General features: G+C 41.2%; 1 protein-coding gene across 1 annotated transcript; it reads left to right on the top strand.

Moving 5' to 3' along the window:
- The first annotated feature begins 422 nt into the window (after nt 1–422).
- DNTT (DNA nucleotidylexotransferase) lies at nt 423–99923 on the top strand. Its single transcript, XM_028728544.2, has 11 exons — nt 423–625; nt 5664–5832; nt 13170–13298; nt 32048–32218; nt 32837–32908; nt 38985–39108; nt 41771–41903; nt 72265–72367; nt 82209–82472; nt 83998–84081; nt 99673–99923. The coding sequence occupies exons 1-11, from the start codon at nt 423–425 to the stop codon at nt 99757–99759; spliced, it is 1539 nt and encodes a 512-aa protein (XP_028584377.1). The 3' UTR covers nt 99760–99923.
- Nucleotides 99924–121896: the final 21973 nt, after the last annotated feature.

Below are 121896 nucleotides of genomic sequence, written 5' to 3'. Positions count from 1 at the left end.
TCGTGTGGTTGGGGCACACTCCTAGCTTAAGAGAAAGAAACCTAGCAGTACCATTTCACTGTACTGATGATATTCCTATTTCAAAACCAGCTGAAACCAAAGTTTTCTGAAGCAGCTTCTCTATCTTCTTGGACAGATTTTTCAAACAGAATTGGGAGTGACAACTGCACTACCTTTTCTGCTTTCTGACTTTAGAGAAAGTTGTAAGAGTTGTGTGAATCACACAGAGTCTGAAAAAACCTGGTGTGTTTACTCCCATATAGCTTTGGGCTTGTGAGCCTGGAAGAGAAAGAGAGCAAAATGACATCACTGGATGGTGCCATCAAAAGCTGCCTGTTGGCTGGGCAGACAGACTGAGTGCAAGCTGGTTTTTCTGAGTGAAGCGTTGGTTTAGACAAACAAGACAAAGTCTGCATTGTGTCATGAATATGATCAGAGCTACAGGCCTTATTCCCATGAGGAAGAAGTGGAAAGGGACGCAACTTTCAGCTCCTGTGAGCAGCTACAAAATACAGTTCAATGACATAATCATTTTTATTGTTGAGAAGAAGATGGGAATGAGCAGAAGGACATTCCTGATGGATTTAGCAAGAAGAAAAGGCTTCAGGGTAGAAAATGAGCTAAGGTATGGGAAAAAAAACCACCATTCCACCCTCACCATTCATTAGATTCTTTTGTATGTAGACTTGGAGCTTAACATCTTTTCTGACAGTGCAGTCCTATGCATGTCTACTCAGAAGTAATTTATCCCAGGTAAGTAGGGATATGGAATTGCAGCCTTGGTGTGCAAGGATGTGCTTAGATATTCTGTAGCTGTCTTTTAGTAATTTTTCTGTCGCTTAAAAGTTTTGGAAATTGACAGGAAGATAACGAAGCAGAGAGATCTGAACTGAATAATAAGTGGAATAAGTGGGCTGTTTAGCAACATTTCTGTGAAACTTCACTTAGCATTCGAGTTACATATTTAGTTTGATGTCTATATAGATTCAAGGTAATGAATGTTCAAATGCACTTTAGTTCAACAGAGGTGTATTCTGTGCATAGGCTACAATTCTTGACTGCTGCAAGAAACTAGCATCCCTTAGGAACATAGGAAACTGCACCATACAGTATCATACCGTTGGTCCATCTAGCCCAGTATTGTCAACACTGGCTGGCAGCGGCTTTCCTGAGTTTCAGGTGATCAAGATGCTGGGGATTAAAGCTGATAACCTCTGCATGCAAAGCATGTAGTGCCACTGAGCTTCAGCCCTTGCACAGATGACCTTCATGTGAGTCTTCTTCCTAGCTTTCAGCATAGAATCATAGAATTGTAGAGTTGGAAGGGACCAGAAGGACATCTGCAATGCAGGGATCTTGCCCAACATGGGGTTTGAACAAACAACCCTGAGATTAAGGGTCTCATACTCTACTGACTGAGCTCCCGCCTTTCCCCCCTCAATGGACCTCTAGGCCATTTAGAAAAATTATAGGAAAATGTGGGAACCACAGTGATAGTGGCTTGAGATTCGGAAATCCTCCTGAGACAAGTTACTGTATCAGTTCTGAAGCAACAAGAGTCCTTCATTTTACATTACTGCTTCTCAGAAGACTATTCAGACATTTCATTCTTTTAATGATAAAGGAATAAATTGGTTTCTAAACAATTTTCAGATCACCAGCCTGAACACACACACACACACACACACACACACACACACACACACTTTATCTTCCTCCGTTTGTTATGTGCCGACACATCCCTAAATTCTGTACCTAAATGTATTTGTAGAGTTCACTCATAAAATCTTTTATCTCCCTTTCTGCTAGAGTCTGAATAGGCAGTTCTTTCAAATGCACCTTTTAAGAGGCTGATGTGCTTTGGAGTTGAACAGATTTCCATTCTGTCATTATTTTTAAATCTTTTCTGATCCGGGCTGAACAGAGTATTGCAAATAAAGGCCTCTTCCTGTGTCTTTTGAGTAAACACAGACATGCTTCTCTTTCTCTTCTGGTACATCATGGTCAATGGCATCCACAACAGGCTGTGTGCATTCTTTGCCATCATGTGGCTGGTGACTAACGATTTTCCGACCAGTTGTCCCAGTTGTCTGACCTCTTTTGTCATTCCCATGCTTGAGGGCACCAGTGTAGCAAAATTGCTGATCATTTTTGCTCTTAATTCTTTCAAATAGAATCTCTCAAGTCAAGTAGAATATTAGGAGTGCATCTAATTCATCTCGCAATGGCTTTCTGATCTCTTTCCATACTGACAATGGTTCCTGACCTAACATGATGGTATGATGAAATTTAATCAAACATGCTTGTACAGTGGTACCTCAAGTTACATATGCTTCAGGTTACATACGCTTCAGGTTACAGACTCTGCTAACCCAGAAATAGTGCTTCAGGTTAGGAACTTTGCTTTAGGATGAGAACAGAAATCGTGCTCCGGCGGCATGGCGGCAGCAGGAGGCCCCATGAGCTAAAGTGGTGCTTCAGGTTAAGAACAGTTTTAGGTTAAGAACGGACCTCTGGAATGAATTAAGTACTTAACCTGAGGTACCACTGTACCTTATTTCCTAACAAATACCAATTGCACATGTAAAAGAATGTGCAGGGATGGTGAAATGTATGTTCCATATGTTGGGCTACCATCATCTGAAGCCAACATAGCCAAGGATCAGGGATGATGGGAATTGTAGGCCAACAACATCTAGAGAGCCACAGGTCCCCATACCTGCTCTAGTGTGACCAAGATACAGAATTCAAAGCAAGCCTATGTTAATGGGGGCTGGGGTGGTTCCTGGAGGCTCCATTAAGTTATTTAATCCTTGGCATTTCCAGGCTAGGAAAGATACTTGTGTGTGTGTGACGGCAGAGTAATGCCTTTGGAGCAAGGAAAAGGTGGAGAAACAAAATCTTGCAAATATGCTTCATATTGTTAGTGAGGAAATGGAATGCATCACTTTGTTTTCCTGCATCCGTTCTGAATTCACTTCAGCCAAGACCATTTAACCGTCAATTTTAAAATATTGTCAACAATATCTGTGGAAATCCCACACTTCTTACATTATTATTTTTTGCCAAGAAGATGATGCAGCTGTAAAAGTATCAGAGGAAACTGTGGCACTGTTGGCTGATCTGCTGCTGTTGTGAGTGCAGAAATGGCAAAGTTCCCAGATCGTCAGCTTTATACATATACATTAAATATGCACATTTTATATAAAGGGATATAAACCACAGGAAGCAGAAGTTAAACATCTCTAACTGAAATTTGTTGTTGTTGAGACAACAAGGCAGAACCTAGCTCTGTGTTGATAAGAACATTGATGCACAGTGAATCTGATTACTCAGATATGTTTTTAACTTAGGAAACATATCCCATCTTTCCAGTAAAAAAACTGAGCTTACAACATCAATGGAAAAATGCAATAAAGCAAGCAATTAAAACAATTTATAATCCAAAGCAGAAGCAGGATGGCAATTCTTTGGATCCTCCCTTCTATAATATGCCTGACTAGTGGAATTTCAGAACCGGCATTTCAAGATGTATTAGGGTCAAACTGCACATGACCTTCACTGTGTAGTTCTGCCCTTGAGTGCACCTTCCCTCTCTCCCCAGTTGCCCTGATAACTGGACTGGGCTCCCAGCAAGCTGGGTAGAGAACTTAATCCTACCCGCCTCCCTGCTGCAGCCTGCAGTTTGCACTGTAAACCAAGTTTTCTGTGTCTGTGACAATGAGTCCTGTTCCTCTGAAGTCAGTTATAGGAACATAGTGGTGAGTATTGACCCAGCTCAGGCACATGGTGTAGTGGCAAAGGCAATAGTTGGTTGTATTGTGATGGTTTCACTCCTACCTGCAAGGTCATACTAGGGGGTGGTTGTTCAGCTCTGTGGCTTTTGTCCTGTGGGGTCCTGGCTGCAATTATCCATTCATTTGCTTAATGTTATTCAGTTGTTGTTGTTGTTGTTGTTGTTGTTTAGTCGTTTAGTCGTGTCCGACTCTTCGTGACCCCATGGACCAGAGCACTCCAGGCATGTTATTCAGTATTTGTATGCAACTACTGGGAACTGCTCTTTGGCTTTTTGGAGCACCAGGTCATTAGTACAGCTCTGTCTCTCCATTCCATCTGAATCAGGAGGTGCCTGAAATCAGTGACACAGTGCACGAGGACCAATGTACTGAGGCTGAATCCTGATAAGGCAGATGTTGCTATAGATGGACAGTTCCTGTATCTGGGAATTTGGTGGACAACCTGTTCTGGGAGCGGTTGAAATCCTTCTGAAATAACAGGTTCACAGCCTGCGGGTTCTCTTGGATACCAGTCATGTCACTGGAGTCCCAGGTGGCTTCTATGCCTAGAGGTGTTTATGGTCATACTAGACTGCTTTGGCAGCTACAGCTACAGTTCCTGGACCAGGGCAGCCAGGGCTTAGTAATCTATGCCGTAGTGACTTTCGTCTGAACTACTGCAATGCACTTTATGTGGGGCTGCCCTTGAAGACTGTTTGGAGGCTGCAGCAAATGCAGAAATGTAATAAAGACATAATAATTGTTAATTTTTCTGCTCTGCAACATATTCCAGCATTCTCTGGAAGGCGTTGGCTGGTTGTTAGCTGCTGTGGCAAGTCAAGTCACTATGCCACTGCAGCTAAATTTGATTGATTGGCTCTTGCTTCCATTTGGTAAGTTAATGTCTCACCATATATTTCCAATATGGCTTATGCCACATGAAATTATGCGAGAAGGTGCTATCCTATTCGGGCGGTAATTTTAGAAACAAGTTTTGGTAAGCGTCTTAAGCTGCTTAGCACGCTATCCCTTGAAAAGCACATTGGAAGCACATTTCCTCCTCAGTGAATTCTGGGCCCTGTAGTTTATACCTCACAGAGTTATGATTCCCAGAAACCCTTAACAAACCACAGTGCTCAGAATTCATTGAGGGACAGAATGTGCTTCAAATGTCCTTTAAAGGTATAGTCACCAGTGGCGTAGCGTGGGTTGTCAGTACCCGGGGCAAGGCAAGTAATTTGCGCCCCCTAACCCGTGGATTTGCGCCCCCTAACCCGTGGATTTGCGCCCCCTAACCTGTGGATTTGCCCTAACCCCAGATGTTGCGCCCGGTGCGGCTGGCCCCCCCTGCACCCCCCACGCTACGCCACTGATAGTCACTATGCAGTCCCTGCTCTGCTTGGATTAAACCAGAGGACTGGTATATTGAAGATCACAAGCCTGTGGGCATCAGGCACAAGGCTTGTGCGGGTTTGCAGCTGCCATATGTAGAAGCTCAAGTACAGACAGCTTATTGAGAAATACCAGCAGTAGCACTGCTTGAAGGGTTTAGCCCAACTGTCTCTTAACTGTTATGAAGCTCCAAGTCAATGAACAGGCGCACCGTTAATTCTCAAGGCTGTCAGATAACCTTATGGAGGCTCTTCATTGCAACAGCATGTGGGCAGGCCAAATGTTTTCAGTGCTGCAGGCAATGGTGGGGGAAAAACATGTGCCTTAAGGGCATCAATTGATACTGAGTGTCAGAGGACAGTCCAGTCTGAAGGTGTCATCGAAAGCATCGTGGCGTCAAATCACTTCCCCCTGTTCATTTTGTGAACGGCAAAATTCCAGGTTATTCCTGATAAATGGGAGAAACACTTTTTCCTTTGTTTGTTTCTTTCCTAGTGATTCTGTCACACACATTGTGACTGAGAATAATTCTTGCGCTGAGATCTTGAAATGGCTACAAGCACAGAAGGTGGAGGACAGTGCGAGATTCAGGATCCTGGACGTCTCATGGCTGACAGCCTGCCTGGAGGCGGGAAGGCCGGTGGATTCAGAGAAATATCGGCTTGTAAGTAAAGTGGACTCAGTGTGAAATCAACAGGCTGGGCAACATGTTGGAAAAGTCAAACCACAAATAATGGATGATCGGGCCAGAATACTTAGGTTTAAATGGATTTGAAGGCTGGCATCATTGAATCCAAAGTGGCTGAAATCCAAGGTACTTAACTTGCTTGTTGGATTATAGCCGGACTTGGCTTACCTAATTTATTCTCCTGCCAAAACATGGAAGCCCCCTGAGAAACATGAAGCAAACAGATAATTGCCTAGAGTCAGTGCTGGTACACATGATCTTCTCTGCCCTTCTGACCAGCCACCTCCATAATTTCCCTGATATCCAGCTGTGATGATCTTTGGAGCGTATTTGTATGGAAAAGCAGCATACAAATTTAAATAATAAATAAATAATCTATAGCAAAGTACATGGTGGTGCACATGTAAATACCAAATGCCAAACTCCGGGTTGGTCAGCTTTTGGGTGGGTAGGGGGCAGCTGCCACTGAGACCAGGTGATGTATCTTTTTTCTTTTTAAAAAACACATTTTCTGTCATTTATCCACATACAGAGAAGTGGACTCTCCCATTTCCCACCTGGGAGCCTACTTCTTCTCCCAGTCTCTCAGCCTGGGAGACCCTTTCTACCCTGCCTTTCATGTAGGGAGGTCAGTCATGGATCCTAAGCCCCTTCATTCTGCTGACATGTCCCTCAAAGCTGGACTGAGGACATAGGAGCCAACTCCTAGGGGCCAAGGTCCCTTCGCCTCCTCCCCTAAAATATTTGAGGGGGCCAGGCCAAAACTGAGGGGAATTCCCATTCAAATGGTGTGCGTGCGCCATGTCATGTGATCAATTATGCAGGGCGGGGCTTATGCCCCCCCAATATTTTGCTCAAGTTGGCACCCCTGACTGAAGATGACATCAGCCCTGGAGCTAATCATTCCCTTCTTTTGTCATCAATGGAAGCGAGGAAGTGGAAAACATAGTGGTAGTAAATTGCCCCATCTCATGTCCCGGTCATAGCTAGACAGCCGACAGAACAGAGGACATGATGGTAGCTTCCCAAAGAACCCCCTGCCCACCCAACCCTCCCCCCCACCAAAATATTGCTCTGTTGCAGAATGCTTTCAATGCAGGAACTTTCAATTTGTGTGTGAGCACAACGTTAACTCTCCAATCCGTCTTGAACATTATAGCACTGTCGTTTTCCCCATAACGTTAGTAATGTGCTTCATGCCACAAGCCAGAGAACCACACCACTAATTGTATCTGCCCAGCTGAGTTTGCGCCTTACTTCCCCCCCCCCCACGCCCAGGACAGCAGCCCCCACCACAAGCAAGACACTGTTCTTATTCATTTAAGCCTAATGCAGCTCTGTGGATATCTTGAAGAAAGTAATTGCTTAATAGGAATTAGGACAGCCCTGCTATTGGAACTCCTTATGTGTAGTCCTCATCCCATGTCAATTACAATGCCCAAAGAATGGGCATAAAAAGCAGGAGCAATTGCTGCCATCATGGCAAGCTCAGCAAGGGCCATCATGACTGCAGGAGGGATTGCAAGGCTGTCCAGCTACAAATGCGAATGCTGTGCTTTAAGAGATTGTGGGTGTGAGCAAGTCAGAGGATAATTACATGGAGAGAACAGTGGCAGCACCGTTAAGTGTGAACAAGCTGTTAATGTATAGTATCACTTCAGTCTTTTTGTTCACAGAACCTGGATGGCTCATAGTTGGAGAATGCTAGAATTAGTTCTTGTGAGTGCAGAGCCAGGGAATGACAACTGATCAAGAAATATGGATCTGGCATCATCAATAATTTAAACGCTCTGCTGAGATGCAAGTCTCTATCACTTGAGCAGATAAAAATATATATTGCAGTTTCCTAATTTCTTCAGGATATTGCAAGGCCCAGATTTCTTTGGGATATTGCAGTTGACTGATTTGTTCCGGATATTGTGATCGCTCTGTTCAGTACAGGTGTTGCACACCCTGGATAATTTGCTAAACTTTATTAAGAAGGAAAAACTCTATTTTGGATGAGCCCTAAGCATGTGTCTAAAATCAAGTTGACAATCCACGTCTTGTGTTAGCAAAATCCACATGTGCCCACCAGATGGCGATATTGTTCTCAGGCACCGGATGTTGTACAGCTCCTATATTATTTTTTTGTAAAAAAAATATTGCCAATGGATTTGTTGAAGAAAAGAATATAGTCAATACTTTGGATAATGCCTGTTTATGTCAATACATTTGTTGATTTATACAGGTTAAGCTTCGGTATTGCCTTACATGAGGGGCTGTGCTGAAAGATTAAAAGATCAGGGAGAGATGATGTAATGCAGGAACAGGTAATGAAAATCCCTCTGTGTGTGTGTGCATGCATGCATGTATGTATGTGAGTGCACACACACACACACACACAGAGAGAGAGAGAGAGAGAGAGAGAGAGAGAGAGAGAGAGATTAACTCAGTAATATTATATACATTTGCATAACAATTAAGGGATTTGATGTATAATAACCGAGCTTTCCAAGTTTATGGTAGCAATTTCTCCCAACTGCGCTACTTATGCCCCAAACTACAGGACAGATGTCAAAGATTTGAGATGGTTAGTTCTACTCAGAGTTGACCCCTGGATAATGATGGCCATGTACGGTGTGGATCTGACCATAGGCGCATTAATTTCAATGGACCAACCAAGCCCAGGAAGCTTCTGCCTGGTTTAGGGAGGGAGGTGCGATGCAGTGATGGGGTCCAAGAGCCTCCCTGCCTGGTTTTGGGAAAGAGGCAGCAGGGTCCTAGCATTCTGTCAGAGGCCTGAGAAGCTTCAGCCTGGCTTAGAGAAGGAGGCTCGATGCTCACATGCACGACATTGTGATATCGCCTCCCCAATTGCCCTCACAAGCTGGCGCCTCTGTCCCTAACTGCTCGCCTATGAAAAATTTCACCACACACCACTGTTTCCTTCCTCAGGCTGTGGCTTCTCTCAGACCTGATGCAATTCTTTATGTGCTGCAACACAATCCTTTTCTCTATGGCTTAAAACAGGGGTCAGCAAACCTTTTCAGCAGAGGGCCGGTCCACTGTCCCCCAGACCTTTTGGGGGGGCCAGACTATATTTTTTTGGGGGGAAAAGAATGAATTCCTGTGCCCCACAAATAACCCAGAGATGCATTTTAAATAAAAGCACACATTTTACTCATGTAAAAACACCAGGCAGGCCCACAAATAACTCAGAGATGCATTTTAAATAAAAGGACACATTCTACTCATGTAAAAACACGCTGATTCCTGGACCGTCCACAGGCTGGATTGAGAAGGCGATTGGGCTGGATCCGGCCCCCGGGCCTTAGTTTGCCTACCCATGGCTTAAAAGGTGCAAATATTTCATGCTCTAAATGCTTACCCGTGTAGGAACAACTCTGGCTTCGTTCTGTACAAGTCGGCTAATTAGAATCCATCTCAAATGAACTTTTCATAATCAAGACACATATCAAAGCAGTGAGAATTTTAATGAAATTAAAAAAAACAACAACACACCAAACACTGAGATTGAATAGAAGGCAGGGAAGCCCTTGCCTTCAGCATGTTTAAAACCAGCCCATGACGTTTTGCTACCAGAATGGTCTTTCAGATTTTCTGCTGCCTCCAGGAATAAGGAAGAGTTGAAAGAAAGGTTAATTGGTTTTTAAGGGTTTTTCAAATTAATTTTGTTGTAATTTAATTGGAGCAACATGAAGTGGAGATTTGTTTTACAATGATCAGCTAATTTTAGACAAGGGTCAGTGACAAAATAATGGACTCTACTGGAGTGTGGACTCTGCCACGGCAGGGGAGCCCAGTGAGAGGAGGAAAGGCCAGGATTAGCCAGGAGGTGAGGGACAAGGCAGTGAGCTAATGCTACAACTAGGCAGAATGAGGCGGTTATCTCAGGTGGCAGATTTTAGGCAACATTAAGCAATAGCATTAAAACAAAAAAATCATTTGGCTCTCACATCCAGCCACACAATATCCTGGTTGCCCCATTGTGATTTTGCTCTGTTGAAGCTGCACAGAGCTAGGATCAGACACTGGGCAACCACTCCTGTTCCGAGTGGGGCGACCAAGATGATCAAGGGTCTGGAAACCAAGCCTCATGAGGAACGGTTGAAGGAGTTGGGTATGTTTAGCCTGGAGAAGAGAAGACTGAGAGGTGATATGACAGCTATCTTCACATAGCTGAAGATGGAGTTAGTTTGCTTTCTGCTGCTTCTGCTGCCCCTGTGGAGGGTAAGACCAATGGATTCAAATGAGAAGAAAGGAGATTCTGACTAACCATGAGGAAGAACGTTCTGACAGTAAGAGCTGTTTCAGAGTGGAACAAACTAGCTTGGAGGGTGTTGGACTTTCCTTCTGAAATATGCTTGGAGTCGCGTAGTGATTTCATGCTCTTTATTGCAGCTCGTCAAAACAGTAAATGAATCTCCCCCTTCCGAAACCATTGGCTTTATATACATTATTTACACAATAGGTCCCGTGTGATTGGCTGATTCTGCTTCCCTCATGGAGCCTGACTGGCCTGCTCCTGCAGGCCAATCGGTTGTTGCATTCTAGGATCCTACTGGCCTTATAGGCCAATTAACTTCCTCCTGGGCCTGATTGGGGTGCTCTTGCAGGCCAATCAGGTTGTTGCATTCTAGGAGCCTACCTGCCTATTATTCTAGGATCCAAGCTCAGAACATAACACCTTCATTGGAGGTTTTTGAACAGAGATTGGATGGGTATCTATCAGGGATTCTTTAGCTGTGATTCCTGCATTTCAGAGACTTAGACTAGATGAGCCTTTGGGTTCCTTTGAACTCTACAGTTCTATAATTTTGTGATCTCACCATCCCCTGCAGGTCCCAGCAAGGAGGCAATTTTCTGTTTCAAGTCTATTTGTGTCTTCAAAAGCTGGCAGAATACAACTGATGCAGTATTAGTGTAATATACTAAATTGACCAGGCTCCTGTCATAAGTCTTCATGCCACATTTTGCACCAATTCGAGTTTCCGGTCACTTTTCAAAAGCAGTCCCATGAACAACGCATTACATTAGTCTAATCTGGAAGTGACTGGAGCATGTGTAACTGGCAATTTCCTTGTTGCAAAAATGCAGCATCACTGATTATATATGTTACAAAATCTTCTGTCTAAACAGGCTCTTGGAATTAACTAAAATCTCAAGAGAGTACAGTATAAGTTTTATATTGAAAGGAACTTGTTTAAGGTGATTAAATTATTTTCCAGGCCATGTTGATACTTAATCATGTTGTACCAGGCAAACTGAAGCTATAGGTCATAAATTGCACATAATAGACATATTCTTCAGCTTGCTCTTGCATAAAATCATTGAAACTAGAGAACTCAGAAGTTGTAAGTTTTACAAAGTTAAGAGATGACTTAACTTCCGAAATTTCCCACGCAGCACTACTGTCTTCTGAATTTCTTTAGCTGGCATTGGGTCTCTGGCAGCCCATTTAGCTGTGATATGATGTCTGCAGTTTAAAATCCACCATTAAAGTATAATTCACAGATTGTATTATTATCAAGTCTGAATGATTTTGTCGCAACCTACTGAATCCCTTTGGGCTATTTGCCAAGGCAGGCTCAGACATACGCACACTAATTTCCCTCCTTTCAAAACACACAGCGAAAATTACCAGAAAGCTGCGCTTACTACTGCTATAAGAAATTATCCTAATACAAATGCCATTGAACAAGTAAATGAATTTCTAGTCTCCACTGGATCATATATAATGGCAACTTTTAGATGAAATATTATTAGCGGAAGGGCTTATGTAATTTGGCAAAAGTCTTTTGTCCCATATATTATAGTCATGTCTCTGACACGTAGACATGGAAGAAAGTTTTTCACGCTATACCTGGTTTCCTACATCTTTGTCCTTAAATGTGTCAATACAGAATGAACCAATCTGGAATGGGTGCTTCCCCCCCCCCCCCAAACTGAGATGTTCTATAATTTGACTTTGTGAATCATATTTATTAAGAAGGGGAGCAGTACTAGGTGCTCTCAAGCAACCTTAAGAATCGATTCTTTGTCAAACTCTGCTTTTCGCAAGAGGAAACCACTTATAAGCCACTTGTTCTTTGATTCTCTTGCTGGTCAGCTGGGATTCAGTTGACCACTTTACCATGTTACAGTATCAGCTCAACATGGAGTCCCTGTGGTCTTTGGAAAGGAGGAAGCAATGTATTTTCCTCATTTGGGTACTGGCTAGGATAAAGAACACAGGCGTGGAGAAGTTTTAATACTAGTCAGAGCATGTGTGGCAATAAGGCTTAGCCAGTCTAACCCAGGGGTAGGAAGCCTCAGGCTCAGGGGCGAAATGTGGCTCTCCAGGTCACTTTGTGTGGATCTCCCTAGCCACACCCTCTTTCCTGAGGCCACACCCCTCACCAGCCCTTAGTGTTTTTGCTTGGTTGGAATGTGCCCTTGAACTCTAATAATGACTCTTGCTGGAGGATAGAGAGAGGTGTGTGTTGCATTAAGAAACCAGCCTAATGTACTACAAAGCTAAAAAAATTACATTCATTGTTTTGCCCAGTTTTGTCTCTGACCCTCCACACTAGTGATATGTGAACCTGAGAACGTTGCCCAGAAGGGAATGGGACCCACAGGCTGTATGTTTCTCCGCCCTTCCGGTCTATCCCTATCTTTCTCCAGAGTCTGTGTTTTATGGTCATTTGGTCACCATAGAGACATTTTTCATAACACTTTTTCATGGCAAATGTAAAGTTTGCCCTCTGGGAGAAGGGCTACACGCCCTGGGTATGAACCCTGGGATCTCCTGGAACAACTCTTGGGCAACAGCTGCCAGTCAGTTTAGATAATACTGAGCTAATGGTCTAATCTGATATAAGGCGGGTTCCTGTGTTCCCATGGTAACTCAATACTTGAATAAAAAGCATCATGCCTGGGAATGATGGGAGATAATATGAAAAGTCTATCAGTGGTGTTGGTCCCATTATGGATCCTTCAGACACAGGCCAAATGATGCTGTGGTCATTTGGTATCTCCCATAGCTGGCAGTAAGAGGCGTTTGTGGTGTTCATTCTATATTGGGAGCATCACAGTTTGAAACTGTTGCTGTCAGAATAAGAGAAAGATGGCGTGAGAATATGGCTGGGTTTGTTCAAAAGCACATTGTCTCCACAAGAGAAACAGAAGGGGCTGTTTGCTTGAAATGTTTTGCAGCCTGGCGAGAAAGGAACTGAATATATTCTATAGAAATAGAAACTTGGCAATCAGGTTTTGAGGTAATTATTAGAATGACAAATTGCCCATTTCCCCCTCCTCTCTCTTTCTAGGTGGGTGAAAAATGTTCTGCTACTTCATCCATGCAGTCAGTGGATACTTCAGTCCTTGGTACGGATAGTGTCTCCCAATATGCCTGTCAAAGGAGGACAACTTTAAATAATTACAACAAAAAATTCACGGTAATATACATAATAACTTTCTTCTCAGAATAGATGGTCACACTAAACCACAGGCACCTTGAGGAACTTGTTACAGACTAAAAATACATTGTTCATATAGTAATACCTCCGCGAATGTCCGCCTTGTCTAGCGTCCATTCCAGCAAACATCTGTGGCAAACCCGGAAGTACTGGAATGGCTCGCGCATGCGCAGAAGCACAAACCAATCTGTGCATGTGCGCAGACACAGTGCTTTGCCCTGTGTCCTTTTCAGCTAGCGACCAGGGCTCTGGAATGGATCCTGGTTGCAAAACAAGGTACCACGGCAACACCTAAGGCGGAGGATGAACAACCATCCTAGGAATATTTATTAAGAAGCCTATTTTGCTTACTTTAATGGGAACGATTTCTAAATATGCACAGAGCTTTGGCACAATTCTAGTTAATGAATACATTTTTTTTAAAAAAGGCTAATCAATAAACTGTGTTTTTTTTTAAGCACTTGTTCCTTTAGAATGGCTTCTTGATCTCACGCAACCTTGCTGTGGTGTCATGAAGCACTCCTGGTGGTTGTGTGTGGGTCAAACTACTTTGTGGGTAGGGTTTTTCTCAATCGATCAAGAGCTGCACAATCAACTTTCCCCCACATGGCTATTTAGTTCACACACAATTCCCAGCAACATGGGGTCATGTCGTGGGGAAGTAATGTAATGTTTCTTGGTTTTTTAAAAAATTGTTTTTGTGATTATTGCGAGCTGCTATGAGCCCAACATTTGTTGTTGGAAAAGTGGAACAAAAATATCAAATCAAATCAAGTAATTCCTATGCTGCTCAGTTTGTGTATTTGTTTGTATGTGTGAATGAGTGAGTGAGACGGAGAGAGAAAATGACTTGTAAACTGCTTCAAGACTTGCTGTAGCAACTTAATTTATGCTTCCTGATGGACACAATAAAAATGACTGTCATGTGGTTATATAACCATAGAGTTGGAGAGGACCTTGTAGTCCAATCCCCTGTTTGATGTAGGAAACCTCGAGTTAGAGGCATACCATCTCCAGGAGATGGTTGTCAGGCCCCTGCTTAAAGGCCTCCAGTACAAGAGAGAGAGAGACCACCAACCACCTAGTGTCTAGGTCCATTGTCATTTTCTCCTTGATGGGTTGGGACAGCTTGTGATTATTTAAATGTGTGCCTCACTGGCATTTTCAACCTACGTTTTCTGTCCCACCACTGCTATTACCAATTAACCTTTTTAGACTAGAGCTTTCCTGCCACATGGGAATAAAAAATGGTTTTGTTTTGTGATTGGCAAACACCGAAACAAGCGCATGCCTCCTTTCAGTGCATGGCTAGTTGCAATGTGGTTCTGGTCAGTGAGCTTGGCTTAGTTAAGCAAACCATTCTCTCTCAGCCAAAACCTTTCCACCTCCCAATTTGGAAAATTTGTTGCTGTTGTTAATTACTCTTGGCCTACTTTATAGGGTTGGAAACGTTACTGAGAACTGTGTAACCTTTTGAGAACTTGTGAAAAATGCCATGTAAATGTCCTTTTCTAAGGAATCTTTCCCCACGGTATCAATAGCTGGGAAATGGGCTTTCAGATAGTAAAGTTTTTCTGCTCTTTCTGTATTATGTCAAGTGAGTATGAGCATCCTCTGTTAGGCCCTGAGGATTCTAATCATTCTACCAAAATGAGGAACAGATTGGCTATGATGGGCTACAGACTGCAACTGACTCCAGCTGAATGTTGAATTTCATTTTCCTGAGCCACTCAACATTCAGAGCCTGTTCAAGCTGCTGTGTTGTCCTCCTTAGTTATGAATTTTCCTCTGCAATCATTGGTTGAATATTACCCCCACAATATTATTTCAGATATGCCTAAACATAAAGATTTATTGCTTTGTTTTGGCTTTTTAAAAGTTAAGCTCTTTTGTCATTTCCCCCCTACCTCGTTAAACTGACAGCTCAAAACAAGGGCATTTATTATATAGTTTTTGTGCCTGCTTCATGCCGCATCTGAACTCGCTTGCAGAATCTCCATCTCTCTCATGTCCCTCATTAAAGTAACAGCCATGACACTTTTTGTGTTTTCCACAAGTAATACTAAGTCAAGGTGGTGCTGCCTAGGGAGGATGGGGCCGTAGTCCAAAACATTGGGAGGGCACTGGGTTGGGGAAGCCTGCTATAGCATAATTTGGAACCATTTATGAGGCCTACTTTGTATGAAGGCAAGCAACTGCTTATAGATATACAGTGGTATCTTGGTTTAAGAACAGCTTAGTTTATGAACAACTTGGATTAAGAACGCTGCAAACCCGGAAGTAGGTGATTTGGTTTGTGAACTTTGTCTTGGAAGCAGAACATGTTTCGCTTCCTGTTGAGTGTGTTTCATTTGTAAATTGAGTTCCCCACTGCTATGGGAAAGCACGCCTTGGTTTAAGAAAGCTTTGGTTTAAGAACAGACTTCCGGAATGGATTAAGTTCGTAAACCAAGGTACCACTGTATAGGTATTTCCAATGAATTCCAGAAGTCTGCTCAGCAGTTAGTTAAGTGGTAATGAGAATAAACGTGAGGAGAAAGTCTGTGGAGGTGAGGAATTACAACCTTCTTGGGAAAGACATAACCCGCCACGAACCATGCTGAGCTTCTTAACTAGGCTTGCCACCTGCCCCTAGAAAAATGTGATTGTCCGTTTTTAAAGAGAAAAGTGTCCTGTGTCCTGTTTGGATGCCTGTTTTTCATGTTTTCAGGCTCATCCTCCTCCTCAAAACTGTGTGGGCAGAGAGTGGGTCAGACTTGGAGAACGAGAAAGGGGGTATGCATGGCTTTGGTGGAGAGCAGGTGGAAAGAGTTTTTGTGTGGGCAGAGGTTGAAGACAGAGACTCAGAGTCGGAGAGCTAGAGAGAGTAAGGGCTTGCTTTGAAGTCATTTCTGCACCAGGTAAAGTAATTTTTAGCTCCCCAATTCCCCCTCTGACCTGTCCTGTATTTTGCCCAACCAAAGGTGGCAACCCTGCTCTTGACTCAAGTGTCAGACTGGGGAGGTGGCAGAATGAGCGCCCCCCCCTGCTGTTCTGCCCAAGCTCCTCTTGTGCCGCCTGAGTCCCCACTGATCTGCATGTAAGTTCAGGACCAGTAAATTAGGGCAGACTGCTTTAAAATGTTGCTGCTGCATAGCAAGCTTCATGTCCAAGCAAGGGCCTCTGATGGGGACCTAAATGTCCAAGTGGGCAAATGTGGAGGCGGGTTATACTTCATGCACCCTGGCACCAAGGCAGGACATGATTTTTTTTTTTTATAATATTTTTTATTGCTTTGTTTTCCAAGGTCCAAATAAATCAACAGTACATCATCAATAACACAACAAATGCTGTTTTACAAAAAGAAAGAAGAAATTAAACAACAGAAAATTCATTTTTCCAAATCTTTTTTCATCGTCAATTGGACTTCCCCACATCCTCCATCCCTGCATTCCTTACAATAAAAATAAACAGCAAATTAATACCTTGTTTCATGTGTTTTTGTATTTTCATCTAATTATTTACTCTAAAAATTGAACTTTTCTCGGTCATAACTTAGTTTCAATCATTTTCGAATTCAATACTGAAGCATGATTTTCTCAAAACTTAGCAAATTCTCAACATTCATATAGCTTATAATGTTTTTGTAAATAGTCCTTGAATTTTTTTCAGTCCTCTTCCACTGTCTCTTCTCCCAGGTCTCGAATTCTGCCTGTCATTTCAGCCAGTTCCATGTAGTCCATCAGTTGCGTGTGCCACTCTTCCAGTGTGGGTAACTCCTGTGCCTTCCAGTATTTGGCTATAAGGATTCTTGCTGCTGTAGTTGCATATAGAAAGAAAGTTCTGTCTTTCTTTGGCACTCTCTGGCCTACAATGCCCAGGAGGAAGGCCTCTGGTTTCTTATGAAAGGTATACTTAAATACCTTTTTCAACTCGTTATAAATCATTTCCCAAAAAGCCTTCACCCTCGGGCATGTCCACCAAAGGTGAAAGAATGTTCCTTCAGCCTCCTTACATTTCCAACATTTATTGTCAGACAAATGATATATCTTTGCAAGTTTGACTGGGGTCATGTACCACCTGTACATCATTTTCATAATGTTTTCTTTTAAGGCACTACATGCCGTAAATTTCATACCGGTGGTCCATAACCTTTCCCAGTCTTCAAACATAATGTTGTACCCAATATCTTGTGCCCATTTTATCATGGCTGATTTAACTGTCTCGTCTTGAGTATTCCATTTAAGCAACAAGTTATACATTCTTGAAAGCACTTTCGTCTTAGGTTCAAGTAATTCTGACTCTAATTTTGATTTTTCCACCTGGAAACCAATTTTTTTGTCCTTTTTAAAGATCTCTAAAATTTGGGCATAATGAAACCAATCTCGCACCTTTCCTTTCAATTTTTCAAAACTCTGCAACCTCCAAGTGTCACCCACTTTTTCTATTATTTCACAGTATTTTGCCCAGCCACCCCCCATATTAAGTATTTTTGTGGCCTTAGCCTCCATCGGTGACAGCCACCTCGGAGTCTTGTTTTCGAGTAAGTCCTTGTATTTAGTCCAGACAGTAAACAAAGATTTCCTGACAATATGGTTTTTGAATAACTTATGAGACTTTACCTTGTCGTACCACAAATATGCATGCCACCCAAAAGCATTGTTAAACCCTTCCAGATCTAGGACATCAGTGTTTTCTAACAAGAGCCAATCTTTCATCCAGCAGAAGGATGCAGCTTCATAGTACAACCTTAAGTCCGGCAGGGCAAATCCCCCTCTTTCCTTTGCATCTGTTAGTATTTTAAGTTTTATTCGGGGCTTTTTGCCCTGCCAGACAAACTTCATAATGTCCCTCTGCCACTTTCCAAAGCACTCCACCCTGTCCACGATCTGCAGGGTCTGAAACAAAAACAACATTCTTGGCAATACATTCATCTTAACTGCTGCAATTCTTCCCAACAAGGAAAGTTTCAGTCTTGACCAGATTTCTAAGTCTTTTTTAATTTCAGACCAACATTTTTCATAATTATCTTTAAACAAATTCAAATTTTTCCCAGTCAAATTAACCCCCAGGTATTTCCCTTTTTTAACCACATTTAGTTCTGTTTCCTTCTGGAACCCCTCTATTTCTAAAGGTGTCAAGTTTTTTACCAGGACCTTAGTTTTTTGTTTGTTTAACTTGAATCCCGCCACCCGACCAAACTCAGAGATTAGTTCTAAAGCTCTTTTTGTGCTGTGTTCTGGCTCCTGTAATGTCAAAACCAAGTCATTTGCAAAGGCCTTCAGTTTATATTGTTTTCCTCCGACCTGTATTCCTTCCACCCTCTGGTCCTTCCTAATCAAGTTCAGCAAAACCTCCAGGACAGAAATAAATAGTAAGGGTGATAAGGGGCACCCCTGTCGTGTTCCTTTTTCAATTTTGAACTCCTCTGTCACCACGTTGTTTACTATCAATTTAGCCTTTTGTTCTGAATAGATTGCTTCAATACCATTTTGAAACGCCCTTCCCACTCCCATCCCTTCCAAATTTTTCTTCATAAATTTCCAAGATATGTTATCAAAGGCCTTCTCCGCGTCTATAAATATCAAAACTGCTTTCGTATTCAAGTTTGCCTGTAATAGTTCCAAAACATCCACAATGTTCCTAGTGTTGTCAGACAAATGTCTACCAGGGAGAAAGCCTGCTTGGTCTTTATGGATTACTTCGTTTAAAACTTTTTTCAATCTATTTGCCAAAATATCGGCAAAAATCTTATAATCCATGTTTAGGAGTGAGATAGGACGATAGTTCTTAAGTTGAGTCTTTTCAGATTCCAATTTTGGTATCAAAGTGATGAATGCCTCTTTCCACGAATCTGGTGCCCCCTTCCCTTCCATAATTTGGTTGCATACCTCCATCAGTGGTTGGGTCAAATATTCCTTCAATGTCTTATAATACTTGGAGGTAAGTCCATCTGGGCCCGGGGATTTGCCTAATTGCATGTTCTGAATGGAACTTTCAATTTCCTGTTGTGTTATTTTGTAATTCAGGGCTGTTTGTTTATCTTGTGTTAGTTTCTCCAGGCCATAACTTTTTAAAAATTTATTTATCTCAGTCTCCACTTGGGGTCCTTGAGTGAACAGTTTTTTGAAGTATCTCTGGAAACACTTTCTAATTTCTTCTGGTTTCTGAATACATTCTCCTTCAACCTCTAGATTGGTAACAAAGTTCAATTTTTGTCTCCTTTTCAGCTGCCATGAGAGCAGTTTCCCACATTTATTTGCCGATTCGAATGATCTTTGTTTCATCTGTTTAATTTTCCATTCAACTTCTTGATTTATCAATTTCACATATTGTGCTTGATGGAATTTTATTTCTCTTAAAACTTCTTTTGATTTTGGATTAAGTCTCAACCTTTTCTCTCCGTCTTTTATCTTTTCCAAAATCTTGTCCTTTTTACCATTCCAGAGTTTTTTCCTAATAGTATTCTGTTGTATCAGGAACCCTCTCATAACAGCTTTACTTGCGTCCCAGATTGTTTTCTTTTCCACCGAAGTGTTCAAATTTATTTCAAAATAGTCTTTCATCGTTTTTTGGGCCTTCTTTACAATCTCCTGGTCTCTAAACAAAGAGTCATTCATTCTCCATCTGAAGGATCCAGCTGGTGTAAGTCTCAAGTCTATTTTCAAGGCGTTATGGTCGGAGCAAGTTTTGGGGCAGATCTCTATTTTTTTAGTCTTAGGTGCCAGTCCTCTAGATATCCAGATTTGGTCGATTCGTGTCCAGGATAGGTGGGCCTCAGAAAAGAATGTTCCCTCTTTACCTAGAGGGTTCTTTATCCTCCAAATGTCAATCAAATCCATATTGTCTGTAAGTTCGAAAAAAGTCTTTGGTAGTCTGCCATCTTTAGTCAAGTTTTGGTTTTGTGACTTATCCATGTATGTGGAGACAACCCCATTCATATCTCCCATCAAAATGATGTTATTATAGTCAATATGGTCCAGCATTATCTCATGCAGCTTCTTATAAAATTCCAATTTCCCCTCGTTCGGTGCATAAATTCCTACTATCAAAATTTTTTCGCATTGTGATTGTATTTCGATCGCCAGAATTCTTCCTTGTTCATCTTTAAAGACAAATTTTGGTGCTAGGCTCTCCTTTGCATATATCACTACTCCTCTTTTCTTTACTTTGTCTGATGAAATAAATTCTTGGCCTAGTCTCTTGTTAATTAATACTCTTCTGTGGAGCCTAGTCACATGGGTTTCTTGAAGGCAAATGACGTCTAATTGTTCTTTCCTCAATATATGAAAAATCCTTTTCCTTTTTTCGGGGGAATTTGCACCATGAATGTTCCAACTGAAGAGCTGCAGAGACATCCTGGATCAATTTGTCAGCCAATAGGGTTGTCTCCCTTGTCGTCTATATCTGGAGGTGGGTCTTTTCCACCAGGCAGGGGGGGTGGCCAAGTACCTGCTGTTCCTTTCCGAAGGTCCTCCCCGTGATCGTTCAGGAACTTTTCTTGCTCCTCTTCTGTTCTGATTCTTACCTTCTTCCCTTTCCAGTTAAAAGATAGTCCTTGGGGGAATTCCCACCTGTAGGGGATTGTGTTGTTTCTCAGTAATCTTGCCAGATCTTTATATGTAGTTCTTAAATCCAACAGCTGTTTTGGTATATCTCTGAAGATTTCTGCTGTCTTTCCCTGTATCACCAATGAATTTTTGAAATGTAGGCCGAGTATATTATCTTTTTCTTGCTTAGATCTCAATATGATCAAGCAGTCTCTTGGTTTATCCTTCTTGGCCACTCTTCCCAGTCTAAAAGCGGTGACTATTTTAAAGTCCTTCTCTTCTGCCAAGCCCCAGAACTTGGATATTTCTGCTGTCAAAAAGCCGATCAGGTCTTCCTTTTCTAATTCTGGGATATTTCTAAGCCTAAGATTGCTTTCTCTGTTTTTCAACTCCGCCATAGACAGATAGGCCTGCTGTTCAGTAACCTGTCTGCTCAGTGGTCTTACTTCCCCTCTTAGTTCCTCTATCCTTTTTTTATTTTGGTCTGCTTTTGTATTTGCTTCCTCAGCTAATTTTCGGTTTTCCGTTGTAATCTTTTCAATATTTCCTATCGCCTGTGTATTTTGAGCAACTTGGTCTGTCAATTTATTAATTGTAGCTGTCACCTGGTCAAATTTAACTGCATGTTCATCAGCTTTCTTGTTTAATGCTGCCAGTTGGTCCAATATTTCTTTAGAAATAGGGTCTAGCCCTCCTGCAGCCATATCCTCCAAAGCTGGCTGTTTAGGTTGTCCTTCTTGCAGACCTGTCACAATTGGGACAGATGATCTGCGTTGCTGCACAGGCAAAGTTAATTGCAATAGTTCGGTTTGTTTTGCTTTCTTGCCAGCCCTTGTTTTTCCTGCACCACTCATTCCACAGCTGTCTATGTTTCAAGGTCAAATTGTAAATCCCATGGGAAAAGCAATCCAAAAAGTAAACATCCAGACATAAAAAATTCCAAAACAACCAGCAGTTCTCAGAGACTGATAATTCCACAATCCAGCAGGGGGAGCACCCCAGAGGTTAGGGAGGAGGATGAAGATTTTCCACCATTAAGTTCCCAAATAAGGTAAAATCCAAAGCAGAGGGGGGGGGGGAACCCTCTAAATTCACTTTAAACTGCAGAGAATAAAAGTTCCTTACAAAGGTGCTTGCAACAGTTCCTTTCTTATAACTTGCAGAGTAGCCCAATGAAACTTTGTACCTCTATACGCAGTCACCACAATCTGATGTTACTTTGTATCCAGACAGCCCGAGAGCTGGATCTCATAACTTTGTAATCCACAAAAGGTAAAGAGAAGTGACACAGTCTCTATCCACTTATAATACAGTTTTAACTTTTCCTTTAGCTTTTAATCAATCAAGTCCGAATTTGCAGGGTACATTCCAACTTCTTTTAAACTCCTTTCAACGCTTCCGCTTTAGAAAGACTTTGCTCAGTACTTTAAACAGAGACGGGAGACTGACTTCCTTTTTAGCATCTCCCGCTTTCAGCCGAAATTCACAAAATACAGTTCAAATAGAGTCTCAGATTTCTTACTCACGAGTATGTTGTTTCAAATCAAATGTTCAAAGAAGAAAGGTCAGCGCTCATCAGCAGCAGCCGCGCGGCTTCACTTCCGCGGAAAGAGCGATGGATTCACAGCACCGCTACCCCCTCCACGTTCCGGAGCCCCTTACGGGGTCCCTTCTACGTTTCCGAGGTCGCTCCTGGTGCCCACCGAATCCCACGGCCACGGGCTCACTCTACCCGTGGTTTATCTGGATGGGTCGTCGCTGTGCCGCAGCGCACGACCCTTTTCCGCGGAGCCCCTCTTCAACAGCTGAAGAGGACCGCCATTGCCATTTCGCGCCGCCTCCGGAAGTTCAGGACATGATTTAAAGGACAAGACCAACACTTGGAACTGGGCCCAGAAATAGGCTGGGAGCTGTTCCAACCAGTGAAGGGCTGACATAATATGCTCAAAGCAGCTATTCCCAAGAAGAGAACAACGTAACTATATTGAGCTCCTTCGAGAAAATGTAGTGTATAAATGTAATATTAATTTGTCTTGGTGACTCGCACGTTGCGTAGGCCTCATGTTCTATGCTTTCCGTTTCCTGCCTTGTTTGATGCCCTCTACAGTGAAGAGGCATTATTGGCTATTTGAGCTCAGTAAATTCCTCCATTGGGAATAGGCCTATCCCTTGTCTTTTAAATGTTAATGTCAAATAAAATTATATATTTACTCCATCAATAATAGGTTGTATGGTTAGTTGGCATCCAGCGGTTACTGAGAATGCTCAATCCTCATCCGTCTTTCGCCTCCCCCTTTTGGGTTCTCCCCCCTTTTTTTGGTACTTTGGGGTTCTTCCAAGCATGCCGATATCTCCCTCTTGTGTGTAGATGTTGCTGCTTTGTCTACACAAGCAGCAGTGTCCATGCCAGGACATGGTAGTGGAAGTGAACCATAATGAAGAACAACATTGCAAAACAAGATGATGCCTCTGAGGGAAGGGTGTGCCCAGTCAGTCCATTGCAGCTGTACATGCATATAATTTTGATGTCTTTCTTCTTATTTCAAAATATAGTCCAGCTGGCTCTCAAATCCATCACTCTAAAGGTCAGTAAAATTAAACTCTGAAAGGCTGAACAGTGGCAGTTTTAAACAATTGATGACTACACCCCAGTGGGTCATTTTGTAGCACCTAAATAAATCAGATGTGTAGTTTTTTTATTTAAAAAAAAGTTTGTGTGATACTTTTTAACTATTATTTTTACTTATTATGTTCTCTTCATTTGAAAGCAGTTCATTGCAAGCAATAAAACGGCATTCTGAAGCATATTTTATTGCTTTGGGATCTCCTGAGCTTCCACTATTCTGAAAAGCTGTGAAGGGGGGAGAGGTCTCTTTCATGGTAGATATAAGCCCATCACTTTGCAAATATATTCACTTGTGGTTAAAGTTTCTTAGGCGGACAGATAGTCATTTGCATCATCTGCTAGTGCTACAGCCATCATTGCGATGTCAGATGGTTTTTACCTGTGAACTACAGGGGCTTTGTGAACATCCTTCAGCAGCTATGTTTATAAAAGGCTTTCAGATGTGCCCCCCAGGTTTCTCCTCCAAATGGAGGAAATGTGTGGGGTGGGGGATTGAAGGGGTACTCCCACCTGGGTGGGTGGGAACATACCTTTCTCAATCAAAGGACTAACCAGGAGATTTCAGCTCCCAGTTGTTCCTTTGAAGCCCTTAGGTGGGCATGGCTTCCTGAAAATGGCATTGTGAGCCAAATGAGGAGGTCTGGAGGACCATCTTTGCTCTGTGAGCTAGCAGTTCCTCAGTTCTGGCTTAGTGTGCCATGGCACAGAGCAAGGCCAGAAACGGGCCTTTTTCCTTCTCAGGAGATTAGATATTCTACATCAGAACAACCAGTCAATGCAGGATAACAGATGCTAAGGCTTCGTCAGCTGTTGACAGATCAACAGATCAACTAGAATTAGCACAATGCCCACTTGTTGTGACCACCCCCCACCTGCATGTTAATTCTACACATGTAATAGCATCTACATTAACATTATAAATTGATTTTGCACTCCCATGAAACTCTGGGAGCTGTAGTTCTATGATGGAGTCTAGGGATCTCAACAGATAATTCTTACCACCTTTGCATGCTATGATTTCCATGATTTTTTTTTGCAGGGCAGGAGAGACCTTAACAAGTTAAATAGGTGCAAAACTGAAATAGGTTTGCACAGTAGATATACCTTGAAATGACTAGTAAATTGCAGTGGGACCACTTAACATCTTGTGGTGAAGAACAATGCAAGAACAGCATTTACTGGGAGGATTTTCATAGCAATAGTTTTATATTTAAACTTCTGTCCCGCAGCGTTTTTATCTGGGGCCTGTGCTTTGACTGTAATTCATACATTCAGAAAAAAGATGTCCTGAAAGATTATTTTCTGTGCAAATACGGAGCTGCGATGAGGCAGCAGTATAATTTACTTATACAAGCTGTGGGCAACCAACCATTAAATGACGCATTGTCTCTGGCTGAATGCCACATAGCCTGCAAATTAGGTCCAAACTGTCTTGAATTATGTGCTGGTGATAGCATCTTGTTATAACCACTTTATTTTAAGATATAAATATATTGCCTTTTCTTTCCCTTTGTAACTTGGCAATAGCTTTTTTCTTGCTGTTGCTATTTTTAGCTTTTAATGTTAGCACCGCAGTCTGTGTTGGGCTGTGTGGTCTTTGATAAAGACAGGGATTTTTCACTTAGAAGTGACCCGTGGGACTCTCAAACCCCATTTTTGAGCTCTCTTGTAGAATAGCGGTTGCTTTGTAAAGGCAATTAAATGTGCCATTTTCCATACTCTCAAGTCGAGCAAGAAAACAGGTGTTTTGCTAACACCGCAGCCACTCTCATGTAATGAGGCTGAAGAAATCTTCTTTTCTTACAAGTCGTGGTTTTCAGCGTCTACTTCTAGGGATAAAGCTTGTGCTACGTTACATCCTAAATCATAATTGTCAGGTGATGCCCAGGGCTGCAACATTTCCACACGGTGGTGTGGACCAGGGCAGAGTGGCCACAAGCTCTAATGCTTTGGATAATAAAGAATGTAGACCTCATCAGCCAACCTGACAGCCAGATGGAATAAAGGAGGCCAGAGCTGCAGATGCGGTTACAGGCCATTTTGGATGGCCCAAGGAGAAACTGAGCAGTGGGGAAGGACTGAGAAAGAAAGCAGATATTAATATTGCACAGTTTGAAGTGACTGGAAGCGTAAGAACTGACTCCTATGGGAAGAAATCATGGTCCAGACCCATAAAAATATTATTCAGCGCTCTTTGAAAACAGAACATAAGCATCAAAGATACAACCCAAATATCCAGGTAATGTCATGTGCTGTCCAGCACAGGACCAGTATCTTAGAAACAAAAGATAGCTCCCCAAATCAAACTGTATCTCTCCTCCCCATTCCAGCCTGCCTTAGCCTGCCATGGCTATGCATGGGCTGGGCCTCCACAGTGGCAGTTTCTCTTCCTCCTCGCCTGCTCTCCAGAAACTGCTACGAGCTCCCCAAGGGAGGAGGTCAGATGATCGCTCTCAGCCACCGCCTCTCAGGACAAGTGCCAGCTCCTCCTCCTCCCTGAGCTCGGTGGCGGTGGCACTGCCGGGGTGTGTGTGGAAATGCACATTCTGGGATCAGATCAGAAGCTGGGATGGCTTTCATAACTGGGACTGTTCCTGAAAAATAAGGGACGCGGGTGGCGCTGTGGGTTAAATCACAGAGCCTAGGACTGGCTGATCAGAAGGTTGGCGGTTCAAATCCCTGCAACGGGGTGAGCTCCCATTGCTCGGTCCCTGCTCCTGCCAACCTAGCAGTTTGAAAGCACATCAAAGTGCAAGTAGATAAATAGGTACCGCTCTGGCGGGAAGGTAAACGGCGTTTCTGTTTGCTGCTCTGGTTCACCAGAAGCAGCTTAGTCATGCTGGCCACATGACCCGGAAGCTGTACGCCGGCTCCCTCGGCCAATAAAGCGACATGAGCGCCGCAACCCCAGAGTCGGCCACGACTGGACCTAATGGTCAGGGGTCCCTTTACCTTTACCTGGAAAATAGGGGCACTTGGAGGGTATGCGATGGGAGTTGTGGTCCAGCAACGTCTGGAGGGCCAGTGGTTGCCCAGACCTGTTGTAGACAGATGTGCATGTCTCACACATGTGTGCAAGTTGGGTGGGTTTTGAGCAGACCCACGCCCCACTTTTATGTAGCATTTTCAGGTTGCTAATTGTGCCTTACCTATTACTTAAGTTTCAAAAATGAAAATGTCACTTGTAACCTGTAAGCAGTTCCACAGCAGCCCCGTGTGTCTTCTTGCGTGATGAAGGATTAATAAATGTCTGAGAGTGTAAAATCACATGGTAGTTTTCATCTGGAGAGTCTTTAATTTCTTTCTCTGCTTCTGTAATAAATCAGTAACATGGTCACTGGCTACCCTCTCTGAGCAAAGGATTCTTCACACACCAAGACCTTGTTGCATTCCTGTCTCTTTCCATAAGGCACAGCTCAAGCCTGCAGTGAGATTTTTATGAGCCAAAACAAACATTGTTATTCTCTCCCCAACCCTCCAAGAAGGTTGGTTAGCTTGGAATATTAATACTGAACTGCAATAAAATGCAGAAGGACATTTTTCTTATAGACAAATACAATTTAATTCTGAGAACAGAAAGTAGTTAAGGCTGGCACAAAGGGTGGAGCAATCCTGAGGTTCATTACAAACAGTTTTTGAATTGTACTGGCCTTGGGCCATTACTCATGAGAATAAGAAAGTGGATGTTTGACTATAGACTGAATACCAATTGCCTTACTATATCCGGTATGTGGGTGATGGGAGATTGTTCTTTTTTCCTATTACCGTAGCATTTCATTATTTTGCCCCCATCCCTAAAAGAGTCTGTTGTGTCACTGACTTTGGTAAACAAGTAAATTATTTTTAATGCAGTTTAAATCTGACAACTTGGTGACAATATCTTCTAAATAACATTTTATTTGTAGTGTAGAAAGTGTTTAGGGAAGAGAAATTCACAAACTGATGTGTTGAAACAATAAAGTAATAGATGGTCTCTGTGAACCTTAGCTCTATGTAGACGTTGCTTGCTCTGAATGTGGAAGGTCCTGTGCGAGGGACCCAATCCACCGGGAAAGTAATCTATGAAATAAATGATTGACAAAGTCTTGAGATCTATTTCTGCAAACTTCTATGCAGTTTTGGAATTCAGTTTGTATTTGTTTCTGATTCGTTTATGGAAAGCTTTCCCCCTCTGAGGTATGGTTGGTGCTGACTTTGTGGCCATTTTCTCCTCTGCAGTTAAAAATATGCAAACGACAACCATGCAGTTTTGTTTAGTTGTATAGTTAACACCAAAAACAGAAACTGTAATCTTTTTATTGCCAACTTCTAGAGTTGGAGACATCTGTAAAATGCTTTTATAAGAGGTGAAAACTGGATCAACTCTGCAACTAATTAAAATCTCTTGGAGGTGATGCATGGACCAGAAATATTACAGCCCTGCAGGAATCCGGGGTTCTCCTCTGTACTAGATTAATGTAAATGTTGCTTTTAATACACAGTATGGAAGATATCCTTTTTATTAAGATGTTTGGCTATGTTGCTTTTTAATACACAGTGTGGAAGATATCCTTTTTATTAGGATGTTTCTGGCAGGCTAACAGACAGTAAAAATTATCGGTATCATGTACTGATGTGGTATTCTACTAGGATACAAGCCAATTAAATATTTGTTAAATCCAAACAGTTAGCAGTGCTTCCCTTCTCCCTTGATTCTGATTACATGGCAGTGAGAAGAGATAGAGGTGGTGAAGCAGATTTTTATTTTATTCTAATCCTGAGCAAATAAATCAAAACATGCCAAAATGTGTCTTACAGGGAAAAGGCAGTCCTACAATTTCTTTCAGTGTTTGCTGGCAGTGGTTTGTTTAGGGGGGAATACATATTCAAACATTAGTCTGATTGTTTATTTAAAATGTCTTAATGAGCTCTTGGGTAGTTGGAGAAAACACAGAGTAATGAAAACATCACTGAAATGAAGGCTTTGATGACATCTTTTAGCTGACTGTCAAGAATGTTTGAGTAGACGTGGCATTTTAGTTTTCTTCTCAGTTTAAGGCAGTAACACATTTTCCCTCAAGACCTGTCCACCCACTAGCAGAAAGCAAGGCGTAGCCTACCTAAAATAGCAATGGCATTATGCTTTTTATCATTTATCTTGATAGCTTAAGCAAGTGCAACGTGACTGGGCCATTGCTTTCCCTCTCTTTCTTTTTTCCACTTAGATTGCTTTTGTTCTTTAAGGCAGCTTTCATTATTTCTTGTGCAAACCATGATGTCCTTTGCTACACCCATCATGCACTGGCATTATTTGAAAAAGTTCTGCCTCTGGATAACTCCTCTCCATGATACAGTCATACCTTGGTTTTCAAACAGCTTAGTTCTCGAATGTTTTGGCTCCTGAACTCCGCAAACCTGGAAGTGACTGTTCCAGTTTGTGAACTATTTTTGGAAGCCGAAAGTCCGACTGGGCTTCCGATTGACTGCAGGTTTCTGAATGTTTTGTTTCAATGGATGTTTGTAATGTTAAAAAATATAGAAGAGGAAGAAGAAGAAGAAGAAGAGGAAGAAGAGGAAGAAGAAGAAGAAGAAGAGGAAGAAGAAGAGGAAGAAGAGAGACCTCTCCGCAAAAACGTCTGGCAACTAGAGCGAAATTATGGCTTCTACACACACACAAATCTGACAAGAGGCCCATTTCATTTTAACGGACAGGCTATCCCCCCCCCCCCGGCCAGTTGGCAATCATAATCCAAAGGGAGAATAAAATTGTCAGCAATACTTTCTCCTCTCTGTGCTCTACATGAAGTTATATTGGAAGGGGTGACGGTAATATCCTCATTTGCTCAGGAGGAAGCAATCGCTGCAAGAGCAAATAGGAAGATAATAGAGCTCATGGAAGGTGAGTCAGTAGCAGCAACAGCAGCTGGTGAACTCATGATTTGCCAAGAGCATCTGGCAAGGTGAAGCAAGCATGAGTGTGCTTGGATGCATTTCCCAGCCATTTCTACTTGCGTTGGCATCTGGAGGACTGCATCTGCTCCTTCCTTCCAGTGGCTAGTACAGACAGGGCAGGTCTTTATTGCATGTGTTTCCTCATTAAGAGGGTAATATGTGAATCAGATTTTTTTAAAGGCATTGTAATAATGCATTCCTCAAGGAAAGACCCTACAAATGTTTGGGGTTCAATACACACCCACACAGGCAGTTTAGTTACAAACAGAGGTATTTGGGTCAAAATGTTGCTAGATCAACTTTCTTCTACCTTGACTGCAAGTGTAAAAAAGCAGAGGGAGGCAAATGAGACTTCCCAAAACATAATATGCTCTCTGAGTGAAACATCTGCCATGTTTTTCTATGATGGAAGGGAAAACAGGTGTCTAACGCGTAGGGGAAAGCCGATTATTTCTAAGTATGTGAAAGAGACAGAAACAAGCTTAAATAAGAGTTTTCATTTTATTTTCAAAGTGTTCTGTAATCTAGTTCTTATACTGCAATTTGCAGAAGTCATATTTTACCATTAAAGGTAAACAACATGGTTTGGATGAATAGTATACGAGAGCCAAACTAGAAAAGACATTTGTTATGTTGTCTGCTTTTCTACAGTTCATTCTTTATTTTATGAATAGCCGGTGCACTTGGGGCTGGTGAGTTTCCCTCCTATAGGGTGAGGGGTCCTAGTTGGGACTGTGATGGGGCAAAGAGTTAAAATAGAGGTGGCTAACCAATGGCCTTCTAGATGTTGATGAACTAGAATTCCCATCATCCTCTGACAGAAGAACATAAGAGACTGCCCCAGAATGAGCTTAATTTACATTCATCTTACCTGGCAATTATGAGAACTTCTTTCTGGTGTAGTTCAGAAATTCAGTGAACTTTGTGACACTTCAGTACTTTGTTTCAAACACTGATCATCTTAAGAGAAACTAGTATACTTAAAAAGTTTTGAAAGCCAAGGTTTTTTTGTTTTTTTTTAAGAAACACACACATTGATCTGCCACTTGAACATTATCTAACTTTGCCAGGTGTTACAGTGTGTCCTAGACATTTTTGTTTTCTGCTTTTGTTTTCTCATCAGACCTAAGATTCTTGTCATGTCTTGCCTAATATCTGACAAGCCTGACATTATCTAGGTTATCCCCCCCCCCAATGAAAACATAACTCGACAGTGAGTGAACATAACATACATTGTTGTCAACAGACATAATGCACCGTCTTAGTCCGGTACACTTTAACAGGAAAGCATTTGACATTTGCGAACTTTCCTTGCATTTCAGTGACCCAAACTGGACTCCCAAATTAGTTTGAGGCGGCAACAAGATGTTATCTTGGCAAATGCATTTCTCCAAACTCATATTTGCCAAGATAACCCGTTTACTGAACTGAGACAGCACATTATATTGTCCACTGAGAACAATGGCTGTTAAAGGTCTGTGTAGAAGATAGATCTTTGGTTGAGTTTTCTTGCTTTAATTGTAAAAAACGGGTCCAACAATCAAGATACCATTAGGCTTGTGAGATGTTATTAGATAAGATGTGACAACACTCTTAGGCCCATTGGAGGACCAGTTAATACAAAACCACGGTCATGTAGTGGTAAATTTTGAAGTGAAGGTGAAGGAGCTAATAATGAAAGCCCCCATAACCACAGAGTCCAAAAATGGAAACAGCTGTGTCAAGCCATTATTTATTCACTCCCTTCCCAAACAGCAATACTACATGATAACAACCAATGTATTAGGCTCAGAACAACGTCATTCTATGTATAGTTTCCTTGGGAGTAGTTTCCACTGAACACAACAGTGCTCACATAGGTTTGACTCATAAAACACATTGAGCTTTAATGAAAGGTCTTCAGTTAGCTGAAATGCAGCCTATCAAAGGAAAGGGAAAAAATACCAAGGCTGTGCTTGTTTATATTCCTCATCCCCTTCATTGGGCACTTCCCTGGGCACCTCCAGACTATTACCATTTTGTGGGAGGTTTGTGCAGTTAGTGGATTAAAGCACTCTTTTGCCCTAGCAGAACAAGCCCACTTTAAAAAAAAGAAATGGTCTTTGTGTGGTTAGGGAAATGATGTGGAAATGAATGCTCCTTGCCATATAGCCTTCTTGTAAAACAAACCAGAATGCATTCTTAATAAAGACAAGAACTGTGAAAGCAGATCAGGACCAATGCTCAATATATAGGAGCCCCAGATCAATTTTTGCACCTACTGACTCTTCCCCCTCACCCACCATTTCCCACCACACCATGACATACTTGACAAAGAGGATTTGGGCAGATTTCTCAGTATTACAGAAGCTGCGGTATTTCACCTTTCCTGCCTCTGGCGTTTTGGTCAAATTGGTGGTGATATGTCACTTATTCCTCTTTAGGTCAAAAAGCCACCAAGCAGTTCACGGAAAGGTCCTTTTATTAAGTGTACCTAAGAGCAAAATGTCACAGACAGTTACTAGCTATGTTACATTCACTGCGGTCTAAGGAAGTCTGTGCATCAGCTTGCAAGTTTTAAACTTTCTGTGTATGGAATGTATGAGTGTCAGTTTTTTAACAACTCATTCTCTGCTTCTGTCCTCATTCCTTGTCCCACCAAGGATGCGTTTGAAGTACTGGCTGAAAACTATGAGTTCAGAGAAGATGAAGGGCATTGCCTTGCATTTAGGAGAGCTGCTTCTGTGCTGAAATTTCTTCCTTTTGCTGTCGTTAGAGTAAGTGACGTTGAAGGGTTGCCTTGGATGGGAGAACAAGTCAAAGCGATCATAGAGGTAAGTTATAATGTCTTTTAAAAACACAGAGATACATACATTGTCTTTTAGTGTTTTGACAATAGCAGAATTGTTGAATGAAGGTAGAAAACAATTAAAGAACATATATTGTGGGATGAATAATAAACCCAATTAAATGAAGGCTACAAATGTTGGGCAATGCGTTTAGCATTAACTTGATTCTGACCAAGCTAAGCCTCATAGAGCAAAATATATATAGGATATATATATGTCCTATCTGGAACCAAAGGGGGGGGGCATTGTTTGCCAGCTATAGAATATATTGGCATTATTTTCAGCTCTCCTGACTCCACGGCTTAGACTGCAGCCTTCAGGGGTGCCAACGTGGCCCCGCAACTGTGCAGCATGCATGGCCCTGGCACTGAAATTTGTGGGTGCCTGGCCCCTTCATGGGGAATTTTGTGGGTGCTTGGGCACCCATGGCCCAGGAAGTTGGCATCTATGGCAGCCTTCATCTTAAAACAAAACTGCCAAGCTTTTAGAAGTTGAGGGTGGTAAGTTTGTAAACACGACCTCATCAGACTTTATTCTCCTATAAACAAACCCTATAAAAAAACCTTTCTACAATAAAGATCTGTATGCATCTCATATATACAGGATATAATAGAAGATGGGGAGAGTCCTCGAGTAAATGCTGTGTTAAACAGTGAAAACTATAGATCAATAAAAGTAAGTCTATTTTGCTCTTTTCTTTTTCTGCACATAGAATTGATCTTCTAGCTTGCCCCCCTAATGTGTTGCCTTCCTTTCCATTCAATGTGCACAATCGCTTGGTTTCAGACATGAAGGGAAATCTTATTATTTCAGTCAATGGATCAAATGAGAAAATGACTGCTTAAGTGTACATGTTCTCTCTGTGGAAACAAATGAAATAGCTTTTACAGGCAAAGGAGCATCACATGTCTATTAAAGTTCTCAATCCTGTAAGAATTACTAGATGGAAACTATAAGAAAAGAAATATTAAATGTTAATTTAGATTTTTTAAAAAATATATATTTCCAGTACAGTATTTCAATAACAATGAAGTTATTCCGAGGTGACTGACATAAAAAGTTAATATATAAAATATGTTACAATGAATGCTCAAAGTCTGGTGAATTTTGACATTTACACATGAATCCTGGCATCAAAGAAGAATTTTATGATTGTCCAAATTATATATGTCAACATATATAATATGTCAACATTTTCTCTCCTTCTCACACACAGAGGTTAGTTGGATTTGGAGGAAATGGATATGAAGAAGAAACTGAGTATAATTTCAAGGGTTTTTATATATAAAAAAACTTCAGAACAATTACAACACATATATTTTCCACATGTAGAAAATGTAGATTGTGAACAGTTTGTGGGGTGGTAATACAGCTGTGAAAAAAATGACACACACATAGCAGAATTTCATTCTGCAAATAGTTTACTACAACTAGAAACTGCAAGTAGCACTGCATAGCTTGACATCAGAAGAACAAAAGGAGCAAAAAGATAGAAAGGAAGATGCTTGGATCAGAGAAAAAAGAGAAACAAACAAGCACTAGCCAACTCACAAGACACGTTACAGCCCCACCTACTGTTGGGAAGGAGCAAAATATGTTCATAGACAGTATACATTGATCAGTAGTTTTAGTTTTAGTTTTAGTTTTTGGTTTACCTTTTTTTTTTAACTCTTCTCCCTTGGTTTACCTTTTCTGACCAGGAACTCACCTTTAACCCAAACATGCCTTTGGGGACCCATTTCTTAATTTTTAAATCATCTACCTATGTGATGGTAGTACTGCAACCGAGACTCACTTTAGATCAAGATATCACTTAATAATAGGTCCCAACCCATGGACTGAAGACCAATGATCTGAATCTCTTTGTATGTTGTAACTTCTTCTGCATCCCTTTTCAATGGTATGTGTACCATTCTTCTGTAAATTCCAGAGCACATCTGCAATCTTTTCTTCAGATGGACAATACTGAATGTCAACAATTTCTTCTTGATGCCTGCTAAACCTTTTTGGACTCTTGATTGTGCTTGAACACTGATATTGGTTCAGGTCTATCCCGTCTTAAATTTAATCTAAATGGCTTCTTGATGTGCTTTTGCACCTGCCACATATTATTCTTCCATTGAGGGAGGTGTATCTGTTCAACCGGTCCGTTCAACCGGTCCAGCTAATAGTTCCTTCCCCATGTGTATGGACTTGAGAGTGGTAGCACCCCCAGCCTAGCCAGCCTCCACATGCCCAATTCTCTTTTAATGTAGAGATGCTGGCAGTTGCAATTTAGTGTGGATTCCCCCCCCCCCCCTTGGCTACCATATCCCTGTTTTCACTGCATTCCAGTCACTTTGTGCTATGACTTTTCCTGTACAAAATTACTGCAGCTCCAGCTCTATCCCTATAGATGTACCAGCATCAGTAGTGGACAGTGAACAGTGGACTGGGCTGGGCTGGGCAGGGTTGTGTTGCTAATCAATGCTGCACGTTGCTGCCTGTTACTGAAAGGATGACAGGAGAGGTTGTTGTGTGGAGCTTGAAGTGGTGCCTACTTCTGCCTACTTCTATGGTGCTTTTCACTTTGTTTGAGCACCTCACTTGAGCATTCATCCTGATTTGTTCTGCACAAAGCTTGCATGGAGGTTCTGTGATGTCTGCTGTTCATTGAGCAATGGTTCTGATTTGTTTGTGTGGAAATTATAGGACTTTCCATCAATCCATTGTTGTTGTCCCACACTTTCTAGCACATTTCCCCATCAGTTTCCTTGCGGGGAAAAAAAAGCATTTTCGTTGCTTTCTTACTTGTACATTATAGTGCAAGGGTGCCAGAGTACTTGAATCTACTTTAATTGTGCAAACCTAAATTTTCTGGTATGTGATTGAATTCCTCCCACAAAATAGTTACAATCTGGAGTGGACCTTTGTATCTTTTTCAAGCTGAAATGTCCCAGTATCATTGCGATATTTTTGTTTCCAATTAAAGCTCCTGTCCTCCTTTCCTTCCATCTGGATGCTAGAGTGATTTGTGATGTTTCCCAGGTCTTTCATTTCAAAATGTTGATTTGATTTGCATATTATCCCATCGCTTGTCTTGCTTTGGTTAAAAGCAAATCATTATATCAACAATGAAAAAGCAGCCCACATATGCCCATTTATTCTCTTGTTTTCTGGAGTGCAAGTTTGGATTGGTTTTACCTTGTATGAATCATTCCTTGGTAAGTACTTCATTTATTTTCTCATTCCATGCTCCAGCAGCCAGTTTAATTCCATAGACACTCTTTTGAGGTTTACACATGAGGTTCTTGTCCTTTAATTCCTTTAAATGGGGTGGCTGGTCCATGTAAGTGTCTTCCTTTATGACACCAGGCAAGAAGGCAATATTTATGCCTAGGTCCTTGATTTGCATCCCCCTTCTGGCTGCCACACTTAGGAGTGCTTTTATAGTGATGTGCTTTACAACTCGGATGAATGTTTCATCATATTCTTTGGCCACAAATCTATAAACAGAACACCTCTTCTGCACTGCGTATTATTTTAAATGTCCATTTACATCCAATAGTTTTCCGTAGCAACAGGGTGAGCATCTATGTCTTATCATTGTGAAGGTTTTGGTTCTCTTCTGCTGTTGCCTCTTTCTGGTTCCTGGCCTCATTGTTGGGCAGATTTGAGATTACTTTGCCGGATGAAATTTCAACGTTTCCCATCTCTTGGCAAAATCTTTGGCTGTTCCAGTTGAACACCAGGCACCCATTGCCATGCTAGTTTTGCAGGGCCAGTCCAATACACTTTGCTGCCTGACAGGAAGGAAAAAGTATCATCCCTTGCAATTCCAAATCCAGCAGATGGCCATGGCATGGTTCTCTAGTTTTTCGTACCCTGTTCCTGTTGATAGGTTTCACTTCCTTTCCTTTGTATTCCTCCTATTGTCTGTGCAGAGTATTTGCAGCTTCCATTGAAACTTGTTTCTGGGTGCTGCCATAAGCTCTAATAATTTTTCAAGCATCTTGTTTTTCTGCTTCACGAGAGACGTGACAGTGTGCCTGGAATAGTCTTCCATGAAGGTCACCAGGTATTTGCTCCCACTTGGCATGTGAGTCCTCTTGGGTTCACAAATGTCACTGTGGATACTTTCCAAAGAATGAGTAATCTTGCTTTGGATGCTTTTGGGAAGTAGGGTGCTTTCACTTTTATACAGCACATGCCCTACACTCCTGTGGCATGACAACATCCTCGTCTCATTTTCTGAATTTTGTTTTATGAACTCCTCTATGGCCCCTGGAATTCTCTGTCCTAGGCATCTGTGCCACAAGTGGGTGCTGAATGGTATTTCAGCCTGCTTGTTCTTGTAAATGAATTTGTACAGGGGTTTGTTCACAATTGACTTCTGATTTTTGTTCTTCTGGTAATGGCCCCTTACCTGGTCTGGAAGGTAGGTGGTGGTTGCAGCCCAGCACGGCAGCCCCTCATACACCTGATGGTCAAATTGACTTCACCATGGTGGCCTGCCATTGGAACACCTCCCTGGCTGGCTGCCACCCTGAAGTTTGAATTTGCCCAATCAGGGGCAAGCTGAGGGTGGGGGTGCAGCCTGGGTGGTGGACCTGAGTGGAGAAGTCTTCACTCTGGCCCGCCTCCGGGAGCTAAAGGCTGACTGGCCCCAAGGATGGCACAAGGGAAACTTACAAATTTGTGATAAGATGTACAAAATTCATATTCATCTGAACATCATGTTTTGGGGAGATGCGCAAGTTTCTCCATCCCATCTTACTGAAGGTGCAGAAAGCAGAAGCACAAGTCATCAGGATTAATTTTTACTTGTGAGTAAGTTTAGTTGGCTCCTTTGAGACTAATTTCAAAGGAAATTTCTTTGTCCTGAAGTGTAAGTGCAGGTAAAACTACTCACTAACAGAAAGACAGTTATCAGTGAATCTAACTTGACTCACAGTTTTAAAAGAGACAATATTCTTTAGAGGAAGAAAAGTTTTTAATTTTGTTTCCTTTTACTATCATTGATAACCCATTTTTTATATAAAAAAGAAAACCATTCCAATCTTTACACAAGAACTAATACAACTTCTTTGAATCCTCTAGATCCCATTAAAACACTGCTAAGCAAACAAAGTACTAAAAATTAATAGATAAGAATCTAAATAATTTTTGAAAAATGAGATTACAAAATACAATTACTCTTCCTCATAAACAGAAAGCTGTCCACAAAGAGTAGGCAATTTCACTCTTTATATCTTAAATGTCGAGTAATATGTATTTTAAATTGTCCAGGATTTCCATCCCCTTCTTTTCTTTATCATAATTGCTTAAAAAAATAGTCTCATTAGAAAGACAAGATAAAATTAGCATGGTCCATGTTTCAAAGGCTGGACTCACTAGGAAGAGAATTATAATGGGACTTTACAGACAGGTCTCAAGACGAATGAATGACGGTGAAGCATTGAGGAAACACCACATTGATAAAATAGATATAAAAGTGCATTGTTCATGTAGGATTCATATCTGGAAATGTTTGCTGCACTTCACTTTTCCTATAAAAATATTACTATAGCAATTGTCAATTAGTCAAACGCATTATTTGGAATAATCCACTAGGACTTTTCTCCTGTAAAAGCTTCAGTGAATGGAAGGAATAAGACTCAGACAAGTGTATGGATGTGCTTTTGAATAAGTCCTGTTAATTTCTGTAAGACTTGTGCAGGAGAAGCTCCCAGTGGGTAGTGCCTATTTCTGGCTAGCTAGCTATATTATGTTTCTTGAATATCTGGTAGAATCATAGAGTTTGTAAAACTTTTGAGGCTAACTAGTTCCACCCCTCCATTCAGTGCAAGACTTGAAGTTCTCGTACATAAGTTTAGCGAGTTTTGTTTATTTAATTTATGAGTCATAATAATAATAATAATAATAATTTATATCCCGTCCATCTGACTGGGTTTCCCCAGCCACTCTGGGTGGCTTCCAACAAAATATTAAAATACAACAATTCATCAAACATTAAAAACTTTTCTATGCAGGGCTGCCTTCAGATGTCTTCTAAAAGTCAGATAGTTGTTTATTTCCTTGACATCTGATAGGAGGGCATTCCACAGGGCAGGTGCCACTACTGAGAAGGCCCTCTGCCTGGTTCCCTGTAGCTTCACTTCTCACAGTGAGGGAACCACCAGAAGGCCCTCAGTGCTGGACCTCAGTGTCCGGGCAGAACAATGGGGGTGGAGACGCTCCTTCAGGTATACTGGGCCGAAGCCGCTTGCATATCTTGATGATACTGTCTAAACACCAAACCCTTCCCAATGTTCTGTCTGAGCAAGCATTGTAGCTTGCCAGATAGGACAATACCCCTTTTCCTCTTCCCCCATGTGCTGTTCTGGGGGCTTTTCCAACACCCTCGAGCCAATGTCAAAGTGCAGGGGAGGGTGCACATGGGAGAGGAGAGGGGGAAAATTGCCTTGGCAGGGCTTCCATTGGCGAGGTGTATTATGAGAATCCTGTCCCAAGAGTGGCAGGAAGGTTTGACGCTGGAAAATCTGAAGATCTGCGTACAACAGCATTAAGAGTCTTTGTCATCTTCATAATCCATGGAATCCTACCAGACATGAACTCTATGGTCATCATTTGCAATGGAGTTGGGGCAATGGGGTTGAGACTCTTTCCTTTGTGCTAAAATGCCAAAGAGGGAAACATGGAAGCATTGTTGTCCACAGCTATCCCAAAGCTCCACAGCTCATTAAACTGAGCATCATTCCATTCTATGTAGCTCTTCACTTCTGTTTTTGGAGTGGGACTGAAGACATCTGAGAAGTGGTACAGGATGGGTTTCCGGACACTGGAAGAAGTAAAATGCGACAAGAACTTAAAACTGACAAGAATGCAAAGAGCAGGTAATGTCCTGTTACCATGGAATCTAGGTTAAGTTTTGAAAGCATCATGGATCAGAATAGCTATTACTGATGAGTGTAAAAATATGATCTATTTCTTCCACATATGTCTTACATATTTATTGGCTATTCACAGAATATGTAATAAAGCTGAATATTTTTTTACCAGAACATGCTTGTTTTGAAGATCTCTATTTCCCATGATAAATTACAAGGTCAATCATCCTAGGTAATATAAAGAAAACTCTCCTGATTGGTTTTAGGTTGGAAAATGAGATGTTTCATATTTTATCTCAATAAACATTATCTTGATAGGAAACATTCTCTTGTTAAAATGAAATAAATTAGTATTGCCAACAAATATTGTTCTAAGCCACAAAATAACTGCACAAGAATCACATAAATTGGATTTTATGCTATAAATAAGTCAAATTCTGTTTCTTTGGTAGCTCAGTGCTCAGAGAGAATGTGCCATTTATTTGTTTTATCTGTCTCGATGATAATATTCTCTTCTTCCCTTCCATCTTACTTAAATGTTCACTTTTTTCTTCAGCAAAAACAAAACCCAAACCATCAATCCTTCAATGCCAACCATGAGCTAGAAAATAGAGTTCTAGATGAATTTATGCCAAAGCCCTAGCCTTTGGAATTTTACATTATCTGTCGGTTCAGTTTTCAGGAAGAATTTTAAATGAAACTTCATACTCAAAACTGTTTGACCATCTCAGTGGGTTACCTCTCATTTTGCATAATATATCCAAAAATATATACTTTTTACATAATATGTACAACAATATAGACTTATTATTTGAGGCCTTCTGTTTCAGTGGCCCTTTGTCTGGTTTCAAAAAGAAGCAATTTTTGGGTTGAATGAGTTTATTCTGTATGAAAACTAATCACTGAACAATTTCAGCCCCTATCTTCCCCTGTGTGTTCTGCCCCCCAAGGCTCCCTGCTCTCAAATGGTCTAAACCACTGAACCTCTTGGGCTTGCCGATTGGAAGGTTGGTGGTTTGAATCCACCTGACGGGGTGAGCTCCCATTGCTCTGTCCCAGCTCCTGCCAACCTAGCAGTTTGAAAGCATGCCAGTCCAAGTAGATAAATAGGTACCACTGGAGCAGGAAGATAAACTGTGTTTCCATGCAGTCTGGTTTCTGTCATGGTGTTCCACTGCACCAGAAGCAGTTTAGTCATGCTGGCCGCATGACCCAGAAAGCTGTCTGTGGACAAATGCCGGCATGAAAGCTCACTTTCATGAGCACTACAACCCCATAGTCACCTTTGACTGGACTTAACCATCCAGGGGTCCTTTACCTTTTACCTTTACATAAACTCTGTAGTCCTGCTTTGTGTTTTCAGTGTTGCAAGACTCCTAGAGCATGAGCTGAACCACAGATCTTATGAGAGTGCCAAGTGCAAGTTCCTTAACCAGAGCTACCTATCCATTTCCTTTCAGATTCTTATTCCTACGCTGCCCCCATCTCACTGGCAGTACAATGGGTACTGATAGCCACATTTCCCCCTTAATTGGAAAAATATCATTCTTCAAGACTTCACTTTTCTGTTTTGAAAACAAGGATAGTCTTATTGCAGTCGACATCATTACCTATATTTTTGCATCCTCTTTTTGTGTGGATGGGAGGAAACCTCATGGAGCAGGTTGCATAACAACAGTATAACGTAGCCAATCAAAAATAATCAGGCAGAACTCTGGAAAAGGACAAAACCTGAATAAAACCAGGCATTACTCTTCACAGTGCAGTCCTATGCATGCTTGCATACCAAAGCAAGCTTCATTGAATCCATTGTATCTGGAAACAAACTAACACACTGGAACCAAAGAATAGCAACGTCAGTGCTAAACAAGTCTTTTTTTGTGAAACTTTCCAAAGACAAAGATCACTAGAGAAAACTCTACCCACCCATTCAATATAGGAAGCAGGGGCTTGTAGAAAGGCTGCACAGCAGATCTTAACATCACGGCAGGTTTGTGTATTTGGATCTGAGCCACCTGAATGAGGAAACCTTCTGGGATAGGCAGATTAAAATATTGTAAAATGATTGACCCTGTGGAGCTTATGTATCTTCCAGTGATGTTTAATGGAGCTTTTATTTTGAAACAGAGGACACACAGAATTGTCACATAAGAAAATAAATAGTCTCCTTTAAAATAAAACAAAATCTTGGATATTTCCTTTCCCCTGCATTCTATTTTTAAAAAATATTTTTTTTCCTGGTAAAAAGTCTGCATTTAGTTGAAAAATGCCACTCATTTAGCATAGGATCAAAATCTCACTGACTCCTGTCGCTTAGGGGAATTTTCTTGCAATGATATCACTACTTTGCAGGAAATTTGACACACATATTTACATTCATGGAATATTAGCCAGCTTTTGGTTAGAAAACAACAATGGTGAGTGAACTGTTAGTGAAAGTTATTTATTGGCCTTGGTACATTTCCATAATATATTATGATCATTATTCCAAGCCTATGAGGTAGCTAATTTTTAGCTTAGATGGCAAGCAAAGACTGACAGTGAGTTGAGCAACATCCAATTAGTCCCTGCTTCATCTGGGACTTGAACTTAGGCCTCCTAGATTTTCAAGCTTAATATGTTGTCCACTAGACTATGCTCATTATACCAAACTTAAATTGCTTTTCAGGATTCCTGCACTATGAAGACCTTGTTAGCTGTGTATCTAAGGCAGAGGCAGATGCAGCAAGCCTAATTGTTAAGGAATCTGTGCAAAGATTTTCCCCCAGCGCTTTGGTAACTTTGACTGGTGGTTTCAGAAGGTATGTATAATGAACCATGGCCACCTTTGATTTGTGGGACATCATGTCCCAAAGGGTGACATGGGGGGTAAAGCTCTCTTGGGACCAATCTCACCTACTGTCCATCCTCCTAGGCCTCAAGAAAGCTGCCCCCACCAGTCATCCTTCCCCCGCTCCATAACTAGGTCATTAAAAGCTTCCATGGCCCAGGTATCTACTGCCCATAGGGTGTTGCATTTGTGTTTTGGGGACCCATCAGCACCCCAATTCCAACTGCCTCCTGGAAAGAATTCTCATCCTCTGTTCACATGTAGCTACATCACTGGGGGGATGGGGAGGGGAAGACTCAGAGGAGGTTGAGGGATGGGGAGAAGGACTGTGCAAAAGTGCAGTTGAGTTTTTGCACGTGTTCACTTAGAAAGCTCACATAGATTCAACCAACCCTTTTGTGGCAAGCGGTGGGAAGCTATCACGTCTATTTTGGCCCTCAATCTAAATACCTAGCAGTGTATAGAAGCAACACGTACACCTGTCTCAGAGGCAGGACAGATTGAGGGCAACACTCTCGAAGCAGCTCTGAAGGCTAGAGTGACCTCTCTGAGACAGATATGTCTATTGCTGCAATGTTATATTTTATTCAGACATGTGCCTGATTCCTAGGATTGCTTCTCTGTTATTTAAATGATTTCTCCCCTATATTGCTTTTTTGACAAGGGAATACAGACACTCCTTAGTAGCCTGATAATCCCAAAAGTATTAAACTTCAGGAAAATTGATCTGAAGCCCAAAACAGTTTGTTAATGGGTGGATCATTGTTTCCTAGTTGTATTAGAAAGAGGGGCGTGTTTTCTGTAAATCTGCTGTCTTATCAGCACAGTGAAGTCGTGATTGCTGTTTGGTTCTCTGTTTTGTACCTTTTGAAGTACATTTATATGAAAGTGAAGCATATATTACTCATCCAACTTTCTTCCCCAAGGTTCTTACACATGCCACATCAACAAAACATGACAGCAGAAGCTAAGATAGTTCTCTGCAATCTGTTCAGCCCATGTGTTGCATTTTTATAACTTGAGATTTAACTGTATATCTCTGCTTTGCAAAGAACTGAGTTTTAGCTAAGTGTTTTTCAGAGTTGGAAATTAATGTTTTGCCAGTTGTTCCATGGTGGTACTGACCTGTCATCTTGTTTGTGGTGAAGAAATCCAGCAATAATTTCAGCACTGATTTTAAGATTCAACCACTTTCCATGCTATACTATTCCAAAAGTGTCATGTTAATTGTCCTTAAGTAGTGCTGAAGTATGGTTCCTTCTCTGGCCAACATTTCCTTCACATGAAAGGTCACTCCAGAGAGGCAGAGACTTCAGGTGATAAGATAAAACATGGCTAGTTCTTCAACCGGGACGCGGGTGGCGCTGTGGGTAAGAGCCTCAGCGCCTAGGGCTTGCCGATCGAAAGGTCAGCGGTTCAAATCCCCGCGGCGGGGTGCGCTCCCGTTGCTCGGTCCCAGCGCCTGCCAACCTAGCAGTTCGAAAGCACCTCCGGGTGCAAGTAGATAAATAGGGACCGCTTACTGGCGGGAAGGTAAACGGCGTTTCCGTGTGCTGCGCTGGCTCGCCAGATGCAGCTTGTCATGCTGGCCACGTGACCCGGAAAGTGTCTCCGGACAGCGCTGGCCCCCAGCCTCTTAAGTGAGATGGGCGCACAACCCTAGAGTCTGTCAAGACTGGCCCGTACGGGCAGGGTACCTTTAGTTCTTCAACCAGAGGTCACTGCCTTTTAAAAAAGGAGGGAAATGGGTTATTGGCAGTAATCTGACACACATTTTTTTTACATCTTTTCACATGAGTCAGTTATCAGGTCACACTTGCTCAGTTCAGAAGCAACAAAACTTGTCAGCAGAGGCAATTTCTAACCAAACCAATCATTTCTAATTTCTTAAATGCCTACATACAAAACAAGCTGGTTTTTCACTGACCTGAAGTGAAATGCAGGTTATGTCAGCCACAGGTTAGCTCTTATTCATAACAAATAAAATATGGCAAGCAGATATGAAACACATGGACAGTAAATAACACCAAAATAGATTTACATTGAAATATAATGTCTTAATTGGTTTGTGCATTGCAGCCTGAGTCAAGTACAGAAAGCAAGCAGGTTCAAAGTAAATCTGAATCTAGAAAGCTATGTGAATAATGTACCACTTCACAATTCTCAGGTGAAGTATTAATCTTTCAGCTGAAGTCAATGGAACTTACTCCCCAAAATGCATGCTTAGGATTTCAGACTTGGGCCATAATTCTGAAATCACTTATCTGGAAGTAATCACTACTGAAGTCAGTGGACTTTACTTCTGAGTAAAGGTAAAGGTAAAGGGACCCCTGACCATTAGGTCCAGTCACGGATGACTCTGGGGTTGCGGCGCTCATCTCGCTTTATTGGCCGAGGGAGCCGGCGTACAGCTTCCGGGTCATGTGGCCAGCATGACTAAGCCACTTCTAGCAAACCAGAGCAGCGCACGGAAATGCCATTTACCTTTCCGCTGGAGTGGTACCTATTTATCTACTTGCACTTTGACATGCTTTCGAACTGCTAGGTGGGCAGGAGCAGGGACCGAGCAACGGGAGCTCACCCTGTTGCAGGGATTCGAACCGTGACCTTCCAATCGGCAAGCCCTAGGCCTGTGGTTTAGACCACAGAGCCACCCACGTCCCTCTTACTTCTGAGTAGACATGGACAAATACGTCTTTGTTGTTTCTTATTTTTCCAGTCCACATTTCCACACCAGCTTGTGATTTTAAAAAAAACACCGTCATGAATATTCATTAGTATTTCAGTGTGAATCTCTCCTAACGTACATATGTTTCATGGCATTTTGCCTAATAATACACTTTTTTTTCAAAGCAGTTTCCCTTATTACAATGTACGGTATTTGTGTATATTGCTTTACTAACATATGCATTTTTGTGCAATCTTTGCCCCGGTATATACACTTTTGTACACATTATTTGACTGGAGAACTGGATTGCAAAATCAACGGGAGCACAAATTTTGAAGGCTGACTGTGCTTTGCTTTGCTTATTGTTTCAAAAAGTACGAATTAGGCTGGTTTGCCTTTCAATGCAAACTGAATCTAATCTCCCCCTGCCCTACTTATGAGTAAATGTGGTTGGGATTAGGTTACATGAAAGTTGTACTTTTACTTGTGCATGTGTAGTGGAAGTAAAAACCCAGCTGAATTTCAAATGTTCTTTTCCCCCTCTTGTGATTTGCAACTTTTAGCTTGTGTCTGTCTGGTGTACCAGGCTGGGAGATGATAAAAATGCCTTTCAGCAATCACACTTGTATCTGGGTGATTTTTGAAAAACAAATGGCAAAGCAGAAAGTCTTGTGTAAATTTAGAACAGCTGTGATAAAAGACTAAATATATCTCCTGCTTTTCCACCCACACCGTCAATGGGAATGCATTTTATTGTTTATTTATTAAGGCTTTTGAACAAAGCAGATCATTTCAGCAAAGGTGTTAAGAATCAGCACATGAAATTATGAGTTATCAATGTGGACTGCCACATATTATGCAGTGCTGCAGTACAATAATAGGTAGGCACCACCTTATACCAAACAAGAAGCATAAGACTTTAAACCTGTCACTAAGGAAGTTTTGTTTATTTCTCACTCTTAAAACAATATTAAGGCATCCCTTCTCTTTCAAGGCTAATTTGGAACAAAGGCAAAGCCTAGGACTTTCTCAACTTGGTGCTCTCCTGGTGTTTTGAACTCCCAATTCCCACCATTCCTGGCTATTGGCAATATGGGCTGATGGGAATTGTAGTCCAAACTATCTGAAGGACTCTGGGTTGGGAAAGGCTGCTTTAGAGATTAAAGGAGTACAGCCTTCCATATATCACCCAGCCAGAATAGTATAGATCTAAAGTAAATCGTTGGCTGAAAACCATCTCAGTCAGGGAGGTAAGTCTGCATGGTACTTGGATGTTAACACAGTAAACGATGTTGCCACTTTGTACCTAGCTGTGATTTCTCTACGCCTTTTCCTTTGTCTGAAACATTAGCTGTAATAAAGGAAAAGAGAATTTGCACTGAGATGCTCAAGTGCAAATGACAGTAATTTTTGTAGATTTCTTCACTGTGCAGTTCTGGGGATGACAACTGTGTTATCAAGCTGTTATTTCCCTTTTTTTTTTGGTGGGAACAAATCTACTTTAAGGGAGCATTGTGGTAATTTCGCTGCATGGATGCTTGAGACAATCAATTGGTTTGTACATTCTCTAACTTAAACAAATCCTAGTGGGATTTGGCTATTCTGTCAAGGACAGAGGCTAAGAAGAGCCTTTGGACATCTTCCATGCCCTCAGTTCTGCCTCTGGTAAACTACTTCACTGCACATCAGGGTTTCCCCCCAGGGACCCCATCAATCCATTCCGTCGTATAACCCACTGAAAATACATTCAGTCTCAGTCTAGAGAGTTATTTGCGGATGCGTTTAATAGAAGTTGCTGATCTGGTGCATCTTCAAAAATTTACTGCGAGAGAATTTGAGTGACATGTTATGCAGTGAGCTATATGAGCAGCATCAGACTAACTCTGAATGATGAGACAAGCTCAAAAGAGACATGTACACAAGACAAGGGCATGTGCTAATTTGGTGCTTCCAGATCACCTAAATCACATGCGCTCTGTGTTCTTCAGCCGCTGCCTGTTTGAGAATTGACATCATTGACCTAGTGCAAACACAACGATGCATGTTACCTATCCTGCCTTTGTGGCGTTGCCTGCATAGTGGTGCTGAAAGTCATCTTCAATTCTAGGAACAGAAGGTGGCCCCAGGAAGATGTGTCCCAAGATAACCAAAATGCAGTATGTGTGTGTGATTATTTAAGGATAAAGAAAACCCTATCCTAGCACCATTGTCCACGCCAGATGTTGGGAGACCCTTAAGCAAGATATCCTCAGTGAGGTTCCCTCCATGAGTGGATGCATCTATTTCCTACGGTTACTACCTGCCCTCTCTCTCCTGGCCCAGAAGGAGAAATACTTCTCCTTCTTGCTCCTATTACTGCTCAAATACTTAGAGACAACAGGTGAACAGGCAGCAACAGATGGAGTGTCGGCCTCAGGTACTGCTCAGCAATGCTGAACCCTAATGGAGGTCCACACAGCTGCTCATCATTCAGGAACTGCCTTGTTAATTACTGCTAAAAGAATGATAACTTCTGGAAGAAATATGTGTGATGTAGTGTATACATTTAATCCTGGAAGCATGTATTGCAGTTTTCACTCGGCTACTTCCACTTTGCATTTGACACATCACACAATAAACCATTTAAATGGTTGTTGTGATTTGTTTATTGTGGGTTCAGTCTAGAACAGCTGTGTGATACGTGTGATCCTCCAGGGAGAGACTCTGTGTACTGACCGGCACTTTCATTGAAAACATCCAAGGGCTTATCTGCTCTTCCTCTTGTCCCACTGCTTTCCCCTGTAGAAAGCAGCTCTTTAGTGCTCATTTGGAGCCAACAGCAATCAGATTTTCAGCAAATTACCAGGCTAAAGAGGCTGTTTTCCCTGAGACAGGAGCAGGGCAAAGGGAAAACTACTTGGACCTTTGCTTTCTAGGCACAGGACAAGCAGAAATTTGGACGAACCCTAAGTAAACTTCCTAGAACTGAGCTTTTGGGGAGGGGGCTGATCCTGGCACCTCTCTTGTCAGAGAGGTGCATTGCACCCTGCCCTACAGCTCCTGCTCAGCAACACTTATTTTCCTTCTGTCTTGTCCTTCAGTGGTAGTGAGAAGGAAGTTTAGCTGTGATTCTGCTGGGAACCAGGCAGGATCAGATTTAAGCACCATCTTCTAAGGGAAGAGAGAAGAAAGCTGAGCTCCTTTCATTCTGAAAACCCTCTAAATCTGGGATGAGTAGTGGACTTCTATTATCCATGGCCATTGGCCAAGCTGGCTAGGGAGCAACATCTGGAGGACTCCAGTTTCTCCATCCTTGTTCTTGGATCAGAACTTTGCTTCCATTTCCCACAGGAGAGCGATGAAGAACAGGGAACTGAGGTTAACCATGCTTTTGCAACCTCTAGTATTTTATGTTAGGTATTTAAGTGCATTCAAAATTTATCAGAATCTTATAAAGCACTTTGTTTATTGTTGACCAGAACCCAAAGTGGTTTTCATAAAAGTGCACATCAATAATAACAAAATCAATAAAATACCATGAAAATATCATATTAATAAATGACACTAAAGGGTGACACTTTCATCTTCATGCAGTTAGTACAGGATTCAGTAACTGGCATACTGGAAGCTTATTCCATTTCATACTGGAGAGGTTGCAGTCTCCCTTGTGTGCTAACATAATTGACTGGCATTCTTTAATGCTCTTTGTCACAAGCAAGCTGATAGATGTTTATTACTGCACAGACATCTTCAAAAACTCTACAAGGGACTGGCTGCCGATTAATGTGACCCTTACAAGTGAGACACACACTTGTTGGCAATTATCTTCAATGCATAACTGCCCATCTCTGTGGTCTCCTGTGGCGTCTCAAAGAGTGTTGGTGATGATATGCAAACAAGGACAGCAAAGCAATAACAGGAAATGGAGTGGAGTGAATGAAATGGGTCTAAAAAAAGAAAAGAGAGCTCTCCTTGTGAGTAGTTCATGTGAATGCATTCATCTGCATACTGCATAAGAGCAAGCTGTCAAATACCCACAGGAGCCAATGAAGTTATCACCTTTGATTCTTTCTATAATTTTTCTTTTAAGGTCACGCATCATCATTTTTCCTACACGAGGGCCATCCACTTGACAACTCCGGGCTTCTAAATTATACGGACATATTTTTAGAAAGCCTGCCATTGCATAAAACCAAAATGTTAATGGCATTGCTAAGTCAAATTAAATTTTAATGGCCCCGGTTTAATTTTTCTTTTAGCCCGTTCACATCCTTTAAATAGCATTTAATGTGATTCAGTCGACTTTAATACCGGCAGCTGACCTGAATAGCCTTTTCAATTAGCCTTTTTAGGTGAAGCAAATCTGATACGTTTTAAATAAATAAAGATAGTTTTTATTATTGGTTAAATGCCAATATTCATGGCTCAGTTAATCCATTTATTAAGAAGCAATGTCAAAAGAATAGCACTTCTTGTGGAGATCCCTGTTTTAGTGAATGAATTCCTGGTAGGGGGGGAAGGGATCTCTGTGTGTCTGTTGAGTATGCAAAGGAAAGAGCCTGTTAAATGTTATTAAAAGAAAATGATTTGCTCAGTTAAAATCACTTGATGAACGTGAATGGGAAACAACAAGTTAACAACGCAAAGAACCATGATTAGCTTTTCTTTCTTTTTATACCTTGCGTATAATGCAATCTCAAAACAAAGTTAGAACTTCCTCTGTGGTCTCTATAGCCATCTTTTCTGTGTTCATGTAATACGATTTAACAGAATATCTTCACAGTCAATCCAAGCGCTTTAAAGACACATAGGCTTATAAATAATGGCATTATGATGATACTTTGAGAGAGCAACTGCAACCCTTTGGTGTGTTCAGCACCATCTTTGATTTGCTCACAATAACGTTGTTTCAGCTTTATTTTAATTTCTCTGTGACAGGCTCTCAAAACCATCTGTACAAAGTGGAGACTCCTACTGAGATAAAACCTTCACTGTACTTAGAAGTGGGGATAGTGAGAGAAATATAAGCCTGAATATCAAGCAGGGAAATCAACTACCCTAATTCCGACATGATGGAGTTCTCTCTCTTTGCCTGTGTAAGCATGTCGAAAGGACTATGACTTCGCTGCACCGAAGTCTGACATAATGCCATTTTTGTGTAACTATCGCTATTGTTGTTTGACTAGCTGCAGTAGTCACATATAATTTTTTTTTTTTAATCATTCTTATGAATTTCTGGACCTACCAAACCAAGTAAAAGAGCTTCTGAGTTTTTTTTTTGGAAATGTATATTTCAACATTTTTAAAAATTTCATTGTAAATCATGAAAAGTCTCTTACTTTTTTACATTCCCACCACATATTGCCTGCTTTTCTTTACATTTCCAACATTTATTATTTGTTTTGTACATCTTGGCTAGTTTTACTGGTGTTTTATATATATACCATCTGTACATCATTTTCATTATACTTTCTTTTAATGCACTGCAAGCAGTGGAATTTATTCCCTCTTCTTCCATGCTGCCTTTGATCCCAGAGGCAGTATAGAGCCTGATGGTCTTGCCCGTCATGATTTTGTCTGATCCTCCTTTTAAAGTAGCCCAAGTTGGTGGAGCAAATGGAGATGGTGGAGGGCAGAGCTAGCTGAAATCAATGGATTAAAGTTACAAGAAATGGGGTTTGTATTGAACATTTAGGATGAACTTTCTGATGCTGGCATATACAGTTTGACAGTGGGGGGGGGGGACCTCCACCGGAATGTGGTGGTATTTTTCTTCACGAGAGGTTTCCAAGCAGAGGTAGAATGCAACCTACCAGGCATGCTGCAGCAGGTGAATTTTGTGCACTGACAGAAGTTCAGATTAGATACCCTTTGAAGAAGTCTGATTGTATCTGGGATATTTTGGCTCAGCCTTAGGAAGAACCCAGGCAGTATTCATGGGCAGCTTCTTATCAACCATGTTTGCCTACACTTTTGTATTGCACTGGAGAGGAAAGTATTCAGCAGGCAACAAGCAACATATCAGCCATGCTCATTTGCTTTGAGACATTTATCTTCTCAGATGTTACACTCTGCTGTTACTTAAACTTGCTTGCCCCCAGGCACTATTAGAATGCGTGGTGCACTACAGCTGTGGTTTGGTGGTTCTGCAGCCAAAGTATATGTCAACTGTACTAAAACTGAATTATTGAGATGAATTTAAGTGCTAGAATTTCTGTTTCAAATACTGAGTGTCTGCTGATCATGTGTTCCGATAATTTATGATGAGAGACTGCCAAGGCAGATGTGAAAATATCTGAATTTCACAAAAATGTTGTTCTTATTTAAAGAGAGGCTGCACAAGCAATTGTTGCCTGACAATAAAATGGAAGGGGATTATTCTGAAGAATGTACCACTTTCAAATCTGTGGGAGGAATGTCAAGATGTTCTATACAAACCAACCTCAGCCAAGATCAATGATGGGATTAGCAGTATTTTGCAACAGAATTGTTATCAAATAGTTTTCTAGTAATCTGAAGAGGGCAGTGGTCTTCTGTTCATTTCTCCTTTTACATGCTTGTAGCCTCAGCAGAGTTATTTTGTCTAAGAATGAGACAGTGAGAAATTCTGCAAGTTTTTCAAGAAGGAAAGCGGAGATCCGGAGCTTTTGATTTTTCAGGACATGCACTTTATTATTTATAGGATCAAATCAAAGACTAAAGATTACTGAGGTTTTAAGCGATAGGCTTACTGTATCTCACACATCTCTTGGATAGGGGGAGTTAGTCCATACAGTGACCAAAGCTCTTCCAGGAGTTCCCATTAAAATTTCATTCAATAAGTAATCTTGGCTGAAAAGGTGTCAGAAAAAAGTAGGCCTTTAAAAGTACCAAAACGAAGAGTAGTGGTTGTAGGGATTCACCAGGGAGCTTTTCTGGGCTCTGTGCCCCTTGTTTGACTATTGTAGGGTATGAGAGTGCATGCACAATGATGTGGCAAGGTTTATGCATACATCTAATGTAAATAACATAATGTAATACTTGTCTGACAGACTGCAAAGACTTTTAAAGCTTAGCCATGCTCTGAACTCAAACAGCAATCCTATATCACCTATCTGGGAATGAGTCCCATTTGATCATGAGTAGGTATTCATATAATTGCATGTTAAAGTGGTTAAGCAGTCATTCCACTCTTTGGGGAAACTGTAACAGCTAGACCTGCATAGTCATAGCTCAGAGGCAGAACATATGCTTTGCACAGAAAAGGGTATCAGGTTCAATCCCTGCTATGAACGACCATTGTATGATATCCTGGAGAGCCACCACTATACCAGGTGGAGCTGGTAGACAGCTGTCCTGGACACAGAATTGATCTGCACCTCCATGGACAGCTGTGAGTCCAATATGACTCCCAGGCTGTGCACCTGGTCCTTCAGGGGCACAGTTACCCCATTCAGGACCAGGGAGTCTTCTGCACCTGCCCGCCCCCATCCCCCCAAAACAGTACTTCTGTCTTGTAAGGATTCCGCCTCAGTCTGTTAGCCACCATCCATCTTCCAACCGCTTCCAGACACTCACACAGGACATTCACTGCCTTCACTGGTTCTGATTTAAAAGAGAGGTAGAGCTGGGTATCATCCACATATTGATGAACACCCAGCCCAACCCCCCTGATGATCTCTCCCAGCTGCTTCATATATATGTTGAAAAGCATGGGGGAGAGGATGGAACCATGAAGCACCCCTCAAGTGAGAGCCCAGGGGTCTGAACACTCATTCCCCAACACCACTTTCTGGACACGGCCAAGGAGGAAGGAGTGGAACCACTGTATAACAGTGCCCCCAGCTTCCCGCCCCTCTAGACGGTCCAGAAGGATGTCATGGTCGATGGTATCAATGCCACTGAGCGATCCAGCAGAACTAAGAAACAGCTTTCACCTAAGAGGACAAATGGTCTGATTTGGTACAAGGCAGCTTCCTGACTTCCATGTGTGAGAACAGACAATATACTGGAAGATTATAATTGGAATGTTCCAACTGCTAAATGGACACTGGGGGGGGGGGGATGAAACAGATTTACACATCTTTGGGTTCTAAATTTGGCAATTGATATTCAAGATCCTCAAATCCAGGATGGGCAAAAGGTAGATAGATAGGTAGATCTCTGCTGGGTGATTTGCAATAGGTCAGCAAGGGTTTTGTAGATCAGTAGGCTGTCTCCCAGTCAGGTACTGACTACACCCAGAACAGCTTAATTTCTGCAAGGTGACTGCATCGTGTGCCCTCAGACCACCCTCTTGATTCCAAATCAATGGGCTGTAGGTTAAATTCACTTAGCAATATACTTGTTCCACTGGTGAAAAGTTTGGTGCTAGTGGAACATTGGTGAGCAAGAGGTTGCTGGTAACTTTGCTGTGCAATGGATTGCACAATCTGCTGTGCAACTAGCCCAGGAATTCTTGCACAAGCAGACCCAGAATGTCAGATAAGGCCCAATATAAATAGCTTTTTTATTTTTTTAATGATTCTCCTCCATGGCTGGTTTTGTGCTAATTGCTTCTCTCTCGCCATCGGTACCCCTCTCCTGTAAAAATAAGAGTCACAACTGGTTGCCTTTGACCAAGGCTCTGTGCAGCTCTGCTGGTGAGTTATAGCATTTACAGATGTTGGAATATCTGATGTTAATAATTCAGATGTGGTTAATGTGCTTGTATGTGCAGGCCAACCCAGTGTATGGCTCATGTGGTGCAGGAGGTTATTGGCTTCCCCACCCCCTGAGCCACTATTATGCACGTGGCTGTGGGTGTCAGATCTTGGGGTTTTAGTAAAAAGATGAAGTAGATCCTGCAAGCTTGTATCCTGCCCATCCCTGCTGCAAATGGCAATCTTTCCTTCCTTCCCTCCTCCTCCTGCTCTTGTGCTTTTAGGGGCTGCGAAATCTGCCTTATTGGTAATCCTCAACTGTGTCCTGGTAATGGGATGATGTGCAATTTGGAGAAGCAGAATAGGAAATGCTACCTTTTTTTCGAGCCAATGGACCCAGAACCCCATCAGCAGTAGCCTTTAGTAGCAAAGTCACCACCCTTAGCATTCTTCTTACTCGCTGGGACTGATTAAGAGAGTTAATTGTCAAGAACGGGCAAACTTAATGTTTAAGTTCCCTAATCAAAAGCAGCAGCAAGCTGGCATCTCTTCTTTGTTTCTGATCTATCTACCATTTACACTTTACAATCCCTCTCATCTTTAAATAGCATTGTTTATTCCTTCCCCTGAGCAATGCAAGCAAAAAGCTTGACATGTTCTTGCTATTCTAGGGCTGTTTTGTTCCTCTTTCATCTTATGTATAAATACATTCCTTCTTCAGTGTCAATATTTTATTTCTGTAGGGTTGTGGAGGCTTTGCAAGAAAAATAGTTTCCTTGAGTAGGGAATTTGCTTCCAACAATAGGCCTACTCAGAGTAGACCCACTGAAATTAATTGTCACAACTAACTTAGGTCCATTAATTGCAATGGGCCTGCTCTGAGTATATGGATGCAACTCTATCTTCCCATGTTTTAAATAGTAAATAGGTATCATAGCCTCAATGGTCAGATTGCTCATTTTGCTGCCCATAATCACAGCTGGCCTGCCATTAGGCAGAATGAAGTACGGTAGCTACCTCAGGCAGTGGGGCATGGAGAAGTGGAGAGGTGTTAGAGGCTGAGCTGGTGCAAGACACTCTGACACCTGATGCCACCTCTGTCCCCTGGCTGCCCTTGAACACTGTCATCCTCCTTTTTGTCAGGGCCAGCCTTATCGTTAGGCAGAATGAGGCAGCTGCTTCAGGCAGCAGAGGACTGGGAGACAAGGTGGGATTGAGAGTGGCTGCCTTTAGATGCAATACAGAGCACTGTTAGATCATCAGTGCTGAAGTAAGATTCATCTGCCAGTCCATTTAGTTTCTGAATGTGGAAAGGAAGAGTGTCACTGTGTCCTTTGCCTCAGGTAACAAAATGTCCTGACCCGGCCCTGTTCGTTGCTTTTGTCACTGCAGCAGCCCTGAGCATGCTGGGGCTCTCCAGGTCTTCACACCGGACAGTATCTTGCTGTAGTGAAACACCAGATGCTGAAGGATTCGTTAAAGCTTAATAGTAGTAAACTATTTACTACTTGAAGCAGTATTGACCATGTTAGAGTGAGGGAGGCTCTCTGTCGAGCCACCTCACATATGCAGTCATACCTTGGTTCTCGAATGCCTTGATACTTGTACATTTTGGATCCCGAACGCTGAAAACCCAGAAGTAAGTGCTCCGGTTTTTGAACATTTTTTGGAACCTGAACATCCAGCGTGGCTTCCACAGCTTCCGATTGAGTGCAGGAAGCTCCTGTAGCCAATCGGAAGCCATGCCTTAGTTTTTGAATGTTTTTGGAAGTCAAACAGACTTCCGGAATGGATTATGTTCGAGAACCAAGGCTGTAATAGCAAGGAGCGGGTGACCCAGCACCACCAAAAAAACTATGTAAGTGTCCCACTGATCACTTTGATGAAATGGCAGCAGCATTCCTAGTGCTAAACAGTGGTGGCTGGCTGGCCAGGCAAAACCATTGGTCTTCCCCGTCTGCCACCTGAGCAAAGATCTCTGTTTGACTAACAGGTGGGCCAGCCCTGATTGGAAAACAGAGCTGCATTCCTGAGCAGGCCTGTTGCCCTTAGGTATGGTTGCGTGAATGCTTTCGTAGTGGCAGTGAAATAAGATACAACTGGTTGTCCTGTCAGTTTCTGTATATGGAAAGGGAGAGATTCAATTTTTTTCCATTGCTTCCATTGCATTGGAAAATACTTAGCCTGGCCTGGGTCCAACCTTCCACATTCAGAATACAACAGAAACCCTGAATTTTAGTAGTGTGTACTGTTGGGATACTGCCAGGGAGACAAAGTCCATCATGGCCCCCAAGCCGGCTGAACATGTCAAGCTTTTTGCTTGCATTGCTCAGGGGAAGGAATATCCTAACATGAACATGCATTCTGTACAGATACTGTTCTAACTCCCTGGTAATACTTTAAAGAAGGATACGTTCGCGTAAGTTTTGGACATTGCAAATAAGCGGTGCCAGCTTTCTACATGATGAATTCTGCATTCATCTTCAAATATTGCCTGGACAGCTTTGTGATGCAAGACCTTTTGGGGATATTACAGAACAAGTAGGACCAGATGAGTGTGGAAGAAGGCTGTTTGCAATATTTGAAACAACTGTACAAAGAGAATAAGGGGGAAGAGAGAATAAGTCTCAAAGAAGTCTTAGCAATGTTTCAGTGAAACCAATTTGCTGGTAGATCCATATGGATGAATTTAATTGTGACCTCCGAGAGCAACAGCAATTTAAAGGAAATGATTCGCACAAATCAAATTAGCATGGTGCGGAAGCCACAACAATTACATTCCGTACAAAAATTCAACTGGAGTTCGTTTATCATCCAATGTATGAGACCTAATTCCCAAGTCCCTCCAAAATGTTATGTTATTTATTTATTCAACAACCTTCCTATGCTGCTTAAAACCTCTAAGCTGTTTACAAAAGATATAATATGTATATTAAAATTGTCAATAAAAATCAAATTTAAAAGCAAAACGAAGAAAATCCACAGTTAAAAGTATACACCGTAAGCTAAAGTTATAGAATAAAACACACATCAGCTTTACCTGTCTGGGAAGGCTTGCCTAAACCGAAATGTTTTTAGCAGGCACTGAAAAGAATACAGCGAAGGCGTCTGGCTGATATCAATGGGCAGGGAGTTCCACAGTGTAGGAGCTGCCAGCCACACTAAAAGATCTATTCCATCAAATGTGGAATGAGCATTTGTGCCAGTTCCACAGATTGCAGTGTTTGAGTGGGTCTATACGGGATGAGGTGATCTTTTGATTAATAGACAGATGTCAAAAAATTAAGAAGAAGAGCCTTTTGCCACCAGGCCATCCAACAACGAGGGGGGGGGGTCAGAACATTAAACCCCAAGATTGTCTCTCATTGCTCCTTTCATAGCTTCAGCAAGCTTGGGTCTATAGCAGCAGCCAACCACGGTCCTTGGTCTTCCAGCCAAAGTGCATTGAGTTCTGCTCACTTCCTGTTCATCCTTCCAAGAAACCCCTGTCCCCCAAACCTCACCCCTTTCCCCCCTGTGGTGACATCATGACCACTGTTACCCCAGCAACCTCCCCCTCGCAATAGTATTTCCTTCTGCTAACAGTGAGAGAAGAACTTCACCCTCTCCTTGTCTGCTGCTGAATGTTTTGCATTTCGTTAGGGAAATAAATCTTCCCACGTTCTTTGATAGCACCCATCTAACCCAATCTCCTGAGGAAGATGGCTTGACTTCAAACCCCACATTTACTAATTTCAGAGATTATAGGGAAGAACTTGGCACTCAGGAATTTTAGGGGCTCCTTGCTCCCTGCAAACCCACAACACCACTTAGATAGAATCATGAAGTCATTTAAAAGAATCTCTTAAAAAGTAAGATCACCTTCACTGGTACCAAAAATGGTGGCCCATTTCTGGAAGTAAAGAGGGGGGGGGGGACCCATGATGGAGCATATCAAATTTCAGGCACCTATTTATTTTTGGGGGAAAAAAGAAAGAAAGAATAGCAGTGAAGGAAACAACCCAAAGTTTAGACAACTTAACTTTCCAAAATGAGTCCCTTTCATGTCTCATTGACTTCACCAGCTGTGTAAACAGCTGTGCACTCATTACTGCCATCCCTGCACCAATTCATAGCGAAAAGGAACACAATTCCCATTTTATGTTAAAGGACTGTCCAACCGGTGTGATTTTCTTCATTTGGCTGAATTTAAGTAATCTGTTTTTCACTTCAGAGCACTTTAATAGAAAAGCTGTCATGTTTACATAACTTCTACTACAATTGCGCTGGAAGCCAATTTTGCTTATGGATGGCTGATTCTGATGGGGCTGGTCCACTTCAGATGAATGCGAGAGCGAGATTTTTATTTTGGATACCAGCATAGATTTCTAAATATATTCTATATATTCTGCTGGGTTTCCATTTCCATTCAAAAGAGGTGGCAGGACATGAACCCAGATAGATCTTCTCTGTTCATTAAAAGGAATAGGAAAGCCAGTTACACAGGAGCGCCCCGTTGCCTCAGATCCATCAGAGCATGAACAGAACGATGGACTGACAGCATTATCTTTTGAAGGATTAAAAACAACAACACTGCTATGTTTGTTGACATGCTAAAATAGACGTGCATTTAAAAAGAGCACATTAGAAGTTTCAGCGGTAAGTGAGACAATGAAATAAATCACTTCAAAACCCTCAAAGCAGACAGAGGGAGTTCGAGTTGAAAGCACACTTCCCCCAGCACATCAGACTGCATTAACCCAGCAAACATTGCTGCCATTAAGTAATTTGTTACTTTTATTAGAGCTTCGATAAATAAAAATGTCTTCCTCCTCCTTCCTACGCAATAGAGTATCATCGCTCAAACTTATTTGTGTGTGTGTGTGAGAGAGAGAGATTCTGAGTAAGGAGAATAGAAATATAATTCCAAAACAAACAACTCTCTTTTGGATAATAAAAATTGGAACTAGTAAATTGAAATTGCCTTGCTTCAAAAAAACCCAACCCCTTTCTAGCAGTTGTTTAAAAAGTGCAACAAATAGCATTATAAAATCAGATTTCCAGAATACAGAGCTTTCATAATTAATAACCTGAAACACTGTCCACTTATTTCAGTAAATAATTTTTATGCAGCTGACCTTTCTCTTTTCCACAGCTACATTATTAATGAAAGTGGAGCAATCACTTGGTTATTGTTTGAGCAAATCTGGCTCTTCCCACTAATCCATTTTATAATTTAGTAACTTTGGTTAGCAGATTATGTAAAAATAGTCTTTAAATTAAGGCGTCTGTAGGTGAAATTCTGAATAAAAAGTAATAAAAGCCTTAAAAAGGCATTACTAGATGTGTTCTACCATTCCTTCTAACATTAACAGCAGACTGAGGTAGCAGAGTGCCTAACTATTTAGAAACAAAACTGGGCCACCATAAAATAAGGCAGTGCTCTCCTCACACTCCAGGGACTCCTGAGGTATACACAAGTATTTTAGCTGAAAAGTTAAAATACACTTTTTTTTTAACCTCACCATAATGAGCTGACAAGGACCTGTGAATTTCCAGGATTTGCAGAATGCTGATGATAATTGCCTAGAGAGATTAAAAACAACAACCCTAGAGTAGCATGCCCCACTGCCAGGATACAGAATTCTGGTTTATTTTGCAAGGCACTCTTATGCAGGCCTACTACCCAAGGAGTTCAGTGGGATTTACTTCCAGGTAGGAGATTATTGGAAATGGGAGATGCTCATGGTAAACAAAGGCAAACTCCAGGATTTGAGTTCAGCTGTGTGTTTTGCAGCTAGCGTCTATCCCAAAACTGAAGGCAGGAACACGTCATGGTCTTTTAAACTTATTTTCTCTAGAAATGTTTTTGTTAAGTTTTTTAACATTTAAAAATCCAGTGTGGCTGCATGTACGTAAGTGGGGCATGAGGCTTGGAGTGCAGCTGACAAAGGCATTTGGGCTTGGAAGCAATCTGAGGGTGCAACATAAATGGATTTGATGTTTTTTATAGTTGGAGGGGATTTTTTTGCCTGGAGACAGAAATCAGCCTTGGCCATACCTGTAAAATGCAATATTAACCGTGGGATTTACTGCAGGGTGGTTTAAAGCCACTTCTTCTCAAGCATAAGAACCCTCAACCACCTTGATTATGGAGATAAGGAAATGCACTGGTATTGGGACTGGTATTGGCACTGGTGAGGTCAATTGTTTAATTCAGAAGGAGCAAATCCATGACCCTCCAGAATTTGTCCCCACTGGCATGGCCAGGGAAGATGGAAGTTGTAGTCCAGCAACATTTAGAGGACCACAAGTTCCCTATCCTCATTGAAATGATTAAAATTCCAGAGTACCTATAAGATGAGGTCTGCCAGGGAGGCCCTGTTGGTTTTGTCATCATCAACATGGATCTGTTTGGTTGGTTCTGACATCAGGCTAACATATTCTTGTTTCACTGGGCCTTTGAGCAATAGTAACAATCTCTTCATTGTTGTCAGATAAGGATTGGTATTGAATCTTTGATTATGCAGCTCTTGTTGAGCTGTATAATTACATGGTTTGAGAGCATGTGTACTTGAAATTGTTGTTTATTTATCATTACATTTATATCCAACCTTTCCTCCAAGAAAGTAGATGCTTCTCCTCCTCACCATGTTATCCTTGCAGCAACAACAACAAGGTAGGTTAGGCTCAGAGACTGGCCCCAGGTTACCCACTGTGTTTCATTGATCAGTGATCCCTCAAATAATTCAATAATCCCTCAAGTAAATGAGTCCCAAGATATTAAGGACATAGTATCTTACTAATCAACCTTCATTATGTAAACCTTAAGCTTGGTCGATTAGTACATCTGAAGCCTGAGCAGATCTTTGAACAGAACTATAATGTGCTGGTAGGATCTCACTTCTGCCAGCTGTTATGCTACAGAATAATTCTGCATTCTGCACTAATTGGAGTTTCAGCATCAACACCAAGGGAAGTAACCCAGTCTTGATGTTATCAATGCTTGGATACTGTGGTCAAGCTATCCCAGTCTAGAAATAGCCACAGAAGTTGCACCAGATGAACCTGGTGGAAGGCACTTTTAGCCACAAGGGGTCAACTGGACTTCTGGTAACAAAACTGGATAAAGGAGCACCTCCCAAATTGTGTACCTGCTGCTTCAGAGGGAGGGCAACCCCACTCAGGGCAAGCAGCTGACCCATTTCTTGGACACAGGAACTGCTCACCCGCAGAACCTGTGCTTTCCCAGTATTCAAACTCAGTTTATTTCCCTTCATTCAGTCTAGCCCTGTATCCAGGCACCAGTCCAAGCCCTGCACGGGCTTTCCTGATTTAAATGTTACAGAGAAGCAGAGCTGAGTGTCATCAGCATAGTACTCGCACCTTGCTGCAAATCTAATGAGCACCCCATATAAATACTAAATAGTATTCATATATGGCTTCATAAAACTAGTAAATAGTTCTGAGGATAAAATGGTGCACTTCAGCTCACAACAGTATACGTGCCATGCAGTTGAAGAGCTCTTGACCTCATAGGAAGAAGCAAAATCACTCTAAGACAGTCCCCCAAAACCATCCCATGGAACTGGTCCATGATCAACAGCATCAAAACAACAGAGTGATTGAGAGGCAGGGACAAGAGCTACTCCCTTTGTCCCATTCTCAGTACAGCCAATCCATCAGGGTGACTGAGGCTGATTTGGGCACATGGCCAGGCCTGAACACAGATCAGAATTAATGTCAAATGAAAGGTCTGAATTCTGGATTGTCCAGTCTGTTTTATCATGTCACACAGGACATTTCACCTATTAGAAAATTTGCTGCAGAGCGTGAGGAAATGTGCTGACAGTTATTTTGTGTGTGTATGCAAAACCCAGATAGATGTTTTAAGACTAAGAATTGCCGACTGTATGCTCTTAACATTTCAGCTGAGTATAGCTGGTCCCCGAATATGCATCAATATTCACCGGGGTGTATTTATTTATTTATTTATTTAAACAAGTAGAAGGTTTCTGCCCCCCCCCCCCAATCCCTTCAGCATTGATTGGCACTCACAAAAATTTATGCATGCAGGAAGTTGCCATGATGTCATTTGAAATGCTTGATTGGAAAGGAATGCAATTTACAAGATCTGCCAAGACAGCAAAAGGAAAACTCGAGCCATGTATTTTATGACTTCATATAAAACAGTGACAGATTGGTATGTTACATTTCATAAGCTTTAAAAGCTTGAAATTCTGTGGATAGCTTCCAGGTACAGTTGTTTTATTTACATGAACCTGAGACTAGCAAGTCAAAGCTTAAGCATGGTGCTGGTTTTGGATGGTAAAGTACTGGAGAGACTCCAGGAGAATTAGGAATTATCCAGTCTGGATAATTTAGTAGTAGACTGGAGCTTTAGTATTAAAACTTCAACTTGAACCAAAGCCCAAACAGGAGCAGCCTCCAGCATTAGGCCATAATTAAAGAGCGTAACATTTATATGCTTAAAGTATGCACCTTTCAGTCTACAATCAGTTTAGTTCCAGATAAAATGGCTGCCTAAGAATCCTTTATAATTTTGCATGTTGAAATAAATGTGATGACTTTCTTCAGCTTTTGACAATTTGATTTATAAAAAAGCTCAGGGTGATACCCAGCTGTGGCATCCCCACTTGTGCAACAGCCAGTCTACTAGTGAAAATCTCATTCTTAGCTTAACATAACAGCCAAATCCAATGGGCGCATTAACCCTTGCAAAAAGTGTTGTGCAGCTTCTAGTGACTGTGAAGCTTGCCTGCTCCCATTTATGCAAGAATGTCAATGCCCAAAACCAATTGCACTACCTTTATGTTGGGTCTTGCCCTCCAGCTTTAGTATTTCCTTTTTTTTTAATTTCCCAACATTTGTATTCCACTGTGGAAGCCAAGGTGGCATACTTGCCATTTATATGTGGTATTGTTAATAAATGCCATATAGTACTCACACGTGTGCTGCCTTGTATTCCACAGCGGAATATAAATGTAAGAAAATAAATAAATAAAATATGACTGCTAGAGGGTGAATCCAGTGTAATGTTAGTGCAGGAGGTTTAGAGAGCTGATGTCATTGTCACAGACCACAAGCTTTACTTATTGCTAAGGTGGTATTAATAAAAAACACATTATTTACACTTAGTTTTTGCTGAGAGGGAAATAACATAGGAGGTGGGTATTTTAAAACTAATTCTAGAAATTTTTTTTAATGCACAATTGGTTTTTGATGGTACATTATTGTCTCCTACCGCAGAATGCAAAAGCTGTTAATGTACATGATAATATATTTGTTTGTTCAGGTGTTAACGTTTTAATTTGTCAATGCTGAGTGGAAGAAAATAACTGCTTTTGACTCTGAAGAGAACAGCTTTTAAGTAGAAGTAGAAATTATGACCAAATTTAATCATCAAATAGAACCACTTTCAGTCATTTTGGCACCCGTGGAGCATTAAAATAACATTTCAGTTTTATTAGTGAAGTCATTAGTGCCCACACTCAGATGAGTTGGTGCTGGTCACTTGTATAGAAAAAGTGTGTGAGCCTAAAGGCAGATAGATATAGTGATTTGCAGCACAATCTTATTCAGGTTTGCTTCTAAGTTTGTCCCCTGAGGCTATCATCTACATATCTATCATCTATCTATCTCTATCTATCTATCTATCTATCTATCTATCTATCATCTATCTATCTATCATCTATCATCTATCTATATCTATCTATCTATCTATCTATCTATCTATCTATCTATCTATCATCTATCATCTATCATCTATCATCTATCATCTATCATCTATCATCTATCATCTATCATCTATCATCTATCTATCTATCTATCTATCATCTATCTATCATCTATCTATCTATCTATCTATCTATCTATATCTATCTATCTATCTATCTATCTATCTATCTATCTATCTATCTATCATCTATCATCTATCTATCTATCTATCATCTCTATCATCTATCTATCTATCTATCTATCATCTATCTATCTATCTATCATCTATCTATCTATCTATCTATCTATCTATCTATCTATCTATCTATCTATCTATCATCTATCAACTATCTATCTATCTATCTATCTATCTATCTATCTATCTATCTATATCTATCTATCTAATCTATCTATCTCTATCATCTATCTATCTATCTATCTATCTATCTATCTATCTATCTATCTCTATCTATCTATCTATCTATCTATCTATCTATCTATCTATCTAATACAGTGGTACCTCAAATTACAAATGCCTCAGGTTAAACACGCTTCAGGTTACAAACTCCGCTAACCTGGAAGAGTTACCTCGAGTTGAGAACTTTGGCCCAGGATGAGAACAGAAATCATGTGCCGGTGGCACAGTGGCAGCAAGAGGCCCCATTAGCGGAAGCACGCCTCTAGTTAAGAACAGTTTCAGATTAACAATGGACCTCCATTAAGAATTAACGAATTAAGTTCGTAACTAGAGGTACCACTGTATACTGCTCTTCATCACAAGATTTCATGGCGCTTCAGAGAATAAAATACAAGATAAAATACAAGTGAAAAATTAAAACAAACGCAACCCCCACAGACACATTTAAAGGGCTGTAGATAGAATATTAACCAGCCCAAGGCTTGGTTGAAGAGGAACATTTTAACCTGGCGCCTAAAAATATATAATGAAGGCACTGGGTGAACCTCCCTGGGGCCAGCATTCCACAAACAGAGAGAAAGAGGTTTCTCTAGAGCAGTGTTCCCCAACCTTGGGCCTCCAGCTGTTTTTGGACTACAATTCCCATCATCCTTGACCACTGGTCTTGCTAGCGAGGGATGATGGGAGTTGTAGTCCAAAAACAGCTGGAGGCCCAAGGTTGGGGAACACTGCTCTAGAGCATCCAAGTGATGAGAATTCCAAGTTGCTCACCTGCAGTGTTGTTGTTTTTTAAAGATATTTTTTATTAAAGATTTCTTGGTTTACAAAAGTATGTGCAAGTGTTGAGGCCAGTAGGGTCTTAAACAATAAAATTATCATTTGTCAAAGGAATACAATGAAAGAGCCATCAACGATGAATTAAGAGGCGCCTGCCATTGCCAATAAAATATTTGACTCCACTGAAATAAACAGAAGTTTAGGCCTAAATAGCATTCTCTACCTGGAAGGGTTCTTTCCTTTTTCTTTGGTACAGGCACAACACTGAAACTGTAGGAAATCTACTTCAGTATCAGAACTCTAAACAGAAGACTGGGTGGAAGGATATGCAATGCTAAGAGAGTCCTAGGAGAGAAGTGGGATTTAATGGTGCCGAAGTATCAGGACACCTTATTTTCTGGAATGGCCTTCTACATTCATGGGACATATCTAATCAGATGGCAGCAGCTTGTTCAAAGCTGACATGTTGTTTCAGCTACAGTATTATGTACTATAAGAGCCACTGCTCCATACCTCTCCATGCTCTAGGCATATAAAACTCTGAATTGCATGTCTCTTCTGTGAAAGTCCCAAGCCTACCACAAAGAGGTTTCCCCTCCCCTTGTATAAAGAATGCAGGTTTGAGTCTATAATGAATTATTTTAGACACAACCTTTGTGATGTCTTGTCATCCTGTGTTTTGGTACACCATATTCTCATGACTCTCTGTAGCTTCTGACCATATATCACGATGAATTATAAAATGAAATCTTGCCTCCGGCTTTGTCATCAATCTTGCATCTTTGTCCCCAGTTGGCAGATGAAGGAATAAAGATCATGCAGCAAGTGCTCAGGTGAGCTCAGCACAGAGCTTATATGATCAAATGCCTGGGATTTCATCTCAACACAATTCTTTCTCTCCTTTTGCTTCCCCGTTCATTAACAAACAGAAAGTGTACAATGGAAGATAAACCTGGGGAGGAAGAATGGCAACTTTTTGCATTTTGTTCTCTCCTGTGTTTTTCTCCACTGTTGTTTGGACTGACACTGCTGATTTGTTTGGTTTTGCAGTTTAGGGAACCTTTATTTTCCTACTCTAAAAGTATGTGAGCAGCTATTTCACTGACAGCATGAATCCAAATGCTATTTTGAAAAGCTGTCTTGAATGCACATGTGACCAGAAACACCCACGCTTAATCTGGCCGTTCATCTACTTCCTGTTGGAATAGGAAGTCTGGTGTGGACTTCCCTTTCAAGAGTCAATGCCTGTTCTTTCCTAATGGAAAAGGGGAGTGGGGAATCTTGGAATTTTCATTTTCTAGAAAAAGTTACTAATGGTGCAGTATTATGCACCGCTGCTCAGAAATAAGCTTCACTGTGTTGCATCAAACTAAATGAGTCGTGTCCATTGGGTTGTATCCAGTGTGGTGCTAAGCTAAAGTCGCTTAATGGTATACTTGTTCCGCTGGTGAAATTTTTGCCAGACATTGTTGCACAAGAAAAGCACACAAGGAAGTTGCTAGTAACTTTGTTGCGCAATAGATTGCACAAAGAGTTCCTGCTTGTGCAACTGTTGCATTTGAATCATTTCTTGCACAACATTGTAACTTACCTGTTTGCTAGTGCAAGAGAATGCTAGCAGGCAGAGAATGTTGGGTACAGCTCATTGATTTCAGTGGATCTACTCTGAGTACAGGGACGCAGGTGGCGCTGTGGGTAAAAGCCTCAGCGCCTAGGGATTGCCGATCGAAAGGTCGGCGGTTCGAATCCCCGCGGCGGGGTGCGCTCCCGTTGCTCGGTCCCAGCGCCTGCCAACCTAGCAGTTCGAAAGCACCCCCAGGTGCAAGTAGATAAATAGGGACCGCTTACTGGCGGGAAGGTAAACGGCGTTTCCGTGTGCTGCACTGGCTCGCCAGATGCAGCTTGTCACGCTGGCCACGTGACCCGGAAGTGTCTGCGGACAGCGCTGGCCCTTGGCCTCTTAAGTGAGATGGGCGCACAACCCCAGAGTCTGTCAAGACTGGCCCGTACGGGCAGGGGTACCTTTACCTTTACCTTTACTCTGAGTACGATTTAGATATTAAAAGACAACGAGGCTTACTCCTAGGTAAGCAGATACAGGATTGTAGCCCAAAAGGTTACAAAATGCAAAATACAGTAAGGTTAAATACGTTCTAGTTATAAAGAAAAAAGATATACTTCGAAAGGTTATTGGATTTTTGTAAAAAATGGACTTCAGTAACTTGCTCAGTTTTTAGTTGGAAAGAGTTTCAGAGGAAATAATGCTAAAATAATGAAAATAAGCTTTGAACAGGTTCAATCTAAATAATGTTAAAAGGATATTTATATTCCACCCTTCATGTTATCACACCCAGGGTGGCATGCAGGTGACTGTGAAATAAACACCCAACACACTGAAACAAGAAAACATCAGAATGGTGAAAAATAGAAAAGCAGTGGAAATAAAGTAAGTTTTAAAAAATGTGTTTTAAAAGCCTGGGATAATAAAATCCTTTACCAGGCACTGAAAAGACTTGAGTGGGGGCACCAGGTGAGTCTCCATGGGGGCAAGGATTCCATAAGCAGGGTGCCAAAACTGAAAATGGCCTTGGCAGATGATATCAGCATGTTGGCAGGCTCATGTGGCTGTAGACAGCCCTGTCTATTCCATACAGCCATGTATATTATTTTTCTTCCAAGAGATCAAGATGAAAGAGACCATCTCACTCCCCGCAGCATGAGACAACCCACCAGGTGGCGGGGGGAGACTGTCAAGTTAACTCCGGCAGTTGCTAGCGGTAGAACTCATTTTATAGGTTGAACCAGCTAGTAAATTAGCTTGTAAGTTGGAGGGTGGGTGGGAAATAAACCCAACTCTTTAAATAACCAGTACGAATGACAAGCAATCAATGCCCTCCAAACATGTGAAAGTTCTTCCAAATTTCCACATGTCTGATTACATCCTCTTCACTTATCCCTGTCTCTTCTAATATAATATTTCTTTAAAATTCAAGAAAGTAGATCCAAACTTGGCTGGTGTTTCCATGTGAGGCTTTGTACAAACTCTACACATGACATTTTGAGTAACTCAGCTGTTTGAGGCCTGGGATTCTCCTGGCTGATTATTGGCTCCTTTGTGGAATAAATAACTTACTTATTTTTTTTAAAAAGCACCCATCATAACCCTAAATTATTTCAGCTGCCTAATAGCTATCATTTTCTGAAGGCTATTTTTCAGTTGATTCTCCCTCACCCATCTACTCAATAGGCATTGAAATGATTGAGGTAAAGCTATCTATTAGCACTGCTAATGCAGTTTGAATTTGTGAAATGGGCATGTGACTCCAGCTACTGCTCTCATTCTTAGGGTTTTTAAAATAAAATAAAATAAAATAAAATAAAATGGGTGGCTTATAGTTTATAGCAGTGTTAACAGCTTGAAAGCTGGCTCTACACAGTCCCTCCACCACTTGTTCTGCCTCATTCACACATTGCTACTAGAATGACTTAAAAAGAATAAATAAAACACGCTGAGGGCCTGTTAGTAATGGGGGTGGGGGGAGAGATTCTTCCAGTTTCTTCAAATTTACAAGGATTTCAAACCTACAAGGTGAGAGCTAGTTTCATTGCTGCCTCCTGCAGGAGAAAGTGGGGCTGAGGGACAAAGCTTGTGGGTTGAGTAGGAAATCACAACATGTATTTTCCTCTATCTGTTAGTCTGGACCCTGCTCTCAACTGACTGGAGGCATGCAACGTTGCTTATATCTAACACTTATTTCATCATCCTCTTTGCTCAAAATGTTATTCATCATCAGTAATCTATGAACTATGATTCCAGAAGCTCAAGAATAGGGGAGGGGTGTCCGTCAGGTCAGGGACTGAAAGCAGCCATTCAGGCCTCTCCGCTTGGCCTCTTTTGCTTTGATCTACAGCAGGCTTCCTCAACCGCAGCCCTCCAGATGTTTTGAGACTACAATTCCCATCTTCCCTGACCACTGGTCCTGCTATCTAGGGATCATGGGAGTTGTAGGCCAAAACATCTGGTGGGCTGAGGTTGAGGAAGCCTGCTCTAGACCACTCTCTCTCTCCCTCAGGCCACACTGCCCACTGCCTCTTCTCCACACCCTCCTCAGGTGTCCTCAACCTGTGACCATGCCTGTTGCTTGGTTGGATGAAGGATGGAGAAAGCAGGAGCTTTTTCCCGTGAAAACTCCTGGCAAAGAACTTCCAACCCAGAATGAGAATGTGGGAACAGGGAGTGCTAAAGTCCTCTACCGCACTGTACCAAGGTTCCAGTTGGACGCAACCCCAGTCAACCACTGGCAATTTGTGGAAGAAAAAGGCCTACATTCAAGGACAAACGATATGATTTGTGTCACAAGTAGTTTGGTCCTAAATGCTGTGATAGGCTCTCATGTCCTTCTCTGTAACCTTTGCAGATGATGATGATTTAGGTACACCCCCCCCCCCATCTGACTGGGTTGCCCCAGACACTCTGGGTGGCTTCCAACACATATAAAAACACAACAAAACATTAAAAAAACCTCCCCTTGCACTGAACTTATGACACACATATTGTGGGAGCCTTTTTTATGGAACCTGGTTCAGCTGCACCATATGGTCCATGGTAAATCCGGCAATTAATAATTTCTTTGGTGCCCTCCTTACCTTCATGCCCTAAGTGCATGCTTATTTTGCTTAATAGTTAATCCAGCCCTGGGTAATCATATATAAGGCTGCAGCCTAAATATAAATCCTCAAATGAAGTATAGTGTAACTAAACCAGACTATTTTAGGAGCAATGTAGAGCATCATGCTTTTTAGTATGGTTGAGGAAAATGAAGAGCATACTGTACAACTGCAGTACAGTGGCACCTCCTGTTATGAACTTAATTCGTTCCAGAGGTCCTTTCTTAAGCCAAAATTGTTCTTAACATGAGGCGCGCTTTCACTAATGGGGCCTCCTGCTGCTGCTGCGCCGCCCGCGCTTGACGGCTGCTCGCATCCCGTGGCAAAGTTTGCAACTAGGGGGCATCTACTTCTGGGTTAGCGGAGCTCGTTACCCGAAGCATTCGTAAAAGGAGGACAGTACGTAACCCGAGGTTCCACTGTAGTAATGAAATACTTTGTGAGGTATTATTTTCATAGTTTAGTGCTTTCAGATCACAAAACTCATAAAATGTTTTGATATTGAAGGATGTGATTCAGGGAAGTTCATGAATAGCTTTGGATGCATCTGAAATGCTGCTTGTAGGGTGAAACATCTTTAATAGCACACAAATTCTAACATTCATGCTAGCATAAAAGGTAAAGGTAAAGGTACCCCTGCCCGTATGGGCCAGTCTTGACAGACTCTGGGGTTGTGTGCCCATCTCACTCAAGAGGCCAGGGGCCAGCGCTGTCCGCAGACACTTCCGGGTCACGTGGCCAGCGTGACAAAGCTGCATCTGGCGAGCCAGAGCCACACACGGAAACGCCGTTTACCTTCCCGCTAGTAAGCGGTCCCTATTTATCTACTTGCACCCGGGAGTGCTTTCGAACTGCTAGGTTGGCAGGCGCTGGGACCGAACGACGGGAGCGCACCCCGCCGCGGGGATTCGAACTGCCGACCTTTCGATCGGCAAGCCCTAGGCGCTGAGGCTTTTACCCACAGCGCCACCCGCGTCCCCTCTCATGCTAGCATATCCACCCTAAATATCATTTCCAACTGAAATCTATAAGCAATTCGAAGTAGGATATATTGTGTATCATATTGAATAACAGGAATTGCCAAAATATTTTGGAGGTGCAAATATGTATTTGTGCATCTTTTCTTGTTTCTCCTAGCAAGGGCAGTGATCGCTTTCTAGTCGAAATTGAACCTGGCGTGCATAACCCTCCATAACAACATCTTTAGTTATTAAAAGGAATGGTTAAAAATTACAATTCTAAAACATCTAACTGTTTCTGAGGGACTGAAATGTCTCAGTGCCATAAGGGGACAAATTAAAGACTGGAACTTTCCAAAGCATCTTACTCTGCAGATACTGCATTTTACATTCTGTTTATGTTTTCTTGTCACATATCTGGTTAATGTAAGCATTTAATCTTGCAGGCCTGTGACTTTTTGTTGTTGTTAGTTCTTTTTCTTACAGTTCAAAGGGTTGGGGGCTTACAACAAACTGATAGTTTACCTGGAGGCAAGAATAGAAATTGAAGTCCATTGTTCCCCCCTGTAAGCATTTGAACTCTATATGAGCATGAAAATTACTGAATAGTTTGCGAGGTTTTGACAGATTGTCATGCTTCACAAAAAGAGTGTTTGAGTCCTTCCATTAGTGAACTTTTTCTAATATGCCAGGGGGAGAAATAGCACGCCTTCAAATTCCAGCTAAATATGGTGAGCATCTATTCTTTAAACTGCATCGAAGAGATAATTACTTCAGCTTCCTTTTTCATGTGAGACTTTCACAATGATGCCTTAAGAAAATGACTTTATATATATAACAATGAAGCCTTCACTCTGGAAGCCATCACATAACTAATAAAAATACTTAGCATTTATATAGTGCATTTCAAGAGTAGAAAGTACTTCATATGTACTGTGATGTATTTAGGTAGTAGGAAAATGAGAGTACCCCTAAACATTTTTTTAAAGAAAATAAGCACTGCTTATGGGTGGCAATGCGGCTTACTAATGGCGGCAGTGCCAAACCAAGCATGGAATTTCCTTAACCAGGCCTGTAAATTGTTACGATGTGGATGCAACGTGACCGCGAGCAGCAGGTGGCTTGAAAGCAAAAGATAATGGGAATGTTGGAACTGTTCCGTGGGAACAGAGGGAGGGTCTATTTTCAGTGCAAAGCACCGGAAATAGCTCAGAGTGACCTGTACAGGAAGTACAGGAGGAGGAGTTTTGTCTCTCTTCTAATGGAGTCTGATGAGAGCAGACGTGTTTCTCTGTAACGCTGCAAAGACAGAAATAAAGGCATGTAAATACATTTCTGTCTATCTCTTTCCCCTGCCTGGGGGAGGGCAGGGAAGAGTGGTGTGTTCTTCTCACGTTTGAGGAGGATCGCCGATCGAGACCTTGCCTGCATCTGCCGGGAATGCAGACAGGGAGGTCACCAGGAGATCATGCAGGGTGCCTGGAGAGTGGCCAGTTTCTCCTGATATGGCAGATTTCCTGACATAAATATGTCAAACTACTTCGCGCCTGGTCTGTTATGACTTGATTAGTTAGCGGTCAGGAAGAATAGAAATATATCTGCATTTTCTGGAGGGCTCTTCCTGGTATGAATAACTATTAATCATTCAGGGTCAAACTACAACATTGCCCTTGGTGGTTTTGAGCCTCTGCGTGATGTACCAATTGCAGGTAGCATGGGGATTCTCTGGGGCCAAGATGTTAGGGGGCATACTTAAAATGACAGTGAGGCCGAGCCTCTCAGTAACACTTTGCAGACGTGTTTGTGCTTCATCTTTGTTCTTCCATGGCAATAGCAGCTGAGATCTGTACTTGGCTACAGACAGCTGTATAAATAAATGTGCTTAGAATTTGAGGCACTCCACTAAGGCTATTATTAATACTGAAACACAAAAGACCTTCATTACTCCTATATTGTAAAAGGAAAGAAATACCTGAATTGTGAGCAGAAAAGAAAGAGAATAAAATTACCTGTAACTAGACACTTTTTTTTGTAATTAAAATGTCCATCAACATTTAAAACAGAACGTTAGATGGTGACAGGACTGCCAGGCTTATCAGAAGTTACTGCCTTGGATTAATAAAACACGTCTAGATCTGTATCTGTATCTCAATTATTATTTCCTTTACAGAAGACTAATGCCTTCTTTTTCAGGATTAACAGAAAAAGAAGCAACATCACACCTTGCCCCAAAAGATCTGTATTATCTAGTTTGAATAAGAGATGAAATACATCAAGCCCTTTAAATTATTGCTTAACAAAGAACAGTGACAGTCCTTGTAAAAGAAATAGAAGATTTCAATTTGATTATGTTTTAAGAAACATTGCTATCATTTTATCCCGCAAGCTGTTTTCATAAGGCCTGGGTGGGGGAGTCTTTGAAAGCTGGACTTGGATCTCAGCAAGAAGTTATATGGGTGTTTTTTTCCTCCCAAAGACAGAGCACCTCTGAGTTTTATTCTGCTTTGCTTGTTTGTTATTGACAGGGGCAAGAAAGCTGGACATGATGTAGACTTTTTGATCACAGTTCCAGGATCAAGTCAGGAGGATGAATTGTTACACCTAGTGATTGACTTTTGGAAAAAGCAGGTAGGACAAATTGTCACAAGATCACTGTGTTCAGCACTCTCAACTTGATGAATGTAGGTAGATGTTGAATACTTTATCTGCTCCGATCAACACCCCAGAAGTTATTTTTCAATCACACTTATTGGCTTGTGCTAATTTGTGAGGGGTGCTAAATAGAAAAGGGTACTAATTGCATTCTGCTCATCTTGCTGTTTCTTGACCAGAGATACTTAATTGCTCATTTGCTTGCCAGAATGACCAGCAGAATCTCTGGGTTGATACATGACTACATTCTTTCTCTGAAGTTTATTTTCGAAGTAAAATCCAGTTGTACAACACTATACCTCTGACTCAGATTGCGGTGACATCACTAAAATGCCTCAGGTCACTGAATGGGGAGCAATGATATGGCTTATAAGCCTTATGGTCTATATCAGTTACATGCATTTTTATTAAAAGAAAAAGGACGAGTTATTGAAAATAAAAGGCAATGTAGGAATTGAGCAATATCAGAGGGAGGTGGGATAAACAGAGGGGATGGTCTGAAATGGCCCATGATGCAGCAAAACAAAGACAAATTTGGCTGAAGACAAATCAGAGTTTGGTAAGTGTCTGGATTATGAGTTTCTATGAGTTTCATAATACCATGAATTCAATATAAGTGTACCTTAATGCAATAAAAACAAAACAAAACAGTCATTGTTAGACAACAATACAAAATAGCATACTTCTAAATTGTCCAGATTTTTTTTTTAAAAAAATGCCTTTTAAATGTGTTGCTGGGAGGCGGAGGTTATTGTTTTTTTTTTTTTGTTTTATTATGTATTTTGTGTTCTCATTTTGTATTTTTATGTTGTGAGCTGCCCTGTGATCTTCAGATGAAGGGTGGTATACAAATTCAATAAATAATAAATAATAATAAATGATGTAACTATCAGATACAGTGGTACCTCGGGTTACATACACTTCAGGTTACATACGCTTCAGGTTACAGACTCCGCTAACCCAGAAATATTACCTCGCGTTAAGAACTTTGCTTCAGGATGAGAACAGAAATCACGTGGTGGTGGCGCAGCGGCAGCAGCAGCAGGAGGCCCCATTAGCTAGAGTGGTGCTTCAGGTTAAGAACAGTTTCAGGTTAAGAACAGACCTCCAGAACGAACTAAGTTCTTAACCCTAGGTACCACTGTACTAGGAGAAAGTTTTGTTTTGATTTGCTGTGGAGGCAGCTGCAGCTGGGGAGGGAGGACATAATTAAACCTCCCCTCCCTGTGTGAGCCTCATCCAGATTTGCCCTTTTGCACTTATGTTTGAGTTTAAGAGAAAAAGCACATGCATAGCTGCAGGCTTATAGTTTGATCCACAGTCACCATTTTAAAGGCATGTCACTTTTGGAGAGTGGCTAAAGGAAATTTCTCAAGGACAGTAGCTTCAGAATTTTTTATATTCTTGCCTTTTGTAACACTGCATTTCTCAGCAGAGTGCTCATAAATTTTACTCCTATATTTCTTGGATGGCTTCCCAAGATGAGACTCCTTTCTGCTAGCTATTCTGTTTGCATTGCATTATGAATAGCCAAGGGTGGGATCTCCTCTATATCTATTATCTCTCCTAACCAGGAGAGAATGAATATCACTACTGTAATTCTTCGTTCTCTCTTCCCTCTGGATATCCCCTTTGAAGTGAAAGTTGCCGTGCTTTTTGTTAGAGTCAAGCTGCCCCATTCTGTTGGTCTCTACTGAGACTTAGTGCATCTCTCTGAAACTGAAAACTCGTCTCAGGAGCTGAATCTGCCACTTTAGCTCTGGGTCTCTGATTTTATCATCACATTCCCTGATTTGAGTCTGTAATGGATCTGCTCTCTCTGCTAATTTAGCTCTCAGGCCCACTTTACAACTTCTCAGTAAGTTGCTTGGGGCTGCTATATATTTTCTTATCAGGATTGTCATTACTGAAATCATTACTTCTTCTTTGAACTCACCTGAACCTTCCACCATCTCAATGATTCTCAATAGATTTCCCAACTGCTCTGTCTGTTAAGTGCTCAGCATTTCAGTATTACAAGGCTGAACACCAAGTACCTTTCAAAGGTCCTACTGTGTGCTAAAGTTTTTCTCTAATTTCAGAGATCCCCTATTTATTTGAGTTGGGCTCTCTCTGTTTTAGCCTAAGGAATTTCTGGTGCTGCTTCTCCAACAGTGGCAGAGGCAACAGGGCAGGTGGACTGGCCACAGGAATGTAGCATCAGTTATGTGGTGGGAATGTGAAAAAAATCAGAGAGTTCTGGGACATTGTATATAATGAATTAAAAAAGATACTCAAATTCCCATTCACAAAAACACCAGAGGCCTTCTTATTAGGGATAATGTCAACTAAAATCAAGAAAGAAGTAAGACCACTCTTTATGTACACAACATCTGCAGCCAGGATTCTGGTTGCAATGAATTTGAAGAGTTAAATTACACCTACAAAGTCAGAATGGCAGGTAAAAATGACAGAATACATACAAGTGGCAATAATGATGGGGAGAGTTAGAGGGTACTCAATGCAGAGGGTGAATAAAGAATGGATAGTATTTAAAGAATATTTGAAAAACTACTATGATAGCAAAAATCTCCTGGAAGACCTTGAATGATTTTTGTAATGTATAGATAATAAACTAAAGAATTTTTCTCTGAAGGAAATTAAGGAAACAATAACATGATACTGTGTAAAAAATAACAAATGAGATTCAGTTTTTTTGAGAACAATCGGAAGTTTATTTTATCTTTCTTATCTTTAGTCTTTATTTTCTTTTTTCTTTTTCTCTATTTTTCGATGTATTTTTCCTTTTTCCGTGTAGTGTACACGCATAGATTTTAGCATGGTAAATTTTTGTGTAAATATGTGTTGAATGTTTAATAATTTTTTTTTTAAAGGAATGTTGTATCAGCAACTTCTACCACCCGAGGCGGCTGCTTCTCCATGCCACATTATAGGGCCAGTCCTGTATAGACCTCATTTTAAACTGACTGTAATTCTCAAAGCAGAGACAGATGGGTGCCAACAACCATTGTAGAAAGAATGTGCTTTCAGCACTTTCAGCACAGACTTAGAGATGCATGAATGAAGATTTGAGTTGAGAATGAAATATCCAAGCCAAGGCCAGTAAGGCAGAATATGTGATAAGATAGTGATCTGTCAATTGGGAAAGTTGAAATCAATTATTCTCCTGGGAATTTCCATGGTTTGTAAAGCATGAACCTGCTGCCACGCTGCCCATTCTTTCAGCTGATTGCAACCCTGTTTCAGTCCTCTTAAGCCCTTTCCCAACCATCAGGGCTGAAGGAACTGGCTGTCAACAAATATCAAAATGCGAAGAAAGACAAAAAGACCTATACTCTCCCTGCCTTTTCTGAAAAGCATCTTTGATTGCTATGCAAATGGAAAGCATGCTTTTATACTTCTGACAGCAAGCCTGTCTCTGTATTCACTCCTTTCCTGCTTTCGTGCAACAACTTCAAAGCCCAGAATGCATCAAAAAGAAAGCCACTAAGGTCACAGTGCTGACTTTCTTTCAGCTGTTTTCTTGAGAAAGAATTCTGCAGCATTTAACTTGTAAACAATGAATAAACCTACCCCTCCCATCAGTTCAGTAGTTTGGGAGCATTGCTTTTCCTCAGCTGAAAGTTTAACATTGTCACATCCTCTTAAAGGCAGTTGAAAACAAATGGGGTAAGTCAGGCCTATGATGCTTTTTGATGTGGCATCATTGGGGATAAGCGAGTCTAGGAACAGAGGCTAAAAAGGGGCCTCTCAACTTAAAAGCGTAACAATAAAACAGAAAAGCTGCATTGCAATTGATGGATTATCTTTTACAATAATGCTTTTATAAACATGCCACATGGGCCTTATAAAATGACTTTGCTGTGGGCTGCCATCTGGAATGCTATAGACCAGTCATTAGTATATATTGATGCACTTTAAAGCAAATGTTCTTCCATCCAGTGATCTGGGAGATGCCAGGAACTAAGACGGTTGGATGGCATCTTATATGCCTCCTTCCGGCAACTCCTGCAGCCAAGCTGGTGCCAAACGTATTGCTCTGCTTTCCTTTGGACCACATCAGAGAGGTCCACATCATCATATGTGCAGCCCAGGTCCTCTGTAATACTGTCCAGGCTTGCGCCCCAGAGAGGTCACTTCAGTGCTGGTAACGCAGCAGAAACAACGTGGGAGGCGGCAGTAACGAATTACTGGTCTCTGCAGCCACAGCAGGCACTGTGATTCTCCAGTGGTTTCACTTCACCCCTGGAGGCACACTCCATTGTCTCTCAATACAGACAGATGCCAACAACAAAAGCAAATGTTGATCGAGCCTTCATATTTGGTGTTATATTTCAGTGCATAGCTTTGGTTAATGACATAGAGGCCTCTAGGAGTTGGTGTCACAATCAGAATACCCCTGTAGAGGAGGCCTGGTGTAGGAGAATTATATGTCTTTAGTAAAGGGTGGTAGAGAAATGAGAGAGAAAAGATTGTGGCCCTGTCCAATCTTAGCCCCGACCCTACCCATAGTCGTCATGACCCTCTGATAGGGTACCCTTGAAGGAATACAGCCCTCAAGAGCAAAAATGTTGCCTCTCTACTCCCACTGTCTAGCCACGCTCTCTCTTGTCCTGCTTTTATGATCTGTACTACCAGGCTCCGTCGCTCGAAGGAGACATTGATCTGTCTCTCCCCCACTGCACGCTACATATAATGTGCTTCCTCAGAACGGAAATATGAAGCATAATATCCAAAGTAATCACCATTGAAAGTCAATGGCAGTCTTGCATCTGGATAATGTCTTTTGTTTTGTAAGCATAGCCCTTGGCTTCAAATCAATATCTTGACTCCTATTGGAAATCTATAGGCTTTTAGCTATTGTCTTCAGAGTACTCTGAAAACAACTTCAATTAAATGTGTGTCCATGGAGCTCTTTGAGCTCCAGCGTTGTGGATTTCCACGTGTCAAAACTGCTGTAAAGCCTTCTAAAATCACCGGAGATATTTCTATGCCACTGGTGTAATATCATTAGGGCTACCTATATTCAGGGCTGAAATAATATTTGTCACTAAGGAAAACTGAATTCGTTTATGCACTTTGGGTAAATTTGTATAATTTCTCTTATTTTACATAGTCAGCAATGGTATATTTTGCGTTTCATCTGCTTTTTTATGTTTCTCATATTGTATTTTATTATTTTATCGTAGTAGCAGCAGCATTGATATGGGCTACCTTGATATCCATTTTGTGGAAAAGCAGGATACAAATATACATGGGTTCTTGGAATTTTATCCTATAATTGTTTAACTATTGTGATTAAAAAGAAATGCCTGGATTAGCATGGATTTATCCTTAAGTTTTTTCATCTGTGTGTAAATTGCCCTGCCTTAAATTAGAACAGGTTAATTGCAAACTTCCTTGGGGTGAATGGGTGGGAGGAGAAAGGTCTTCATACCTAACTGAATGGCTGGTCTGAAAATCTAGTGGTGCTAAAAACTCTTTTTCAGTCATCTTAATAGTTTTACTAGCATAGACTGAAGGCAATATTTTTTTTCTGCAGCATAATCAATTTTGGATAAAGCTGTAACTTGGTCACCGAAAACAAACTCTTAAATGATAGTTTGGGATTTGCACATTAGATGGATCCTAAAATTATGCAGTTTGTAATTTTTTCCAGCCTAATAATTTTCTCCTGTTCTTGTTGCTAGAACAGTGGTTTCCTGCTACGTGAAACAATTACAGTCTCACTCATGCCGACTGATTTAGCAGCTGTCTAAAGATGGATGCATTTGTGCTTGTCAAGCTATGCTAGAAAGAGAGTCTAGGTCAAATCCTCAGCTGGTCTGACTGGGCACAACGTCTCTGGGAGCCAATGGAACGTTGCCATTTTACACTCGCTGAGGCCTGGCATTCTCTAAGATGTTGTGATGATGAACGATGCCTCTCTAGGCTTTTTTCTTTTAGTGTAAACTCTGCTGGGTGAGGGCTTACAAAGCAGGGCCAGTAGTATATCAACTGCTAATAATTTATCATGTCTTGGATGGTTAATACGCCTGCATTTGCTGCAGCACTTGAAATGAAGAGACAAACACAAGGCTCTGCGATGAGAAAGCCACAACTTCATTGAGTATGATTTGTAAGGCATTCAGGTCAAGATAGCCAGTACAGGGAAGAAACTAGCTTGCTCCAGCTAAACCACTAAGTTTCCAACTCAGGCTCACCACATGGGGTCTGCCTTCATGGTTTGTTCCATTTAATACACATTTCCTTTAAGAGATAAGTGAGCATGGGTTTTCTCAGGAGCATACCTTAGGGTTGGGTAGGTTGGCCCCTGCCAAGGGTGCAGGCCCAGTGTGTGTGTGCATACAAAAACCAAGCCTCTCCACTCTGTCTCAGAGTGGCTAGGACCTCTGCTTCTCTGGGTGGCCAGGTGAGTCATGCAGGCTCCTCTGGGTGCCTTGGTGGAACTTTGTGCCAAGGCCACAAGAGATAGCCCCCCCCCAATACAGCTCCTTGCCAAGGGCACAAGGGACCCTAGGATCGACCCTGAAGTTCCAGCTTCACTGCTACCTTGGAGCTTGCTGGATGGCAGTGGCAGAAGGTGGACCTGAGTCCCATATTTGTCTGTCCACTGGAATAACAAATACTGCTCTTCATCTGCCATTTTGTGGGAGTCTGCATCAACTCCAGCCTTCTGGCTGCTTTCTGCCATTTCTTCATAGCACCCTAATTGCGACTCTAACTTTCCCTAAACTTTGACTTCTCTCTACCCAATGCCATTTGCTAGTTTTACATTATCTCAACTCCAGATCCCACCCTTTTACTCAATCCAAAGGGGAGTACAGACCTGGTTAAGTTTACATTTTACAAAATTTGTTATGTTTCTGTGTCTTCAAGTATTTAGGATTCATTCTCTTCCCTTAAGTTTCTGTTTCATTGGTGCTCTTGAACTTGTGAATGTTCCACCCCCTTGCATAGAGCAGCCCATATCTAAATAAACCACATTTCTATTAATTAAATCTGTATGTCACCTAAACTGAAGCTTCTAGGTGAGTCACAGCAAACAAAATAGGAATGCAGTTTGGAATCCATAAATACGATCACATAATAACATCAGTATGCCATCTGTCCATTATACAACACTTTATGAAATGGTTTTCCCATCCCAAACCTTAAAAATAGACCACAAAACCCTAAAAAAAAATACAAAATGGCTGAAACAATTTCAAGTCTTCACAAAGGCTGTAAGGTGGTTTGACATATTCTGAATGGCACCCTATTAGTCTAGATAATAAGCTAACCCTGCAGTAGCTTCCAGAATTTCATTCCTCAAAAAATGAGGAACCTTTTCAATGTTTAAACTAGTGCAATTGACACAAAAACTGGCAATTTTGACAAACAGTTGGTTCATATAAGAAAAAACTTTTCATTTTTAATGTTAAAAAGTCTATCCAAAGGCCAGAAATACTGCCTTGTATTAACACTGAGCAGAACAATTGAACTCCATGTTAAAATGGTCTGTATGATAACCCTCAGCTAAAATTTAAATCTGGCATATAGTCCTTTGCAAGTGCAGGAATATTAAAATGGGGGTGGGAGTAGAGAGAGATGCTTGAGGAACTGACATAAGTGTTGTTTATTTCATATTCTGTAGACTACAATGCTCAGATTAGAGCATTTTAAGATTTTCACGGCTAGCTGCCTTCACAAAAGGCCCCATTTGTAACCTAGAGAAGTGCTGCTTCAGCTGTGTTATGTGAAACAAGGGTATTGTCCGGTGCCTCGTCAAATTAAGTTAATCAGAAACATTGTCTCAATGGATATATCCTAGGCCTTGATTACTGTTTAGAAGTTGCATTCTGACTTTGAGTCAGATTTCAATTGCTTGCTGAAGTCAGCATCCGTGTAACTGTTGCCCAATTGCATTTTAAAAAAGAAAAGAAAAAGAAAAAGAAAAGCAATGATATGGTTATTTGCAGGTTTCTAGCCTTTGTGTGTTCTTACTTACTTCTACAAATTGCTAAGCCATTTAATGATAGGGAGGCAGTAAAGAATAACTTAGAGGCATTCATTCCCAAAATGCCTTTCTCATCATATTTACCACACAGCACCATCCACAGATTCTGAAACCGTATCCACTTGAGTTTATATTATTAAATCAGCAAGGGAGAAAGAATGTTTCATACCTATGTTTTATTGCTAACTTATTTAATGGCCTATAATTGCCTGGATTAAGGGAGTGAAGTGCTCTCTGGAAGGGTCCAAGCCACAAAACTGGAAGTGAAGATTCCTGTAATGAATGAATCATTTCAGGGGTTTCTCTTGGTATCTGCAAAAATGTGGTTAAAAATTAAAATCACAGTGATGGGATTTTGCACCTGGAACAAGTGGGAAGACTCAGATTTGTGGGATCTGCTTTTTTTTTACTGTCCAGAGTCAGATCAAAGTACAGTGGTACATTGGTTTGCAACCGTTTTGGATTACAGCCGTTTTGGATTACAACCACATCAAAACTGGAAGTGTGTGTCCCTTTTTGGGGGGATTACAACCAATTTTGGAGGGGAGGCCACATTGGTGAAAGCACGCCTTGGGTTACAACCTTTTTTGGTTTACAACCAGACCTCCAGAACGGATTATGGTTGTAAACCAAGGTACTACTGTAGTGGGTTGGGACAGAACCAGGTGCAACTTCAGGGGATAGAGCTAATTACATATTGCATTCCATGAGCATAAGATTGGAATGATATGCATATACAAAATTATGAACCATCACCTACAGATTTGAAATCTAATTTAAAGAGGGAAGGGGTGGAGCGGGGAAGAGCCGTTTGTTGGCAGGAACATAGGAAACAGCCTTATGTCATTTGCCCATCTAGCACAGCGGTGACTCTTCCAACTCCCCTGGCAGCAGCTTTGCAGGAACACAGCAGCTTTGCAGAAACACAAGCAGAAAAGAGATTGCCCATCTGAGGCATCAGAACGCACTGCAACATAGGAAAGAGATTCAGAAAACAAAATTCAAAAGCAACAGCAACATTGCAGCAGATGACAAAAATGGGTAGAAATTGCTCAATAAAGGTTCTCTTGAAAACCCCACACTTAGAGCACAACTTGCATCCTGCTAGTAGAATAGTGGTGGTTGCCAATATGCAGGTGATTGGCATGGATGTATTGTTCTCTCTTTTGTAAACTCAAATGTGAAAAATAACAAAGTGACTTTCAATAAGTTAAGGGGCTGTAAAAATAACAAATGCATATTTTTTATTTCCCCCCTCAAAAATCCTTCTTTTCCACCACCACCTGGAAAACTCCCCCACTTCCCATGGCTCCAAAATTTCCAGAAAAGTTGTGCCTCTAGGTCAGCAGTTCTCAACCTGTGGGTCCCCAGATGTTGTTGGACTACAACTGTGGCCTTGCTAGCTAGGGGTGATGGGAGTTGTAGTTCAACAACATCTGGGGACCCACAGGTTGAGAAAGGCTGCTCTAGGTGGTGTTTGAAGAAGGGAAAGGCCCCTTCATCTGGTGGGAACTAAATGGTGGTCTAGATTGTTGTTCTGCTTTCCCTTTACCCATCCACTCAGAGCGAGATTGTCCTTATGGTTATGGTTGGAGGAGGAAGTGACCATCTCAGCTGGAACAATGGAAAGCTGGATGGAGAGGCAACTCATTAGACTGTTATGTCTTCGCTTTCTTCTCCTCTTGGGGCAAGATGACTCTTAGATAGTCGTATGGTGGTCCTAAGACTTGCTGTCCATCAAGCATTAACCTACATTGCTAGTTCTTCTGATTAATTATATGCTATTAATTATATATCTGAATTGTGTGTTCTTTCTAGGGATTGGTCTTATACTATGATCTCATTGAATCTACATTTGAGAAGAAAAAGCTGCCGAGCAAAAAAGTTGATGGTTTAGATAATTTTCAGAAGTGCTTTATAATTTTAAAATTACCCAAGGGAAAAGTGGACTTTGGCAACTCTGTTATATCAGTTGCTTCTGCTGAGGGAGGAAAGAAGGACTGGAAAGCAATTCGTGTGGATCTTGTTGTAAGCCCCTTTGAACAATATGCATTTGCACTCTTAGGATGGAGTGGATCTAGGGTAAGTAAGCTCCTTTCCTTAATTTGAAACCTGAGCCGAAATTCTGATATTTGCAGCATAATAGGAAGATCCATATATCTGAACAATATTTCATTTTCTAATTGTGTCCCATTGTCCACAGTGGGGGTTATTTATTTTTAAATGTGTCTCTCATTCTTCTACCAAAGAGTTGAGAGTGCTCTTTTATTTTCTGACTAGTCTGAGAAATAGTGACCTGACCAAGTTTTGTCACTGAGCTTTTTAGCTTATTGGGGATTTGAACCCAGATCACCCCGCTGCAGGTTCAGTTCTCTGTCCTTTACACAGTAATGGTTCCATACTAGGTTGTGCTAGGTGTTATGAAATTGTTTATATTGTTAGAAAATGCAGTTGTTAAAAAAACCAGTCCTAATTTTAAAATTAATCATGAATCTTTGGCACATTGGGGATTTGTGGAATTTGAAATATTTCAGCAAATGGTGAGCCAACTGGGACCATTCTCTAGACATTTCTTTTCCCTGAGATTGTGGCTAACATTTCCCAAACATTCTCGAACAACCATGAGAACTACAAATGTACTTCTTTGAAAAGACAGCTGAGTATTGTTATCCTTTTAAAAATGGAATTTCTAGTTTCTAAAACCCCTTAATGAAAGCACCAGAACTGGAAAATCCTAATGTCTCCCTTTCCACATTGCATAGTATTCATGTTTGTGACAGAGAACCTGATATGTCCCTTTACTGCTCCTTTCAAGAAATAACAGATATTAATGAGCCCCATCAAACTCTATGGGACTTATTTCTGAACAGACATGCATTGGAATGCTATATAAGCCTGAAAACAATGCTATGTTCAGTGTGTTCCTTTGGCAGCAGCGTGAATGCCTTTAGGCGGATAGCTGCAGCCAAGCACTTTGCAAACTTCTGTGCTCACTGGAAAAGTGCAAACACTTAAGCTTTTTAGACTCAGACAAATTGTGTGAGTCACAAGCAAATGGAGTCCAGTATGTGTTTAAATTAAACTATCTCTTCTTATAAAACTATAACAATCGGCAAGGCAGTTAGTATCAGACAAAGCTAATGTGATGTAGTATTACATGTCAAAAGACAGTCCCTCTGGGTGAGCATCCATTATGGAGCTCGCATGAACTGCAGGCTACATTCATTATAGAGAAGAGGGTAATGTATGATCGCAATTTCATATTTCTTAATGTTATCTGTACAGTAATGGGATCCTGACATACTTCCTTGTAGATGGCGACTTTGCCTTCCCCATTCTTTTAATGCCCGCTCTAAAGGATCAGTCTTACTCCAGTATTTCAAAGTAGCTGAAATTAATGGAGATCTGTTGAATGCATGAATTTCAAGTCAGGGAAGTGTGTTGCTACACGAGCCTTTGGTAAATCGTATGCTGTGAATGCATTTTCCCCCCTTTATGGAAATCGGAAAACACCATTTCTTCTTAAAAGGCATCATTTCAGCGAGTTTGAATTTGGAGATTCATTTTGGTTTATTATCATATTGTTGCGACTTTTCTGTCTGTGTAGCAATTTGAACGTGACCTGCGGAGATATGCTACCCACGAAAAGAAAATGATGCTGGATAATCACGCGTTATATGATAAAACCAAGGTATTGTCTCTCTCCCCCCACACTTTCAAATGGCATTGTTGAATTCATAAAGCTTCCCTTATGTTGTGTGCTGTCTGTCTTGGCTCAACCCAGTCGTATCAAACAGTGGCATCCAATTCTTTCAGTAAGAATGTTAACTTCCAGAAAACTCTAATGGCTGCCAATAGACCTCTTATTGCTAGGTTAATTAAAGGTCAGTAAGCAATTACTGTGAAATATTTCACAAGAGCAGCAGTATGCAAAAAGTGCAAATAAACTATATATTTTTATTTATGTTTGCTGATGCAATGGCCACACTTCAGTGATTTCACAGCTTAATAAACTGAGATATGAATAAACCTCCTGCATCCACATGCAGATGATTCACTCATCCCTTAGCCAAAGAGTGAAACAAGTCAGAAAGCTGCAGTTAACTATAGTCTCCTGCTATACTGAAACTTGGAAATTATGGATAATGGCTTCCAAATAAACCAGGCTATGAAGCCATGGTTTAAAATTGGCTGGATAGCCTGGCTTGTTTGGAAGCCATTAAGTGTTGTTCCCAGTTTTGGATGCAATGGGAAACCATAGTTAACTAGAGTTTTCTGGCTTGTTTCACTGCTTCTGCAAAAGGAGGGGCAACGAAGCTATTTGTGGGTACACAAAAATCCTTCATATCTTGGCTACCTCTGATGAAGTCTGATCATCCAAATGAAACCAGCGACTGATAGCTTTCTTTCTTTCAAAAGTTGGGCCCGTGTCTGTTTTGCTGCCCACTTATAGAGCATCTGTTTGATTTCATGTTGGGGCGTGAAGCTCCCCTTCAGGAAGTAATCATAGTTTGGAAAGTGATTGCTTTGCCCATCACGGATAAATTTCACTTAGCCAACCTATGGAAACATTTTCATCTGATTTAGCTAAATGGATTTGAAAACCGAAGCCTTGCCACTCAAACATGTAGTTAGATAATAATAGCTTTTGAATAGAAGCTGCAGCCTGAGAGAAGAAAAGGCCCCCATTCTCATTTTCCTAGTTCCTTTAATCCTCAAGGGAATATATTATATGAGCTTACATTGTTCTTGCAAACAGAGACTTAAGTAATTATACAAACCTCACACAAAGAAGGGAGATGTACTCTCATAAAAATAGAGCAAAGCCTAGAGAATATTCTTGAAAGGCCAATAGTGCAGTTTGGCTGTTGAAACACAGCTAGTCTGAGAACCAGAGGTAAACTGCTCTGAGGAAGAACGGAGCATAACAGAACTTTCCTCTATAACCAGACCTTTGGCCTTTAACTATCTATGACCATTTAGAAGTTGGCAGGATGTTTTTAATGTATTTCTTTTTCCTTTTGGTTTTAATGTATCTATGTGAGGTTTTTTTGGTCTGGTTGGTTGGTTGTAAGTCACTGGGCAAAGTAAAATGACTAACAAATTCAGTGAATAATAATGATGGCGATGATGTTTTCTATAAAGATTCTATAAATGTTTACTTCAGAAGTCAGTCTCCAAGTGATATTTACTCATAGGAAAGTGTGCATAGGGTTGCAGCCTTTCTCTAATATTAATGAAAATAGGCCACATCTCACTTACAACTTGAAAGAAGCTTGTAAGAGGTACAGTGGTACCTTGGTTTTCAAATGTCATCTGTTCCGGAAGACTGTTCGAGTTCTGAAATGTTCAAAAACCGAAAACTCAATAGCCGGCAGCTAGGTCAGAGGATCTTGCATTCATCGGAAGCTGCGTGGCATGTTCAACTTCTGAGGCGTGTTCGAAAACCGAAGCATTTCCTTGCAGGTTTATGGCGTTCGAAAACCGAAATGTTCGTCAATGGAGACGTTCGAAAACCGAGGTACCACTGTACTCATTCGGGTTGCTCACAGCTTTAGAAGAGAGGATGTGTTTTACATCACAATCTAACCTAGTATCCTTTCAGGGCTCATCCTGGCCCACATTTTACGGATGAATCAGAGCAAATGACAACCTATGGAAAATCCTATTGCCATTTGCTCCAATTTAGCGGTAAAACACAAGTTTTCCCAGGAAAAGAGCTGGGACAAAGGAAAACAAAAACCCACTATTCAGACATGGAGCTTTAAAGCTTGCACTGATGCCTAGAAATGTGGCACTAAAGGAAGTCTGGATGAACCCTCTATAACATCGACCAGGTAGGTTTTTCTGGGTTCATGAGTATGAAGGACAAGTAATAGCTGACTAAACTGGATGTCTAGCAGTGAGACATTTAGGGAGAGCACTGTTCTTATGTCTTCACGTAGAGATTATACCCTCCATGCGCTGCCTCCAGATACTGTAAAACGTTTATTTCCATTCACAGTGCAAAATTGTATACTCTAATTCCTTCTCTCTGTGAAGGGAGGACGTTTGATCCACTGCTGCTGCTATCCAGTGCAACATTTGTTTCTACCAGATTAGTTTCATAGCTTGGGGTGGGGGAGCATTTGCTTTCAACACTGTAGGACCCAAGGTTCTCCACCCCCACCCCCCCAGTTAAAAGAATCATAGGTAGAACTAGGACCTTGGGGAGTTGCTGGCTTCTTCTGTGTAAGATAGATTCATATATGCCATCTGAAACTGGTCCTCTGGCTTGTATGAATATGGCCTGTAACTCTCCAAAAGGCTCTTTGGGTTCCAGGCGGTGTTTATGTTGCTTATCTACAGAAAATAAATAAATAAAAACCCTGCATTTTTTAAAGGCAGTTGCCTTTCCGTAGGAACACAGAACATTTTGTTTCATACTTGCTTTTATTACAAAGAAACTCTAGAAGTGGATTTGCTTGCCAAGTTAAAGAGGGGCTTTTAATGGTTCTTTGCAAAACTGGATGCTCTAGTCTAGAGTTTGGCAGATGCTCAGCTAAAATTATTTGGTGATAACAGAGAGGCAGTCAGTCTTGAGAGAACATCTTGATGAATTAAACATGGTACAGCTGCAGTGTTTGCTTTAGATGTCTGCAGTAATGACTGGATTAGCCATAAAGTAAACATAAAGATTCCAAATTTATAATATTGATTTCCAATGTGATTGGTGTTGTTCACATAGTCATTACTACAATTAAACACTGAGTCATTGTAAACAGATGCACATTCTTTCACTTACTAAGTGCTTCCCCAGCTTTTATCTCTCTGGGCAGAAGAGCAATTTTGCATTCAACTCTGGGAATTTGTTTTTCTCTGCACCTGGCCTGCTTTAGAAACCAAGTGCTCAGATAATCTCAGCTCTTCCTCCAAAAAAAGAATAAAAAAGAATGACCATGCATTGTTTTGCATATTAAAGCTTTCTGCACAGCAATCCAGTTGGTAACTTTAATTGCTAGAGATTCATAATTGATAGGTCACTTTTACATGGGCAATGTACAAATCCACTTAAATCTGAAACTAATTAAATTACTTTGCACACAGAATTCTTGGCTGTGTTGTGTTTTCACTTAGGATAAAAACATAGAAATCCCATGTTCAGCACAAAAGGTTGTGATAAAAGCACCTGTGAAAATGTTAACAACACAAATCTAATAGTTGTCAACCTGTTAGCTGACAAATCCACCAATGTGGTGGGCAGTATAACTTCTTATAAGAGCCTCCGCTTCTGTTTTGTTTACCTGCCATGTTTTCACTCCAGCCAAGTGATTCTTTAACGCCAATAAAACCAAATCAGTTCACCTGGGGCTTGCAACAGGCTTTCACATGTCACAGTGAGCCTTCATTCCCTTTACAAGTCAGCCAGCTATGACTGCCATTGGCTCAGATATTATGGTGTTTGTGATATCATTGAACCACGGGGACACACAACTGACTGTATTGGGGCAATGGATTGTGCGTTCTGAGGTCCACGAGCAACTTTTGTATAATTAAAGCTTGCTGCTGCGTGTTGATACCAAGGGGATTCTGATAAAGATTGGTTTAAAGAGCCTCAGAGCCTTTTGCTGTAAAGGGACAGACTTCTCTAAGCTGCTTATAAAGTAGAATAGATAACTAAAACACTGCTTCAGAGTTATAGAAAAACAGTAGCTCTCATATGACTACTGTATCTTAAAATGTTTTACCTATGCTTTCCTTTATCTACATGCTATGAAGCTCTGAGGTGCTAATACTCTTGTCACAGTTGGCATTTTGGGGTAATTTATCTGAAATGAAAGTACATCTGAAAAATGGTTAGATAATTTCATCATGATCATGGGCACAATCCAGTGCAGTATCTTGTACCCTTCTACACCACTGAGTTCAACAGAATTTAAGTGCATATAAATGTCCACGGTTAGTATCCCATGAGTATGAATGTGTCCTATACCACAGACATGTTGCCGTTGGTTTGGAGAGAAAGACAGCAACCGTCTTTATCTTTGGTCCATGTTTTATCAATTTGTTTACTTGTTTATTGATTTGTACATGACCCTGGAATCTACTAGGGTGAAAAGCAGTACATAAATATTTTGAATAAACACATCTTAAGCTTTTCATTCCTTCTCATAGAACAGCTTTCTATGTGGCATCTACTGATCCTACACTAGGGCTTCACCTTTAAGAAATAGCTAAAAACATGCCCACCAGATGTTTGGTGAAGAAGCAGGTGCTGAGGCCATGTGCTTTCCCTTCCATTGGAATTCAAGCTTTCTTTGAACAATTGAACAGGCACAACCCTGGCTTATTGGCCTAGAAAGAGGAAATGCATGTTTGATATCTGTTTACATGCACAATTGTGTATTGGTCTGGGATCTGATTGTGCATGCTCTTGGAGCCTAGCTAGACTGGGTCATGGATTTTACACACAACTTGTACCAGACTTAGGAAAAGGTGACTCTCATCAGATATATTAGTTTACATGGGATTTGGGGCACAATTCTTCCCTGCATAAACTCACATGCAGAAGGATTCCTGTATGTATGCATACTTCTTCTCCCTCCAACTTTGCACATGCACAGTCAGCTGACCAGAGTTGCCTGGGGGAATGAGAGGCCCGCACATACTCCCCATATTCCCATTCAGTCACTCACCTCTTCTACACCAAGTTTCTCATAACCATCTGCTGCACTCTATGTGCTGAGAGGGAGGAGCAAGGAGCTCTATTGCATTCTATGGGAATTCCTCTGCAGACACCACATCCTCCCATAGGGAAATACTATGCCCATGGGATTATATAACAATATAATATAAATATGGTGAGCATATAATCATTCCAAAGGAACAGGGGACTAAACCTGATGTGCTTGCAATATTTTTTGCCAAATACTTGTAAATACTTGTTATTTCCAACATTTGCTTGATAAATCAGTTTTATCTAATAAACACATTAGAGGTAATTTTTTCCATAGGATAGATATCACAAAAAAATCATTTATAGAAACATATAGGGCTTCATTAATTTATGATTCTAAAATTTGTCCAATGATCAAATGAAACTAGGGTACATAATTCTGCTTCATATTTGCTTCAAAGTGTATTCATGCTTAGACTGCTTAGAATAAATTCCACTGCATATTTTAATACTGTTCCTCATGATTTTTCTCAAGGGCTTCGAGTCAGTGGCTTATGTTCGGAAAACTCCTTGTTCAATCAGAGTTTGTTATAATGTCATTTCAAAGAGTGATGGTTTTCCATCTAATTTATTTGTCGTTATATTTGTAGCTGGATTAAGGATAGATTAGATTTTTAAAGCATGCACTGTAATGCAAATATTTCTACAACAAAATGCCAGTTAAATGTGGAATTTACATTCGTTGTATAATATAAGGCCTAAGGCATGTCAAATTGTTTACCCCTGGAGTCTGTTTTATCAAAGTGAACATACATAAATATCTCATGTACAATACAGTGCAAAATTACCTCTACTCTTCTCCCGTCCAAACAAATTTCATGCCATTATCTCATTTGCCCTTTCAGACTTGACCCAGTTTGCACATAACAATAAGCCAAATTTTAGCAAGTGTGCTGCTGCATGGTGAGAATATTTTTGCCATTTTGTTCTTTTGTTCCTCTGGTCCTGGTGCTGCTTCACTATGGTTTGGCTTAGCATTACATCAGAATGTGGATTTGTAGTTTGTCTTCCTCCAAACAAACCACAAGCTGTAACCAAGGTTTGTTCTTGGCTCACCAAAGTGGCTGTGATTTTCTCACTGTACACCAGCAGACTTGCTTGTTCACACTAAGCCACAGTTCATGATAAGCAGACCCATTTTTTTTCAACCCGTTAATCATTTTGAAGATCAGGAACTTAGTCCCAAATCTGTCACATCATCCACTTAGCAAATAAGCTTCAATAATTGGATACAATTTTTGCGCACACCAGCAGCCGGTATAACTTCTGGGCAAATAGCTATGAAATAGACGAAGGTAGGTAAAGGTAAAGGTAAAGGTACCCCTGCCCATACGGGCCAGTCTTGCCAGACTCTAGGGTTGTGCGCTCATCTCACTCTATAGGCCGGGAGCCAGTGCTGTCCGCAGACACTTCCGGGTCACGTGGCCAGCGTGACATCGCTGCTCTGGCAAGCCAGAGCTGCACACGGAACACCGTTTACCTTCCCGCTAGTAAGCGGTCCCTATTTATCTACTTGCACCCGAAGGTGCTTTCGAACTGCTAGGTTGGCAGGCGCTGGGACCAAACGACAGGAGCGCACCCCGCCGCAGGGATTCGAACCGCCGACCTTTCGATCGGCAAGTCCTAGGTGCTGAGGCTTTAACCCACAGCGCCACCTGCGTCCCTAGAGAACGAAGGTATGTATGCTTTAAGATGTCTTCTGAACAGGAATCTTTTACTTTCTTCATTAATAAGCTATTCATACTGATGTCATTTAAATAAATAAGTATCAGTAAAGATAAATTTGATAAAAAGTGATATTGCAATCCTCTTGGGAAGAAACGTATTTCCTGGTTTTCTGTATGGCACCATACACATTGATGTTACGACATCATCATTGTCATCATCATCATCATCATCATCATCTCAGGTACAGCAGCAACAATAGTGTTTAGAGTTGCTACTAAAATATTTTGTATTCCATCTAGCAATAAAGAAGTTGGGTAGAGCTTTCTGCAACCTGATTTACAAACTTGCATTACATTTAACTCAGCATTGCTTCCATTAATTCACATCCCAAGGTATTAGTAATGCCTTTGTGGTCTGAATTTCTCAATTTTATTTTTTTTATGCCGTTCAGACTTCTAGAGGAAGAAGGTGCTGTTCTTCACAAAGCAGGGAGATTTGCTTAAAAACTCTAGCTCAGTATTACTTCTGGTTTTCTGACACAATTTTCATGTAGTTCTCAGTCAGATTGCCAATGGAAACCTTTAAAATATCACTTTTTAAAAAAAGGGCTTGCTAATCTAAAAGGCATAAAATAAACGGTACAAGACAAAGCTAGCTTTTCAGCTAGAATGTATAAAGCAAGCAAGGGATAGAGGTGGGAGAAGAGAAGAGGCAAGTTCCATAATAAGTGGTAATCAAATGGGTGGTCCTGAGCAGTAGCCAGACCAATATATATGACACGGGGATCCAATCAAATTATGTTCCCACTCAGTTTTATAGACAGAAGCACTAGATTTGTCTTACTGGATGTTGCAGCTGTTTAATCTGTGTTGTATCCTCTGCAATTGAATAAAATGGGTAATAACTGGGGAAGTCTGTAGTCCACCCGATATTTCAGTTGAAGACTAAGTATTGATGTTGATATTTGTGCAGTGAAATATCTGAGAAGAACATTTTCATCTTGTTGGCTTGTGCTGTTGGGCCAACATACCTTTGAGTCCATGCCTAATTTTTCATCCATGATATTGCCTTGTCGAGTGAATTCTCCCTCCCCCAACCCAGCGTGTCTCTGCCTCTTCAGTAGGATCTTCCTTTCTGTGCTTTTATTTAGGATTATTCAATCCTGAGTGCTTTAGGAAGATGCTGCCAAGTGCTGCAGACTCATGGGACTGGGGGACGTGTAATTGAAATCGATAGGAACAAGAAAATAATCACTTAGAAGTGCTATTTTGGGATTTGTAGAAACGTGAATGTCAATAAGATGAGCATCCAGTTATTTGTGCTGTAGTGTTTGTTTTGTTGACATTTGATCACTTAGCCCATTCAAACTCATTTCTGATTTACCCATCTTTGGGGGGAGTCAAAAGTGTATGAACCAAGCACATCCCATTTGATTAATTACTAATTTTCTTCGGACAGCAAGAAAAGACTGCATGTAACTCCTGAAATATCTCAATGTTAAGACTGGGGGAAACCTTCAAGAGTGTTTGGTGTTGGGGAGATCCTCTTGCCTTTGCTGTTAATTTAATCTGCTCAAGGCTTCCCTATCTTGCATTTTATAATATGGAACTGAATCTCCCTGTACAGCACAGTGGATAGACAAAGGGGAGGATTGATAATTGGTTATGCCTCCTCCTCCTCCCCCTTGTGATGGAAATGACATTGGTTAGGATCTCAAACGCAGGGGAGACCCCAGTTAGCAGTGGAAACAGTTTTGCGGCACAGTGCCATGCTGTCTTGCCAAATGCCTACTCCAGCTACAGTAGGAGAACACACCAATCTCCCAGGACATTCAATACAAGATCTCAAAGCAACTGTTTTATTACAAAAGAATTTCAGAAACAGACTTGAAAGAGAAGTTGCTGAATTACAACTTATCACTAAACTGAAAACTATGGAGAGACCTGGTCTTAATAGAGTTATTGGATTCCTGTCTCATTACATATGCTAATCATCTGCATACTATCCCTTGCTTTTTCTTGTAGGACTAATTGCAGTTGTTAACAGTCGTCAACAGGTTTACCATACCCATTGAGTCAATCACCCATCTCCTACCACCCTCCTGAGAAAAACCCCACCCCACCCTCCCACCATATAGAAGGGTCTGGTGACTTCTGTTTCGGTGTATCTGAAGAAGTGTGCATGCACACGAAAGCTTATACCAAGAACAAACTTAGTTGGTCTCTAAGGTGCTACTGGACAATTTTTTTATATATTTCGACTGCATCAGACCAACACGGCTACCTACCTGAATCCAGATACCTTGTAATCAATAACATTGTGGCCTGTTTTAACCCCCACATACATTTTGGCCTTATTGTTACCCAACCTTTGTCTCTGGAGCAACTTAATGTGCCCACCCCACAACTCTCATAGTCCCTGACCCTTGGCCATGCTAGCTGGAATCCAAAACATCTGTGGAGCACCACTGGCTCCCCCTGCTCTAGGCACACACAAACACCCATTCTTTTTATAGAACTTCAGCTGAAATCTTATATTTACTTACCTGGCAGTAAGCCCCATTGAACTCAGTGGGACTTCTACTTTAAACTAAGCTTAGGGCTATGATGCAGGACATGGGCTACAGAATGGCATTTATCAACTTGGCTATCTTTCTGAAGGCTTGTTTGCCAAGGTTGACTAATTGGCCACACAGCTGAGGGGTTTAATGAAAAAAACAGCTATAAAATTTACTTTTAATACCAAATTATTTTTTAATTCTTTGAGATAAATCCAGTGCTATGGTGATTTTCCATTTTGCTAAATGTTTGGAACTCTGCAAGTTCATAAACCCAGGAATATTAAATTCGAAATGCAATGTGTGTGTATGCTTTTTTTTAAACCAGTTCTAGTTTTGGGTAGATGTTTCCTTTGTGATGGCCTTTCCTGCCTGAACTTCCCTTATTGGTGTGTGTGCCATTTTTCAATATATGTCTCTTCTGCTGTGTAAGATTAAATGCAAAAAATATTTTATACTCTTTTCCTCATCTGGCATTGCTCAGAACTTCACTTAAAGACATCATTGTTTCAGGCTCAGTATTCAATTGGCATTTATATTTTAAAGCTATATATACCTGAATCACAAGAACACCTGCATGTATATATTGTGAAGGTGAGTATTCTCTGAGCCTGAGAATGTATTCATTGATTACATTTCCCATTCAAGGCATTCTTTCAGAAGAAAAGATTAGGAATATGATCAGCCAACATTGAACATGTTTAATTTCAATGGGTTTCAAAGTTTGACTGCAATTTTTTGAAGAGTTAAGTGCATGCGATCTTAGTTGGATCATGTTCCTATCTTCATTCTCTTACACTTCCCCCATTAACTGTGACTCATTAAAATAGTAATTAAAGTATAACATATATATTTCTTATAATTTGCACACTATCATTAATAAGTCTGTTGAAAGTGAAATTATGATCCACATATATATGGGTCTAGTAAGGGGTGATAGAGTTGTCTAACATTTTCCATGGAAGAAATAATTTGTGCTTTATTGGAATGTTTTAAATATTATTGTTCACTCGTGGAAAATTCTCCAAAAGGTAGACTATACTTTTATTTATTTCTTAGTTTAAAAGTCAAAAGGACTGTGCAGATTCCTAATGAGTAAGAATATATGCCACTGCATTTATATGAATCACTGCTGTGAGGCTGAATTTTCCCTGAGGCCCATAAGCTACACTCAGTGGAATTTTAGCTCATAGGAACTAAGGCACCAGGTAAATACATCTTTCCAGACTGGATTCCACCCCCACTGGATTTTATCCATATGTTGTTCAACAATGTAGGAAACGCTAAGGATGATAGCCATTGTAAGTGAATGTACTGAAATCAATACACTTCCTGTGGGAATGACTTACCTGGAGACGGTTGCTGAATCCTTGATTCCTTGGTATCCTAAAAGAATGAGCATGAAAGAAGCCTGAGTGGAGGCTGATGCCAGTAGTGTCAAAGAAACCCTCCTGGATCTGACCAAAAGTCTATCTAGTCCAGCATCCTGTTTTCTCCTCTTCTTCACCCTGTGTCCTTTTTTTGTGTGCTTCAGAATTTCAAGCCTGCTCTGCTCTGCTTGGTTTCACAGCCCAGGTGATTATTCTGTTTTCCTGGGCTCATTTCCTCCAACCTTGGATGCCTGCCTTGTTGGCTCTCTGGATCCAAACCATTCTGAGAGCTAATTAACAAGCATTGAGTTTATTGCATCTGACTAGTGACTTAAGCCTTGTTCTGATGTTACATTGTACATGTGGTTCTCCTGTTTTGTGATAATGCAGACGTCAATGGCTTTTTTGCATTTCCCCACATAAATTAGGAAGTGTCCACAGTTGTGCATTGGAATGATTTGATATGAATGAATCAGAAGCTTGGATGGAGAACATCAGAATACGCAGATGGATTGGTGTTAATGCTGCAATACATGCCGCCAATTTTCATGGTGCTAGGAGTAAAACAGAAAAAAAGCTCCTTTGAGAGTGTCTCTCATTATCGGGCACTTCATCTACATAGAACTGAAGTTCGTGTCTCAGATAGAAAATCCATCCTAGCAATTTCCAGCAATGAACTGATCGTGATAACTGCATTTGTAACTTGAGAAATGTGCAGTCTGAATATTGACTGTAAGACAAATGCACAGTGGTTTGTAGCTTGAGGAATATGTGCAGCTTTAGGTGGCAAAATATGAATCTGTACCACCCAATAGCGTATAGAATTTCAAAAGAAAAATATTTTATATTGAAATGGACAAGAGGGCAGTTTGATTGCTCTGTGTGAAACTTTTCAACTGTCTTTTGGTTAATTTAGTTGAAAGTTCTTTATCTGTCCCCATCCTTTCTGATTCTGCCCATCTTAGCTGCCAGCAGTACATGTAAGCTCAGAGTAGGGTCTACTTGAAATACAATAAATGAAAAAGGGACCCAAGTTGAACCCTGAAAAAGAGTGTTTTGTTCCTTGTTCCACAGGCTTTTTGGGATAACAAAAAAAAAAAAAATGGCTTTCAGTTACATGTATTTCATGTAATAACTGTTGGTCTGTCAAGAAAAACCTCTATGGACTGTGGCGATGTTTCTGGGATTGCCTGCAGAAGTGTACTGATACATTCAATAAATATCACTGGGCTCTTGACTTTATAGAACCTTTTGAGCTCTGGTACATCTATCTCCTTACAAGTGTAAAACTTTCTCTGGTGCCTGCTTTATGATGACATATTTGACATGGGCTATTCCCCCACCTCTTAGACTACTATGAATTTTGAGCAAATGTATCCATTCATGTGATTTCAACCACATATCATTGTTGGAAGCAGCACATTTCTTTGTGGGTTTGATCATATTCTTGCAAGTATGCTCCCCTGATCCAATTTAGGACCTGATCACACACTTTGAAGAGGCCATGGAGATTTGGGGCCAAACTGGATCTGGGCTCCGAACCAAATCAGGGGCTGGGAACAGTCTTTAGTTAGGCTTGAAAATCCTGGTTAAACACATTGCTCCGGGGTGTTCCTGAACTGATCCAGGGTGATCACCCTCCTCACCCTGCTCCAGCCTAATCCAAGCCCAACCAAAATCACCTCAGTTTGGATCAGGATTTTCTTGTGCACAAATCACTCGCCTTGCTGGTTTTGCTTTGTGTTCTGCAAGCTGTTTGGGGAGTCGCTTGTTACATAAAGGTGGGGTACAAATTAATGTTCATCCATAACAATAACAAGTTCCTAGCAGAGGCAAGAGTCAAACCAGAGACTTCCCAGTCTGTAGCTCTCTCTCTTAGTCCCATGATGTCCTCTGAGATGGTAACAATAATATATGGGCTCTAGGAGAGGGAGAAATTGCAGGACCTCTCCCTAAGCTCTGCTGAAAGACCAGCAACTTGGCTCCTCATCTCCATGGGAATCTTTCCATTTCAGCTGGTTATGACAAGAACTCAGCAACTAAGAAATAGTGCCTGAGTTTGCTTTGTTCCTCCTCTCCCAACCTCCCTTCCTTTTGTGTCACACCTTTAAGATTTTAAGCCAGAGAGTGGGGGAGTCTTATCTTAACATCTGTAAGCCTTTTTTTTTTTTTTTTGGCCTGTGGAGCGTGAGAAAAATGTTTATGTTGTGTATGTAATAAAGACAACAAGCATGAAGATTTTTTAAAAAATGGATCAGGATCTGGGATGAGTACAGCCATAGCAAGTACTCATTGTTATGATGTGGGGGGAGATAGGAAGAGGAAGATGAGGTCAGAACCAAGCTCGTCTGGCTTTTTCCTAGGCCTTGAGGCAGTGCCTCTTTGTGTGCTCCACAGAGAAAGAGGCCTTGGCCTCTCCTTTTAGCAGAATTGGCTGTGTTTGGGGCAAGAGAAATATCCTTCCTCTTCTAGAACTGCCTCTACTGTCACTGCTGTCTTGCTCTTACAGGGGGCAAGCTAGCGGTAATGGGAGATGAAGACCAAACTCAACTGTATGAAAGGGAGGCCTTCCTTTTCTCTTCTTGGCTGATTTTCTTCCAAGAAGGCAAATCCAGTGGTGAAGTTCCTTTGTGCGTAAAGTGTCTCTTTGCCTTCTACAAACAGAATACCTTTTCCCATTACGATCTGAACTACTCATGGCTATTGACTTTGCAAGACCCAGCCTTCAGAGCACAATAGGCAGATGAAACCACTTTGTTCCTTCATCTTTATTGTGATTGACCCACCTGCATGAATCTTGAAGTGCTTTCAGGAAGAAATGGTTTCATTATTGCCCTTTGTGCGGAGCCCTATTGAAAAGGAAATCATAGAATTCTATGATTTCCTTTTCAATAAGGCTGTGCACAAAGGGCAATATTTGGGTTCAGATTTGTGACATTAGTGCTAGGAAGGATCCCCGTGCTCTGCTCCACCTGTCACCTCTTCCACTCCCATTGAGATCCCAGTTTCTGCTGTCACCTTCTTATCACTTTCTGTATTCAAAGTGGCACCACTTAAACTTGTGAGTGAAGGAGGGCTTGGGTGAGAAAAGCAGGTGGAGGCAAGGGGGAGGCAGATGGGACAACCGGCGAGGGACAGAGAGGAGGTGAGAGACTGGACTGAATGTGCACATTTTCTAATTTCAATCTTTCTTAAAGCTGTGCATAGCACTTAACGTTTAACTTACAGAGCCAGATTGTTCAGGGCAATTTAATTTTATGGAGTACCTTCTAGGAGCCATTTACAAGAAGCTCAAAGACTTGTTTAGAGATGCAGAAGAACAGAATGTCCATCAAAACATTTTATATCTCAGAGTGAAATCACAGCACAAGGTCATGTAAGCCATGCCTAAATGTTGATGCGCATTTCACGAGACGTCAAACACGTGAAGTGTGTTATCAGGTCATCCTTTGCTTCGGGGCTCCCAGGTTGCATGTGGGAGAGACACCTTTTCCCTTTAAAACTTCTACTTCATTGGGAGACTTGGGCACATTCTCAATCCTGCATTCTGTTCTCCTCCTCGATCCTATGTCCCAATCTATTATGGTTGGGGTAGGTAATAGGTATGGGTAGGAGAATTTGTGGCTGCCTTATGTCTCAATTTAGCAGTGATTTAAAGCTCCTGGTCTAAAGAGCACTGGATATTATATATAGATTATATGGAAAAAATATAATAACAAGAAAATTATCATAACTGGATGAACAAATACTCAGCAGTATATGCTTCAACATGAGACAATGTAAGCTAATGAGAATAATGTAGAAGAACAAGAAAACACAGTTAAAACGATAGTAGATAGGACACCAAGGAAAGAGTGGAAGGGAAGTAAAAGTAAAGATATATAGGATTTAAACAGCTTGGAGGAATATATATATGTTACTATTACTATTACATGTTTATGTTTAATATTTATGTTATCGGGCTTCTTTTTGGTTTGTGCATGAATGTAACAGAGTATGTGTTGATGGCGAGATATAACAGAAAAGCAAATAAATAATATTTGGGGGATGGTTCTGGTAGAATAGCAAGATCAGAACCAGTGGGAACAAAAAGTAGAAATCCTACAGCTCTGGGTTATAAATGTATTTAACTGAATATAGCTCACCTTCCCAGCCAGTATGCCATTCATTCACAACCTAGTTAACGAAGGGCACTTTGGAAAAAGTGCTCAGCAAAGATAATTTGTGAATTTAAGATTTCTCTTGTATGTCAAATCATTTTGGAAAAGCTACATTTGCAACATTAATAGAACAAAGCCAAAACAAGTTATGAGTTAAAGGGTGGTTTTGAAATCTGATCCTGGTGCACTAAAAAAGATTCATTGATTAAAATGTTAACGAAGATCGTTCACTTCACGCTTCACATGTCTTATTGATAATTGAAACCAGAATGAGAAATACAGCATTGCAATTCATAGACAGAAGTCATTTGCAAAACAGCCATTTTGTATTAAGTGTAGTTAATGGTCATGTTAGCAACCATAAATGTCATATTTATATTCATTGAAATAATTGCTCAGTTGAGATAGGGAGAGAGTTCCTGCAGACACAAATAATTGATCCTGAGTTCCAAAAATATCATTACAAGCATAAAGAAAAGCGAAGCCTCTGTATTTTTGCGTTTCTGCACAATCTATGAAAAGTTAGTGCATTTGTCGGTCCAGAAAAGGATGGCCCTTCATTCAGAACATGATGATGAATTTTCTGGTTCTTTCTGATGAGATCGAGATTAGTAGTATCTCTGTGATTCTCTACCCAGTTCCTTGGGAATCACTGCACTGAATTTGATGGGATTTACTTCTGAGTAGACATTTTATACAGTTGGATTATAAAATGGCTAAGAATCTTATTTCAAATAGAAATGTGTGTTTTTTGTTTTCAAAAATTATTACCTTCCCAAGGCTTATGCTGCTCTCTTTTTTATTTTTACAGAAGATTTTCCTGAAAGCTGCAAGTGAGGAAGAAATTTTTGCACATCTTGGTTTGGATTACATTGAGCCATGGGAAAGAAACGCATAGAGTGACTTGTTAGTGCGCTATTACGAATTCACAACTATTATTATTATTGTTACTATTAAAAATCTCCCACATTGTAGAGGCGCATTTACCTGACAACCCTGTCTTTATTATTTAGAAAGTCACATATTAAATATACATAGTCAGGTGTAGATGTCATTATCCTCTGAATACAGTGGTGCCTCGCAAGATGAAAAGAATCCGTTCTGCGATTCTCTTCGTCTAGCGGTTTTTTCGTCTTGCGAAGCAACCCTATTAGCGGCTAAGCGGATTAGTGCTATTAGCGGTTTAGCGGCTAAGCGGCTATTAAAGGATTAGCGGCTAAGCTGCTAAAAGGATATTAGTGGCTTAGTGGCTTAGAAACGTTTCGTCTTGCGAAGCAAGCCCATAGGGAAAATCGTCTTGCGAAGCAACTCAAAAATGGAAAACCCTTTTGTCTAGCGGGTTTTCCGTCTTGCGAGGCATTCGTCTTGCGGGGCACCACTGTAGTTAAAACAAAGAGGATTAATTTAGTGCATCTGTACATAAACTGTCATATTTGATTGTATTTTTCATGTTACAAAAAACAAAACAAAAGCCAGTGTTGAAAAAAAATGTATTGTACCATACTTTTCCATGTATAAGACTAGGTTTTTTTTATTTAAAAATTATGTTCAAAATTGTGGGTCGTCATACATGGGGGCATCTTATACACTGAAAAATATGGTATACAGGTAATATTGACACAACTGAATCAGGAAGGTGAAACTAAGGTTGCACTCCTTTACTGATTTAACTGGGATTAAGTCTCACTGAACGCAATGGGGCCTACATATGAGCAGACATGCACAGGTCTCTTACCTTAATTGACTATTGTGCATTTGATTTCTATAGCATTTAAGGTGGTGTAGAGATTTTGGGGGGTCTGTTCTCATGGATCCTGCAACTTGCTGCATAATTCTCTTTTGGGAGCTTGAATTATTCAAGGTGACCAACCGCTATAATGTTACCAGCAGCACCAAATGTTACCTGAATAAAAAACTATTGAAAATGTTGAGAATGCCTTGCAACGGTCTGGGACATTTTGCACGTGCTTTAAGATGGGGAAAGGAGCCTTGCTCAGAATCAAGGCTATGCGTACAGTGTCCCATAATCAGAAGAATAGAATCGTAGAATTGTAGAGTTGGAAGGGACCCTGAGAGTCTTCTTGTCCAGCCCAATCTCAGCTAGATCATACATAACAGATGGCCACCCAAACTCTGCTTAAAAACCTCCAAAGAAGGACAGCCCACCATCTCTTATGGAAGTCTGTTCCACTGCTGAATAGCAAAAAGCACAAGGCACAAAACTAGCAGGCTGGCTCCACAAACAATACAAATTCAGAATGTTCCGCCGCTGTCCCTTGAGCTTCACATCTGTCACTGGGTCAGGAGCCACGGTTGCAGCCACCATTGCCATTTGCTTTGGTTTTTCTTTTACATTAATTCATACACCATGCAGCAAACATTACTGGCAGCTCCAGACTGGACGTATCAGGCAGTAGTCTTTATCCCGATTGAGCTGACCCCAACTCAACCAAATGCATGTTCTCTGCACTCCTCCACACAGATCAAGAGAAACTTGTGGTATGGTTACTAATTGACGGGTGTCTTTTCTCTATGAATACTGATGTATAATTACATTGGTTCTTGCTAAACAAATGCTATTGCTTTGATTTAAATAAAGGATTGTGGGCTTGAGTAAAGGTGGTGTTTAACATGATGCCAAAAGCTCTTGTATAAGTATATGATTACTTTTTGGTGCTAAGTGGTTTGAGCAATGGGGCCAGATGTCAGCAAGCTGAAGTCCAATAATGGTGTCGGCACTTAGATGTAGGCAGAATGACTAGCTGCAGTGAAAATTACTGGGGTGGTAAGTGGCACATTTTGTCCTTTAATATTCTTATTCAGAGCAAAGACATTACTTTATCCAAAATACGAGGTTACAGAGTGATTTCTAAAGTGTCACTGTAAAATTATGGGCATTTGAGCCCATTGGGTTGGGACTGGATAAGTACTTTCTTGTTAGCTGCATATTTTCTTAATGCTTAGAGAAGCTTGTTTCCTACAGTTTCACAGTGGGAATTCAAAGACTTGAGGGATCCTGCCCATCAAATTATCCCCAATGTTAATAACAATCCATATTTAAATATTCCATGGCAACACTAGACTTTAAAAGGTTTCTCATATACAAAAAACAAAACTAAAAACAACAACCCATGGCACTAATGGAAGGATGATTTGAAGTGTGGCTCTGAAAAGTAATTAATATCTGGAATTTCTTTCTTTCTTTTTGAAAAGCTGCTCTAGAGAAGTACTGCTGTGTTAGTAAACATGACTGTCAAAAAAATCCTGCCAGTACATATTTCATTATGCCAAAATTTGACTCCAATTTATTTTTAAAAAAAGATAGATAACACACTGTGTACTTCTGTGAAGTGTGACCTCATTTTACTGAATAAGAAATTCCAAAGATTTTTCGTAAGAATGAAATCTTGGCACAGTTACAATATGGCAGGTATGGAGGAAGCCTGTCTGTCCTGTAACATTCACTTATGAGAAGAACAGCCAATTAGTTTAATGGACTTGTTCGTGGAACCAAGGGTCTGTGGGAAGTGAAGAACAGCTGTGGTAAAATGTACAATAAATATACAAAAGAAAGAAGAGTGGTTTGTGTAGACACAGCTGGCATATGCAAACTTGGCTAAATAATTCAGCTCTAAACCCAAGTAGTGGATGAGTTCAAGTGGACCAAGTCTTAAGCCAAGGTTGAACTCTTTGTGCTATGGTGTTGTCCTATTTTAAACTTGGGCCTGCCCCACCATTATTTCCTGTTGAATTTAATTAATTAGACTTGGGTAATAAAATGCCACTTTTGATTGTAAAAATATATCTATAATTTAATTTATACTGCATCTAGGCTAAAATTCTGAAAGCTCTTTAGTCATGAAAGGTCTGGTTGCCATCAGTGCTGTTTTTCTAGAAAAAGAGGTGCTGGAACTCACCATGAACACCTCCCTCATTCTCTTAGAATGGGAATGGCACCCACCTGAATGGTGCCAGAACTGAGTTCCTGTGAGTTCCCCCTGAAAAAAACCCTGGCCACAATAGAACTGTGAGTTGTCTTAGGTTTCAAGACTCAGGCTTCTGAATGACTAGGCCGCCTTGGCTGTTTAGAAAACTTGTGAACCTGAAAACCACAGATAAGAGAAAAATGCAACAAATCACATTTCAGGTGATGCTATTTTGTTAACTTTTACATTATGTTGATTTCATAATAAATGAATGCCAAATTGTTAAAAATAATCGTATCTCTTGCTATTTGCATGGGTTCAGTGCTTGAAGTGGGGTAGAGGTTGTGTACACAACCACCTATTTAAAGCACATGACTCGCCCTCCCTGAGAATCCTGGGGACTGCAGTTTACTCCTCACAAAACTATTATTCCCAGCACCAGGCTGCAATTCCCAGGATTCTCTGGAGGAAGTCAGATGCTTATAAACGTGTGATGTCCATGCAGCCAGGATGGCATGGGATGCCATTCCATTTCTTTTTAGGTGAATCTAAAAGCACCCCTCTTCTTTCCAATAGTTATAGAACCATCTCAAAGTGCTGTACAGAAAACGGCTACACCAATACTGTGAAATGTCACTAGATCCAGGCCAGAGCTGTTTGTGGAGCTGGGAGAGGCAGATACCAGCAAAGGCAGTTTCATCTTTATCCAACAACTGCAATCTCAGATCCATGAGAGCCTCTGCTGAGTTTAGAGCTTGTAGCCCTCCATATGTTGCTGGACTGTAACTCCAATTGTCCCTGGTGATTGGCCATGCTGACATGGGCTGATGGGAGTTGTAGTCCAACAAATATTTGGAGGGCCACAGGCTTCCCACTCCTCGGTTAGAAATAGGCCAAATACATGAGAATATCATGACATTTTTTTGAAGGAATGCCATCATGACTAATATTAAGCCATAATCATGAAAGGTTTGACTTTCTTTACTGGCAACATTCTTTCCCTGGTGGGCTGGTAGTGATGGCTAACAGGCCATAGCTATTTCAAAGTGTGAATGTACTAACTCAAACTTGCCATCAAATACTTTGCATGGTTATTAAAAATGGTGAGAATGGCTTTGTTTGAAATGAGACTGTTTCAGTTTTTTTCTACCCACCCAGAAACTTCAAGCACTGCATGGAATTTAAGACCTTTACCCCTTTTGGAACATTCTTTACATCCATCACTAGTGACGTGTTTGTCATGCTAGGTGGGAAATGCTCGTGAGTTGTAGGCCCTCGCTGAAGAGGCATGGTGTGATTCTTTATGCACACAGAGGTTTATGTTACCTTATAAGGAGATCTAAGTGAATGCCACGTTGCTGGGCACCTGGAGTAGAGGGCATTTTTCATCTCTGAGGTCACTAGAGTGGGGTGGAGAGCAGGTTGGGTTCACCAAACCCACTCAAATGATCAGTTAGAAACGTTTAGTTTATTCCAGGGACTGTTACAATGCAGCATAGCTGCCTCCCTGCACCCACAGTGATGATTTAATGTAACCATCGGTCTAGTGGTAGACCATCGGTCTAGTGGTAGAAAGGTGGTTAGAAACAGATCAGACTCACTGAGATTTGAGCTGGAAGCAAGTGGAATGCCCTGCTGTGTTGACTAGTACCTTGTCAAGATCCATACACTGTCATGAGCCCCACGTTGCTGCTGGGATTGGGTTTAGGTTGGCAGGCTCTGATGGAGGACGAGGAAAACCGAGGGAATGGGATGAATTCTGGGATTCTGGGTTGATATCTCCCCTAACCACACCGGCTTCAGTCACTTTGGATGGGGCAGCAAGGATGCCAGCTCTGTTGAGGTTATGAATATTGCACACTTGGAAGCAACAGGATGAATAAAATCTGTCTCTTCCTGAAATAAAAATTGTCCATTCCAAAAATACGGTTCAAAAGCTTTTCTTTCATCCAAGTACAGCTACAATCTAGGGCTTTCACTCAAGAAATTCCAGGTTGTGCCTCATGTAATTCTCTCAGAACCTGTTTTCCAGGCTGAAGTGCAATTTGGGCTGTAAGACAGGAAGGAGACCCTGTGTCACAAGCTGGACTGGGACACACAGACAGCACATGGAAGACTGGGTGGCTAGCTTCACCCCTTGGTGCTGCAGTGCCCCACCACTGTGCATAGCTCCACCCTTCTCTTAGAGTTTCTTTTTTTCTTTTGCCAAAGGTGACCAAGTCACTTTAGATTTCCATTTGCATGATAACTAGCAAAGGTACAGCCAAAACAATGTGTGTAATTAGTTCTATTGATCTACAGTATCGATCAAACTTGGATTAGAAAATGAAAACAGTACACAGGAGCCAAGTGCAGTCACTTAAATGTACTGGGAAAAGTAAAGGTTCATTGAGATATCAATGTTATAACTGAGCAGTAACATTCCAAATGGGTAGCATGTAGAAACAGTTCACAGTTTACTGTGCTCAGCACTTTTATATGCAGCACTTTATAGGCAAGTGAATAAAGCAGTTTGCATCAGATTCTGCCATTGTATGCCAGATTTCGATTTCTCCCTTTGTTATTTGGCATCCTTATCAATGGGGGGGGGGGATGCTCCCTTCCCCAATTTTGAAGGAGATTGTACTTCAATTGGCATGTGTTTGCAATGTGGCCGTGGTCTTGGTCCCACTGCAGCCACAGCACAGCTGCTTCCTAACCAATGTCCGCAGCCTGTTAATATATCTTTCCTATTCACCTTCTTCCTTCCTGCACCTGCCAGAGAGGTTGCTTGCTCACTCAGATTTGAACTTCATATCTGCAAACGGTGGGTGGGGGGAGTTGCCGTGAGAGAGGAACTTTGCAGCTGTGAAGGTCATTATGCAAGGGATCATTTGCAAGGACCTTCGAGAGGCAAGATGATGATTGTGAGTGAATATCAACATGCTACAGCTTATAATCCAAAGGACACTTTTGTGTATTCAAATGATGTCTATATGTATGAACACTGATGGCACAACAGATATCACTATTTGACCTGTCTATTAAGCAGGACTGCAATACTTAGCCCAGCTTTTCCGCTGGAATTTAGTGTGAGTGTCTGTGGGTATGCATGCGCCAAAACACCCTTGAGCATTGATTTGATCTTGGGATGGGGATTCTAAGACATTTCATGTGCAAATGGGGTTCCCCTTATGTTTTAAATATGAGGAAGGTTCCTTTCTTTTTTCCCCCTGTATAAGAAAAAAGAAGGGGCTTCAGAACTTCATTTACAATATAAGACTGCTTGTGAAAGATGTTAGGATTTTGTCATTGAAAGTCACTGGATATCTACTTCCAATTTTGCAGGGGGAAATGGTCCTACAAATATGTGGGAAGGAGGAAAAGTACTTGACCCAGCTTTTTTCTGTATATGCTCTAGTTCCCCACCCCAGAAAAAGAAAGACATCTCTGTGCCCAGATACTCCAAGGTTTGGGCTAAACAATATTCTGTGCCAAAGATAAATTATGAATATTGACAAAATGTTCATAGTTCTGGTTATTTTTTATTTACTTTTTGGGTAAATTCTCTTTGTCTGGATTTGCAGTAGTTTTGGCATTTGAAAGCTCCCTCTCCTTGCTTGTTGTAGTGGTACACTTACACACACTATCATGTTACCTCTAAGGATTGTAGTTTGTTTTCAGTTACTGTGTCTCAAAGCACCAGCCATAAAGGAGAGCAGCTTGGAAACTTGACCCTCTCCCCCTACAACAAACACACTGTACAACAAGAGAGGAGTTTTGATCTCAAGCAGCACCCACAGAGAATATTGGCATGGAAATGTCTGCTTTGTTGGTTACATAACTCAGAATGGCAAACAAGAGTTGAACTGAGAGGAAGGAGTTAACATACAAGACATCCTACAGAAGAAGATGCACACATTGCAAAGCACCTGCACTGCTGAATGCTGACTGCACACATCCAGAACCTTCATTAACATTCTAAGGTGGAGGATGACGTCTTTAGGAAATGGCAATCAATTTGCAATACAGCCGAGTATTATAAGCTAAGCAAATGCACACCCCAAAGTGGCAAATGGGAATTTTGGCAAATCATTACTTAATTGGCAAAGATATGGGAAAGGGTGGAAGAAAGTGGAATAATTCAGCCATGACACTGCATATGAGTAAAGTAAGCAAGTAAGGGTTAGGGATTGAGAATATCTTCATTAGTTGAGTGAGGACGAAATCAAGTTAGTGGAGGAACAGGCAGTGAGGGGCAAAGAGACAGGGCAGCAAATGAGATAAATGTGAATGCTCCAGTGCCATTCAGATAATCATCCCAATGTGTTTCTAAATATGCTGCTGTTCTGAATTTGCTAGGAAAGGAAAGATATATATATATATTTAAATAGAGCAATCCTAACCCCAACTGGTGTTACATCCCAAGCCCTGCTGGCTTCCATGAGCTATGACAGAAGGGGAGAAGCACTACATGGATATATATTCAAAAAGTTCAGAATAGTAAATCTAGAGTTCCCAGATCAGCTTTCTGCAACCTGGAACCCACAAGATGTTGGGGACTATAGCTCCCATAATGCCTGACCATTTAACCATGTTCACTGGTGCTGAAACATCTGGAGGGCAAAAGCTTTCAGAATGATGAAAGAATGGATCAGTTCATTGAAAGGACAAGATCCAAACCAGCACAAGTTTCCTGTGCTCAGATATCACAAAAGCCAGGAATAGATGTAGCATTTACTCTGTAAATGACAACTTAGTAGTGTGCCGTTGCATACTATTATAGTTAAGCGAGTATATGCTGAAGAAACAAATTAGCACCACAGTTTTCTGTAAGGTGGTGGCAAAGAAACACAGTTTCTGCATGTTCCTGCTGGATCAGCTCCAATTTGCTGATAAAGGAATACTGACCACTTAAGCCAATGTGTGAATAGCAGCAGCAGCAGACCTAAATGGAATAACGAACGAATGTGTTACTTTATTACAGATAGTGTAATAAAATAACTAATTTTTACCAACAAAATTTAAGCAGAAGTTGGGCTTCACTGATGATTGCACTAACAAACTAATAGATTTCAGAAAGATGCTAAAAAGTGCTGTGGCTACTAAAAATATCTTAGCTCAACACAAAAATCCAGTTTCCTCAAACACATTAGCATTTGTGACTGATAATGCAAATGTGAATTATGTCACGGTACACTCAACGTACCATCTGCTCCAAAAAGAAAAACAGCTGTTGGTAAATGTAAGTTGCAGAGTTGACGTGGTATGCAATATGCTCAGATACTGTATGGAATAAATCAGTTGGATGTTGACGATATATTGTGTTTAAAATTATTCATCTGCTTTTTTAAAAGTTTGCAGAAAAGGGAAGCACTCAGCTGAAAGCAGTTTTGAGATAGCAGAGGAAATTGCAATGCCACATCCTGACCAGATGGCTTTTTCTCAAGGCAGTCATTGACAGGCTATTCCATGGGTTGGCAAACTAAGGACCGCAGGCCGGATCAGGCCCAATTGCCTTCTGGATCTGGCCCGCGGACGGTCCAAGAATTGCCGAGTGGATCGCCAGCATGCATGTTCTTTCCCTCTCCCTCACACGACCTCAGCGTCGGCACCTCCTCCCTCCCTCCTCTTGGCTTCTCCCCGTCCTGCCTAGAGGAGGAAGGGGGCTGGGCTTTGTTGGTGCCAGCAGCAGCAGTGCTCGAGCAGCCACCATTTTAAGCAGGCCCTCTCCAGAGCCCTTTTGCCCGGCACTCATCGTCCTTCCGCCACCGCCAGCCCCTGCCGCTCGCAAGACACAGGTAAGCAGCCACCGGGGCTCGTGGTGCTCTTGCATCACCCCCCAAATATATATATATAGTCTGCCCCCCCCCCCAAGGTCTTAGGGACAGTGGAATGGCCCCCTGCTGAAAAAGTTTGCTCATATCATTTGCAGTTCATATTCCTCCAAATGCCTTTGGAATTGATTGGCAGGTGAGTTCAGTTGTAGTGTTGTGGTGGTGAACCCAAAGCTGGGTTTCAGAGCTGAAACCAAGAGTCAGGATCTCGCAGCCAAATTAGGAGCTGAGCTAGCTGAACATGGTTGGGTGCAATGCATGAAGGCATGAATGAATGAGCAAGGTAAGAAAAGAGATGGAATAGTTCAGCAAACCTTTAGCTCAACCGCAGGTGACATGGTGGGACTGTGCCACTCACCTGACCACCCTATGTTTCAGTTGCTGCTGCATTTCAGGATAGAGGGGAAGAGGGGCAAGGTTGGTGCAGTGCAGTTGCACCTGTGGAACCAATCCAGCATTCCTGCCACCACATTTGCACCTCACCAACCCCCTACTGCCTCACCTTTCTCACCCCGGTATATAGCAGGAACTCAGCTGGAGGGAGGAAAGGTGAGTGTGCCTTTTACTACTGCTTGAGTCTTAGGAATGTAGGAAATTGCCTTATACTGAGTCAGACCACTTGTCCATCTTGCTCACTAACTGGCAGCAGCTCCCTGGGGTTTCAGGTGGGAGTTCTTCACAGCCCAACCTTACAGATGCCAGGGACTGAACCTGAGACCTTCTGAATGCAGAGCATGTGCTCGACCACTAAACTCCAGCCCTTTTGAGTCCTGCAAATGGTTTTTGGTGCTACTTTCAGCCTCTAAGAAGCAACATGGATGGACTCACATGTGCAGTTTAATAATTTTGTATTGTTTCATGCAAAGGTGCAGAGAGGTGTTCAGTGCAAAGGAATATGCTACTGAAGCATTTCCAACAGGAGTATAAAAAATGACCATGCTTAGATGTTCATATTTGGGTTTATTAAGCCAAGAGGCGGATGAATCTTGTGCACCCTTGAGTGTGCATGGAAGCAGGAGGTTAGGGCTTCTTTCATACCATTGTTTCCTACCCTGGCTTCTTTGGAAGTCATTAGACAAAGTTTTTCAGTTCCAACTTCATGGGAAGCTATAGTTAACCGAAGACTTCCTGGCTTGTTTGATCACTCATGCAAAGGGAGGAGTAAAGTTGCTACACAGAGAGGCATGGGAAGTGCTATCACCAGAACGTGATCCTAGAGGCTATCAAAATCTTGTATGAATGTCTGCCTGCCTAGATCCAGTCAATGAGGAATCTGAGCAATCAAACCTGGGCTGGAACCACTGTAGATTCTGGCTTGCTGAGAGTGGAGCAATGTGTTATATATGACATGGGGATGCCATTGAAAGTGACACCCCTATGGTACCATCTTGTCTTCTTCCTTGAAGCACATAGGATTGGTTTCCTCAGGCTGGGCAGTATCACATTTCTTTACCTCCTGTGCCACTTCATTGGCTGCCACTGAGAGGTGCAGGGAAATGCACAAGATGATGGTATCATGCCACGGAAGTGAGTATTTCCACATTGGTTGTATGCAAGTAGTGCTACATAGACATTCCTGTCTGTGCAAGGATTTCTGCTTGTACCAAGGAATGTTCTTCCCTTCTCTCTCCCCCCCCAACTCCTAAATCTGTTCTAGGGGGTTCCTTTAAAGCCTAGCAGAATTGCGGGGAGGACAGGAGGCACATGCGTGGGAAAGAGAGAAAGTCCTGTTGCGAAAGTGGGAATCCTTAGGCTGATAGCTGAATACCACCTTATGTTGCAAGCGACAGGAGAAACACAAATAAAAGGAATGCCATTCTCGCCAACATCCCCAACTCACACCTGTGTCTTTCTGCCTGAAGCTAATCCAAAAAAGAGAATCAAGGCTTTACATCTATTTGAATTCAAGGGCTAATCTTAATCTTGAACTTCAAATCCCTGGGTTGTAGAAGTGCCTGCCTGGAAAAAGGTAAGTCTGCTGAGGTCCACAGCTGCTCCACATCTAGTGTGCCTTGGTGTGTGTGTGTGTGTATATGAGAGAGAGAGAGAGAGAGAGAGAGAGAGAGAGAGAGAGAGATTTTGAAGACAGTGGCCAGGATGCTTGCGACTTTAGACTCTTGTTTCCTGGACAGCCGTCTCCTCCACTGCCACACTTCATAGCAAGCCACTTATGTAATTGCAGAGAGTTTCAAAATCAGTATGTAATGTGGCATCAGGTGGTGTCTGCTGTTCAAAGGAGGGGGAAAGTCAAAAATTTCACTGGTGTCTGCCAGCCCTTGGGCTTGCCTAGAGCAGCTGCTGGCTACTTAGGCGGAATTTTATGTTGAAATGGAAATGATTTTAAAAAAAGTATGCCATGAACCCTAAATACCTGATTTTACTTTCCTATACTGGAAAAAAAAAATATTTTCCACTAGAGTTTTAGCTCATGTGCTGTTGCTAATAGTCCTCAGAAGTAGCATTTGACAATATACTTCTTTTTTTTTTAAAGCTACCTTGCTTTAATAAATATGACTGAAGAGGACATTATGGCTTTCTTTAAGTTCACCTGGAGAAATGATTCTGCTTGTAGAAAGTGTTACAGCTCTGCAAGGGGTGACTACTGATACGTGTGCCTACCCTCAAGGACCAAAGTGGAAGATTTACTGTTGGCGTAAAGGGGACAATTACTTATGGGCAGCATGCTTTTTAAAAAAAGTTTAAGTGAAATAAGAGAGAGCAAAACAGTATACAAGAGAGCAAGACACCATTAAGTGAATGGAGGTGGCAGAAGGATAGAGCAAATGGCCTACAAAACTACAAAGGACAAAGGAAATAATAATAATAAGAATAAAAATTATCCTTGCACAATTACCCCTTCTTGAAATTTGGTGTGCTCCATTTACCCAGAAGGGGCTAACTAGGCCCCCAAATCTCATTGATTCTGCAAAAGGGAAAAAATGTTTGATATCTCCATTCTAGTTAATGGAGATGACATCAGAGTCTTCAGAAAAACGAGGCCAAGCTCTGCCTCAGTTCTGAGGTGAAAAATGATGCCACTCTGAACTAGAGAGACCCGCCGTTTGAGCCAGCGAGGTGGGTTCTGAGAACAACGTGGGTTTGTGTTTTTACAGACCTCTTAATATTTACTAGCCAGAAAGTGGTTGCTGCATAGTGGTAAGAAGGGAAGTGAGAATAATCTGGTGCGACTGTGCATGCACAAAGCCACCCCCCCCAAATGGCATCTCCAAGTGGCCTGAAGGGAATAAAACGGTGATAGGAGTTTGAAAGGGATGCGTGCCTTCTAGTCATAGCTGTCCATGATAAATAGCAACAGTTAAGGGTGTGGGTTGGTTGATTAGCCAGACACATTCCAGGTAAGTTCAAATTTAGGGGACAGCATTTGTGGTATAGCCAAACAGTTGTGTGGTTTGTTAGCAAATGAGCATCAGCTGAATGGTCATGAGGGAGCCACGTCTTGTACCTTTGCCACAGATGTTGTGGCTCTCAGCAATGGGCCAGAAGCCTTTTTTCAGCATTCCCTTCTGAGCAACCTCCCAAGAGTCACAAGCCGGGGGGTGGGGGGTGGGATGCTAATCCAAAAAGAGAGAAACGAAGTTAATAATAAAAAAGAGAATCAAGGCATTACATTCATTTGAATTCAAGGGGTAGGCAGGACCACAGGCAAAAGTGGGAGGAGCAACAAACGTAAATGTTACCTTTGTACAGTAACCTAGTTTCTCCTCATGGTCACACAACCGTCCCTATTGCACATCTCGATAAGCAAGAGGCATCATCAGAGTTAAAGGACACATTCCCGCCAGGCAAAAAACACTAGTGAGGGGTGGGGGTCTCTGGGAAGCGTGGGGCCTGGAGAGGTTTCTGAGGACCAAACAAAGAGGCCTGGGGGGCCACATTCACTCCTGCTCTTAGCCAAGGGGACTGGGATCTAAAATCATTTATATTAAAAAGTATGCCTAGATGGGAAAATAAGAAGTTCCAGCTTTACAGTTTGACACTAAGAAAGACCAGTGTATAGGGAGGAGATGTGACAGAGGAGAATTGTGATTCAGTGGGCACTTAAAGTTGAATCTATCAAGTTTGAACTTTCCCAAACTATATGTGAACTGAAACACATAACTTACGGTAAGTACTTATCTGAATGTTGAGATGCGGTGCTCTAACCAATGTTTACAAAAAAAACAAAAACAAAAACAAAAAAAAAAAAACCCAAATAGGAGAAGGTGTGTATTTAGGTGAATATATTAGGGGAAATGAAAATGTGTTACTTTCATCAAAACTGTGTATAAAATGTGTTTATCAGGGGAGATTTGCATTGAAATGCTGATGAATTTTCATGAAGATTTAAAATAAAATAAATTTCTGAGGACAAAACTGTGAAGAACTGAATTGAAAATTAGGAAAATTAGAAACTAAGTGAACCAGATCTGTTAAGTTGTGGGTGAACATATCAGACGACACAGCGGTTTTTCAAACAGCTCTTGTTTATTCACAGGCCAGAACAGAACCGAACTGAAGGGTTTAGCCAGCCTGCTTATATAGAGCTCCACTAGAACGCAACAGTAACCATTTTCTGTAACTATCCAATCACTGAACGTCTCTTTCAATCCCTTATTTGCATATGTGGACCTGAGTGAAAACTATCTACAGTATCCCCCTGCTGGCCCAGGGTGAGAACTTCAGTACATAACAAGATCCTTCCAAGCAGTGCCTTTTTTCTGGGGATACTCAAGGTATTCAACACTGGCACCTTTTTCCCCCTAGAAGAAAAGCACTGGTGAAAAGCGTGGGACTTACTGTAACAACTTCATGGTGAGCACTGGCACCTTTTTCTTTTACAGGAAAAGCACTGCTTCCACCCCTAAGGAATTGTAAATGAGAACACCCTTTGCACAACCATGTTAGATTTGTTTGGGGGTGTTTAGTTTTAAAAAGCAGATGTTAGGAACACCTTGGCAGTAACCCTGGAGAGATGCCTCTAGGCAGAACAGAAAACATTGGGTCAGATGTACCAGTGATCTGTCTCAAGTATAAAGTAGCATCATATGTTCTTATAGTATTATGACATGTCCAGTTTTTTTCTGGTTGTTGTTGGTGGGTCGTTTCTTGCTCAAAGCTGGGCTATGAGCCTCGAGGCAGCATGCTCAATTCACCCCCCTCTTTCATTCACCCTCCCCTTTTCACATTTTAACTGAATGAAGGCTAGGAATGTTGTGTGGCACTAATAAGTATGGTTGGACTGGCAGGTTCACCCTCCTGCCCAAACCCTTTCTCAAAATTAAATCCAAAATATTCCAACCCATCTTCTAGCGCTGATCAGATGAACAATGTGGTATCACTGTGAATGCCTGAGGGACAGAAGCTGTTCCAGAAAGATATAGCAGAGTATCAGCATCCATGTACATTTCCAGCAAATTAGCCTTCTGAGTGCCAGCATATAAATTAGGGAAAACGCTGGGCCCAGAAAAGACGCCTCTGGGGACCATCAGAGCTAAGCGTAATGCTCAGGAAATGGAAGAAAAAAATAGCCCAAGGTAAAAAAACTGACCACTCTGCTGCAGATTAAAACACAGCAAGCCCAGTGTAGCACAGTGGCATGCAATGTAGCTATACAAAACTACTCAGTGTTCAAAGACATCAGTGGTCTGCAGTAGAGCAAGACAATACAGAGACTCCAAAGGCCTTTGTGTCACTCCTGGAATTGCTTAAGGTCTGATTTCCTGAGCACACACTAAGTGGAGATTCTAGATGTTAGGAGATCAAATGTTTCTCATCATCTCTAGTCTGCGTACTGTTTGCTAAGCTTAAGTATAATTTTTCAAAGAGATTTCCCCACTTAGTGCCATATGTGCCATTGGGCCATACAATTTCAATAAACCCTACCGTGTTCCAGTGTAAAGCTCTGTAAAGCCACCAGGTGCTGTGTTTTGAATAGCTGCTTGCAGGTATAGACCTAGTCAGTGGCAAAGCTGCATGCTTTGGCAGGTCTGTAACCTGAAGCGTCTGTAACCTGAAGCATCTGTAACCTGAGGTACAACTGTATATTAATAATCTCGGCCGATGGTAGCTCTTTGGAGATATGGCCACCCTGGTCCATGGCCACCATGGTTCATTGCATTGTATAGACATGTTTCTGTGAAGAGGGAGACCTGCATGGAATTCAGCAGCATTGGCCTTGGGCGCAAGTGGGAACATTAGATGGTTCCATGGACTGAGATGGCTGTGTGACAATAGGTTCTTTATGGGGAAGGGATGTAGCTCAGGGGTTGAGCATCTGCTTTGCATGCAGAAGGTCACAGGTTTAATCCCCAGCCTCACCAGGTGGGGCTGAGAGAGAATTCCTGTCTGAAACCCTGGAGAGCTGCTGCCAGTCAGAGTAGAAAATACTTAGCTCGATAGGCCAAAGGGCTGCTTTCTATGTTTCTATGCTTTCATTTTGTCCTGATTGATGTTTAGCAGGGTCAAAACACCATAAATCATGGAACTACTTTATGAGATGGGAAGAAAGAACGGTTTAATATCTGATATGATTTTAACATTGCTGATTTATTTGGCGTGGTCTCTTTTACTGTGTTTTTGCATTTTGTTATTTATTTGTTGAACATTGTCAACTTGCAACTGGTTCTATGGCCCAAGGAAACTTGTCTTTCTCAGAAAGCCTCCATGCCAAAGGGCAACTAAGAGGGCCAACTAGTGTTCAAGGAAAAATAAAATAAAACAAAAAAACCCCACTTTGTGTATCCAAGCTTTTGGGGAGTATAACATAGCTCTTTGGCCAGTGCCAGATTTACGTATAAGCTAAACAAGCTATAGCTTAGGGCCCCACTCTCTTGGGCCCCCCAAAAAACTTTAAAGGAAAAACAACAACAACTGGATGTACGTTTCCAAAATATAAGATAAAAAACAAATAAAATAAAACCTACATACAGCAACAGTGTTTTGTGTTGTGTAGGTCCATAAATTACCATATAGCATACATTCAACACAAAAAACAGTGACAATTTGTTGTTGACAAAGAACAGCTGGACATATAAAGGGCCCCATTACCTTCAGTAGCTTAGGGCCTCATCAGACTAAATCTGTCCATCTTTGGCTTTGGGACAATGCAATTAAGTTAAAGAAAGTTTGTTCTCTGTGTAAGTTCAGACCTCTCTGTGTAGTATCCCTTCTGAAATATGCTTCAGAAATGGGCTTCTTTTCAGGACATTTTCAGGTGATACTGGCCTTGCTGAGAAGCCAGTGAAATAACTCATGCAATCAGCATAATACTGCTTACCGTTTTCAACAGCAGGGGCCATTGTAGCCTGGTGTTGCCATAGGAAACCTGGGGGGAGAGTCTCCTGTCAGTGCACCTGGTTGGCGTCATCATCAGCCGATCATGGGGGCTGATGGGATTTCCTGCCAAAAATTTCAAAATTAAACTTCTCTGAAGCATTTACAAAAGGTGTTGTTGGTTCCTAACCCCAATCAATCCTAGTTGCTATGGCCAATGGTCAGGGATGATGGGAACTGTAATCCTGTAACATGAAGAGGTCCCTGTGTTCACCATCCCAATTTACAAATTCACCTTATTTGCTTGTACCATTGTAGGTTCTTCTCTCTCTCTCTCTCTCTCTCTCTGATATAAGAAGGCATAGTTTTCGATTCCACCCTGTATTTGTTGCATGTAGCACTGTTTCTGCACCGCTGCAGTTCATTTTCTGCCCAAAACTACATTATTTATCTCTCTGTCAGCTGTGGAGGAATAGTGTTGGAATTCTATGACATCTCTTCGTATGAGGTGTCATAGTTATGTATGTCTTTATGGTTACTTTACACCCATATTTTATCTTGTAATTACTTCGCCCCGAAAAAGAAAAGAAAAAGATTTTGTGTCTCCCTTACTAAATAGTGCATGATGAAATTTCAGAAAAGCTTCAAACATTCTTTATGACAGTTTTTCTGGAAGGATTTCTAGTCAGTGCAAGGAATAGGTCATTGCAACTGTGAAATAGAGCAGGTTCATTTAATTTTTTTGGCAACCCCCTCCTTTTTTTTTTTTTTTTTTTTTTTTTACAAATCTTGCTTGACAGCCATTAGGATAAAAGACAAGGATACTTGATAAGCCAGGCAAAGAAATGGAGCTTGAGAAGGCAGAATCGGAAAGGGGTTGGGAGGTTGGGAGAAGTAACAGAATGTCTGAAGAGAAGAGCTTTGCTCTCCTGGGAGACCGCAGAAGTGCTGGCGGTTGACAGACCGAGAGAAGTGCCTGGCTTCTGTGCCTGAGGGCAGGAGAGCCAAAAACCTAAAAGGGCTGGAGGAACATGGCCCTGGAAAAATAGTATTTTGTAAAGAAAGAATTTGGTGCAAAGTTCAACAAACTATATATAACAGAGAAGCGTCAATGAAATGAAAGGCAGGTGGATTTTAACAATTATGGCGGCCATTTTCTTACCTGTAGTTAACTGTGACAGCAAAGAGAGCCCTTAGGCCAGAAGAAGCTTCCTTGACAGCATGAGGATGAGAGCTTAGGCTTCCACTCCAACATCAGAAATGGGCTACCAAGCCACCAATGTTGGGTTATGCCATTTGGTGCATAGCAGCTGGTATAAGGAGACAGACTTCCTCTGATACCAGAGACAGAACATAACCACCCTGGCTGGTAGTCACTGGAAGCCTTATTTGAATTTGCCTAACCTCCTTTTAAAGCCATGCAAGTTGGTGGCCCCCAGCACATCTTGCTGTGAGTTCCAGAGGTTAACTAGGCACTGCGTGGAGAAGCACTTCCTCTTTCAGCTTCATGGGATGGCCTTAAATTCTAATGTGATGAGAGAGGCAGAACAATCTCTACCTATCCCCTTGTCCACACATGCATAATTTTATAGACCTCCTTACCTTTTTTCCAAGCTACAAATCCCTTGCAGGTTGCCAGGCAATCAGCTGATACATATCTATCTCTTGTGAATCTTTATGTTTTATCTGATACTAAAGGCAGTGATCCCACCTTTCTTTCTGATTTGAGGAATTATCTTTTTGGGGGAAGAGTTCTGGCAAAACTGACATTTTCAAAAGCAGGAGCTACATTTTGGAGTATTACTGCTTATGATAAGAGATTTTCTCCGTGGAAGAAAACTGATAAGTGGTGTTCCCATTTGAGGGCTTCATCAGCCAGTACAGATTAAGGAGGGAACAATCAAACAAGCTTACCTCTGTCATGTCCTCCTAAGTGAATGACTCCTGAGCGCACATCATGGAGAGTAAAGATCCTTTATGCTATGGGAAAGTGATGTCCTTAATGGATTCATTTGCTATTTATGGTCACATGTTCTCTCACATTTGAGTGACACCGCCTTTGTGCTGTCTGTGAGTGACAATCCATAAAGACTTCAAATTGCAAGGCATGATATATTTTTTCCCCAGTGAATGTTTATATTTGCAGAGATTGCTTAATTGTATGGCTGAACCAATTTTTCATAACTTTTGTTTTTCTTTTCAACAAGTTTTATTTATGCTTTTCAGGTTTATACATTTCACTAATTTTACAATCATTTTAACATTTCAAAACTTGACTTCTTTCCCCCTCTTTCTGCGGTTCCTTAAATTTATTTTCAATATCTTCTGCATATCCAAATTAATTTGCTCATTTATTCATCTACTTTAAATATATACTCTTATGAAACTGCAGGTTATTACAATGATCTTGCCAATTTTCTTATCTGTTTACAATTTATCTGTAAATATCCAGTAAACCATTCTTTTATAAAAAGTTTATCTTGATTTCTTATTCTTCTGGTAGGTTGTGTTTTCTGCATCCAGAGGTGACATTGGGAATAGCGGCAGCAGCTGCTTCAGGGGAGTCAATCCGAAGCAGCACACATCCCTTCTCACTTGTCAAGACTGAGATGGGCAAGACTGTGCTACACACTGAGAGAGATGCTGATGGCTTCCTTTAAAGTAGCAACAGTCACCCTGAAGGAGGCAAAGACTTTTGCTCCTGTTTCTTTGCCCTCCAACAAATCATCAAAATAGAGGTGCCTCTTTTCACAGGCACGAGCTATTTAGCAATAAAGGGAGGCCCACTTACGCTCCAGCCTACTTAATATAGATTCCCTTTGTAGAAGGAATTGGAATTAGTTTAAATATATTACCAACAATGGGGTCAACCAACTCCTCCTTGGTATTGCAGAACCTCATTTATTCCAGCATTGCCTGCTGTGGGCTGTGCTGGAAGGTTGCATTCCTTTTTTTAGCTAAAAACCTCTACCTCAGACTGTCATGCAATTAGCTCGGGTGAAAACAGTTAAGCAACATATTTTAAAGAAACTACAATAGTGAGTTCACAAATTTTCTGCTTTCGGCTGTGGTACAACCCCTCAGCAGATAATCATGTAATGTAAAAGGCATACAGAGGTAACACGTAAACATTGTGTCATTGCACTGAAGACCAATGAAATCCTAGTTGGTAGAATTTACCTTGGGAGTTCTCTGCCACGAGAGTCTGCTCAGCGAAGAAGGCCTCATTAGCTCCATCTCTTGTGTTGTGCGCATAAAACGAGTTCCTCCCAGCTGCTGCCTTGATGTTTTTTCTTTATGCTCCTTCAGTCTTCCTCTCTGGAAATGCATCTTGCAAAAGATTGAGAAGAAAGCTATCAAAATGAAGGTCTGAGGACACAAATCTTATGAGGGTGTGGTCTAAAGCAACTGGATGTAGGCAGACACTGAGGTCCAACTCCAAGAGCCTCCTGGTGGTTCCCTCCCTGCGAGAAGTGAGGTTACAGGGAACCAGGCAGAGGGCCTTCTCGGTGGTGGCCCCCACCCCATGGAACACCCTCCCAACAGATGTCAAGGAAATAAACAACTATCTGACTTTTAGAAGACCTCTGAAGGCAGCCCTATTTAGGGCTGTTTAGGGAGGTTTTTAATGTTTGATCTTTTTATCGTGTTTTTAATATTCTGTTGGGAGCTACCCAGAGTGGCTGGGAAAACCCAGCCAGATGAGTGGAGTATAAATAAATTATTATTGTTATTATTATGTTTTCAAAAACTAAAAATAATCTCAAATAGGGAATTGCTAAGTCTGTCCTCAAAGGAAAAGACAATAAGCAACTATTATTAACTGCAATGTGAGGTTACAGTCAGAACTTACTGTTTGAGAGTATGAAGTAACATCTAAACATTAGGAGGAATTCCCAAACTTGACTTCTCTCCCTGTCTTTCTGCGGTTCCTTAAATTTATTTTCAATATCTTTTGCATATCCAAATTAATTTGCTCATTTATTCATCTACTTTAAATATATACTCTTATGAAACTGCAGGTTATTACAATGATCTTGCCAATTTTCTTATCCGTTTACAATTTATCTGTAAATATCCAGTAAACCATTTCCATTCTTTTTTAAAAAGTTTATCTTGATTTCTTATTCTTCTGGCATGCTTGTATGTTATTTTCACCAACCCATGCATTTGTGTGCACACTTTAGCTTGATATATATATGAATTCTTGTATCAATTACTTGGATAGAGAAATCCCTTGCAAAATTGAGAAAAATGCAAATTTTGAAGGATGACTCTGTTTCAGTTCAGTTGCAAATTCTGCATGTTTGCCTTTAAACATGAACTGACGTCTCCCCTATCCTTAGCTGGGTGAAAGGGGAAAGTGTGTTCAGAATAAAGGGCCCTCTGTCTTCTGTCCCTGTTCCATAATTCTTTGCAGCCAACCTTATTATAATGCATCATTTGAGAGTAATATTTTTAAAGTGTCATTACTGCCCAGTGTATTAGAATGTAGTCACAACACAGCCTAATGAGAGAGAAAGAAAGGCATGAAGGGGGGGGGGGGAGGAAGGGGGGGAGAGAAAACCTCCAGCTCAGATGAATGATCACTTGGCAGCAGAGGTTATTTTAATAGATGCATCACTTTCAGCTAAGCTTTCACCATCTGCTCTGTGGTTCCTAACTATAAATGCAAAAGGAACATAATTCACAAGTGTACCATAAAGGAGGGAAATATAATTGATTAAATGATCTTTCTGTGTATGTGTGCTTTGGTTATTTGGTGTAGCTGTTTTCTTCCTCCATTTCTTTTTTTAATTTGACACATAAATCTGGGTACTATATGGTAATGTTTTTCATAGTGAAGTGTGCACAAAAGTATTCCAAACAATCATGGGATAGATTCCTTTTAGCCACAAGTGTAATGTGGAGCATTTTGCAGAACAAACATATATCAATAACAAGGCCTTGACGGTTGTGTTTGTGTGAATCTTGTTATCAAGAAGGCATTATTTTGTTCCCAGAGGGAACAAAATTATTGCAAAAGGTCATCACCTACTGGCCATTAAAGGAAGGTCCAAAACAGTCCCTACATATTCCCATTGCATTAATTTGACTTTTATCATATACAGTGGTACCTCGGGTTACAGACACTTCAAGTTACAGACTCCGCTAGCCCAGAAATAGTACCTCGGGTTAAGAACTTTGCTTCAGGATGAGAACAGAAATCGCGCAGCGGCAGCATGGCGGAAGTGGGAAGCCCCATTAGCTAAAGTGGTACCTCAGGTTAAGAACAGTTTCAGGTTAAGAACGGACCTCCAAAACGAATTAAGTTCTTAACCCGAGGTACCACTGTAATGGGCATGAGCAGCCATAGAAAAATAAGTCCAAGGCTGATTGACTCTAACAGAAAAATTAAGCAAATATTTATGTACGGTATATCATTTCCCAGAATGCTTTTAGAACCTTACAGGTCCATCACATATGATAGAAGGTGCCTTCCTTTTGCTTACATTTCCAGCAGATATTTGCACTTGTCTTATACATTTTTGCAAGCTTACTAGGAGTCAAATACCACTGGTACATCATTTTCATACAATTTTCTTTCAGCGTACAACATGCTGAGAATTTCACCACTGCCCAAGCCTCCCTTACCTGGATTGTGCAGCGGTGCCTGGCAGCAACAATGGCAGATTCTGGTGAGATCTTGTGAGATCTCACTGAGCTCTTGCAAGATCTTACAGAGCTCACGAGATCTTGTGAGATTTCAGGAAGATCTCACAAGATCTTGCTAGCCTAATAAGTCTCTTTCTTTTGTACTCCAATACCATCCAAAACACTTGTTTTATGCACAGAATTATGTTCCTCACAAAACTATCTTCACTGGTAGTCATGTGACAATAGCCCAGAGTTCTGTTCTGCCCTCTGGAGGAGAAATAGTACTTAAGAAGATAGGAAGCTGACTGAGCCAGATGATTGGTCCATCTAGTTCAGTATAGTTTACACTGACTGGCAGTAGCTGTCCAGGGTTTCACAAAGGAA

This window comes from Podarcis muralis, chromosome 6 (genome assembly GCF_964188315.1).
Source record: "Podarcis muralis chromosome 6, rPodMur119.hap1.1, whole genome shotgun sequence".
Taxonomy (NCBI): Eukaryota; Metazoa; Chordata; class Lepidosauria; order Squamata; family Lacertidae; genus Podarcis; species Podarcis muralis.
This window is presented reverse-complemented; position numbering and strand designations above follow the sequence as displayed.

What these genes read in the sequence shown, in the direction of transcription:
- DNTT (XM_028728544.2), top strand. Translation starts at nt 423, where the DNA reads ATGAATATGATCAGAGCTACAGGCCTTATTCCCATGAGGAAGAAGTGG. An exon ending in ATTCAGAGAAATATCGGCTT is followed by an intron (nt 5,833 to 13,169) that starts GTAAGTAAAGTG and finishes CTCTCTTTCTAG; the next exon opens with GTGGGTGAAAAATGTTCTGC. An exon ending in TTGACTGGTGGTTTCAGAAG is followed by an intron (nt 41,904 to 72,264) that starts GTATGTATAATG and finishes TGTTATTGACAG; the next exon opens with GGGCAAGAAAGCTGGACATG.